At 27.6% G+C, this 144,179-nt stretch overlaps 2 protein-coding genes across 5 annotated transcripts; one reads left to right on the forward strand and one right to left on the reverse strand.

The window, feature by feature from the left end:
- Positions 1–13,308: 13,308 nt before the first annotated feature.
- Positions 13,309–33,283, forward strand: capt (adenylyl cyclase-associated protein 1). 2 transcript variants are annotated; one of them, XM_016057190.5, is made up of 14 exons: positions 13,309–13,516; positions 14,746–14,781; positions 16,149–16,247; positions 18,019–18,096; positions 19,214–19,267; positions 20,577–20,669; positions 23,045–23,127; positions 25,000–25,108; positions 26,311–26,458; positions 27,184–27,317; positions 30,263–30,383; positions 31,214–31,299; positions 31,686–31,829; positions 32,931–33,283. In XM_016057190.5, the coding sequence occupies exons 2-14, from the start codon at positions 14,773–14,775 to the stop codon at positions 33,009–33,011; spliced, it is 1,239 nt and encodes a 412-aa protein (XP_015912676.1). In that variant the 5' UTR covers positions 13,309–13,516; positions 14,746–14,772; the 3' UTR covers positions 33,012–33,283. The 2 variants fall into 2 exon arrangements, with proteins under 2 accessions (XP_015912676.1, XP_015912677.1); XM_016057191.4 differs by having other exon boundaries at positions 13,421–13,491.
- Positions 33,284–42,525: 9,242 nt separating this feature from the next.
- Positions 42,526–79,041, reverse strand: LOC107443340 (trithorax group protein osa). 3 transcript variants are annotated; one of them, XM_016057166.4, is made up of 14 exons: positions 78,820–79,041; positions 71,223–71,413; positions 68,163–68,270; positions 64,085–64,201; positions 62,329–62,988; positions 60,689–61,008; positions 60,047–60,082; positions 58,936–59,124; positions 58,086–58,293; positions 54,519–55,266; positions 51,526–51,775; positions 51,148–51,328; positions 49,605–49,825; positions 42,526–46,633 (listed from the first exon to the last, which is right to left on the reverse strand). In XM_016057166.4, the coding sequence occupies exons 3-14, from the start codon at positions 68,212–68,214 to the stop codon at positions 44,456–44,458; spliced, it is 5,160 nt and encodes a 1,719-aa protein (XP_015912652.1). In that variant the 5' UTR covers positions 68,215–68,270; positions 71,223–71,413; positions 78,820–79,041; the 3' UTR covers positions 42,526–44,455. The 3 variants fall into 3 exon arrangements, with proteins under 3 accessions (XP_015912652.1, XP_071044317.1, XP_071044318.1); XM_071188216.2 differs by having other exon boundaries at positions 78,603–78,822; XM_071188217.2 differs by lacking the exon at positions 60,047–60,082.
- Positions 79,042–144,179: the final 65,138 nt, after the last annotated feature.

Here is a 144,179-nt window from a genome sequence, read left to right on the forward strand (position 1 = left end):
AAATGTGTCTTCAATTTTGTTTTGCTTTAATAGATTATATACTTCCTGTACACTGTTAGATTTTCTGTTTCCCATCACTGACCCATCTGTCAAAAAGTTCAAGCTATGTTGTACAAGGTATAGCTATCCGCATGCGGCAAACTAAAGCTAATATAATAAGCGTAGGTATTGTAGTAAGTCATTATCATCAGATTTTTCAAAATTAATGTTTTTCGGTAATAATGTATCGGTTATCATTTGGTAATCTGGCAGGAACTAGGGGGCCCCATTCGATCGCGGGGCCCTGGGCACGTGCCCATAGTGCCCAGTGGGGAAGAGGGGCCTGATACTTACTGACGATAGATTAGAACAAACATCAGTGTAGGGTATACCGGGCAAATGTATACCGGGCAGTGGCACTTGACCTTAAAAAAATATCAGTGTAGAGTATACCGGGCAAATATTTATACCGGGCAGTGGCACTGAACCTTAAAAAAACATCAGTGTAGGGTATACCGGGCAAATGTATACCGGGCAATGGCACTTGACCTTAAAAAAACATCAGTGTAGGATATATCGGGCAATGGCACTTAACCATACCTAGTATGACTAGACCTTTGGTAAATGTCCGAAATATATACTAGGTCTAGTGCCACTTATGCTATAGCTTAAATATTGCTTAATTTTGCTATAGCTTAAATATAAAAAAATAAACAAAGCGTTTGAATCAATTTTAAACTTATAACGAAACTATTGCTTTAAAATTAAAAAATAATAATAAAAACTGCGCCAGATAAGAGTAATTGAAGTAGTTGCTTTATACAGCGCATGTGCGGAAAAAAATTTAAAAAAAAATTATCCATGTGCATCTAAAAGTGGATGAATATCCCAAGACACCCTTATAATGTATAGTAAATATATGTTTTTTCCGATATCTATTTTCAACTGTTTTGTTCATATTTTGATTCACTTCACATGGTATTTTCTTCCCAGAAAGAACATTTATTTAATTTAAAGACAAAATTCATTTTCCATTTGTTTCTGAATTCATGTGTCTTATAATGTATCGTAAATATATATTTTTTAATTTAGATAAATATGTTTCCGATATCTATTTTCAACCGTTTTGTTTTTGTTTAGATTCATTTCACATGGTGTCTTTTTTCTTCCCAGAAAGAACATTAATTTAATTTAAAGACAAAATTCATTTTCCATTTGTTTTAGAATCCATGTGTCTTATAATGTATCGTAAATAGATATATTTTTAATTTAGATAAATATATTTCCGATATCTATTTTCAACCGCTTTGTTTTTGTTTAGATTCATTTCACGTGGTGTCTTTTTTCTTCCCAGAAAGAACATTAATTTAATTTAAAGACAAAATTTATTTTTCATTTGTTTTTGAATCCATGTGTCTTATAATGTATCTTAGATTTATTTTTTCAATTTAGATCATTATATTTCCGATATCTATTTTCAACGCTTTTGTTCATATTTTGATTCACTTCACGTGGTGTTTTTTTCCAGAAAGAACATATTGTTAATTTAAAGACAAAATTTATTTTTAATCTGTTTTTGAATCCATGCGTCTTATAATTTATTATAAATATATATTTTTTAATTTAGATAAATATGTTTCCGATATCTATTTTTAACCGTTTTGTTTTTGTTTAGATTCACTTCACATGGTGTTTTTTTTTCTTCCCAGAACGAACATTAATTTAATTTAAAGACAAAATTTATTTTTCAGTTGTTTTTGAATCCATGCGTCTTATAATATATCGTAAATACATATTTTTTAATTTAGATAAATACGTTTCCGATATCTATTTTCAACGGTTTTGCTCATATTTTGATTCATTTCACGTGGTGTTTTTTTCGAGAAACAACATGTTGTTAATTTAAAAGCATAATTTATTTTTAATTTGTTTCTGAATCCACGTGTCTTATAATGTATAGTAAATATATGTTTTTTCCGAAGTCTATTTTCAACAGTTTTGTACATATTTTGATTCACTTCGCATGGTCTTTTTTTCTGTTTTCAAAAAGACCTCATTTATTATATATTTTTTGAATCCTTGTTGAAAATGAAAAACAATGCAGAACACAGAGGCTTCCAAACTAATATTTAAGCTGTAAAAATTAAAAAAGATATCGATGATATCTGACAAATCACGATTGTGGAAGTCGGATATAAAAGCATCATAATCTGTTTAATCGCCAGAGGAAACAGGCATTGAAAAACGATTCTTCGAAACACTAGCAACCATTTTCATGTTTTATCTCTTTAAATGTTTTTTAGCATATGTAGATATTTTTCGAAAATTTGATGCCCATTTTTTAACTTGAATTTAATATCAAAAATCTATATCACACCAAAAAATTATTAAAAAAATAACAAATATTCGGCCAAATTATCCTCTCAAATGCAGCTATTAATTATACTACGTAAACAAATAAAAAAAAATGTGAAATAATGAAATCCATAGTAGAACCCCTTAAGTGAGGTCAGGGAGCTGATCTCAAGTCAGAAAGGTCCCGGGTTCGAATCCCGGATAAGGCATAGATGTTATTTCCTTCTCTTCTTTGTTCTATATTCTTATTAAGGGAGCAACGTTGGCCCACCTAATATGTTGCCCCTTAGAGAGTGTTCAACAAATTTGCCCTTGAATGGCGAAAGTCAATATCGGAATAGGCATTGAATAAATAAATAAATAAAACTTTCAATATAGGCTACGCAGCCTTCTACAACCCGCCTCATATCATATCTAAATCATCAACTATTTTTGTCCACCTATGCTATAGATATTGAAAAACTAGATTTTTTAAAAAAATTCTATGAAAATTTTTCAGCATGAAGGATTTTTGGATACTTTTACTCCTAATTTTAACTTGAAATTAATATCAATGATCTACCTTATACTAGAAAATTATAAAAATTCAATAAATTAACCCCAAATGGATCTCCTCAAATACATTTATCAACAATATTATGTAAACAAAACAAGGAAATGAGTAATAACGAAATCGAAAGTAGAAATTCTGAAATTTAAGGCTACGCAGCCTTTTATAGCCTGCCTCATATTATATTTGCATAATTAGCTTTTGACCATGATTCGTTTATCCTCGGCGATATTTTATTTCAATCACTAGAACATGTCTTGCCGGAGTAATCTATACATATACGGAGATGCCAACCGGACGCGCCAAAATAATTAAAAGAACGGTAAATAACTGCAAAGCAAATTTTGCAAATATTTGACTATTTTTGCTTGCTTTTTAAAAGGTATAGCATGACCTAAGTACTATAAAGTGGTGAATTATGTAAGCCTACGAATTACTTAGAAATAGTGGTGGATAAAAATGTACTAAATTGAATTTATTAAACCAAGAATCACAATTGATAAACTACCACTTCAAAATATATATTTGCTGTCTGGAGCAAGTTGTCATTTCTGCTTATACCCACAGATCATTTTCTTTTTTCAATGAATCAAAAAAAGAGAGCTGGAAAACTCTTGAGATCATTATCCAGTTCTGAGTTTTGTATTAAGATATCGTGAAGAACTTGCGAATTTTTTGAGAAGATTTATTTTATAACCGTCGTTGAACAGCCGACCCAAGTTTGGATATACGACTACCAATTTTCAATTCCGTATTCTTGGGTAAGGGAACTGCTGGATCAACTATTGGGAGAAATTTGCCTCCGTGGAGGACTTTTTTGATGGAACTAACCCGCATGTGCGTTATATGAAGAGGAAAACCACGAAAACCACCCACGGTTAGACTGACGGCTAGGAAACTCTAATCCATGATCCCTCTACAACTGAGAATATTTTAATCAGCACTGTGGTTGGTGCAAGCCGGGTGTGGAATTTGAATCGACCAGCCATGGCTGGGATTCGAGCCTGTTTCACCTTATTAGGAGGCGAGTGCTCTATCCCCTAAACTACCGCGGCTCCTGAGAAGATTTTACATTTTATATTCATCGTTGAACAGCCGACCCAATTTTTGGGATTACGACTACTAATGTTCAACTCCGTGGCCTTGTAATTTTGAACCCAATCCAGAACACAAGGAAACTCCTGGATCAGTGCCCCCAGAGGTATTGATTTATTATGGGAACATGGAAGATTTTGCTACTCGACAGATTTAACGTGTATCAGTCACCATTTCCTACACGGCCGGTGGGGATCGAACCCACTACTTCTTAGACATGTGTCCAGTGCCCTACCAACCAGGCTATCTCGACCTTCTGAGAAGATTTATCAGACATTTGCTGAACACGAAAAAAAATAAATAGGAAAGTGTCTCGTGTTTAATCCGATGACAATGGAGCTGCAACTCATAAAGCGCTAACTTGTGGGAACAATTTATGCTAGCGCTGTAACTGGCGCGCTTCAACTAAGCTTCTAACTAGATCATAAGCAATTTTTCCTCCTACCGTTCCATTTCAGTTTCATAATTCAATTAAATTTACTACATTACATTTTTTAAAAAAAATTATTAAAGTCCAAATTATTATATTATTTTTTTGAACTACGGTGAACTACTACTGATTAACACATAAACTAGTTTCTAATTTTTGCTACAATAAAATGGCTGCATTCGTGATGTAGCACTTTTCTTATAAGTATCATTAAATGATTTTTAGGTATGAAAGTGTATAACTGGCATGGAGAAATATGAAAACACGGAGAAAAATGAGTACGTACTGCGTGTTAGATTCTATCTTATAACTGGCGTTGGACAGACGTCTTAACATCATAATTTTCAACCCAACTCAGAAGACCAGAAAGCTTCTGAACCAAGCATTGCTACAAACTTGCCTTCTTGGAGAGCTTTTCGATGTGATTTATCCGTATTTACATAACAGGGAGCGGAAACCCACGAAAACCTCCCACGGTTAGCCCCGGCAGTAAGAACATTTCAACCCATGATCCGCTTACCACTGATGATATTTTACGTTCGCGTTAGGGTCTGTAATGAACCAGGAGTAGATTTCAAATCGACTGAACATCGTTGGGTTTTGAACTTAGTCACTTCATTGAGATGCGAGTGCTAAATCCCTTAACGAACCGCAACGTTAACCTTTTGACGTTGAAGGAATACCGGGGTACTTTAGTGTATTTTTCTCTGACACTCTAATTACAAGCGAAAATATATTTTGTTATTTTTTAATCATAAAAACACAGTCTAATAGTTATTAAAAAAAGCCATTTGATTATAGGAATTAGATTGTACTAAAATATAAAATTAAAAAAAAATAAATTTTTTTTCATTCATATTCAAAAATGTATCAATAATTGATTTTCTAAATTAAAGAAATTTCAATGACGAGCAACGTTTTCTCTTAGATCTAAATAGCTGCAAATAAGTGCATCTTTAACGCAGAAAAAGACAACAGTGTTTCATTCTGTTTTTCATAATCATAAATTATTAAAATACTAAATGCATTATTTTTCACTTATTTTGACCTAAATTAATACAAAAAAATGAAAAAAGCTTAATAAAATATGCTTAATAAAAAATCTGCGTCAAACGGCTAAAGGATTATGTTGAAATGATTTTTTCTTTAATTATAATATAATTTTCTAAGCCGTTAATTTACTATACCTTTTAATTTTACCTATTTTTATTAAACATATTTTTCACACTTTTTTCATTATTTTGTTTTAATTTGGGTCAAAATAAGAGAAAATATATTTACCATTTTAATAATTTATGGTTATGAAATATTGCATGAGACATTTTTTTTCTGCGTTATCGATAAAATCTTCCTAACAATATTTTTTCTAATTTTTCAGGAGAATCAGTAATTCATTATTGAAATTTCTTTGACCTACAAAGGAAAATCTTCATAAGTTTTTGAATTTGACAAAAAAAAAAAAAAAAATTTCAAACCACTTTTTTGGATTTTTTATTTTTGTGCAAATAAAATCCCCATAATTTAACACATTTTTATAGTGACTATTAAACTGTTTATTATAATTAAAAAAAACACCAAAAATACATGCTTACGTGTAATTTGAGAGTCAGAAAAAATACATTAAAGGTACATTTAAAAATACATTTTCGTTGGTTTTGGAATATTAATCACCGATTATGAAACACCGAGTAATTTTCTAGGCTGCCTAAAGAAGAGAATCCAACAGTTTGGAAGAAATTAAAACAATTTTTCCACAATTGACACAGTTTTTGTTAGTTTTTCTCGAAAGTTTCTTACATACCCCCTTTTAAAGTCTTAAATAAATTTTGAAAAAACTTTTCTTTTGCTGCAATTTTAAATTAAAAATCGTTTGCAAAGCTTAGTTTAGAATTTAGTTCTACTACTAGATGCCACTAAATAACCCAGTCTTCCATTTCTTCCGAGTCTTAAATCAATTTTGAATGAAAACTTGGAATTAACTTTTGAACTAAAAATTTATGCCAAGTCTTAAAAAAATTTTGAAAAAAACTTATCTTTTGCTTTAATTTTAACATAAAAATCGTTTGCGAAGCTTAGTTTAGAATTTAGTTCTACTACTAAATGGCATTAAATAACCCAGTTTTCCATTTCTTCCGAGTCTTAAATCAATTTTGAATAAAAACTTGGAATTAACTTTTGAACTAAAAATTTATGCCAAGACTTAAATAAATTTTGAAAAAACTTATCTTTTGCTTAAATTTTAACATAAAAATCGCTTGCAAAGCTTAGTTTAGAATTAAATTTGACTACTAGATGGCACTAAATAACTCAGTCTTCTATTTCTTCCTGGTTGATAAGAGAAAGGTTATCTTGAGTGATATTAATCCGTAATCCGCCCCCTTCCACCTATTTTAGTGTAGAATACTTACACTCCTGTTTTAGTTTTTGTTATCTTACTCAGCGCTTAAAAATACTTCTCGAATGCGGGAGCCAAGAAACAAAAATTAAAGAAATCGTGATAACATTTCTACAACTGTCGTAATCTTTTCAAATGAATAGAAGAGCGAAAAAAAAGTGATAAATATCTAAATATAATTACGTCATTATTTACCTTGAAATTGCTAGTTAAATTAAAGCTATAAAATGTTTTTAAAGGATGCGTTAGAGTATAAGATAATTTAGAATTAAATCTTTAAAAAAATAGTGTTTTTGCTTAAAGAGTGTAATGTGTGTTGTTTTGTATAAAGATTAAATTTTTAATTGATATTTCTGATTGAAATTTAAAAAAATTAAATTTTGTTTCTGATTTTATTTTAGATAATAAGAAAACTTTTAAGATTTATTTATGGTAGTAATAAAATTGTTTTTAGTTATAACGAAAGATAGTAGTTAACTAGCTAACGTGCGGCTGTAAAACGTTTATAATATGCAGTTTATTTATAAAAAGCTGAAAAACAACAGCAAATGTTTATTTAATGAATAAAGAATGGTTTATTTTATGTTCAAAAAACCAAATTTCAGAAATAAAATATAGTTAAAAATTTAAATATTGTTTCTGCTATTCATTTTAAATAATTAAAAAAATTTATAGAATTATTTTTCATAGTGATACATTGTTTTAAATTTAATGAAAGACAGTGGCTAACTAGCTAACGTGAATTTATAACTATTAAACGTTCACAGTATTCATAAAAACTAAAATAACGACAGCAAATACTTATTAATTAAATAAAGAAAGGTTGATTTTATGTTAAAAAACTAAATTACAGAAATGAAATTTAGTTGAAAATTTAAATTTCGTCTTTGCATTAAATTTTAAACTATTAAAATAATTTTCAAGTTTTATTTATTGTAATGATATATTGTTTTAGTTTAAAAAGTCAGAAGAGTAAAATAATATTTAAATACTTTTACTTATTATACATAAATAAACCAATGTTTGTCATTTGCTTAACTTTGCAATGTATTTGGAAACATAAAATGCAAGATAAATTCTCAATCATGGTCTATACAGATTATTTTTGACACAATTATTTCAAAAAAATTCTATGATCAACATTTTTAAAAAGGCAATTTAAGTGCTTTACATTTGCCTGCTTTCAGATTTACGAAACATACCTTTGTTCTGCGTAACTAGCGTCGATATAAATTTTCAGCATCATTCAAATTTAAAATAAGTAAATAAAAAAAATCAATAATGATAATAAATGTTTAATATTTCTAAAAACAGGTAAATGTAAAGTGCACTAAAAAAAAGGACCACCTTGAAAGTAACTTTTGATTTAATAATCGGATCTTTACGTTCAAGTACTCCATCTTAATGGCTCAAGGGGGTGACCTCAAATATGCTAATTAATTAATGCAGACGATATTTCAAGTAACGAAATCAGACACAAAAACATACTTTCACTGAATAAACATACCTTTTTGTTGTTGATGGAGTCTGCAGAACGATCCAAAGTTTGGACTCCTAATTTTAATTTTATTTTTTTGCCCATTTTTCAATTTCTCGAGAACTTTTAAAGCGAAATTAAAAACTCTTCGCTCACAATTATAAAGTCTGTTTGTCCACAGATAATTCTATTAAACAAATAAATTTTTAATAAATATTACTATTTTTTATTATTTGATTTAAAAACAGCCACAAAACTTTTTAACTGTAAATTTTTACATAATTTTAAAGTAACTAATATTTCTTGACAAAATACAAAATTTTAGAGATATCGATTAAATAGTTCCTGAAAAATTAAATTTTAAATATTTGACTTTTTAAAAAATTTGATTTTTCAGGCACTATTCAACCGATTTCGTTCAAATTTTGCATTTTTTCATGCAAAATTGGATATTTTAAAATGGTGTAAAAAATTGCATACCTTGCAGGTCAAAAATTTTTCGACTATTGCCAAATAAAATAATAAAAAATAGTAAATATTCACTAAAATTTATTTTTTGTATGTATTTATTTTTAAGATAAAAGAATTTTATAATTGTGTACAAAGATTTTTCAATTCTCGTAAGAAATTCTCGAAATATGGCGAAATACACAGAGAAAAAAAATAGTAAGATTAGAGGGTCCATACTTGGGATTGCTCTTCAGAAAAACTGTGGAAACTATTTCTTCAGATTGCGGCTACTTCCTATATTTTGGGGGCCAAAAATCCGAATACGTCTAAAAAAAGGTATGTTTATTCAGAGAAAGTATGTTTTTGTGTCTGATTTCGTAACTTAAAATATCGTCTACACGAATTAATTAGCATATTTGAGGTCATCCTCTCAAACCATTAAGATTGAGTCCCAGAACCTGAATATCCAATCATTAGATCAAAAGTTATTTAAGGTGTTCCATTTGTTATTTTGCGCACTGTACGTTAAAAATTATAAACCTAAATGTATTACAAATCATATAATTTTATTGGGGGGGGGGAAGTTGATTGTTTATATTTTAGACTACTTTGATTTGTTAATTTTAATTTAATTGCATTTAAACATACCTTCAAAATAAAATACAGTTACACCAAAAAATAAATATAAAGTGATTTAACATTTTAACTTACTAGAACGTTAAATCAATGAGAATCTTGAGCTTGTTTCTTTGCAATGAGACGGTTCCATCTGGGGGTAATAGGAGACAATGATACATTACAAACATTACAAAATTTATGTCACTAAATGCGGGGGCCCATTTTTTTTAAATAAATAAAATTTTAATGGAACACAGATATTTTTAATTTGGGGTACAAACCTAGGAATTTAAATTCAGTTTCAATAAAATGAGCAGCCCGGTACCATTTGATCCACGGACCGGTACCGGTATACTGCTTTAAAGTATGATAAGCAGTGCAGCATAGAAAAAAAAAAAGGTTCACGCTAATGCTGTTTTTTTCATTAATCGGTTATATTACAATCAACATACATCGATTCTTTACATGAATAGCATTAATTATGATAAACATTGTTAATTAAACAATAATTCAGCTATTAATTTCCCTTTATAAATGTTTTTTTTTTTAAATCGAAAATTGAATTTTTATTCTGTGAAAAATATATAAGTACACATGTTCTGATTGTTAATGAAGTAACTATATTTAAAAAAAGTTATTTCGGCAGTTAAGCCAGTCCTATTCCAATTAGTTCTGATCCTTGTAAAAAATAAAGGAGAAATTAATAACGTAAAGATTTACTGAAACCATATACCATTCAAAATTTCTGCTATTTATGTATAAGAATAGACATTTTTATAATATGAGCAATATAAAAACCAATATTAGATGAGCTTTTTGTTGTAAGGTAGCCTTACATATCATAAATATATCAATGAAAATCATACAAATCAAATGAATAGTATGCAGGCTGATCAAAAAAATATTATTACGATTACGGAATATTTAATGACTAATGTTAAAAAAAATTTACTTATAAATTATTTTTTTGATAATAATAAATTATACGTACAACCGTAGAAAGAGTATGGGATAAACTAATATTTCAAACGCGTTACCCTTAAACCGTATTATTTAACAGAGCAGTTCATTTTAATAATTCTTTTTTATAAAAAAAAATCCATTGATTAGATATTTTTTAATTAATTTCCAAAAAAGGACATTTTATGAATCAAAACTTTAATCAAAGTTAAAGTTGATAAACTTTTCATTTTAAACGCGCGACATCTTAATAGTTCTAACATAGTAATCATACATAATAATTGCTTCCCTTCATCTCTCAACAATAACCTAACTTTTGAATAAGTTATTTAATAGCATATTTTTGATTATCGTACATGAAATGTAAACAAATTTCGAAAGATTTCTCTGGGAAAGAAATTAAAATAACTAATGCATAAAGTTGGGCAGAAAAAAGAAATCAAACCATGTCGGAGGAAGGGTGGCGCCAGACTTTGCCTGACAGGGGGTCAAGCACCCCCCGATAGGAAGGTCAAACAAATTCATTCAAAGTATTTAAATTAAAACGCATTTAATACTTCATGCTTTTCTCACATCATTTCTTTCAGAAGTGTGCTTCTAAGAAGTAAAAATCACTAATTTTGATACCATAATGTGCAGATTCACGTTAATGTAAATCTAAATCGTTTTTTTTTTCTTTCTGTTATTAATGTATTCTGTACTGTATGATGCAATTTACCACACACTGTAAGCTTAAAAATTATTTCTGTAATGAAGAAAAATTATTGTCGTAGACTCCGCTCTTTCAGAAAATTTCCACGCTTCGGACTCTCATAACGTAAAAATTATTCGATAATAAAAATTTCAAATTTCACGTACATTTAACGAAACGTTTAAAGGACATTTTGATACGAAAATATTATTAATGCATCGATTGGCATTTGAATCATTTAAATGTTCAGTTTTGCAAATAAAAATACAAGTACATTTTTTGCACCCTCGTATTTAATCTGAAGATATCATGCCCCGTATTGGGCAAACTTTAAAATGGTTTTGCCAATTAAATTGTAAAATTCGTATTTTTTAATTGCTCCACAGTATACTTTTACTGACAAAAATAGAGTTATGTTAATTAGGGGACTCGATGCTAATATGTATGTAAATAAATGGAGAGACTTCTAAAAATTCTTCTTATGATACTTTTTTTTCTTCGAAGATGCTTTTAAAGTGAACATCTGTGTTCGGTAAAACTCTAATTTCTCCATTTGTGAAAAAGAGTGAGTCCATCGGCTTAAAATATAAAATTCAAACAAAATAGCTAAAATTTTTACTAATTTTCCAATTAACAAATTTTAAATTTGCATCCGAGAAACTAATATTAATCAACATACATTTTAAAAAATTTGCCACACATGGCTGCTGTTTGTCTACCTATATCTTCTTTTCTCTGCAGAGCTGAAAACAGACTTTCCACCAAGATTTCTGTTTCGATCTGCAGAACTCCTTCACATATTCATATGCGCCTGCAACGAATAAAATTTCACACATCTAATTAATTACTGTTTACGGCATATCAACGAGAAACATTTCTTCCTCTACGATTTGAATCAACTTTTGCTTATATAAAAAATACTACTTTTTCGAAAATCGATTTCTCAGGAACCATTCTACCAATTTTGCTCAAATTTTGTATTTTCTATTTAAATCAATTATTAATTTTCAATTTATTAATTTTTTATTAATTGAATTTGAATGCAAAATTTTTTCAATTCGCTTAAAAAATTGTTGGGATATGGTGAAATACGCAAAAAGTAAAATTAACATTAAGGGGTCCAAACTTTGAACTTCTCTCCTGACCAAACTATTAGGACCATACTCCCAGTTTGCAACTACTTCATATATTTTGGGGGTCAGTAATCCGAATCCGTCAAAAAAAAAAAAAAATTATGTTTAATCAGAGAAAGTACATTTTTCTTTCTTATTTCCTAACTTTAGGTATTGTTAGCACTAGTTAATTAGTATAATTGAACGTCACCCTCTCGAACCATTAGTAATGTGGTATTAAGCATTGGAACATCAAAATAATATAAATTGTAGAAAAACATTTTTGTTAATTCTTATTCAGATACCAAAATTTGAGTGAAAAGCATTTACCTTAAAAAATAAAATTACATAAAGGTGAATTGTCAAGAAACACCTCACGATCTGTAAATGCAAGGCATAGAAAGAAGAATCATTTGCAAATTACACCTAACCAACTTTATAATCATTTATTGTTACACTTTGAAGAAATTAACTGTAAAACTACATGAGTTCGAGGGATTTTTCAAATTAACAATGTTTGCTTACCGGTCAAATCAGATACAACATACACCAAAACTCCCACAGCACCCAAAAAAACGAAACGCAAAAAGGTTTGAAAGCATTCCCTCAAATTTACCTGATACATTTTCTTAGAAAACCAAAGTATATTTAAAATCATTATAAATAATGAAAGTTCAAACTTGTCTATGAAGACAATTTAAAAACCGCATAATCAAAGATGAAAGTTGATAGAATTTTCTTTTTTTTCTTTTTTATGATAAATCATAAATTAACACCGAAATTTTTGAGAAATTGAAGCAGATTATTCTTTAATGGGCCCCGAGTAGGAGGGGGGAAAGTCGAATATCCTAGTAAACCATTCCAGAAGCAAGGTCTATACATTTCCAATAAGCATTCATAGCATTGCAAAATCGCTTCTAAGCATTCTCCGCCAATTTGAAGTAGCAGTGAAGAGAAAAAGAACTATGAATTGAAGATCAGCAGATGATTTTTAATATTTCCGTTGTAAATTCTTTTAACGTAATAAAATTATTTTCGAAATTCCCTAATTCTTAGTTAAATAAATTTTGAAAGAAAAATATCGCAAATATTTTATAAGTAAACCCTAGTAAACAAAAAGGATGAAATGCTTAATTGGATCTAAGATTTATTATTAAAATCTTTTTTAAATTCCCATATCACGAGAACAAAGCAGCAGATTTGAACTTTTTAATTCTCTTTTAGCATAGTAACATACCACTAGAATACTAAGCATTCGATTTAGTGAAATATTTTCTCTTCTATTTTGTCACAAATGGCAGCAGGATACTGTACTTCCAAGTTTCTTCCTTTCTAATCTCGGTCTCGTTTCTGTCAAGTGACACCGGTGTTTTGTTTAGGTGTGTGTCAAAATTTTTATAGTGGGTATGTTGAAAAATAACTAATTTAATAACTTTTCTTGCAATTAAGTAATGTTTTCTTCCGATTCAGTACTATGACATTTCTTAATTTGCTTTATTGTTCTTTTTTGATTGATGGGATGTGTCATTCTTACGTGATATTCATTGAAAATGTTACATTACATTCTATGAGTGGTTTTGATTTCAATTAAATTACATTAAAGTGTTATTGTGTCATATTGGTTAATTTTTAATATCAATTTGCGTATCTGTGTCCCAAATTTTAAAATAATTTTATGAAATGATGCTGAGATTGATCGTAAACTTCAATTATTTACCTATTTATGAAAGAATAACATGAGAAATTAAATTATGATCAAGTTTTACCTTATTGCAAGATATTTACTGTAATTAAAATCATTTTACTTGAAGTGTTCCATAAATTGAATCTGATTATCTACATACCTAAATCGAATCTGAAAGTAATCAGCTAATTTATGTAATAAACAAAAAACATACATGAGCGAGATCTTTTAAAATGTAGTCAAATATTGCATTATTACTTAATAATAATTATGAACAAAAGTATTTTTCAATATACTGTAACTCAAAGCTTATTTCTGAGGATTTATCACTTAGATGATGGTTTTATTTATTTTTAATCAAGCATAGCCTTTCTTTGTATTTTTAAATATGTTGTAACTCAAATTATCCACATATACCATGACCTGTTCAAATTTATAAAATCATATGTGAAACTCAAAAAACTTTGTTGTTTCCTGTGAAAAGGACATTAGATTTACAGATAAATGAAAAAATGTCATTGTGTTAATAAATTTTTTATATATTTAAGCACATATTAGCTATGACTAGACTGAAAAAGACTTTTCTTTCATTAAAGTGTTTTGTCATTATAATGTTCCTTTTTATATTTTTGCTGTTCTCTTAATAAAAAAGCTATATCTTATAATATAATAAATTTTAATGAAATTTTCATTAACTTCGTGGATTTTCTATTTCTTACAACATGGAGTTATCAAATTTTCACAATATGTTATGTTTATTTTTAAAATTTTCAGACTTGCTTTATTATAAATGTTAAAATTTTAACACATTTACCTAATACATTGTGTTCATTAGTCAATTTAATATTTTTTCTAATTAAATTTATGATTTCATATTGTGATTCTTTGTAATTTGCTTTATTCTGTTTCAATTGTAGTTTTTATTGAAATATAATATTTTTATTTACAGAAACCCGAGTGAAAACTAGTCTGCAACATGAGTGAGGTAGTAAAGTATTTTGCTTTTATTTTTGTAATCTGTAGTTTATTAAAAAACAAAATATATTTTTATTTAATCATTTATATGAACCATATATTTACCCATTTATTTTTATATTTAGCTATTATTATTTATAGATTCTGCTTCTTTCTCTCACAAAATTTTAAGGCATAATAAAAACTCATTTTACTTATTATTAAAATTAGTGTATAGTGTGTAAAAAAATTAACATCATAATAACTTTTGATCTGATTTGGATTTTCACGTTCTAGGACTAGTTTTTAACATTTTGAGGACCTAACCTAAAGTATGCTTATTAATTAGTCCAGATAATATTTAAGTTAAGGAATCAGTCACAAAATTATACTCTTTCTTAATAAACTATTATTATTATTATTTTTAGGAAAAGTTGTACTTCTTCTAAGGGACACCTCAAAATAGGAAACAATCCTTATTTTTATTCCAAGGACATTTCTGTTTTCCCCGTTAAGGACATGTTATTTAATACACACTGAAAAAATTTAAAAATAAAATGTAGCAAGGAGGTTAAACACAAAATAACTATTTAATTTTTTGTGATCAAAGTGAAGAAAAAAGTGCTGGTTTTATTTATTTGAGCAAGCTAAAGAAAAAAAAACACCATATATAAAGTTATACTGTAGTTCCAGTTCCATGTATAAGATCTTTACTTAGTATTTACAAATTACAACTGTGTTTGGCACAGCATGGTATTTTTTTAATCTTGTTCCAATAAACTCTATATTTTATCAAATCAATCTGGTAGGGAAAAAATTCAAACAAGTTAATCTAATAAAAGTGCTTGTATGAACATTTTTCATGTTTTCTACAATTTTTAAACAGATTAATTTAATAGATATTTTAAATTAATTTTTGTAAATACAAAACTGAATTGTTTATTTTTGAAAAATTAAACTATTTTTAATTAGTAATTTTCTTTTTTATTTATTTCAAATAAGCATCTGTGACTATCCAATTTTTTTACATACAATTTATTTTAATCTTAATAGAACCTAAATTTTCTAATTAAATTACATTTCTTAGATTTCACTTTATTTTTCTCTTTTTATATTATTATAAATCATAAGAAAAAGTGCGTTTATTAAGGTTTCATTTAAGATGGTTAAATATTGTAATAATTGAAATCTAAAATATTACTGAAGCCTAGAAAAACTTAATATAGATATCTGTTATTATTATTATTATTTTATTTATTTTTTTAAAACTCAGTTTCAGAATGGAACAATTTGTTTTATATTCTGTCATTACATAATTCTGTCTGTTCATTACATAATTGCAAATGATATTCTGTTTTCATCTTAAGAATAATGATCTTTTACAATTTTTTCCAATAGGTTCCTATTCAGGTCCTGGCATTTGATGATATGATGAGGTGCAATGTTGAGGACTTTTTGGCACTATCAACTGAACTGGGTGAACCAATGATTGAATTTGTAAGTTTTTATTTATTTTTTTACATAATTTTTAAAGATGCAATAAATATTTAATCAACATATTGAATCTGGCATATCTGGCCACTATATTGGATAATCAGCAATAAATCTGGTCGGAATTTATATTCTTGAAAATAAGATATTCAGAATTCATTAATAGAATTTGATTGCAATTTAATCAGAAATTAAGCTGTTTCCAAGAAGTGGGTCGCTCTGCTTTAACTGTCGACTGGTATAAAAATGTATTTTGGTTATGTAAGAAAATTATTTTGGTGGATTTTAAACCAATTAAATGGAAATTTATTGTAGATTCATGCAGCACTATGCATTGAAGCATTATGGATTTGACTAATTAATATATTTATTTTGAAAAAATAATGCTTCAAATTTTAATATAATTAGTGTGTTACTTTTAGGGATTATTAGAAAAAAAGCTTGTGTTATGCATTTCATGAAATTCTGATATTTATCGTTATGTATTCTAATCATAAGTTGTCTGCTTGTGTGTAAATTTTTTACCCAAAGGATGATTTACCAAGACTAAATTTTTTCTTTATTACTTTTTTTGCAAAACTCCTTGTTTTTATTCAAGTCTTAGTTCTGAAATTTCATAAATTTATATAGCATACTCATACCTGCCAAGTCTCCTGTTTTTTGAAGGAAAACTCCTGTATTTTACAACTATCTCCTGTTTACCTGTATATTCTAAAATTTCTCCGTATTTGTTGAAGAAATTTGAAAAAAAAAAAAAATTGGCGATAAAATATCCGCTAATAGCAAAAATTCTTCTCTTATTCCTCAACAGATGGTGCTATTGCCAGTATTGTAGTATGTTGTGTGTTAATAGTTTAAGTTATTATAAATAAAGGTTTAAAAAAATCTTCTTTAGATTAAGATTTATATAAAAAAATTTTACTTTGCTAAATATAAGTGCTTATATTATTTCCAATTTTGAATTTCTCTTTTTGACTGACATGATTATGCATGATGTATCAAAACTTTACTCGTAGCCTAAAAAATCTGCATTAATGAATGTTTGTAATATAATGAATAACTTTAATATCATGCTGCATTTATGAGATTCTAGTTTAGTTCTGATTTACAATATTAAAATATTTTTTTTTTACTCGCTGAAAATAATAGAATTGTTCTAAGCATCATTTAATGAAGATATGCAAAGCCTATTTTTTGCCAAGTTAATACCATAAAATTTATTGATTTTTGCTTTGAAACTTAAAGATATTAGAATATTTAAATTAAAGAAGAGTAAACTTGGTTCTACATATAAATGAAATCTGAACTACTTCTTAATTATTATAGAAAGTACAATATTTACTAGCGAATTTTTATAAAATATTAAATCTTCCTGTTGAAGAATTTATTTTTTATCATTGTTGTTCATTAAGTATTCAAGTTTAAAACTACCAACAGAAATGCTAGAAATTTTTATATTTAGTTTGGTTTTATTTAGGTTTTTCTCTGCACCTCAATTCACAACATACCATTTTAATTTCTTATTATAGTTATAATATTAATAAAATGTCTAGGCTTCTATTGCAGAATCACATTATATAATAACTTCATGAAAATTGTTTTTTTTCTTTTTTTTTTTTTTTCTTTTTTTTTGAAGATTGTCTCTTATTGTTATGAGATTGGGAAACTTCAACATTCATTTAAAGATAAAAATTTGCATGTTAATATTCAATTACAAATATCAGAACTCATCACTAAATTATAGGAATAAATATTAATGTAATGATTTTTATTGCAGGCCTTTATGGTAAAAGATGCTTTTGACAAGTCCCGAATGTTAATTGAATTTTGCCTCTACAATTCAGCTCCAGAAAATGTAAGACTATTTTCTTTCTGTTTTTTCTTTTCTTTTTTTACAATTAAATAATTTCATTTGTCAGCTTTTTTTTCCTCTTTAGTTTGTAGAAGTACTTACTGTTTCTATACTATTTATCCTATGTTTAATAAATGCCTCTATACTATTATTCGTTGAATGTGAAATTCAGTGAAAAATTGTATTGTACCATTAACCTTGATTAGAGGGTACTCTAAACACCCTGTAGAGAAAAAGGATGAAAAGTATTTTTTTGTAGTTATGTTAAGGTATTTCATTTGCCTTAACCATCCAAACAATAGAAAATAGGTTTTTTTATGATGTTGACTATAAGATGTTCCAACACTTTCTGATGTTGAGTTGGTAATATCAAATTAAATTTTTGATCTATCTTAGGATATAGATAAAAACTGTTCAGTGGCAGTCTAGAAAAGAAGTACTGTGAAATCTTGGTTAAGCAGACCCTCTAAGGACTGAAAAAATTGTCTGTTAATGGAAGGCATGCACTAATTCGAAATTTCTTTTAAGGGAGTATGACTTATCATGTCTTCATGAAGCATTTTAAATCATTTAGCATTTTTATGCCAATCTCATCCTTTTTAGATAGATAAAAATACCAAATTGATGTTTTTAATCTTACTTCACTTTCTTCGTTGGTTTCAATCAATAGATCCCTAAACACCTCTACATCGCTTTATAGGAAACATGGCATTATCTCCTTAAATGTAAGTTCTCTTATGTTGTATCGAGAAAACGAACATGACACTAACATTTAATGTGTCATTTCACCTTGTGGGGTCTTGTAACCATCTTCTCTAAATGAAAATATCAAAAGATGTAGCTGTTTGAAATATTTCTCATGAGCAATATAATTTTCTCTCCTTTTTTTTGCAACGACAAAGGATGGTTACAGGAGAATGATTATTTAGTAATGAAATAACTTAACATTGATGACATTATTCAAAATAGTTAACGACGAAATGTTATTGGCATACTATACGTTAACCTTTTCTTTCAATTTTTGGAGACTTAATTTGACAATTTCTTTATAAAAAGTTTCTTTTTCTTTGTGAAATTTTTAAAAATTTTTTCTTGATCTGAAATGTATTTTTGATTTTAGGAGAATGAATTTTTTCTATCACAGCCCCTTACCAAAGCCCTTGAAGTTATTCAGGTATAGTTTTTATTTATTACATTATTGTTCTTAATATTTTTTGGTAAAGATATAAAACAATTAAGCTATTTATTAACAAATCTCAGTTTTCTTGCTAGGAAGGATTGTAATTTCTCAAATTAATAACTCTTTTAAACATCAAGCCCATAACATATAACCATTGTAATTTTAAGAGTTTGTTTAGGCTTGGTTGATTTTATTTTTAGCCAATGTCTTACTGTTCACACTGCTCATGCCTAGTATTTTGATATTAATGTAGGGATTTATTTGTATTCTTAGGAAATTGATATAACTATAATAGTGGGCAGTCTCATAAAAAATTTTCATAGTAACATTTAAATTAGTAATGTAGTTCAATTGATATTTATTAATTATTATTTTTAAAATAAAAATTATGTGAAAAATTTTTTAAATCTAAATAGTTTGAATTTTAGAAATATAAATTTTTTTAGATTGTCAAATAATGTTTTAATCTTATATGATAAATTTTTAAAGATATTGCTATAAGTTTTAGATAAATTACAGCCATCACTGCTGACAGTAAGTCTCTAACCTGTGTCGATCATTCTGATCAAGCATTTTTAAATTTGTATCTTGCAAGCAGTCCTTAATTATCTAAAGTGTTTTTTTTTTAAGTGTCAGTGTCTCCGAAGTAACATTTACATTCTGAACATGAACTAATAAACAATTTATAAGATGTTATGCAATGTGTACAAAAAGTAAAGAAATATGTGCATCAAATTAAAAATCAAAACTGAAATTAAGCTTGACCCCTGCCCTAAAATTTGAGGCTAAGGTGACTCCAAAGGATGGGGTAGAGGTCTAGTTTGATGTTATTAGATACATTTTTCAAAATATCACACCAGAATGACCACAAAATTGGAAAATCAGGGATAATGTAAAAAAGTAGGAAAATTTTATAAATCTGGAAAAGTCGTACTTTTTCTGAATGTTATAGCCCCCTTGCAAACAAATTAATCCCGAGTTCCTCTTATTTAAATCATTTTACACCATTTTTAATTTGCAATTATAGCGTCATCTATGAACAAAAAGGCAAAACTCTGTAGGTCAAATTAGGTTACTCTTTACTGATTAATCATAATTTGCATTTATAAATGGGACTACTAGTAAGGATTTTGAAGTTAACCTGCCCTACAGAATTAAGGCTGGAAATTCTAATTTATTGACATTAAAAATAATTCACTAGTATATTTTTGATTTATGATCCAATGCATATTTCTCAAGATATCATATTGTCATTTGATTTTAACAGTTTGATATTTATTGTTGTTTTTCATACAATTTATAGAAATTTCGTGATGCTAACCCCAAAAATTCAGCATTTTACAATCACCTCAGCATGATTAGTGAAAGTATTGTGGCTCTTAATTGGCCTATTATAGTAAGTATAGTATGTTTATTGATTTACTTTTATGAATAAAAGTTTGTTAAATCATTTACATACTTTTATGATTTGACCTGTTTTAATTAAATACAAACCTGTCTTAAATTCTGTTGTACGAGTCACAGTTGTATACATTAATAAACTTCTTACTTCATGTTTTGTAGATCATAAAAATTGCTTGCAGACGCAGACTATACTGGCACTTCTGTTAATCAACAAATAATAAGAATGCCCAAAAACCTATTGTAATCAAAATAGCATCACCTTTTAATTATTTTTCAAGAATTAGTTTTAGCTACATTTCTTGGATTGTATTATATCTTGATCATTTTAATGACATCTGTTATGCAGCTTACATTCTGTGACACCTATTTCACTAAAGTTTTTGACTCACCTCATACTTTTTTAAGCTTGAAAATAATGTATGACTAAAGAACTTCTCTTACTGTATCGTTCAGGCCGAAGGCCAGCATATTTGTACGTAAATCTAAACTCAGACACGCGCGATAAAACAACCATTACTTTAATGAACATAATAACTGCAATTGTAAAGTTTTTGATTATTAATGTCTGCTGCGCACCACTATTCGTGTCGTCAATTGACAATGTTACAATTCATGAATCACTGTTATCAAATATACTAATACTTTTCAATTTGCCAATCTGCTTGTCTTATGATTCTTAAATTTTTTACCCACTGCAGTGCATCTGTGGCATCAACAGAATACTTGGTATAAAGACACTAAAAATCATTCAGTGTTGGAATAAATAATAAATTTAAAATCTACTACAACAGAAATATTCATATGAATCAGTATTCAATGAATTAACAGAAGTATTACTATGAATCAGATTGGGATAATTACTGTATATTCATTTTTACATGTTTTTAACTTCATAGTGATTGATTGAAAAAAATGTAATGTTAAATATGTGCATGGTTAATAATAGCTGCTGGTATCTGCTAACTGAGAGGTGAATAATTACCTCAACTTTTATTAAATTTACTTAAAAAGAAAACTGCATATGTACTTTACATTGCATATATTATTTTAATTAAAATAATAAGTTAGTTTAACAGAGGAAGTGGCTATTAAAACTACACGCAAAAGTCTTGTAGCTAGATTTATGCTTATAAATGCATTCATAAATGTAATGCCTATAAATGCATATACACGCTTTTAAATATTTGGCAAAATCAGGAAGTAGCTATCGAAGTCAAGAATGGTTGCATTAAAATTAGTGAAATCTAATCTTTTTGCATGATTTTAATGATCCTGTTTTTTTAACTACCATTTTATTATGGCACAAGTGTCTCTAATTGTGCATTTGAAATAATCACTTTTTGATGCAATTTATTCCTGCATATTTCATTGTAAATGTTATTTTTTAATTTGTATAAACCTCTAATAAATCAAGAAATGGAAATAATATCTGAAGTGTTATACCAAATGAATATTGAATCTTATTTTGTACTGTAACGGTTTTGTTTTAATTTTTGATTTAGTTTTAAACCTTATAAATTTTCTTTAATTAAAATATATATTATTCATTAAAATTAGTATGTATTTTTTTTACTCTTCCATTCTATGAGCATTACAGTTTTTTGTTATATTTCTTTTCTTTAATATATATATTCATATATATGGATATTGATAAATCAATTATTGATAAAAAGGGAATATATTATAATTCTAATAATTAAAGCAATTTTCTGCAAATCTGTTACATTGTTTACTGATAAAAAATTTAGTGCTTGGAACACTTATGTTTTTATTAAAGTATCATATTTGCCACTTAACTCAGTGGCGCGACAGCCCATAGAGGGCCAAGGCCTACTGTCCCCATCTCAGTTTTCTTGACCATGGGCTCTGGGGTGCAGGAGCAGATGTTCTGGTCAGCCAAACGCGAACCCCCAGTGTTCAGTTCCCAAGCATGCTTGGTACTCTTTTATCAACCCACTGAAGGGATGAAAGGCTGAGTCAACCTTGCCCGGTCCGAGGATCAAACCCAGGACCTGTGGCACGGGAGCGCGAAGCGCTACCATTCAGCCACATTTGCCAGTAATATGACTAAATATGCGTGCGGCTCTTTGTTAGTCAACCTGTTGTGCTAATAGCCCATTACCCAAAAATGGTGTGCACCCCGACTTTAGAATATTGACTTTACTACTTAAGACACTTTTCTTGGGGGTTAAGTACCTATCCTACACTTTGTGAGGAAGAAAAAAACACACCTGGAAATTTTAAGATTTTTACCTGGAAAAATCAGGGAAATTTGAAACCTGATTTGAGTAGCCACCCTGAAAAAAATAATATTTTTCACACCTTAACATTGTTTTCAAGTTGATATATACATAATTTTTTTTACAGAAACGAACGCCAACTCAATTCATTAAAGACATGAAGGAGTCTGGACAGTTCTACGCTAATCGTGTACTTGTTTCTCATAAAGGGTTAGTATTATTTCCATTATAAATGTTTATTATGTTTTTAAATCCTGATTCTAAGCAGACTTATATAAAATAAAATAACTCAAAATATTTTAACATTACTCAACATAACATTTACTCAACATAAAATCTCAAAATATTTTTTGCTAGCAATTTATTGCCTATTGTAACTAGTTTCGATACTGTCGTCATTGCCTAAATTTGATTTAGATTAAAATTTGTTGTTTTCTAATTTTGATTAAAATTGGTTCGAAAATTGCTGATACCAGCATATATTTCTTTAAATTTAGCAGTTTTATAAAGGATAGATATAACACTAGTTTCTGATTTACCTTGCTTTATCTTTTACTTAGATTTCTTTGTATATCTAAAATCATCTCTGGAAGTCGCTCAGAAACATTTCAATGCAAACATGTAACAAATATATATATTTTTTTCATGATGAGTAAAACTAAAAGATTTTCCGCGAACAGTGTTCGCGCATTCGTATATATCTGATTTTAGAGTAAAAGATGTTACTCTTTTTTTCACTTCAATTTTTTAATCAAGGGGTAGTATTCGTATTCAAATATTATTTGGTTCTTTTTGTTATTATCTTTCACAATATTTTTTTTATTATTCATGTTATTATCATTTGAAATCATTTCAATTTTAAATGCATTAAGGTGCACTTTGTGCTATGGTGACTTTCAAGGTTTCTTTGCTTTTCAACCTTCACTTTCAGAGATTTTGATATTAGGTCACAATCGCCCCTGTAATCGACTTGAGATCAAACATGCTTGTTGAAGTATGTATAAAGTATATCTAAGTATGAGTAATATGCAGAGATGGGCATTTGCCATTCAGAATAATGAATAAAGAATTATGAATAATTATTCAAAATCAATTTCATTTTTTTTAATTGTTATGTCATTTACTTAATTCTTTATAATTGAATAATCAATGCTTTATAATTTGAAAAACATGGTAATGGTATATTAAAAAAAGAATTTTTGAGCAGTTAAAATAGTTTACGGTAAATAGTGCAATAAAAATAGTATGATGAACATTATTTAAAATGTTGAAAAAGAGGCATTAAAATGTATTTCTTAGTTTGTGAGAAAAAACCTATATGCAATTGAAAGTCCTGAACTTTCTGGATTTATACTAGTCTGAAAAACGGATTTTTCTCTATGATAGATGTTTGAGGTTAAGAAAAATAATAACATACATCGCTCCATAAAAAAATAACCATAACTAACATCAATTTTCATAAAATAATGCTTTATATTTAATTAAATGACATTTAATCCATAAAAAAATAACCATAGTTAACATCAATTTTCATAAAATAATGTTTTATATTTGATTAAATAGCATTTAATTAGTAATGTTTAGTATGAAATTGAAAAATAAACTAAGCAAAGGATAACTTTCTTCATAGTTAAAGAGGTTTCTTTTATCTTCCCCCTTCTATCTGTTATGAGGAATTAGTAGTGCTGATTGTCAGATGATAATAGTATTAAAAATCAAGCTTCAAATTCCAATAATAAATCAATCTTGTTTATTAATTAAAAAAGTATTTAACAAGGAAAAGAATTAGAGATTTTTTTGTGAAAATATTTATGCCTTAAACCAGAACAAAGTGTGCCTGCTGTAGACCAAGTAACCTTTCTACTTTTATTTCATCTATTTGAATAGAAATTCTGTAGAACAAAAATATTTTTATTTTCTTTGTGAAATAATTATTATGCAACTTTTAACTTTTGCTGATTTAATAAGAAACGAAGTAAAATGCACAGAATGTTTTATATTTATTCTTTAAAATATAAGACTTTTATTTATATTTTTAATATAGACAATTTTTAATAGTATTTATTGCTTTTTCTCATTTAGCAATGCAAAACACACCAATTGGGTTAATAAATGGGCTCAAATTATGGATGAAGTTGAGCTATATGTTAAACACTACTTTCTAACAGGATTTACATGGGGAGCTGCTCAGGTATGGATTTAAAATTACTGGCATCTTTATAAAAAAAAATTTCTTTGGGTATAATAATAAAATAATAGCCAAAATTGAAGGAATAATATTAAAAATTTAAAATATCAAAAATATTTTACACAGAACGGTAAACTTTAATTCAAACATTTAAAGAATGTAATAAACCTATTAGACCTTTATGAAATTCATTATTTTGTTATAACTTAGAACTGTTAACTGTAAATCTGTTTTATGTTTAAAGATATTTGTAAAACAACATAAAATTTTGTCTTTTTTATGTTCTCTTTAAAAAGCAATGTGCCATTTTAGAATATTATTTTTAAAATATCCTAAGTATTTTTTTAATTTTTATTAAGTAGAAAAAATGCAGCTAGGAAGATTTAAAGAATATGCACATGTAGATGAGTTAAAAAGTTTATACTCTTCTATTTATCTTTCACCAAGAGATTTTATAAAAACGTTTTGAGGAGTTAAAACATATTGTAGCACACTGACATGTTTAAATCATTTTGATGCTGCCAGAGTAATTTTTCCTGAAATTATCCTTCCAATTCATCAAATGAAAGATAATTGACCCATTTTAGTTTCATTTATGAAAAAAGATTTTTTTTTTAATGTTTTTTTAAAGGGTTTCTTGTAAAAGAATTTTTTTCATTATTGGTGCAAATTAAATGATTCCAAACAGAGTTATAAAACATCTGTTTGAGTAGGTAGTTTTTTTTTTTTAACCCATTATATAATAATACGAATTAAATATAAAAGAAAAAGGTTGGTAATATTTCAATAAAAACACGACTAAGTTTTGCCACTCCTTATAATAACATGTTTTAAAAAATAAATGCGAAATAAAAATAATAAGTATGAATCTTTTCTTAACTGGGATCCTGTTAAAATTTGAATCTTGAATGAAAGTTCGAAAATTGAGCAACCATATTGTCTGAAAGTCCACCAAATCCAACAAAACAGTTATAACAAATAGTAATGCATAAATTTAAAAATAATTTTTTTTCTGGACCAACAATATGAAACATGTATTTTGAACTGAAATCTTAAAAAATTAAAAAGAAAAACAATGAAATAGAACTAAGTGTACTGTTTAATATTGAATTTTTAACAATATTCTTTATTTGAACAATTTTTATGTTATTGACATCATAGTAAATTGTTCATCTTGTATTTCTGAGTTCTGTTTTTTATTAAAGGGTGGAATGTTACAACCAAGACTTCCACCACCACCCCCTCCTCCTCCAGCACCTGAGTTCATTAAAGATTTTGAAGCTGGTGATGGTGGTAGTGATGCAAGACAAGCTCTTATCAATGAGCTCAACCAAGGAACTGGCATTACAAGTCGTAAGTTTATTACAGTATTAGTGTAAATTGTGAAAATAATTTGATACATTATATCAGTGTTTAACTCATTAATGCCTAGCCGCAAAGAATGGTTTATTTATGAAAAAAGTGGTAGTGCACAGTTGCTTATACCAAGTAATTATTTCTTACTGTTAACTATCACTTTATTTTAAAGATAACACTGTGCTTTGAATTTCAGGTCCAAATATAATTGTTTTTATTATTAATATATTATGGTAGGTAGAGCTACCTTGTTCCTGAAAAATAAATTCTAATAATGAAACACCTGGCACAAATAAGTGAATAGTAAACTAAAATAGGTTTGAACGTTTGGTCTTTATGACTGTTTTTCTTCTTCTTCTTTTTTTTTTTTAATTAATAAATGCTATACTACTGTACTATTGAAAAAGCGTGAGTTCTTCACAATTGATCCAAGAAATGTGGCTGAACAACTTTTCTCCTTCTATTACTAATGCTATGAACGCTTAAATGGAATTTCAAAAAACTGATAAAAAAATTTATTATTGAAATTATTATTATTTTGCATTATGTAGCTTACCAAATGCCAAATAATTAAAAATATCAATTTAGAATTTTTATCGCTTACATAGATTTTTAAATTGCAGGGCAGTATAGTAGTCTATAAATAAATATAAATAACTTTGGCTATAATTTTTAAACCATTAATTTTACAAATTAATTATTATTATTTATTTTTTTTGAAGGATTGAAACCTGTCAACAAAACTGGATCAACTGGAACAAAACTTGAACCTGGTAAAAAATCTGTGGGTGCTGTGAAACCTCAAGCTAAAGTGTATCCTCCTAAATTTGTTCTTGAGGGTAGAAAGTGGGTTATTGTAAGTTTATATGGCATTAATAATCTTAATAAATTATTAATAATTTGTTTCATTCATTTTATATAAAAGGGTAAAGAAAAATCTATTTATGTTCGAGTTCTAGATGTTTATGTTGAAACTTTTTTGAAGTTTGATTTTTACATTGATAAATCTGTGCATGTGACACCAGTAATCAAAATTTAGTGGTCCAATTGGACCACCAAGATTTAGTGCTCCAAAAACTTAATATGATAGACGAATTCGAGAAAAAAAAATTTAACTTAAGAATTACATAATTCATGTAATTCTTACATGATTCATGTAGACATCAAAAATTATTAATAGCCATCTGTCCTGAAACTTATTAAGTTCATTATCCCATAATGATTGAAATATTATTAAAGTACTTATTTATTAGTATTGATTAAAATTAAGTGAAAGAAAAGCTAAAATAATATCAAATAAATTCAGCATAGAAATTAAATACTAAATGAATGGGAAAAAGTAAGAACTAACAAAATACACGGGTGATTGTATTCCAGGTTTTTTGCATGATTTTTCCAGATCTAAAAACCAGAAGCATGACCTGTGATTTTCCCATGAAACCCGAAACCATTGGTTTGCAGACTTCTTCAAATTAAAAGTTATAATCTGATGAAATTTTAAAACTTTGCTAAATTCGGATTATGAGATGTTTACATGCATGTGATTCTTCCGCCAATTTGACTCTTTTGGCTTGGTGGATTTTTGGTGTGCTGGAAACTGCGATTCGTATTCACGCGATCTGAAAATTATGCATCGTGATTCGTATCTATGCAATTTAAAAATTCTATATTGCAACTTGTATTTTTGTCTTTTTAAAATCTAACAGTGCGATTCATATTCACGCTATTTTAAAATCCAATATTGCAATTCATATTCACAAGATTTTAAAATCCAATATTGCAATTCATATTCATGCAATTTTTAAATCCAATATCACGATTCTTGTAAAAAGTAAGTTTTTTCTTGAATTTAGTTACTATAAAGGTGTGGTATTCTTCATTAATAGGTAGTTAAATTAAAAATGCTAGTTCAAAAAATTATAATAAATATAAAACATGATTGGTGTATAAATTGATATAGATTTTTTGCACATAAAATTTTCAGAGTGATGCAAAGGTGAATGTCACTATCACCTCAGAGAATAGTATATTAAAAATTAATTAGCTGAAAATTATAAAATTTTAAAGTCCAATCTAAATGAGCAAAAATATTATATTGATAAACAATTATGCTGTCAGTACATCAATGCAAAATACAACGTGTAAATTTGAATTTTCACAAGACACTTTCATTTAGTTCATTAGAATGCCACACATTTGAATTCCTTACCACGTGTAGAATCATAAAATTAGTGCAAATTTTTTAATGCATAGAATTCTATGCAAACAAATTTTTTTTTCATTACCATTTTAATAATTTCAAGCATATTTCAAGGCGATAAGTTTGTCATCCATTACTATGATTTTAGTGACAGTTGTACAACATTTGGCGACAACTGTCGCCACATACTTGCGTGAACCCTCTATAAATTAAATTTTCAAGCAATTTATTAACTAGATTAATTATATTATTCTAAAGGAGAGTAAAAGACTTATTCTAGTTAATAATTTTAAATATGATATAAAAGTAACATTCTGTAAATTTCAAATTTGAAGTCTTAAATTGAAATTATTGAAAATTGATTACTCTAACTATGTGGTGATCTGGTTGTTGGAAAATGGCAGCTTATGATCCTATCATCTTCCAAATGAGCACTCAGCAACTGCTTCACAGGAATAGCAATGTGCGGAGGAGCGCCATCTTGCATGAATAATGTGCGACTTGCACACTGACACTGCTGAATTGCTGGAAGGACATGGTTTTACAAAAGTGCTTCATATTGCTTGCCAGTAACAGTGCAGGTAACAAGACCTGTAAGTGTGATCTTGAAGAAAAACGGGCTGGTGATAAACTGCCATTATATCGCACCACACCATTGACCTTTTCAGAGTAAAAAGGTAATGACTGTATATGGAACGGATTCTTGGTCGCCCATATCCTGCAATTTTGCGTATTTACAGATTTGCAAATAGAAGTGAGCTTCATCAGACCACAGAATGTTCCATGGCCATTCATTGTCAACTTCTGTCCAGGAAAGCTATCATAGTGCAAACGTGCACATGCTTTCAGGTCAGCAGGTAGCAAGTGCTGCACATGAGCTCTCTTGTATGAGTAACAGCTCAAGATGTTCTTTAGGACTTTACACACCATGCTGATCGGCATATCCAGCATTTGGCCAATTCCCTCTGCACTGCTGATTCCAGCATCACTATTCGCCTGTTCTTATAATGCTGTAGCCTCATCTTCTTCTGCCGAAACTAGTTTCATTCCTCTATCCTGTTTCAGGTCAAATGTCTTTTCGAATTTAGCAATCATTTTTCGCAGACCATTTGGGGTTATTGAACTCTTATTTCATTCATTTTAATGTCCGAAACTTCCTAACAGCTATAAGTTCATGTACACTCATCGTTCTTATAAAAAAGCTTCAAGAGCAAAACTCTATCCTTTATAGTCAGAGTTTTGATGAAGCATTCAGGCAAAGAGCTGATGCTCTGTATTTTTATGGCAGAGTAATTTTGCATAGCTCCAAAAATCCCAAACAAAATTCCATTGCCTCACGATTGCTCTGTTAAAATATCAGGCCATTCTGATGAGTAGTTTTAAAATGATCAATTTTTGAAATCATAACTTTAATTATAATCACCCTGTAGTAAAGGAATGTTTATTTGCATTATTTAAATTGAAATAACTGATTAATCAATGTTCGTTTTTTAACTGTCTACTATATAGTTCATTTTTTTTTGTTCTATTGTATTATATTTCAATTGATATATATCAGATTAAATTTTATTCTTCATGCATTTTTCTTTTTATTTTATTAGGAGCATCAAAAGGATAATCCATCACTGACTCTTGACAATCAAATGTCTGAGTCTGTTGCTATGTATAGCTGCCAAAGTTCATTCTTAGAAATTCTTAACAAAATTAACAATATTGTTATCGGTATGTATGCATTTAAAATTTATTATTGAGTTCTATAAAAGAGTAAATTGTTTACTATATGATATGCTTTTTTCTAAAATCAGTTACTGTGTTTAAATGGTTAAGATAAAAGAAATGTCACATAAAATTTTTTATTAATGTTTGTTAAAGATCTAAAAGTAATATAAACTTATATACTAAAGAAAGAATTTTTCATAAAGAGTTTTATGATTAAAAGACAATTTTATTTATGTAAATAATTTTGATTTAGTATTTTTGGATTTTTATATTTTAAAAAATTATGGTACATGTAATAAATTTTTGGGTCTATATTTGTCAGTGATTAGCATGGCTGGAAAATTTTTATATTCATATGCTTTCTTTTATATACATTCAAAAAACAATGTTTGGATGTGTAAGAGTTATATTAAGGCATGTAACTTACAAACTCTATCAGATGCTTGCCTAAAATTTTGAAATTTGTTTAGTTCTATTAACTTAAATTTGAATTTTGTAGGATAAAAAGGTTGACTTTTATTTATAGAAATTCTAACCCATCAAGCTGTGAATAAATTTGGTCTTTCTCATTGCTTTTATTTTGATGTTTTGTGAAAATAAATTATGTAACAATAAGTTATGTCACAGAACAATATTTTAAAAGCTCAAATTTTAAACTTATAAATGAATAGGCAATGCAATTTCATGATGAAATTATCAATAGCAGTTAAAGATTTAGCTTCTCTTTCTCTATAAAAAAAATTGTGAATGCGAAAAATTATGCGACAATTTTTCACAGAATTGTGAAAAATTATGAATGAAAATTTTTTAAATGTTTCTTTTTCTACTCTTAGATTCTTCCAAGAAAGTCAGTATTATAATTAGAGGGGATGTCATTTCCTGTGTTGAAATAATAAGATGTGAAGGCCTCAAGATTCAAGTAAATTGCTTTTCACAAATATATTAAATACGTTATTATTTCTTTTTGATTAATTTGTATGTTTGCACCAAAGCTGCTTTATCATTAAAGGAAAATGTTTTTATAGAAGACTTAAAAAAGTTATAAAATATCTCAGAGCCTTTTTTTCCCTTCTCAGCTACAGTCCTGAATCAACTGTTGTGTATCATTTAAAACTATTTGCACTTTAAGTTATACACACTCCTTTCATTCTAGAACCAAACGAGATATTTGCATGCTAAGTTTCCATGAAGTTAACTGACTAGATTTTATTTTTAAAATTTTTAATATAATGTGTTCATTAAATGAATTGTTAGCTGAGATTATGCAGAGAATTTAAATAAGTTTTCCTTTTTTTATGATTCTAGTGTGAAGGAGTTGTTCCATTAATTAACTGTGCTAATAGTGACAATATCCAAATATTTGTCAATGAACAGTCAAAGCATGTCCAGTTAATTGCATCCAAGTCTTCTTCTTTAAATATGTGTATGATGCAGCCTGATGGAGATTATGTAAGTAGCTAATTCACATTATTAAAAACGTTTAATTATAAATCTTAAATTTATTGTTCATTCATTACAAGTAATTTTCTATTGCTCGATATTAATGTGGTTACAATGTTCTACACTACAATTTGGACATTTGTTTGGTGCAGTTGTGGTTACATCACACCTATAACTTGATTTATTAATAAGAAAATATTTATTTAATACATATAACATGAGGTTTGATTTAGAAAGCAAGATTTTTTTATGATACTAAGTATAAAATTTTGAAATGTAAAGAATCTTTAGTATAAGAATATTTTTGAGAAGTCTACTTTAAGTGAACTAAATTATAATGGGATCTTTTCTGGTATAAGCCTTTGACATATCAAACTATAATTAGCATATTAAAAGTTTGCTTGACATTGGCTCAAGTTTTCTTCATTGCCAGAACTAATAAGAATGCAATAGAAGAGTCGTAAAGGTTATTTTCTTTTTAACACTTAACTTAAATACATTGGTTAAGTGATTGCAATATTTGAGTACAGTTGGGTATAAGGTAATTAATGAACTTAGATTTTAACTTAAGGGGCTCAATGTGTGTTGTGCACTTATAAATTTGTAGTAAAAATTTTCTTTTGTTTCATTTCTCTTCATTAAATTTGATTGTTTACTTCATAATACTGGACTTCTTAATATTATGCTTCTAAGTAAATTAGCTAATGATTATTACTATGTTTTCATTTTATCAAGTTTTGCTTCTACCTTATTTATGTTTAAACATGATTCAACTGTGTGTATATGTTACCGTTAAAGTATGAAATCCGCTATTTTATAGAATACCTAGTTATTTCATTTTAGATAAATTGTTTATTTTACACTTTAACTGTCTCTCATTAGTTAATTTATAGAATACCTAGTTATTTCATAGAATAACTAGTTAAAGTGTCAAATTAATAACATATTACACACTTCAACGGACACAATCAGTTATTTCATAGAATAACTAGGTATTCTATGAAATAGCAGCATTATATACTTTAACGGTAACATATATATATAAAAAAAAATTGCCATTTAATAAATTTTAATGTAGATAATTATATTTTGCTTTTACTTTCTTTATAGGTGGAATATCCGGTGCCTGAACAAATAATGTCTGTAATAGAAAATGGTAAATTAAAATCCAGTGTGGTGGATAACATTTAATTTCACGTTCGTCATTTTTCATTTGTTTTCCTGTTTTGTATTAAAATGACTTTGCATAGCAGTGGAACTTTTTTACTACATTTTCCGAATATTGCTACCATGTACGAGTTTAATTTAGACTTGATTGCTGTGTTTCATTTTTATTACCTACAAAATTTTTTACTTAATATATTAACCTAATTTGCTGATGTATGATTTTCTGAAACGAATTTTGAATTTCATTATAAATGCATAATGTAACTCATTGTCTTTAATAAAACTTTTTGATTAAATTTGGGAATTTTGTGCCTGTAATTCATATATTTAATTAATCGTTTTTTGTTATTCATATGTTTTTCTTTGTTAAATTTACAAAAACTATCACAAAAGTGAGATAAGATTTTAAAAGTAAAATAACATTTCATCAAGTAAAATAACATTTCATCATATCAATTTCTTTATCATTGTGAGTGAGGAAACTTAGTGTCTCTTTAATTTAGCATCACCCAAAGGGATCACATTTTTGATTAAAAATTAGTTAACGGAAGCAAAACTTTTTTACTACAATTAATAATTTTTTTTTACTTATGAAATCAATTAACGTTTCAAAGCAGATCAGTCTAAATTTTTCTTAAAAGATATTTAACAAATAAAATGTTATAAGAACATCATTATTTAAAATTACAATAATTAAATCTAATCTTGACCTAGAAAATTGCTAATATGTTTATGTACAGTCAGCAAAAAAAAAAAAGATATCACCCTGAATAACTTTTGTTCTAATGATCGGATTTTCACGTACTAAGTGCAAATCTTAATGGTTCCTGGGGGTGACTTCAAATATGCAAATTATTTAGTGCTAACTATTAATGAAGCTACAATATTGGACACAAAAACGTACTTTTTCTGAATAAACATTCATTTTTTTTAAACGTATTTGGATTCTTAACCTTCAAAATATAGGGGGTAACCGCACTCTGGGAAATATGGTCCCCATAGTTTGGTCAGGAAAGCGATCCAAAGTTCGCATTCCTTAATGTTAATTTCACTATTTGCTTTTTTAGTCATATTTTTAAAACTAATTAAACAATTCAAAAAGAAATTGCACTCACTTATAAAACTCATTTAGCCAAAGATTATGTCATGCAAATAATAATTTTTTATTACTTAATTTAATTGTAGATGAAAAAGTTATGAATTATGAGGTATAAATTTTTTTTATACCATATTAATCTTCGTATTTTTCTATTGCAAAATCTAAAATTTCAGCAGTTTTTGTTTGGTAGGAGTCGAGAAAAATTAATATTTATTATTTTTAAAAAATAATTTGGCGACAATGAAGAAATATTTAAATGTGGTTAACTTACAAGGAACTTGACTTGCGCGTGCATAAAGTAAAATCTCATTCATATTTTTTTCGCTATTAACTGATTGCTAATCCTTTTTTTTTTAATTAAAAATTTATTTGTAATTTAATAAAGAGATTTGAATAAAACATTTTTTTGAATAAGAACATTTTATTAACGAATGTTGAGTTTTATAATAGCATGTTTCTGATAGAATGTGATTATACGTCAGCTTTTTTAAATTTTATTTGTTAGTTTGTTCTTTCAATATATATTTTATAATTATTAATACGAATATGTAGTCAGCATTTTTAAGCATCTTAAAATTGCTCAACATCTTATATATTGTCTTAATCTTAAAATAAATTTGTTACTTTCCAGTCTACGTGTGTTTCGCAGAATTATTTTTCCAACCATTTAATTAAATTTAACATTTCTTAAGATGTTATTCTTTATGCTACCGTGTATATTATTTTTCCATTAAAATTCTAATCAATTGTTTTAGTACTTTAATTTATGTTTCCCTTTAAACTAAAATTCCTTTTTAAATTATTGTTAATTTTTTATTGAAGGAAAACTTAGAATTTTATCCAGCTAGCTGAGAATTAAATCTTGTTAAGAAGTTAAAAATATTCTGCTGATCAAAATTATTCAATGCAGAACAGCTGACTATTTACTAAGCCTACTATTGTTTTCGAAAAATGGAGATAAGTTATTGATTGTCTTTTTTATTGTTTCTTATTTGTTTAAATAATGAAAAGTAAATGCACATGTGTGCAGAGCAAAAAAATACACTTTGCTATGTTTTTTTAAATGAACAAAAAACTAAGGACATACAATTTTACTTTGACATTCCAAGTTATTCTTGCCCGCTAACGTTAAGAAAATTCCTTTTCTTTTAAAAATTTGAAAATATTTGTTTAAAAAGTTGTTAATATCCTCAACTTTAGCAATTCAAAAAAATATTGCTACATCAGGAAAATGCTCGATATGTCTCGTTTTGTTAAACAGCTACTAAAATTAAATTTTTTTAAAAAAAGATTCCAAAACCGTGCTATTTTTGTAACATTAGGATTTTTTCTACTTAAATGACCTATGATAATAGTTTTAGCACTCGGTTTGAAGAAATTATGAATACAAATTTTGATCTAATATTTCGTAATAAGGAAACAAGAATATTAATGATTCATTGATAATTGTTTCATTGAACCGAAATAGCTAATTTTTTTCGAAACGATTGGCCTTGCAACTACTTAACTTCGATTTTTTGAACTAGGGGTCATTTCATGCATGTCACTCAACTTTACAATTTCAAATATAAAATGCAAAAATTTACACGAATGCATAAGCTGCCTTTAATAATAAAAAGACAAAATCATCGGCAAAAGAAGTTATCTCATGAGAAGAATGTCAAGGATGTGTAAATAACATCCATTTTTTTACTGCAAACCAAGTTTACTTAGAATCATTCACAAATCTTCTGAAGTGCAAATTCTTGGACCCCTTGTAGGGTAGTAGAATATTTTATGTATGATTAATAGTTTCAAGAGTGGACTCTTATATAAGTAGGCAGCTAACTTCTTTAAAAATTCTACATTAAAAAATTACTTGTTATTTCAAAATTGTTACAAAGCATCTGTATTTTTTTAAAATGGTTATTCATATAATTTTTACATTGGCCATCAGTTTTCTCTTAATAACGCAAAAACCTTGACCGTGGTAAGCAGCCGAAAATTAAATCATTATGAATTATTATGTTTTAACTTTTTTTAAATTCTCTGACCTTACTATTAAAAAACTATGATCTGCTGCAATATGTTTATTTTGCTTGAGTCAAAATATTGACATTTTTTAAACTTAACATACATCAACATAGTTAAAGATACATATTTAAAGATTTGAAATAATTTTTTCAAAGAGTGCATCTCTAACAATACTTCTGTGAATCATAAAAAGTAATTTATCACTATTTATGAATTTGTTTACCCTCTACATACCCCCTCCCCCAATTTAAAATTAGATACCAAAATTCATGAGTTTTTGTAAAATGAAACTGTTACAAACCAACTGAAATAAAAGAAGTAGACAGGAAAAGATACATAAAAGTTTGCTACACTGCACTAAATAAATTATTTATAATAAATAATCAAAAATATAAATTTATAAAACATTTATTTGTTTTATATAATTTTTAAATTTACAAATGCGAAGTTATGTTTTACAATATTTGCAATGTTCAAAATGCTTAAAAGGTATCCACTTAGATCCTATAGGAAGAAATTCAAACATTTTTATTCTACTTAAAACTAAACTCAGCGGCACGACAGCCCTTGAGGGCCAAGGCCTACTGTGCCCATCTCAGTTTTCTTGACCTTTGGCTCTGGGTACCAGGAGCAGATGTTCCAGTCAGGTGGTCAGCCGAACGCGGAACCCCCAGTGTTTAGTTCCCAAGCATGCTTGGTACTCATTTATCGACCCACTGAAGGGATGAAAGGCTGAGTCAACCTTGACCGGCCCGAGGATCGAACCAGGGACCTGTGGCATGACAGCGCTCAGCCCTACTGCTCAGCCACCGGGCGTCTTTTATTCTATTTATAGTTTATTAATTAAGCCACAGATTATTTAACCAATGAATGTCACTGACTTATTGATTGAGAAGTTAAATTGTTAATTCAACTCAGTAAAACGTAAAAGAGTTATCTACTACATACACATTTAGTTTCAGATTATTTTATTAAACATTTTTACCTTATATAAGGTGATGGGAAGAATAGTTCCTACCAACAGGATTAATTTTTAAATATTGTTGCTAAGCTATTTCCCCCCAATAATTTCAGCGACCATCTTCGAACAATTTCAGGAAAAAAAAGAAGAAAAATACCAATGAAAGGATTTTTTTACGTAAATGCTGGAAATAGTAAAGGGTAGTGGGGGGGGGTCACATTATTTTCTCTAATTCAACAATTTAAACTAGTATAACTCTGATTAAAATTAGCATATCTCTTAATAATCTACAACTGCAAAATACAATGAAGTAAAATTTACTTTGCAATTTATTAGAGACCTCAGGGCATCGACGCCAACTTTTGACAAATTTTAATTTTTTCAAAGATTTAAAACTTTTTTTTTTATTTGAACTTTCATTTAGAAAAATTAAGTTTTTATGCTTGTAGTTGCAAACATCTGTATTTTAATATGTACTTAATAAAGTAAGAAAACTGTAGTATCAGTATTGTAATTATAAAGTTATCGTTAAATTTAAAATTTTGAAACCCAACATTTTGGGACAACAAATTTACAAGTTTTTTAAATTAAATATTGAATGCTGTGGTGAATATAAGTGATTCTCACGAAATATGACAATGGAGCTTTTGCTCCAAGATCTAATACTATACTACTAAAAGAACTTTTTTTAAAAAAAACATTAATAAATAGCATTGCTGTTAGCATTTTAAAATGATTTTGCATTAATATTGACTATTTTGTATATTTAAAAAATTTAATTGAATTTCAAAATGTCATTTTCACAAACAATATTTCCAATAATAACTAGCTTCAAAACTTACCATAAATTTTTCAATATCTAATTTTTTTTATCTCAACCTTTGTAAGCATTTCTAGAATACATGCAGAGGGTATTATTTACAAAAACTTAGTTGAAAATAATTTATTATGTCAATAATTTGTCACATGAAAATGTAATTTATAACCAAAATAGATAGGGCCAGCAATCAATATCTTAGGTTAAGAGATTGCATCCTATTAGAACATGTCTTAAGAACCAACATTGGTTCAAAATCTATTTCAAAAAATTTTACAAGGGGAGTAGGTTTTTATGTTGTCATTTTGAAATCTTTAACATAAACTACATATATTTACCTGAGTTATTTCAAGAAAACATGTTTTCTGCGGAAAGTAAACATCTTAGGCCAAAATGTTAAAGTTAAATGCTGTAAAATGGCAAATTGTCATTATCCTGGCTTATGAATGCCAGTTACCAGAAAAGTTTTTAAACAGTATAATGTTAAGAAGGAAAGAAAATATTAACCTAATACCCAGTTTATGTAATATTGTAATATGCTTCTATGTAATCAGTTATTTATTGATTTATTATTATACATAAATTTATTCTGTACATATATCAACAACAAAAACATTTTTGATTCTTTCTACAGTGGATAAAAGAATGAATTTAAACAATTCATGGTCCATCTAACGCGAAGGCTTTAGGTTATTTTTTTTTTAAACACATAGTTAAAATATAAAGGATAAGCTAAGAACATCACTGTACTATTTAATTCTGTCATAGTCTTTAAACTCTACATGGATGTATATATTAAAGAATGTAATTAAGTTGTAAAATAAAATGATTTGAAATATTTTAAATTTAAATAATATAATAAAAAAAATTTCGGATGTAAATTATTATAATATTAATTTTACTAGGTTATTTTAAAACATGGGGCCTAAAAACAATTGAGGAAAAATGAACTGAGAAAAAAGAAAAAAAAAAAGCTGGGAATGTATGTTCAAATTGTTCACAATAATTTTTTTTTTGGAATTTATTTACATAAAAAGTTAAAATTAACTTTTCAACTTTGTCTTTTCGAGTTTCTTAAATTGAGTTACTTACTATTAGCTTAAAATGACTGTTTTCTTAACTTCTAAGCTACTAAGTCACTTTCCTGGCATTCAAAATTTGGTGAATTTCTATTCTATTTTTTTTTGAGCAAATGTCAATAAACTACCCTGCTGTCTGTAAGATATTAATAAATGCAACTAAATATATAAAAAAAATTAAAGTAGTGTGAAGACATTGAATTTGAAGAAAATTTTTTTTCAAATTGTGATGTTTCCGAAGAATCACCCATTAACATAATAAAATACATCTTAGTTTTGCCGCCACATTTTTAATTTCTAAAGGATTTTACAAGGTCTACTTAAAATGAGGCTATCGTATCAGATGTCGGTAGTGATGGTGAGAATCGTAAAATAAGTTTTTAAATTAAGGAATAAAACAAAGAAACTTTAGTAGCCGTATTTGGGGATAAATAAGTAACTGATCGCAATCGAAGAGCTTAGTGAAAGAACATGTTTGCAAAAGTCAGTTTTGGAATGTATAGAAACATAGGGATGTTATTTGCAAATCATGCTTACTCACGAAATCCATGTAACCCAAATATTTGTCAAAATGAAATGACCTTTAATAATAATAAAAATACCAGTAAAATTTACTTTTATATATATATATATATCTAAACGGTTTTAAAATGCCTCAACATTTACTAAGTTTTTTCAATTTTATAGAAAAGAAATACTGTGAATTTTATAAAACCTTCTGAATGTGCATCAGAATCACTATCTTTATCTGGCCCTCCAAATTTTTTGCAGGATCTATTTTTTCTTTTCTTTCTCTTACCTAAAAGACTCGAACTGAGGTGTAAAAGCAATTAGCCTTACAATTTTTCATAAATTCGGTTTTAGTACAAAATTTTCATACAATAACATTAAAACAGCTTTTAAAAAAATTTCAGATAATAAATTCAGCGTTCAGATTCTAAAAATCTTGGAAAGTCATAAATAATTGATTCAAATTTTATTTTCAAAGGATTAAAAAGAAAGCTCTGTTTTTTTTTCCCAGAAAGTAGATCCAAAAATTCAATGGTAGTTTTCAATTGTTTCACTTTCAATGGCGAGGTAATTGGGCATTATTTTTAACTTTCGCCATATACATAAATCTTTATTGCAACCCAATTTTTTCGAAATTTTTGTCTCCCTCCCCCCCCTACCTTAAGGGTCAGGATTCCAAATATGTAAAAAAAAAAAAAAAATGTTTATTCAGAGAAAACAAGTTTTTGTGTCTGATTTTGCAACTTATTAATTAGCCTATTTGAGGTCACCCCCAAGAACCGTTAAGATTGTCACTTACTTCGTAAAAATTCGATCATTAGAACGAAAGTTATTCAGGGTGTTATCTTATTTTTTTGTTTTGCCAACTGTACAAGGACTATTTTATGTAAAAATGTTGAATCTTTTTCACAAGTCTTGTTTGTGTAATTTATGAAATTATTTATAAGTAATGAAAACAAATGAAATCATATTCATCAGCATTTACTAATTACAACAATAAAAAATTATCTACATATGAAAAACAGAGTTTTTACAGCAATATGAATTCCAGATTGCAAAATAGCTTGTCTAATTATTAATGAACTGATTTTGTTCATGAAGAGCACAATACATTAATTCATGCACTTTCAATCAAGTGTCTATTTTTATATGACAAGCCATTTATATACGGAATAAAATTTAATATTTAGTCTGACTAAGAGAAGTAAACTACTCTCTTGCAGACAGCAATTTAAAATCTCTACTATATACAGAAAATAATTCTTTACATAAATTACAGTGCTTCCAAAATTCATAAGTTAAAAGATCTCCCCTGAAGTCTTAAATTTTAAGCATTTTTTTATCACTTATAAAAAGTAATTTGCACTGGGTAATTCACACAGGTGTTTTTTTTTTAATCCTCAAGGAGGAATTGCATCACTTGACAAATATAACAACAATATACAGTATGTAAGGAGATGGAAAGACAGATAAATGCTTAAAAAAAAAATGTACAACAATTTTGCTCAACAAAACGTAAAATGTGTATAACTAATTATTAAAATTAATGATGACCAGCACCCAATAAGTTTTACAATAAATGTCATTGTAAGCATACAATAGAATGTTTCAGAATAGCAATAATTTAATACATGAAAGAGGATAAAATCATATTATATAAATAAATGATTGATTTATAACTATTTTAGAGACAATATGTCTTTTGGTCCTTCTTGCAATGCTAATTATATTTTTCATCATTATACTGTTTCGTAAATTGAAGGCACAAAAATAAAAATATGATTATTAAAATTAAATGAATCAATAGTGTTTTGTAAATAAATTTTAAGCTCATGCTTTCAGATGAATAAATATATACAATCAAAACTACATTATATTTTTAAATACTTAAAATGTAGCATCAAATATTATCAATTGAATGATCAGAAGTACAATAGTTTGATTAGATAATTGAATGCTTTGGTGTATATAAGGAAGGCAAGTTCGAATTAAAAAGAAAAAAATTTTACAACTAACTTTTGACTGTGGACAATATGGCTGTTTGGTTTAGAGAAGGAACAGCGTGCAAATATAACATCAATCCCTTCTGGTATGGAAAGGATGCCTGTTCTCGATTTTAATTTAATTAGGCTCTCGCCAACAATTCTTGAATTTCGACATACGTAATTCTTGAATCTAAATTAGACAACAAAAAAGATCATTGTAAAGAAGAAAAAAAAGGTTTTCTAAGTAATACAACAAATTATTAAATGTTAAGACATTGTTTTTCAAAGTAATTTAAGCACATTAGTGAGACTATGAAGTTCTTCTTTAGGCATCCTTTCACTCGCCAAAACAGTTCAGAATAAAATTTTTTAAAAAAGCAATTGCAATAAATTTTTTTTAGTAATTTTTTATCGTATTTTTGCAACAACTAAATCAAATTAAAGACATAAGAGATGATAAATAACATTAAAATGAAACATAATTTTTTTTTTAAAAAATAATTATGTAATAAAAATACTTTGAAATTAGCTGCACACAGATACAGGCAAGAATATAATGAAAAAATTTCATAAGAGTATGTAATTTTCTTACATACTTATTCAGTAAAATTTTTTTGTGCCGCATTTATTCCTCCATGCAATTGTTTTTAGATTACTATTAAATACCACTTTTTTTTTAAAAAAGTAATAATAAAAAAATACATATCAAATGTATTTAAAAATTTATATATATATATATATATATATATATATATATGACACAAATTTTATGTACGTGGGAGATTTATGAAGTTGGGTACTTAACAAGTGAAAAATTGTTACATACAATAATTGAAATAAAGCAATTTTTACAAATAAAACTATAGTAAAATTTAATGTTGTACAGATAAAATGATACAATAAGAAAATCCAAGTCTATAAAACTAAACCATTATTAAATTAGTATTTATAATTTTACAATAGCATAATTTTCATTGTACGAAAAGGATGCTTACACACATTGTGGAGTCTTAAGATTTTTTCAGTAATTGTCTAATAAATTACATAAAAGACGAGTGGTCTCTCCATTCCACCAAACGCTTTGAAGCGTGAAGGTAGTGAGTCCAAATCCTGCCTAAACCCTGGATATATCTTTGTGATGTTCTCTAATTTATTTGTTTTTCAATTTGACAAAGGCTTATAAGTCTTATTTTGTAATGAGCACATAAACCTGTATATGTATGCAGCAATAAATAATTTATTATAGAGATATTATTTGGGAAAATAAGGGCTGTCCACATAGCAACTTTTATTCAATTTTCAATTGATTTGATTAAAGTAGTTAAGGCAACTCTAAATTAGCAATACAAAATTTTTTTTATATAGAACAATTCTTGATTAAAGAATAAAAGTTAACTCTTACATAATGGTTGTATTGCTTTATATTAGGTAATGGAAATAAAACCAGCTCTTAAATATTTCTATGCAAAAGAGTCATAAACTTAGTCCTATATTACACTGAGCTACCATTAAAGCTTTATTTATTAAAATATGATAAGTTGATACTTTTTCTGAAAATCTAGAAGGCTTAACTGTCACAAGATTTTTAACCCAAGAATATATTTCATATATTTATATATGTCCTACATGCCAATTTGGTAGTAAAGATTAATGAATCGTGCAATCATTTGTAATGAAGCAATTTGATATCTTTCTCTTGTATTGTACTATTACTTCTGTTGCAAAGAAAATTGTATGTAAAAAAGAAATGTCACAAAGCACAACTTAGATTAAACTACATATTTGAAATTTTTTTGTTACTAAAACTACTTTTTTTCCATGTAGTATTGCTTAATAGTCAGCAATTCATAATATAAGTATCTATCTAAATTTCTTATGGGCCTAATACTCAGAAATTTAGTCAAACTGGCAAATCAATATTGAAAAACAAAGCTTAAAAAACCTGCATATATACTGGCTTTATAATTTTGCACAGAAAAAATTATTAAAAAAAAAAAGCTAAGTGGGATTGAGATAATAAATAGGTAGGAACATTTTCTGTAATAATAAATCCATTAAACATTCCAACATGATTTTAACAAACAACAATATAAAATTTTAAATGTCTCGCCATCTCATTAACATAAAATATTTGAAATAAAACCTTATAAAATTGGCCTTGGGCCTTAATTAAATACACAAATGGACATAGTACATAACAGACGGATTAACACTCAATCCGAATTAACCGGCCAGAGTAATATTTTTATAAGCATGCCTTTACTTTTAAAGTTTCTTTTTAAATATGGTGCAACAATGGAGCTTCACTTCAGTTAAGCAAAAGCCCTTCCCCATAATTTTATAATTCATACACTTTATAAACAACTAGATAATGATTATGACACAGAGCTCCCAAAATTTGAAAAGATGACAGATATTTCTAAAACGACGAGCAGGCATATAATAAAGTTTAAAATAAAATAACTTATGAAAATAAATAAGTGAAACTTGTAAATATAATAAGATAACTATTAGGACAATTTAACAGCAATAAATTTCTTTAAAAATAGATAAAATAATAAACCTATGAAAGTTTGATTTCTAACATAAAAGCATTTCAGTCGCTAAAAAAATACAGTGATCATAAAATAATTTCATTCTACAAGAAGCTTATTCTTACACATAATTGCATATTTATTTCATTGCAAAGCAATGAAAAACAAAGCGCAGACATATACATTAGTAGAGTAATCCCAGCCGCATTATAAACTACAGTAAAATTTTTTCAAATGGAAAATGCAGTTTTTTTTTCTTTTTCTTTTTTTTAACAGGCAACAATATTTTTCACAATGACATATAAAAGCAGTGAAGCCCCAAAGCAATGAATTAACATTAAAAACATATGAAATCATTAGCTGCTTAGGTAGCACCAATGTGATATTTGTCTGCCATTTGTGAGCAATGGAATTTGAGTTTGCTAATCTGTGACTTAGAAAAAGTGTTCAAACACATGTGTGTTCATTTGCTAAGAAATTGGAAGCTGATTACAAACGTCATTTACATCTTCTGAACAATAAAACAAAACATCTGCTATGATTGCTGCCAGTTCTTGATCCATCACCTGGGACATAACAAGAGAAAGAAGACGGGGTTGAAACCTCATGAATAAAGATTGATTCTCAGGAACTAAGGCTAAATTTTTTAGTGTTTTGGCTGCTCTTTGCACCATCCCTGGAGTAGTGCCCATTAGTTCTGGTTTATCCCGGAGTTTTTTTGTACCCTGAGAACTGGCTATTTGGAAAGCATTAGCTTCAGCCTCTTCAATGAAAGAAATTAGATAGGGAATACCACAACCTTGTTCAGCAATAGTCCTAGCTGCAACTGTGTCTGCTTGTGAAATATTTGAGAGCAAAATAAGAGCAAATTCTCTCATAATTTGATCTTGTCCAAAACTTAAACATTTTGTCAAAAAGGCTAATAAGGATTCAATACGAGACCATGGAGGCGTAGCTATAATGAGATCAAGATTATTTGAAAGCACAGAAAGTTTGCAAAGAGCTTCCAAGCATAGTCTTTGAGGCGACAGGACGGAGGATGGTGAACGAGATGGCAAGGGATCTTGAGCATAAGATGATGGGCAAACAACCCAGTGCAATAAACCATCCAAAATAGGAAGGCTTACTTCCTCTGGAAATGGTGACAGATCTAGTTGACCTGATATATTAGATAATATCACCAAAGTATTGTCTCTTAGCACATTAAGGGTGCTCCACCACCATTCTTGTTCATCCTTTAAACTAGTGCATGAATCATTCCACGACATATTTAAATCAATGTCTCTCTCATATTTATGATATGGTTTAGAAGGTTTGTGTTCGTGGTGTAAAAGTAGCAAACGTCCTAAAAGCACTAAAACTCCAGGATTTTTACCCATAACTATATCATTATTTGGAACAAATGAAAGGTTACGCAAGATAGTTGAAACACAAACACAACGTCGAGACAACATTTCTTGAGAATCATTTGTTGTACACAAAGCAGGCTCATCAAAACAATAAGCTTCATCTTCCTTTTCTTCACTAAGAAATCTCTTGCGTGATGAAAGTGATCCTCTCAAGCGAGGATTAGACTCTGATGAGCACAATGATTCCTTAAATTCATTACTATCAGTTTTACATTCTTTATTATTCAATACATCTGCCTCACACTTTGCATCTGTTATTAAAGCATCACCATCTGAAGTCAATAACTGATTAGAAATAATGTCTACAGCTTTAGAAGAACCATCATTAGAATCAACTGAATCTTTTTCGAGATCTTCTTTTTTAGAATTGTCCGTTTTTTTGCTTAAAATAGATGATGAGCTCAATATTGAACAGTTGTCTTCAATATCCATTTCTGAATCTGATTCATTTAAAGAGTTTAGTTTATTAACAAGGAAATTAAACTTTTTAAGAACAACTATTGGCTCTTTATATAAGCAAGATTTTGAAGTGCATTTATCTTTTGATAAAATTTTCCGACTTTTAACTTTTGTTTTCTCATTTATAAGTTCTCGACTAAATTTTATTTTCTTCGATTCACTCGCAAATACAGTCTGTATATGTGAAGTTATATCACCCCCACCTTTCTGCCAATGTTCACTACAAACCTCAAAATCTTCATAAATATCCCACGTTCGTTGAGGATCGATTAGAAACAAAGCTTCATCATATTCTATTTCAACCTTTTTTTTACACCTTGTTTTATAGGTAAAGTTATAGGAGTCTAAAATTTTGACTTTCCCTTCCCAATCATATAAATTATTAGTTCCACCACATTGTAGGTCATTTGATGATTTCTCAGTCTTGTTAATTTCTAAATCTTTAGCTAAATTGAAAATTTTGTTTAAGAAACACCGATAGTAATCCACAAGTACGTGTAGAAGACCAGGTAGATGATTTAAGTTGAAATAAATCACGGTACTATTATCAGCAAGCAAAATAGCTAAGGCATCTAGAGCCCATGTTGACTCAACAAGTAGCCCAGATCGCAAAGAGAGCATTAACCTCCAAGGATCAAGTGGACTGATTCTTTTTGCTGGACATCTTCGCCTTTTGACAGCAACTGGCTTAACTGATTCCACAGTGTTAGGAGGAAACTCTAAAGGCTTTTTTATGGGAGAGGGAAGCACTTGAGCTCCTGATACCGAATTATTTTGAGGCTACAAAACAAAAAATATCATTGTAATTACACGCAATTTCATTCACTAAAATGAGATATTAATCAGGGAGATTTTTCAAAATTATTAACTAAGTATCATATTATTTGAATCAAACAAAGTTTTTTTTTTAACTTCTGTTACTAATTAATTAATACTAACTTTGCTATAACTAACAATAAAAATATTTAGTACCACAAAGGGTAAAAATATTAAACTAATAAAATTTGAGAAATTTATATAAGACACAAATTATTTTTGTTGCTTATAATCCAAAAACATTGCATACTACCAAAATTTTGTAAAAAGTATGCAGTTAAATGGAATAAAGTGAATGCCTAAAGGAATGAGCATAGTATATTTTAAAAAAAAACAAGCTTGTTTTTAAGAGTGATTTGTGTAGCACCATCAATAAGCTAATGTTAAAAATACAAAAACTATATGATTATATTTAGTTAAAAGTTAGATTTCTCAAGGAATGTTAAATATGTCAAAATTTGTCCTAAAATGAAGAACATTTTTGGAAATTTTTTTTAAAAAATTTATATTTTTCATACTTTTTAAAATACACAAGATTAGCGGAATTGTTTTTAATCATTTCTGCATTTGATATGTTGTCATAAATGGGTGGACCATAAGCAACATATAATTTACACATGAAGATTGATTTGATTAATTTTCAAGTTGATACTTTCTTCTATAAATCATGAAAAATATTTGGAACTAAATGACAAAGTATATGAAGTTAAAAAAATTTGGTTTTCACAAACAAGTTTTCCTCAATGAAAAAAAAAAAAAAAAAAAAAAAGATCAACAACAAAAAAATAGACTGTTTTTGTTAGGTACAAGAAATTTTAAAAAAGTTTTTAATTTTATTAATATAAACAAAATTTTTAGGAACTATATTGCTATTAGACTACACTTACATATAACAAAATTTGGGGGGGAGGGGACCTACATTTAATCTATACAACTTTCTTCTTATTGTTTGCATAATAATTAAAATTTATTATAATCATGCACTACTTTTATTAAATGAAGTTGATTAAAAAAAGTTTTTTCTTTTACATATTGGAATTATAAAAATATTATATCTGTGTCATTTACTGTTTTCTTCCATGTTATCTTAACTATATTTCCATACACATTCAAAAAATAAATCTTAAAAGAAAATTTCTTTTAAAAAGGTATTGAAATTTTCAAAGAATGCAGGAAATTTAATTTATGAAAAATAGAAATGTAATGCACTAAAAATATAAACATGAGATATACTAAAAGCATGAAGTAAATCCTTTTCAAAACAAAGTGTCTCATAGATTAATGTTAACTTGCAATTCAACTGTAATTCAATTGTAGTTTGTGAAAATACCAACTGCAACTATATAAATTTTTTTAAAGAAAGGATCAATGGAAAACTCTGCAAATGTTGCAAGCGTATAAATTGAATTACTATTAAATACTGATTAAGCCCCATCCAAAGTTTGACAAAAATCGACGAAAAGTGGAGTGAGGTGAGGGGCTAAGCAAGGGAAATTATTTAAGAATATCTAACATATTTAATAAAGTGGAAATGTTACTCAATTTAATTAAGTATAAAACGAATGGCAGTAAAATTAGATAACTAAAATAAATAAATTGCATTTTAAAAAAATTATTTTTTCCCTTTATGCTTTTCTTTCAAATTATAATGATTGCAATTCAAAGGCAATTTGCGAAAGAGTCAAAATTATTTTATAAAGCATAAACACAAAGAATGAAAGAGTCAATTTAAATACATTTATATATATGCATTTATAATCGGAATTAGAAAAGCATTAAAATTAATCGCCTGAAATTGCTCAACGTCAAAAGCAATTAACAAGAACGTAAAATATCATTTATTAAGAGTAAACAAAAGTATGACAGATTTTATTTAAACATTATTATTTATAACCATTTCTAATCAAAATTGAAAAAGCATTTAAATGATAAGTCTAAAATCATGCAAATATGAATCAAGATTTTTGATTTTAAAATCATGTGAATACGAATTGCAATATTAGACTTAAGACATGAGAGAATCAATTGTGATATAGAATTTATAGGACGTGGGAATACGAGTTACGCCATTTGATTTATAAATCACATGAATTTGAACCATGATATGTAAATTTTAAATCATGTGCATACGAATCCCTATGTGTAACTTTTAAATCATGTATATTTACATTTGAAAAATCATATGAATATGAATCAGGATATTTTATTTTAAAAGTGATAAAAAGAAATCGCGACATTGCATTTTTAATCCATGTGAATCGGAATCACCATATGTGTTTATTTAACCCAGTTAATAAGAATTACAATATTTGAATTAGAGGAACTCTAACTGCAATATTTGTTTTTTTAAATCATGTGAACAATCCTGTTAATTAAAAAAAAATATCTGCAAAATTTCAGAATTTCTATGTGTGTATCTGTGTGTCTATATTATTTAAATCTAGACATGGGAGGTGAGAGGGGGCTCATTTGGCTTTGATTGCTGGTCAATATTTGTATGAAACTATGGAGGGGGCTTAGTTGAATCTGTGGGGCTTGTTCCTCATTTTTTGGCAATTACAAGAATCTATTCTTTGATGAATGATACAATTCCTGCACATGTGCCATAAGTTTAATTTTTTTATACATGACAAAGGAAAGGAATTTTTAATACATTTATTACATTTGCAACTAGATCAAATGTTAAGCATTTCTCCTAAAATTTGGACTTTAGGTTAAACCAATTTTAACAGGTTTAGATTTCAGTTTTTGTTACAGAAAAGCAGCTAGATCAGTTCAAAAAACTACCACCTAATATTTGGATAGTTAATGCATAAATTAAGTTCGTAGCTAAACTAGAAAATTTAGACATAAACTCAAACTTTAACTACAATATTTTCATGATTGTATATATGCATTCTGCACTTGATATATACAAATTTTTGCAAATATATACCTGAATTTTATTAGAAGATATATTCTGGCTTAGAGCAGAAATGCTTGCAGTAGAATTTTGAAGCTTATTTTGTACTTGAGAGGAATCTCTGAAAGGTACCCAAGCTTTTCTAAGCCTAACATCTGACTGTTTTCCCTCTGATGCATTTAATGGATTCTTCATTTGTGGCCGTTGACCAGGATGCATAGGATATGGATGTTGATTTTGCTCTGGATGCCAAGCTAAAACATTCAATAATCGTTATAAATTAAAATAAAATAATTAGGAAAGCAACAAAAATACATATTTCTTAAGAATTAAGATAGCAAATAAGCAAACACAGATAGCAAAATAAATAAACAATGTCTAATTTTAATCAAATTTAGATTTTGTGTTGCACACACTCAACATTAAATATTAACGTGGATGCTGATTTTGTTCTGAATATTAAACTGAAACATTTAATGCTTTCAAATTTCAAGAAAAAAGAACTAGCTTTGGAAAATAGCAATTTTAAAAATTTGCGCAGAATTTAATTGATGAAATAAGTTACAAATTTCAATTTTGTTCGCATCACATAAAAGTAAATATTTTAACATATTACTTCATAATGTACTCATGTAGTTCAACACACTACATGGTACAAACTTAACACAAATAGTTCAACTGAATCTCAAAATTATTCATTGACACAAAAATACTAGGCATGATATAGTATGTTGTTTTATGATCTGATAAGAAAATATACTCCAAAAAGGGAGGGATAAATGTTTTTAAGTGCAACTTATTTTAATTTAAAAAAATATTTCAAATTTAGATAACAATACATTTCCTTTATATACAGTAAAAACCTTTTTTATTTTTTCACTACATGCTTAACCCTATCACTGCAGTGTTGTCTTCAGATCATAACTAAGGACAAATCTGAAATTGGCACTAATAGCTGCTGAATACAGCTCTAGCGCTTGCTACATTAACATTAAAATCAAACTCAATTCCATTGGGTACAATAGACCTGGTCGATGTGCCTTGCTCCTCGGAGCTGCCCAACCTCTATGTCTAAGTCAATTCTTTTCTTTCAAAAAATTTAAATTTTATATTGTATCTGTTACGTTACAAAAACAACGTGTGAAGCAAAGATGTGCAAATCTATGTTAGTAGCAGAGGCTACAGTTGTTATTCTGATGAGTTTGATTGTATGATTTCTAATCTATGTTGATTAACATATTATTCTATGCTTACAAAATTGGTATTAGGTTATAAATGAACTGATGTAATAGCGTTGTAAAACTATTAAACTAAAGAATAAAATTTCAAAATGAAAAAATTTACAGAAAAGAAAATAACACACTTAAGATGTTAAGCAACAGTGAACTAATACATTTTACTATTTTGTATAACATTTACTGGGATAAATACATTCAGTTTAGTAAAATACAATAATACATTCTTCTTTAATTGGAGAATGCAGTGTGTCATAGTTTGACATACTTAAAAAGAAATTTAATTTTGCTTGTTAGTAGCCACTCACAAGCCTTTGGTTCAAATGCATAAAAATATTTACCTCTTTGTGGACGAGTATTGTATGGATTACAATAAGCAGTATTATTGAACACATCTTTGCTATGACTTTGTTGAACACCATAGTTATACATATTATTCTTAGAGGAAGAATTGCTGTACTGGTAAACCTTTGAAGGACTTTGAACATTTTCATTGCAAGAAATGACCCTGCTTCTATCCACCTATAAAAATGACACAATTAAATTGCACTCTCTATACTAGATAGAAATTTTGACTAACATACTGAGTGTTAAATAATCACAGATCTTAATACATTTGTTTTTACATTTAACATTATTTAATTTTTTTAGATTATTTTTACATTCCTCTAGAAAATTAAGCATAAAAAAAATATTCAAGGGGTGCAAATAAAAAATACCTGTATTGCAGGAGGGCCTTCTGAACCTCGATATGACTCATTTTGGGAGTCAGTAAAACGTGCATACTGGTTAGAGTGAACATCCTTGTTAGCAAACTCTCCTTGATAAGGCAACTTTTGATTAGAAAAAGAGCTTTGAGACTGATTAAGGTAAGGACCTTGATTTCTGCCAGTGAATTGAGGAGAAATCTGATGGGGAGTTGAAGGTTGTTCAGGAAAATAATTCATTTCATTAGGTTTAGTCATTTGGCTAAAAAGGAAAATTGAAAATTATCAATGATATTAAATAGGTAATATTAACATAATACAGTATATATATTAAGATGCAAGTATTATTGAGCAACTTAATTTTTTTCTTGTTACCATCCTTTGAGCAACTTAATTTTTCTCTCGTTACTATCCCGTCATCATTCTTACTCCAAAGAATTAAACATCGTGAATTTACAGCTACTGTTTATTTAAGAATCTAGCAACTGGGCTAATATATCTGACCAAAAAATAATTTTTGATACATCGAAGAATGGATTAATCATTTGAATTATAATGAAATCATATTTTTTATCAAGTGACTATTTCATATATGCCAACTTTTACGCATTAGGCGTAAAATTTTATTTTCATATATAAAGTGGTAGTAAATATATGCTAATTTTTCTTTTATAAACCAAATTTTTAAATGATTTTGATCACCACTATTCTTAAAAAAATTAAGCGTATATATTGTTATGCGTTATTATCATTGTAATCAGCTTAAGCTTATTCAAAAACAACGTATTTTTTTTCTTAAAATTTAAATTTTGATTCCTTTTTTATACCACTGGGAAAAATCATAATGGAAAGGATTAAAAGTTGGCATGTATGCTATTATAAAATTAATAGTGGAAATGGAAATAAATTTTAAAAAAACAATAACAAAAACGAAGAAAAAATTTAAAATTTCCCACTTAAAACTTCTTATGGAGCAAAATTAAAGATTATCCTCTCAGTATATATATATAGCTCTTATTTGTTTTATTCTTCAAATCCACCATGTTTATAGTTATTTCTGTAATTTTTTTCATTTCTTATATATATATATATATATATATATATATATGTGCATTAAAATACATGTGTACACAGATTAGACCCATTTTTATATTAAGCTCAACGGCCTGTGTGGTGAACTCATGTCAGAAAGATTAAAGTTTCGAAACCTGGTTAGAGGCATGGATGTTCCTTCCTTCTTTTTGTACTATCTGTCTTTCTTACTGTGGGGGTAATGTTGGCTCACCTAATATAGTGCCCCCTGAAAGAGTAGTCAACACATCTGCCTTTCTGATACCCGAATGAGGAATGTCAATGTATGAGTGAAAATTGGAAAAAACATTTTCTATATTAATTGTAAAAGGTATAACAGAAAGACATTAAGTATATATTTCTTACCAGATATTCTTAGTTAAAATTGATGCTTAAGATGTAGGTACATAGTTTGAAAAAATATATATATATTTTGTAATTAGGCTTTTTAAAGTCATAAAGTATTTAATGGCAAGACAGAGTGAAATCAAATATAATTTTTTATGTTCCTAAAAAATTATTTGTTAGCAATGATAAAAAATTATTTGTTAGCATTGATTTTAAGATGTGGCTGCTGAGAATATGTGGCTGCTAATAAAAATATGTTTTGTAATTACTTCACAAGTAAGCTTGTGAAGTTTTTTCTTTACTGGCACACACACATAAATATATATATGTATACATATATATATGGGCGATTCTCACGAAACATGAAATTCACTGTCCCTTGCTCCAAAATCTAATAGTATAATAATAAAAGAACTTTTTTTAAAAAAAATTAGTAAATAGCATTGCTGTTAGTATTTTAAAATGACTAAGCATTTCTGGAACATACGCAGAGGGTATTGTTTACGAAAACTTCGTTTAAAATAATTTTTTCTGTCAATAATTTGTTTGTCCCATGAAAATCTGTCACTTTCCTGGCTACTTTTATTTAGTGATCTATAACCAAAATAGATAGCACCAGAAATCAATATCTTATGTTAAAAGATTGATTAGATACCCTCCTATCTGAACATGTCTTGTTGCATGAATAAAGATCCAATTTTCTGGCTCTAAATCTATTTCAAAAATTTTTTCAAGGACAGTAGGTTTTCATGCTGTCATTTTCCTGGCCTCTTGAAATCATTAATAACAAAAACTACATAGATTTATGCGAGTTATTTTAAGAAATACTGTTGTTCTCTGCAGAATATAAACGCCTCCGGCCAAAATATTAAATTAAAGTAAAGTTATATGCTATAAAATAGCAAATTTGTCATTATCCTGGCAGTCATTTTCCTGGCTTATGAATGCCTGGACATTGAAGTGTTACCAGAAATTCTTTTTAACTGCTAATACTGTAAAGAGGGAAAGCAAATATTAACCTGATACCAAGTTTATGTATGATTGTAATATGCTTGGACGTAATCAGTTATTTATTTATTTAATTATTGATTATTATACACAATTTTATTCTGTACATATCAGCAACAAAATTTTTTTTGTCTCTTTCTACAGTGGATAAAAAGAATTAATTTAAGCAATTTATGGTCCATCTAACATAAAGGCTTAAGTTGAGTTACTTACTATTAACTTAAACTGACTGTTTTTAAACTTCTAAGGTAATATGTCATTTTCCTGGCGTTCAATATTTGGTGAATTTCTATTTAATTTTTTTTTCTCGAGCAAATGTCAATAAACTACACTGCTGTCTATAAGATATTAATAAGTGTAGCTAAAGAAGTATACAAAAAAAGTTTTAGATTATTTTGAAGACTTCGAATTTGTAGAAATTTTTTGGTCCGAATTGTCATGTTTCGTGAGAATCATCCATATATATATGCACAAATGAATTTTTTAACATTTCTTAATTGCATAAAGTAAAATAAAGCATAATTTAAATAGGTAATTAATATGATTATAATAGAAATAGGCAATTAAGTAATCCTCACTTTTCAGGTATTGTTTGTTGGTAAGTTTGTGCAGCAACAGCAGCTCCAGGTGCGAAACTTTTTTCTACCACAGAGTTCTGATCAGGAGAATTTTTGTTGGCAGAGTAACTAACACTGAAACTCATTTTATCTTGAGAAATTTCAACTGAACTAGAATGAGATGCACTTAAACTAATATTTCCATAATTATCAGGAGTTGGTTTTGAATGTTGCACTCGTTCCGCAGCTTTTCCTGAAGGTCCACCAATTGCATTGGTTGCAGAATAGGGATTAGAATCCTGACTACCCTGATTTGTTGTTGTTGATAACATAGTTTCCATGGAACACCCACGGTTTGGATTATACGCATCAGGAACAGATTGTCCTTGCTGTGATGAATACTGCTGAGGATAAAATCCCGATTCTTGAGGCAGAGGTGTTGAGGTAGCACTTCTTCCGAACTGACAAACATTATTATTCACGTTGTTCGGCACTGTGCTGTTAAAACCAGGGGAAGTTGAATTATTACTTGAATAATATCCATAATTTGATTGAGAGCCATGAGAGTATTGGTTATACTGGTTAGGACCAGCAGGCATATTATGAGAAGCATTATGAGGAGTGTTTGGAGGAAAATGCACGGGATTAGACGAGCATTGGTAATCCATTGCATTATTACACTGATAGCGAGATGACTGATATGAGTTGGAGTATCCAGAATATCGATCCATCACTGGAGAATAGTTTTGATTATAAGGATTTTGATTACCTAAAAAATTAAAATAAAATTTAATAAATGAAATGTAAACCCATGCTAATATTATAACAATGAACAAAAGAAAATATGTAAACTTCGCATGAAGAAATTTTATCACGAATTGGCATATACTTTTTATTCAAAATTAATGCTTACCAAGTATTTTTTAAGAAAAAAATATTATGAAATTTTAAATTTGATTTTAATAATAATTTAAACAAAAGGCAATTCTTAAATATAATAGATAACAAACTATGAAAAAATTACAATTTATTAAAACACTACCGGTTCATAAACAAATTGCAAATATTTTGCACTTTCACGTTGCAACTTGCAGGCATAACATAAGTTATACACAAGCTATGCTGAGAACCAATGTTGTTTTGAGGTAACTGTCCAGCACAAAACTAATGCATAGAATCTTTAAAATCATAATTGAAACAAAAAACTGCACATTTGAAAACACTGTTTTCTAAAATGTATACACTACCAATCGATAACAATGCAACAATACAGTTCTGAAATAAAAATTAGTGATAATAATTCTGCAAACATCACTATTAGTTGCTATAGTAGTCAGGCCTACACAAACTGTACAAAATCAAAGAATATATAAATTTATGGTGATCAATGAAATTTATCTCCTTTCAAAAATATAACTTACTTCATTTCAATTCATTAAATACAAAAATTATGCTCAAATAATGTATATAAAAATTTGAGATTTTCATGAGGTATATTGAAAAGATTTTAGTCACATGCTAATAATATCTCTAACTTATACAATAAAATACAGTTTTCAATTCAACTTATGCTAATTTAAAATTGAAACTTGAGTTTTACTTTTTGTGTGATGCCATTTTGAATACTTTTAAGTTTAGCAGTACACAAGTAAAAACTAAATAGCATTTACTTAGAGAAATATTTTTTGCTCTTACGTGATTAATTTACATTACAACAAAATATTATCCATATTTTTTTTAGCAAAACATTAGAGAAGTTGTGCTTGATGTTTGTCTTGAAAAATTTATTTGTATGAAATATAGTGAAAAATATCTAATACAGTAAAAGATCTATACAACACAATTCTATAAACTGCTATTCTATAAAATATAACTATAATTCTATAAACTGCACTAATTTTACAATCTCTAAAACAAACCAAAACTTAAAAATTTGTTGGATTTTTATTACTAATGCCCTTTATGACTTCAATTTTTTTCTGTCAGTAATAAATAATTTAAGGCATATTTTTATGCTTTAAGAGTATTTTTATTTCAAAATTATTTCAATGCATTAAAAATGATCCCCTGCAGATACATATTGCTATGTTTAGTAGCTCCTTAAAGGCAAAATAATAGATAACTAAACTTATAAATTTTGAGAAGAAAAAACATTAAGTAGATTGAATGATATTACATAAGACTTAAAAAAATTTAGAATTTTAAACAAATTTAATAATTAATATTTATATTATAAACATTATTATATAGAGGCTCCTAACTTATACTAATTATAACTTCATGTCTCAACACATATTCTCACCAAAAAAAAATTATTATAACTGAGCACACAAGAAGAATAGTAACTAAATTTCAGCAATAATTCAAAAAAAAAAAAAAATTTCAGTCAGAAATAACTATTTCAATTTATACAGAATTAAATTTGAAAACAAAATTATTAGCAAAGCACATAAACAAATTAAAGGCTTCAAAAATATAATCTAATACATTGATAAAACTTGCTTAATGTTCATTTTCTATACATGCAATAAGAAAATGCACCATAATTTAAAATCATAGATCAAAACTACCATTTAACCAATTTATTATCTGGGTAATAATAACTTACGAAAAAAAAAAGATGACTCCATATGACATATTAAGATAGTACTATTAGTGAAAGTAGAAATAGTAGAGAAATTAGTAACAGTAAATAACAACAGTGAAGAAAGTAGTAGAAAGAATATAAATATCAAGGATGCCACACCTTTTGAGAAAATAAAAAAATTTATGATAATGTTTTAGTTTTTTTAATTGGTGACCTTTTGATACAATGAAACAAACTTTTGTGTTTAAGTATTAAAAAGTGTGTGCTTGAGAATGTTAAAATTTTTTTTTATCCAGTTCTTAGTTAAAATTACCATGATAGAACTTTGAAATTTTTATATAACTGCGACTTTGTCACAGCCAATTATTTCCACAGAAAGCATCTGCAATATTTCGATCATTGAGGCTATAAATGTTTACCCTTTTAATTAATTTTTTTAGTGTAATAGACATATTGCTCAAGTCAAAAAACACAAAAACAAGATGTCACATTTTAAAATCCCAGTTCCACCTTCTTTCTTAGTATTGTTATAGCATGTGCAAAAGAACTGAATAATGCAGACACAATGAAAATTTAAATAATGTTTTTTTTCAAGTCTGTTTAACATCCCCAGTTTTAATACTTACGATATCTTTCTAACTCTATTTTAAGTTTCTCATAGGGAGAATCGTGCTTCAATGCAAAAGAACAGGTGCTGCAATTTTAAAATTTCAATGTTTGTCATTCTAATTCAAATTGTGAAAGCTGGACAATCCTATATAACATGATTTTTAGTTATACCCAAGGGGTCATAATTGTGCTAGGTTTTCTTATTATCACCATGTATATAAAATAAAGTACATAGGCGATCTTTCTCATATTAAATCATAATGCAAGGCTTGGAAAAAAAATGAGAAACTAAACTGCACATGAATTGATATTACAAAAATGGTGACTAAACTTCAAAAGAATACACGAGAAAACAAATAAGCTTTATATTTAAGTATATTAACTATTTTTACCATAGGAAGGAGAATTTTTCCCTTTTTTCCTAGAAGAAGCTTCAACCATATTAATGATTGGTTGAGGATCAACACCACCACGATCAAATTTGCATTCAAAAGGCAACAATAGTTTCATGTACTGTTTACGTAACGTGTATGCAGCACTTGAAGATGCACCTACTCCAATTGCTCCAGCAATATCTTTCCAACGTTTCGCATTAGTAACCTAAAACAGAAAATGATCTCAGAAATATGTAATGTATAAGAAAATAAACCAATATTGAAAGCTAAATATTAATACAAAAAAATAACAGAAAATTATTATAGCTCTATTAATATAACTACAAAAAATTTTAATATATGCTTAGTTAAAAAAAAAAATAGTAATGAATTTATAATACATTAAACTAAATTAAGTTTATTACCAAGTAAATATTTTTCAAATTCAATTTCTCTATAAATTTCTTCAACTCGGAAAAGTTTTTATCTTTTAAATTTATTAAGTTTGTTATATACTTGTTCACCCTATAGGCTTTCTTTAACAAAATCAAAAGTTATCAGTACCAAAAATTGCTTACAAAGCTTGTAAAATTCTGCACAAAAAGATGTACTTTAATCTCCGTAACCATATAATTGTACGTTAAAGTTTAGTCTTCATGTTACAAGGTGCTTCACCTCATTTCTAAAAATAAATTGTAGAATAGACAAATACTTGAAAGTTGAAGCTTTTTTTCTGCACATTTAGATATACTCTATCAATTAATAAAAAATTTCATCATTCATAGCAATTTCTATATTTTCATAAAATTGCCTAAATGCGTATGAAAGAAAACTTTTAAAATTATGAAAACATAAATACAGTATTTACTTCTACAAATCCACCACGTTCTTTTACTGTAAGGTACACTCTGAAAACATCTAATGGCTGTTTACTTATTGTAGGACATTGAGTGATTGGACTACCTCTATCTTCATTAAATACAATCAACTTATCCAAAAAATACCGTCGATCAGGTTCATCAGACAGAGTATACAATTTTAACAGGTTTTCTGGGCGCTGAAAATAACATGAAAAAAAATAATTAAATTACTTCAATATGCATGTATTTAAGAAAATATTACTAATAATTTCATGAAAAAAAGATTGTTTAAAAATAATGCTCCTCTTTATATAGTCATTCAATATATGTTCATGAAAAATGTTTTACAGTTATTATTTTTTTTAATTCTCAGACTGATGTGAATAACTGGTGTGCTTGTAAGTAATATAAGTAACATCTGAATTTTCTACACATCTGCTACGTTGAAAAAAAAAATCATTATTTCAGCCAAATACTTTCCTTGGTGACCCTTGATCTCTCAAAACATTTTTGGTCACCAAAACTCCCCCCCCCCAATTTCTGGAAAATTTATAATGCTTTTTGGAATTCCATTTTTTAAAAGCTTTTCTTGAACAACTTTATCATTTTTTGAAACCTATATAGGAAAGAGATTGCCATGTTTGAAAAAAAAATTGTCTGAATGACCCAGTCTGTAAGAAGAAGACATGCCAGATGTATGTATAGATAAGCCCGTCAGTTCATAACATAAAAAAGAACTTGCTAATTTAATGAAAACAAATTGAAATTTACGAGGAAGCACTTACTGTGTTTCAGTTTATATATTGTGATGGGAAAGAATCAGAATTAATACAAGAGATTACAGAGTCTGATGACTGATCTGAAGAGGAAGATGACAAAATAGAAGAACTTAAAAAAAATGGAAAAGCAAAGATATTGATATTGCTTGAAAAAACTGCCATTATGACATAAAGACTTATAATACAATTTTTAAAATATCAGTAAAGTCATTATTTTACTTTAATTGTTAACAAACATATTTGGTGCTAAATTAAATATTCAATTTTTGATACTAAGAATTTTTTTTCTCCCTTCAAGTTTGAGATATCAAGGTTTCACTGATAAGAAAATATTACTTACCTTAATGTTGGCAAACTCATAGTTATTATTAGCAACCTAAAAACAAAAGCCATACTTAAATTCTATTCACTAAACTATTTAAAAAACATATCCTACATTTTTTTTCTTAAATTTATGAAAGATTTATTTTAAAATTCAATTCTTTTAATTTCTAATATACTCTACAAATTATTTATCGTTAAATAGCTTCCAAGCACACAAAAAATGATATGTAAATGTATCAGTTATTTTGTAAAATTATTTTAATTACAACTTAAGGATATGTTTCATTAAACATAAAAATAAAACTATAAAAGTTTTAAAAAAATTTACTAAAAAATAGTTTAATTAGTTGAAAATCATACAGTAAATGCTTTTAAAGTTTCGTGGATGTTTATTTCCCTTCAACACTTCTGAATCAAATAATAAAAAATTTAAACTGAAAAATTTGAAACTTTACTTGATTTACAATTTAACTAATAGAATTAATTATTAATCTGTTTAAAGTTTCAAGTTCGTTCAGTTAGTCTCTTTGCAACCTGAAAATATTTAAAGGTGTAAAGGGAACAAATAAAATTGATAACTATCTCATAAGTACCTTTAATTGCACTGTTTTAATAATTATTCTTATAAATAAATCAAATAGTCAAAATATCAACTTACAGGACTAGCAGGTGTCTTCGGCCAACCAGGACTAGATATGCACTCTAAATCATCATGAAAAGAAGACATAGAAGCAGCACCAGGTGAAGAAAGCGTATTAGGTGTAGGAGGGTAGGAAAAATTTGGTTTGGAGTTTGTTTTAACATTCTGTTCATCAGGAATGGATGAAGATGCAGAAGCACTTGAAGCCTGACTACCTTCATCTAAATTAGGTGGTGGTTGCAAGGAATTACCAGAATTTCTAGAACCTAATGGTACATTTGACATGGATGATACTGATGACAAATTGTTAGGTAAGTGAGAAACCATACCAGGAAGAGCTAGAAGAGGAATAATGAAAAAAACTGTAAAATGGTTTCAAGTTATAGCGTGAAGCATATCTACCACTACAAAATTACAAATGCAATTCACTAGTATATAAGACATGTTAACTCGACTCTATGTCTGGGTGCCTTTTCATAGATGACATCAAATGGTTTCAAGTTATAGCGTGAAGCATATCTACCACTACAAAATTACAAATGCAATTCACTAGTATATAAGACATGTTAACTCGACTCTATGTCGGGGTGCCTTTTCATAGATGACGGTTGACATTGTCTATAACTACTAGCCCCACATTGGTGACCCGGACGTGATGTAAACACGCCTATCTTGACAGTAACGCCCACTTCGATCTGGAAACGCCTACTTCAATGGATGGTCCACAATGAACAGTTGACTTGCTACTTGTGACTGCGACATTATCCACCTCCTTGCACGGTTGCTACTCAGTCTTCTCTCGATCAGGCACAACATCGGCTTGCATCCACTTGACTGCTTACGGCAACACAGGAGCGACTACGATCGTGAAGTTGATACACCTCTCACATTGAGCACTAAGAAAGTACGGTGATCTTCATATAACTCTCCCGGCTTCGCACAAAAAATAGCAATGACTCAACTAGTGGTATCCATACATCGAATTCTATCACAGATATAATTCTGGTGGGGGAGTACTGTAGCGTGTCTACCACTACAAAATTATAACTGTAATTCACTAGTATATAAGACATGTTAACTCGACTATGTCTGGGTACCTTTTCATAGATGACGGTTGACATTGTCTACAACTACTAGCCCCACAAATGACTATGATACAATGATGAATAAATACATTTTAATTAGAGACTTCATATTAGTAAGCAAAGAAAATTATTTAAAAAGCAATTAGATTTCAAATATTAAAAAATACCCTTTTTTATTTATATCAATTTTAATAAATACCAATTTTAATTTATTAAATTCTTTCACTAATTATATTAGAGAAACAATAAGTTTAGTTTGTATAGTAGAACAATTTTATTTATAGTATAAATGTTTTTGCTAACTCTATTAACAATTGACCAAAATTGTTCAACAATTAATTTGAATATACAAGCATTAGAAAAACTATTTAACACTTTCAAAACTTATACATTAAAATGTGAAATAGTTCATACTACAAATTAAGATTTAATGCATTAATTCCTGCTGAGTTTCATTTACCTTATCTGACTAAAAAAATATACCTTATTAAGATATATAAAAGTAGAGCATGACAACTGGAAAGGTAAAATAGAATTTTAAAAATACTAGAACAAAATTTTGTAATTACATACCAAATGAAGAATTGGCCATATTCATTTTCATTCCTTCAGACCCATCTGCTGAAACATTGTCCACAGAGGTCATGGTATCATGAGGAAGAGATGAAGTTTCTGGGGGAGTTGGGATTGATGATACCTGGGATACTTGATTTTGTGGTACTACATTCACTGAATGAATAGATGCTGCATCGTGAACTGATAAATTTGTTGTTGACTGTGCCATAGTTTGAGGCAACATATAAGATTGTTCATTTTCGTTCCCTGAATGGCTAGAATAATTTGAAACAAACACATTTTGCACTGGAAAACTGCTATGATCTGCATATTGAGGCATTTGTGGCATTGGAGTAGTAGGACGAGAAACCTGAGAGCTCTGAGGTACAGCAGAAGTGGCTTGTGGGTGCCCAAGGCTTGAATTTGTAAATTTCTTTGGTGCATGAACTAGGTTATTTGAAGGTATATTTTTAGGTGAATTTATATTGTTATAATACATATTGTTACTACAGTTGTTTTTTATAGTTGATTGATAGCTTTGGGAGGAAGGAACACATGGGTAGTTACTCGGCCTAGCTACAGGATATTGTTGTGAATATGCAACTGAATTGGAGTTTTGATCTTTAGATATCCCTGATGCATACCTACTCATGTCATTTGTCTGAGGAGGGTATGGCGCTAAAAAAAAAGAGGTTATGATATATTTATCACTACGTAAAAATGTATACATTAATATTTATTATACCTAATAAGTTTAGAATTGATGTAAACATTTTGAATAGAGCTAATCATCACAATAAAAAACCTTCATTTTACATAATCTAGCTAAAAAATATACAATTATTAAAAACTCTAACAATATTGAACTTTAGATAAATTTGCCTAAAATTTTTCTTGCTAATTATTACTTTTTCCATATTAATAGCAGAAGATAATCTATGCTCAATTCACATATCAACAACTTTTAAAATAAAAAAACACAATTTTTTATGGTTTTAAAGTCACATTTAAATAAACGAAAGGGTGAGAGGTTAAGGGAAGCACATAATAAGAAGTAAAATTTGAGAATTAGATTCAACTATACTCAAATAGTCAAACTAGAAGTGGCTATACCATGATAAGAACAAATGGCTTAATGTATTCAAGGTAAAAATCCAAACAGTGTTGTTATGAGCTAAGTTTGACAAAATAAATAAATAAAATATAACATTAAAGGAAAAAACGCCTTGAGGTTATATCAGTATTACACTAAAAATAGTAAACCTCTTGAAGCTTAATTTTTGACATTATAAGCCATTAGGTATTTTCACACATCCTCAAACTTTTTAAAGGTTTGTCTTAATAATTTCATTAATAAGTTTTCAATTGTCATAAAACATGACCTTCATTCATGATTTTTTTTTTATTATTATATATTTCTACAGTACAGAATCCGTTATCCGGAAATCATAAAACCAAAAAACCGGGACGAAATTCGATAAATTTTCCCGCTATTTTTTTTTTTTAAAGATGTTTACCTTACCATCATTTTGGAAATAATCATTAGTGTATTACTTCATCGTTTTTTCTTCTTTTTAAGATTATTTCCAAATATTATTTTATTTAGTTGGGTTTAAAAAAAACGGCTTTTTGTAGCAATTCAGAAAACCAGAAAAATCAGTTATCCGGAATAGCGATGGTCCCGATCGTTCTGGATAATCGGCTCCCTACTGTATTACCTTATCCTTTCAAATGTTACAATTAGAAAAAATAACAATAAAAAATGTAGGCATACCTTGATAATATCGACTCATTTGTTGAGAGTACGGATCTACGTTTGTACTTTGAGCAGCAGGACTGTGGCAAACTTTGTTTCCAGTCCACAGGCTTTGCTGCAATTGATGACTGTATCCTGTTTAAAAAAAAGTATAAATAACCAAAAAGCATAAAAGATATGTAAGAAACAGACACAATACAGAGTACACATTTGCTAACAATAAAAGCAACAAATCAAAAAATTGTCATGTTTCAAAATTGTAAAAGAAAAAACTGCTTAAAGGAATTGGCATGAAAGTGGACAATAATAAAAAAAGCTGATTTTTACAACACAGACACTAGCAGGAGGTGGGGAGTGTTCTATTTAATACTGTGATATCAATAAGATATATAAAACATAATTTCTAACTCTGCTGTGAGACTCCTATATTAAAAGTGGCGGAAACATTTAGACAGTGAAATTTAAAGTTTTCTTATATATCATTTTAAAATTCTTTGATAATAAAGAAAATTAAGCAATATATTAGGTTTGGTTTGGTTAGGTTTGGAAATTTTAAATTAAAATAAATAGTCGCTAACTTTCACCTCAATATCTTCTGATAGATTGTTACTAACAGTTTTAGTCACTTTTGACTGTTTTATTTTACCAATCAAACTTGAATTTATTTCTTCAGTAGCATTGATCGAACGCACTTTGTGTTTGTCTATCAAATTAACATCCATCGTTTAAATACATTCATTTTACAATGCACCACATGAAAAGGACACTAGCAAAGTCGAGAGAGCTATAATATACGGATGCGCAAATTCAATATGCCTGATACCAAGGAGGAAAACTCTGGATCAAATATTGGTGATGGAAACGAAACTGCATTGTCAAGGCAACAGCGCACCTGTTTAAGCTTCACTTATTTTCTCCTGACGATTATTCTTTCTCAGAAGGCTAAAATTGGGGAAAAAAAGTTTGTTCCAAGTACGGCCATCGTTCAGACAACTTGGGTTTCCGCAGTTACGGAGGCGGGGGGAGTTCTGTAACAATTGGACCCCCCCAAAAAACATTGGGACATTGTCAGAAAAGTAAAAAATTGGGAGAAAAAAAGCGGATTTCCACTTTTTTGCAGAACTCTTTCATCTCTGAAGGAAGCACATGACAAGAAGTAGATAATATTTTATTTGCTGGCACCAAATAAAGATTGTATATGCCTCATCATTATCAATATCTGCCTATTTTATATTTCCTTATATAAAGTATAAAGTAGCATATAGTGAATACAATTTATATTTACTTTTTTTTCTTTTATATTATTTTAAAAGCACTACTAAACCAAATTACACAGAATTTTAATAAATTCGAATTAAGAGAATTTCTTTAACCACCATATATAAATAACATAAACAATTATATAAGATGAGTCACTACTATTCATACATATTCAAGTCACTACTACTGGAAAACATAGTTAACAAAAACCTCAAATTTTGAAGCATTTGTATGTGTGTCTAGAGGAATTTTTGTATCAGTAGAAGATTAATTTTTACAACCGAACAAAAATGTCTGTTAATTGAGTAAGACTTGTAAACTGATTTGAGTTACAGTCAATTGATTTTAAATATGAAAACTGTTTTGTTTATCAGCATGGCTTCAAAAATTAAAATCCTAAAACTAAAATTAGCGATCTAAATCATAATTACAATCCCCTTATTATTTCTTTAAAAATATCTATTGATTCGAGTCATTTTATTAAAAAAAAATATTATGTAATAAGTCTTGTTTTAAAAAGACATTTATTATGCAAGCTTACATAATCAATGCTGCATATCGACCTTTGCTGTCAGTAGAAAAAAGTCAACAAAATTTGGGGTTGCAATATCTTGAGAGCTGAATTTTCAAAAATGGTTGATATTTTGATATCATTTTAAAAATGAGGTTTTATAATTGAAACCAGTCATCTTATAATTTGTATCAAATCTACAAACTCTACACAACAGACATATTTATAAAGCTGTGAAAGCAAAATCTTTTTGCAAGTCACCACAGTAAAAGTACTTGATTAAAAAAAATATTTTAAACTAACAAACTTTATAATTGTAAAGTAGAATCAGGTAAAATAAAAACCGATCCCAAGTTTTATATTGGGAACTGATTTTAATTAAACTGCAATAATTTTAAAATATGTAAGACTTTTTTTCTTAAAATTCCAGATTACAATAACGGATTAGAAAAGTTGAGTAATATTAAATAGGAAAACACTTTATTCTAAAATGAAATGTAAAATTTTTTCCTTCCAGCACTAATTACAGGTGAAAGAAATTGCAGAAATTTCTTTCAAGATCTGTTCGGTCTTAAGCGAAACGCCATCTGTTGTAATTGTTTCGAACTAGTCAGTTGCTCTTGAACTCTTGTTTGAGCCAGTCGTGGCTACCATTGCAATAGTGCAATGATTTTGGTTTGATTATTTACAATTATTAAATAAAGTATTGTTTGTTAAACTTCTAGTATTCAATGAACCAGGGCATTGTCGTACAAGATCTATGAGCACACATTCAAGTTTCTGAAAAGCTAAATATTTCTTAAGTTCAGTTATGCAAATTTCATATTTAAAGTATATTGTAATAAATAACAGAATTTTATTTTTAATTTGAGTTCAAACATGAGGGACAAAGAGCTGATAATGGTATTCTTAATCATCTTAAAACTAAAACGAAAGAAAGTATTAAAGGAAAGAACTATTACAACTCCTTAAAACAACTTAACTTGAAGTACAATTAAGTTATTTTGACTATCCATCAAGTTTCTAAATGAAATATTTAATAAAATTCAAATTTAGTACAGTGAAACCTCCTATTATGGACACTCCTGCAAAACGGACACCTCTCAATACGGACATATTTTTAATTCTTCGGTAATCTTCTATGAATAAACCATTATGTATATTCTCCGCAAAGCTGACACTCCCGTAACTGGATGCGGACAGTCATTTTGGCCCTGAAACGTTATTTTCTTATCTCTTCAAATCGGACACTACTTTTACTAAATTGGGGGGGGGGGAATAAATAAATAAATAACTATTTCTGTTTTAAAGTGCAAGGATAAAAAACTCAACTTTTCACCATTTTTAAAGTATGTAATTTTTTTGCCTTATCCATAACTAAAACTATTGTTAAGCTTTTTCACTACTGAAGAATCAATCTTTCTCCTGTCACATTGCCATATCTTTGTAAAGAAAGGAGAGAAAATAATATTGCTTTCCTAAAATAATTCGGACAGCAGCATCTTTTGATCTTTTCATCTGGACCACACAGGTTATGAGATCCCTCAAGTTGAAATGACATCTTAAATGGTCTCAAAGCTTCTTCCCTATTGAAAATTTCTTTAATTTACTTATCAATTTAAAGACTGTATTTGGGGTAGAAACAGTTGGGGTAGAAAAAGACCACAGTTGGGGTAGAAAAAGAGAACAGAAATATAATCTTTGAGGTTTTCATATAAATTAAACATTTATTCAGAAACTTGATAGCTGATCAATTGTGAATAATCAACTCCATAAGTCCTTATGACTTATAGGTATGCATTGCTTTTTTTCCTGTAAATTGTGGGAGGTTTACTTTCAAGAAGGTATTAACCACGTTCCCTATCAAATGATAGGTAAGTGTAAGGGGATGTAAACCTAATAATTGAATACGACTGAGGACTGGAAGCTCCTATTCGGAATCATATATCTAACTGGAGTATCTATGCTAATAGGAAAATTATATTCATTTATCTGTAGCTACATCAAGAATTATGTATTTATATCAAACTTCTTTATATATTCTTTTTTATCTTTCTTAAAGTTTAAATAAATATTCTTGTAGATAGTTATTGTAGATTATTTAATTATTTCTACATCTTTGAAAATATTCTAAAAACAGTTTAAGGTGTTAAACTTCGTTATTAGGATACCCTTCTCGTAAACGGACAACTCTCATAAACGTACAATTTTTTCGATTTTAAGAAAGTCCGCTGAGTAACTGAGGTTTTACTGCATATATAAGATCCAAAACCTGAAATAATAACAGTAAATGTTTGAAATAGAATAGGAAAAAAAATTATTTACCCTGAGTAGATAGTTGTTGTGAATGTGAGATAGACTGGTTAGAACTATCCATTTTGAATGAAATCTAAATATTGCACAAGGGTAATGAGGAAACCATTTATATGAAATCTGAAATAAAAGCAAGAAATGTATTTTAAAATGGGTATTTATATTATAGATCACTGAGCAATAATTTAAATCTCTTCTCATTTGCAATCTCTCACAAGATCAATATATTGAAAGGTTTTAACTCTACAGTAGATAAAGAACGGTAATTTTGAAACACGGTTGAATCTCAAGAATCCAAATCAAGAAACATACTTGAAATTATACTCAAATTCAAGTTGAACTTCAATACTTTCAGAAGATAAGAACAACTGTCATACAAAAATCTTTGGATTATTTCCTCTAAATTCAATAAATAAATAAAATAGAAGTATTAAGATATTCTTATTTATCATTCTTTACTTTTTAAAAAAATGCAGTTATGACAGTTATAGATTAATCAAGGAATAAGAACAACAAATTCTTAAAAAGTTTATCTTGAAAAAAAAAGTAGTTTTTTTATAACACTGATATATTGTAATAATAAAATAGCATAAAAAAATTAAATACTAACACTATTTATGCAAAATTTTTGTAACAGCAAATTTCTTTGTTCATGACACTTATACTAATCTCTAAAATTTAAAAACTGAACTGTAATTAAAACAATAAATTATACAGAAGAGAAGGCTACTAACAAGAAATACTGAATGTTATAAATATTGATTTTGTTAAAATGTTTTAAAGTATGTCTTCAAAATATAAACTTGTGGCCAAAGATGTTAGTAATTAGAGTAATAAATAGCATATATATACTGCTCTTTTTGGTTATATTTTTAGAAAATTTTTATAAAAATACCTAAACAATATTAAATTTCAATAATTAACTTTTTTTAAACAAGTTGACATGCTTAAAAAAAATAAAAATTAACATGATTAAATATCACTATGCAAATTAACTCATTCATTAAAAAACAACTTATAAATCTTACAGCTGTTAAAAACAATTTCTTAACACTCTTTGCAAAGCCGAAGTGCTCGTGTGTGATTCTAGGTGTTACCAACATGCACTGAAGAGCAAAAAAAAAAAAAAAAAAAAACTGGTATACCTGCCTAATATCGTGTAGAGCCCCCCCCCCCGCAAGCACACAGAAGTGCCGCAACATGACGTGGCATGGATTCGATCAATGTGTGAACTAGTGCTGGAGATAATTGACACCATGAATTCTGCAGGGCTGTCCATAAACTAGTGGGAGTAAGAGGTGGTGGGGATATCTTCTGAACATCATGTTGCAAGGCATCCCAAATATGTTCAATAATGTTCATGTCTGGGGATTTTGGTGGATTTCCGATACTCACGGTATACTTGTGAAATGGTCGTACGTGAAAATACTTAAATCTGTATAACCTGGCATTGTAGAAATAGTAACCGATCTAAGAACTGTGCCAGACACTCGTTGTCTTATATACGTGTTGCCGATCGCAGCGCTGTACTTTGATTGGCTCCATACCCCTTTATTTGCATACTCATACCTGTGCCAGTTTTTTTGGCTCTTCAGTGTAGATGTATCAATGATTTGACTGGTCAGGTCATGTGAGATTTACACTGACACCTTAATTCAAAATTAATTTTTATTGGATTAGAAAAAAAGATTACTTTATAAGATAAAAATTCATTTAACATCGCCTTTATTTTAAAATTAATGTTAGCTGCATCAATTTTTTCCCCTCTTTCGTTATGAATTTAAAAGCTGTTTCAGAAACCAAAATAAATTATAACACAATTTCAGAACATAACTATAACCAACCCCAAGACAATAAACTGTAATAACAATCAATTCCTGAATTCAGGATACATAAAAGGCTTATCATGTCACCTTCTCTACATTAATCACTGTTATATTTACAGATATTTTTTAGAAGCATTTGTGATTAATAATAATGGGGAAAATCCTTTTTTGTTTTCTGTTATACAAGTTGTTTTTTTAACAGACCTTAGATACATTTGTATCACTGATTTCAAATTTGCAATCAGTTTCTCTTTCCAAGCTAGACTTTTTAAAATGACATTTTTAGCCCATTTTTAAACAAAATTCTTCTGGAGTTAGGAAACATCAGAATTAATGTAATTGTATAAAAACCCATGCCTGAAAACATCATATGTCATTAGAGGCTCTACTCTATTATAAACCGTTTCCACATGTGCTTCTGAACAGGTACTTCTATTTAATTAATTTATATATATATATATTATACTCAAATAAGTTTAATATTAACAGTTTCTTTTCTTCAATGATCTGAAGAAATAGTCAAGTTAGATAATTTAATGATTTGGCAACATTGACAAGTAAGTCTTCAAATCATTAAATTGCAATAAAGCAGTTAATACTGAACTTATTCAGATGTAATTTTAGTCAATAATTATAAGAAAGCATAAAATTAAGCTAGTTTAGTCAAATAAAAGTACGCATTTATAAACATACAAAGAAACAGTTCATAATAAGGCATTTCTGGGCAAGGATTTCTATGCAATTCTTGTTATACATGTTATTAAATTTTGATATTTTAAGAAAAAAACTGTAGTTTTAGAAGCAAAACTAATTACAGATTAAAATCCCTACAGTGTAATTAGGCCAGTATTTTTATAAATACAGCAAAATATTTTGTTCCTCGAAGAAATTCAATTAACTAATTTTGACAGGAATTTCTTTTTCTCACAGCATTAAAAATTCTAATAGTTTTAATACAAAAATTTAGGTACAAGTATTTTCCCTCCTGGTAAAATTTCAGAAGAGTGAAACACTTCTAAAATGTAAGCGTATGTATGAAATATGAGTCTAGATGTATACTCACGAACTCTAGTCTGGACTGTGATAAAATAAAACAAAATATAAAATTAGCTTAAAAAACATTGGCAGGAATATAACGTACAAAGGAAGACCTATTTGAAAAATTATGTTAACAGATAATCCTAGAAAAGGCCAGCCAAATAAATACTTATTTTAAATTTAAAATATATATATATATGATTCATACTTGCTTAATTTCAGCTTCTTTGACTTTAACGCTTACTCCATATATTTATTTCATCTTCATCTATAGTCCAGATCATGCATTATGAGGCAGTAATTATTTTTGCAGAACATTAAGTATTGGTACATGCTGAAGGGCTTAAAATTTGATATTGATAGTATTTAGAATAGGATCCAAGAAGAAAACTTGCTTATCTATAAAGAGAAAAAAAGCATATTATTTCTAATATTTTAGTGAACTATAATAACATTACAAATAGTGCATAAATACATATGACATATTTTACATATAATAACAATATAGTTAATGATCTAAAGTGTAACATCTAATACAATGACTCTTTCAATGGTGATGTGGTATTCAATTATATAATACAAAGCTTGAGAAGGGGCAATCCCATTAACAACCCTTGAATTACTTACTTGAATATTTCAAACAAAACAATAGAAAATTAGTTTCATTTAATTCTTCAAACGTAATTTCAAACAAAACAATAGCAAATCAGTTTCCTTTAATTCCTCAAACGTTATGCCGAATTCTTTTTTCTTTTAATTTTTATCGGTTTTATCGGTCTATAATTAGGGGGGGGGAATGGAAATTGAATTAAAAATTTTCAAATTATAATGAAGATCCTATTTTTAGGACTAATTTTTTAACAGCTATGGTAAGAATGATTTGAAAGAGTACAATTTTGCTTCAAAAAAGCTTTTAAAAGTTTGGAAATCAAATAATTTAATGCTTAAGAGTAAAATTTAAATTTTTAATTCAATGGTATGGAGTATACTGTTGTATGGGTCAGAAACATGGAAACTAACAATACTTCTGAGTACAAAATTAAATAGTTGGCATAATAGATGTTTGAGAAATATTCTAAAACTATCCTAGCCTCAGACCATATCAAAGTCAGAACTCTACAGTAAAATCAGGCAAGAACAAATCACTATCAGCATAAGAAGAAAAAAGATAGCAATGGATAGGTCACGCATTGAGAATACCTCCTACAAGAATATCATCAGTAGCCTTAACGAGGGCACCATAAGGCAAACGAAAAAAGGGGCAGACCAAAAGGGGATGGACAAGCTCGTCCCAGGCAAACTTTAAGAGGCCTTTACCCTCGGCCTCACTATCTTATATTTTAGGTTAGATTTGTGATTTCTTGATTTTTCTTATACATAACAAACTTTTGATGATATAATACACTGCTCAAAACACTTAAAGGATATTGAGGTTGTGGGTTAATCTTGCACTTAGAGAAATGTTATGAGCATTCATACATTATCGACAGACTTAGTAGGCTATATGAGATAAAAATGATATTTGTTTGGCAGGAAAAAAATGCATTTATTGAGACCGCAAAAGGAAGAAAAAAAAAGCACAATTTGTGTCTAGGTGAAAAACAAATATAAAAAAGGTATTTCCTAAAAAGAAAATCGTTTTTAGCAGGGGGTATAATTTCCCTGGGCGGCCAGCAACATTGAACACTTTTGAGGCTGTCCCACTTCTCCAGAAGAGCTCTTTCCAGTTCTTGGAGAGTTTGTGGGGGTGGTAAACATCCAGCTCTCTAGAATGTCCCAAACATGCTTGATTGGGTTCATGTCTGGAGGACACACTGGACAATTCATTTGTATGATCCCTTCCTTCAAAAAGAAATCATGCACCAAGTTAGCACGATTTAGTCTGCAATTGTCGTCCATTGACATAAAGACATTTCCAAGTGAAGTAGAGTAAGGGACTACAATAGGACTACATGGATCAATGGAGATGCCAGCATCGACCATCACACCCCAACCTCCAAATCGTACAGCTTTGGGCGCAAACGCAGGATTGTTTCTAGTGCCATGTTCCCAACAGACGAAAACACACCTATTCCAATTATCAGGATGAACTGAAAAACAATACTCATCAGAGGAAAGAATATTGTGCCATTCATTTCTCCTCCAGTACACATGCTTTGTTGTCCACTCCCTATGGGCATGACTATGCTTTGCTGTTAACGTGACACACACCATTGGTTGGCGAGCATACAGACTTACAGCCTGAAGGTGATTTCGGGCAATTTGCGTCGAAACTATGGTGCCTCTAGCTGAGAGAAGGTGTTGTTGAAGAGTGGCATTCATACTTCGGTGTCTCAGAGCTGTTAACATTAAATGGTTTACATTAGGCGTTGTTGCACATTTACGCCCTTGATCTGATGTTTGGCCTGCATTTCCAATCTCCAAAAAACGGTGCCAGATCCTGGAAATCACATGTTGTGAAACCCAAATGTCTTCTGCCATTTTGGCTAGTGTTAGGCCCCTTCTAACTGGCCAACAACTCTCCAAGTTTCTGATTTGGTTAAATGACATAGTAGAGACATCACATTCATCGGAACAATGCACTGCCCCAAAAGCGTCGATATAGCATCAGATTTGCGAAAATGAAGCAAAGAATAAAAACATAATGAGAATTTTCAAGCCCTGTCTCCACCACTTCGACAGTTGAGTTTAGTTGAAGATGAAGGGCCTTTTAATTTCCAAATGACTGCAGACATAGAGATTCAATGTCAAGTATTAGCTTAGTAACCCCACAAATAAACAAAATGAGAGGTGTACAAACATACACAGTATAATTCATTAAATATAATGTGCAACAATGTTTTGTTTTAGGCAAATGCATTCCTAAAACTTCTGTGTCTACAAGTATAACTATGCTTAACTATGACACTTCTAAATGAAGCAATGATGGACATTACTATTTCCATAACTACAAGTCTAAGAATCATAATGTTGTATTTCTCAGCAGTTATATTCCTAGAGTTCTATGTAGAGCATTTATCAATCAGTGACACTTAGGTACTACTTGTGTCCATATAAGCCTATACATACATTTAGAGAAATTAATTTGTCCATAGTCAATAAGTGAAATAAGATGAACCATGAACCTCACAGAACAAGAAAAGTGAAACATCAAGAGGCTCATCCATACAAATATATATCCAGTACTTGTGTATAAATATATAAGTATTTATTGGTTATAGTGATCATGAAGCCTAGTTTGTCATGGATATATTTGTATACAGTGCGAAAAAAATAAAATAAACATCCTTCATTCTTCTAAGAGGTGTTGATAAGTTAGAAACAGTTGTCAGTGTGATATAAAATAATAGTAAATTGTAGCAATTCCCAAAAACTACTTTCAACGCTCGTCTAGTAACAAAACAAGGTGCAAATGCTACTAATCTCCGTGGGTTTGTCAATGAACAAAATGAGAATACCTCTGTAGCGGAACTTTCATTAGAATTATATCTGATGCTTAAAAGCAGCAAATATTTTCCATAAAGGATGCTAAATCCTCAAATTTGAATGTACAGTGCAAAAAAAAAAACATACGAACCACAATGAATAACTTTTGATTTAATGAACGGATTTTCATGGACTAGGACTCAATTGTAATGATTCGAGGGGGTGACTTTAAATATGCTAATCAGTTAATGCAGACGATATCTTATGTTACAAAACCAGACACAAACATGAACTTTCTCTGAATAAACATACTTTTTTTTGACGAAGTATGATTTCAGACCAACAAAATATAGGGGGTAGCAGTAATCTGGGAAGTAAGGTCCCAATAGGTCGGTCAGGAGAACACTCCAAAGCTTGAACTCCTTAATGTTAATTTTATTTTTTCAATATTTTACTATATCTTCAGAAATAAGATAAGGTCACATGATCCGGGTTGACAAGTTTTTGATAACTGACCCCTTTATCTTGTTTTAACCATCATGCCAAAAAATCCCTTTTGACAATTGACTTAATCCCAAAATTTTGTGTAGAAAATCAATATCTTCCAAAAATGTGAAATAATTAAGAAACAAAATTGCAATTAATCCAATATGTTGTCCTTAAAATATAGTCTGCTGTAGTTAACTAGAATATTTAAGGTAAAGTTTTTAAACCATTCAGATTGAGTCTAGATTTGAAAATCCGATCATTATATAGAAAATAATTTAGCATGCTTTTTTTTAAAATCATTATATGTAAATAAGTATTAGCAACAAATATTGAGAATCAGAAAGAGTTTCACAAGTTGAGATCAGATAATTATTGATGACCACCATAGTTTTATATGAATTATCCCAAGAAACTAAAGCGGTAAGATATAACCTGATTAAATACTTAATTTGCTTCAAGACTATATATAAAAAGGAAAAAACAGTCAACATGTTTCAAGCACTTCAAAAATAGGCGTCTATTTTCAAGACTTGCCAAACAGACGAGAATGAGAAGAAACAAAAGTGTTTTGACTTTTGTTTCCAAATCAATGTCCATGTTGACTGCCACTGAGAAAGGATACATATAAATAAATACATAAAAATAAATATTATATATATATATACACACACACACATCTACAAATACATATTTCCAAATTACACATGTGCGTGTATATAAATATATATTTAGTATATACTAATGTTCATTATGGCCACACCTTACAAAGGTAGTCTCCTGCTTTTCCGAGCATTAGCAACAACTGGAAAAAGCAGTTGCTAACACATGGCCATTATGACAGATAAATAGGAATGTACGATTATTTTAACCGGGAATATTTCTGTAATGCAGGGGTGATTGTGAGTCCAACTCAAAAATCCTGAAAATTTCTTGAGTGAAATCATTAATGACAGCTTTCAAAAAATTAATGTTTTTATAAATTCAAATTTTTGATATTTTTAAAACATGAAATTCTAAATAAATTATAAGCAGCATAATTTAAAAGGATAATTATGCATATTTTTATGTCTAATCACATTTGTTATTATACCAGAAAAAATACTGACTGAGCTGCCAAGTATAAATTCTAGTTTTAATTTTTCTGAATAAAATATACAAGAAATTTAATATATAAATGTGATCGATGATTTCTTGAAATTTCCGAACCTTGGGTTTCCGAAAACTTCCGGATTGTGGAAAGCAAAAAATCCAGATTTTTTCCGGAACACAATCACGCCAACTATAATTGCCAAGGTGCAAAATTGATTTCAAACAGGAAAATTTAAAAAATAACTAAAACATGTAGATCTTTGCCCGGGGATGGCTATGAGTTATGCCCTTCGAGTTGGTCCCTTTCTGTGAAGTTTCATGTGGGCCTCTGCCCGGAAGTTGCCAGAACTTGTTGATTATTTCACCATAGATCAAAATTCGAAAATCTCCCCTTTTAAACTGTAATGCTTTTTCAAGTAAAGTACAGTTGGATACTGCAAGAATAAACAATGTACTCTTATTAGCTCTGCATTCCTTGAGCTTAATGCTTAATTGTACGGAATTTTGACACATCACATGAATGTTGCAATGATGAGTATTTATATTTCTAAAGTAACTCTAAATTATTTCAAATATTCACTCAGTTACGTAAGACTCAAAGTGTTAATTTATTCATATGAAATCACGAAGTTGTTTCCACTGAGATATTACGAATATTTTTTATTTATTTCCAATGAGCTGCACAATCGGTCTTGCCGATGAGCAAACCTAGTGCGTTCTTCAGAGGTGGTACCCACTCTTTCAGGATCACCACAATGGGTGAGATACCGTTGGTCATGTTAATTTGGACGTCTAGTTTCTGCCACACTAGATGGCAGCACAGAGACTATTTGGATGCTAAAGTGCACTAGGAATTTAATTTTGCCGAAAATGCCAAGAGCCAATAAGGCCCTCCAGAGATCTTTAGCTTGCCGCATAATCATACGACATGGCCGCTGAGGATTTTCTGCATTCCGATAATCCGGTGTCTGGGCTGGGGACCGAACCCGCAGACTTGGGCTCAGAAGGCCGACGACAAACCAACTACGCCACCCAGCCACTATTATGAATATGTATTACTAGATAAGTATAATACAATACACGAACCTCTGAACTAATCTGTAATGCTTTTCAAAGTAAAGTACAGTTGGATACAGCAAGAATATACAACATACTCTTCTTAACTGTGTATTCCTTGAGCTTAGTGCTTAATTGTACGCAATTTTGACACATCCAACTTATCTGAATGGTGCAATGATATACACTCAGTTACGTAAGACTCAAAGTATTAATTTATTGCTATGAAATCACAAAATTGTTTCCACTGGAATTTTACGAATATTTATTACCAGATATATATACACAAGAACCCCTGAACGCAGTTCACAGATAATTTGTCACCATCATGAGATATTTTTTACTACTACTAAAAAAAATAAAAATAAATAAAGGTTAAAAATTCTCTTATCTTAACGTGCAGGTCCATTTTGCAATGATTGATGAAAAATATTTTTCTTTGTGCAGCCGCACTTTTCCCACAAACATATTCCTTGTATTTGACTTAGAACGCTTTTTTAATTTAATAAAAAAATCTACCTCATCAAAGAATGTTAGTTATTTACCAATTCCAGAGATTTAAATATTCGTCTTTATGCTTTTTCCTACCGGTGCAAAAATGATTTAAAAAAACATTCATACGATTTAAAATCACACATCGCAATTCCTATTTACCCGATTTAAAATCATGCACTGTGTTTTGTATTTGTACAATTTATATCAAACATTGTGTTGCATGTACACACAATTTAAAAGTCGCTATTATGCTTTGCATTCAGGTGACTTAAATATTATAAATTAGAATACATATTCACACAATTTTATAATTAAACAACAATATTAGTATTCACGCAATTTCAAAACTAAATATGAATTATTAACTTTTAAAGGCTTTATAACAAAAACTAAAAACATTATTTCAGTTAGTGAAATATAACCAAACATTTACAGTCAATTACCATTGATTTACAGTGAAAAAAATCAATAAAATGAATAAGCAAACAATTAATATAACTTAATTTTGAAAAATGAAGGTAATACTAGTATTTTTCTAAATTAATTTTATTTAGAATATTTTCACAATTTTATTTTTCATATCCTTTGACATAAAATCAATTTTAACAAATTAGATGAAAAAAATATTTATTTTTAAAACAATATCTGAGAAAATAATTCCATAATTATCAAAACTATGTATAGTTATGATTTTTAATTAATAATACAATCATAATTATTTGAAGTTTTTTTTTTTTTCTTTTCATTTTATTATTAGTTTTCTTTTTAATTTTGACGAGAAACATAAAAAAATAGTAGTTACGTTCCTAACTTATTTTTTAATAACTAAAAATATAACAAAAATATATATAAAACACATTTCTACACAAATATTTCGAACATAACTATAGCTAATGATTTTGAAAGCTTATGACAGCATAACGCATTACTATTCAATACTAAAAAATTATTTATGTTTATTGTCGTGAAATTAATTTTAAAGAATGTATTTAATAAATTTGAGTACATTAACAACCAAAAAAGATTTTCTTACAGCGATAAAGATCTGGGTTTGCGAAAAGAGAATTTTTTCTTATAATAAGACAGCGAAACTGATAGCAAGAATTTACGATAGGAACTTGTTTTGATTAGTAGATGCAATAAGCTATTTCACAAAATATACAGAAACATACGGAAATGTTCACGGAATCAATAGTATTCCACAATACTAAGAAATACAGTGCTGTGCTGTAGATTAAAAAAAGTCTTACCACAGGAAAATAAACAGAAATATTCCATAAACACTTAATGAATGTATACATTCCGTACCGCCAAAGTGGAACACACACACTTTAAAAGGGCGAAGGCAGTAAACCTCGCCAACGAGACAGACTCAGAGATCCGGCGTAGAGCCTTCGATCGGTGCTGCACACATACACACGCATTCGAAATATCCATGCTGAACTCAGCCACACATGCCATCCGTTGACACTGAATTTCATGGCAGCCAACGCACATTCGTTTCGCCGGGTTGCCAGTTCCTGTCCTCATCTTTTTTTATGCATTTTTTTGGCGGACTTTAATATATTTTTATGAATTCAGAAGGAAAAAGAGAATTAAGTAAGTATAATGAAAAAAGTAAAAAGAATTAAAAGGAAAATTATGAATGAAATATTTGTAATTTTGTTTCGTCTTCTTGAGAGGAAACAAAAATTTATTAATTAATCGAAGATGGAAAAAAAGTCGTGTGGAAAAAATATAAAGAATAATTTAAATAGAATAAGGGAGAATAGTTATTATTTTTATATATTCAAAAGGGGAAGAGAAGAATTTTGTGAGTATAAAAAACAAGAAAAATTATGAATGAATTTTGTTTCGCCTACTTGGGAGGGGACATAAATTTATTAATTTATTGATGAGAACAAAAAGTCTTGTATAAGATTTATGAAAAATAATTTAAATAAATAAGAGGAGGGGGAGATATAGTTTATAAATAATAGTTTATATATGTTTCTTACTTATTTATGATTTTTTTTAAATTAAAAAGAGAACGAAATGTTTTTGAATTTCTAAACTAAAAAATTTGAAAAAGATTTGGAAAAAATCTATACATTCATATAAACAAACAAATAATGTTAACCTTTATTACTAATATATTTTGAATGAAGGGAGGGAAGTACCAGAGAAGGGCAAAAAAATCTATAACCTCTCTTCTAAATATGTATGCCTTTTAATCGGATAAATCTAATCAATTTTTTTTTTTTAAAGAAAAAGAGTTAAATTTTATTCTAGCGAAATGTATAAGTGAACTATAATTATATTCCTTTATAGTCCTCTGGGATCTGATTCTTCGGTGATTAAAAATCACTAAATCATGAACAAGTATGCCTAACATAAAATAATATACAATTTAAATTTAAAAATGTCATAAAAGCACAGAGAAATCTTTTTCGTTACAGTACTATTTGTTTGTAAATTAAACTCGTGAAATAATGACTCATGAAAATTTGAAATGAAAATAAAATGAAAAGCAATAAGTATTTGGTATAAAAAATTTTTAAGAAAAATTCTAAGTTTATTTATAATACTCCAGCAATATATATATATATATATATATATATATATATATATATATATATATATATATATATATATATATATATATATATGTTTGGATAAAACATTGTACTTGCCTTTCAATAACTTATCAGTCACAATTGATTTATTCCTCTTTCAATTAAAAATTTTGTCAGCCTTTTTGTTTCAGAAGATGCATCACATCTTTATACAAGAATGAACCAATATCATTCTTGTAGAATTATAAAAAGAATTTATTAAGCACTTAGGAAACAATAAAAGGGAAAATATACAATATTTAGAACAATTTCTTTCTTTGCTGAAATTTTTGTTATCTTTCTAAAAAAATAAAATTAAAAGCGAATTACTCACGAAAATTTTATTGTGGGGTTAAAAAGGAATGAAGAATGATTCGTAGAGTAATAATTTTAAAAATATCACACAAATGTGCATATTTACTCGTATTATTTTTAATGTATTTTTAGAGTATCTATAATATTCCTATTTTTAATACAGATTTTTTTTATAGACAGCATTTTAAAAAACTTAAATTAAAACTCACTGTATATGAGAAATAGCGTGTTTTCACTTTTTATTTTTATTTTTATAAATGATTTTAAAATTAGAAAAATTTAGACCAACAAATATCGATCTGTAGATAATAGGAAAATATATATTCATAACAATTTATTGTTTTTAGCCATTACAGCAATCCTGAATATTGAAATGCGATGCAGTGTTTCGAAACAAAAAATTCTGTCTACAACTTAAAAAGAAATATGCACGAAAAATGAATATTAAAAGTAACTGAGATAATAAATTTGTTTACTATTGGTTCAAAAACCAGACAAAGCAACTTCTGATTTGAAGAATTTAATAATTTAAAGGAATAAATAACTCCTGATAATGGATCGGTAATATACAGGGTGTTTTCTAAACACCGCTCTTGACATGCAAATTAAGAATATTTGTTAGAAAGGAATTAAAAATATTCGACGTTAATAAACACGTATAAATAAATATTTGATATATTTAGCATGAGATACAGTTCAATTCTTTTTCGTTCAGTTTTCTGAAAAGACAAAAAAAATTTTTTACCAAAACATTAGAATTTGGTTTTTGGTGTTTTATAAGATAATCCATATGATTTGTTCATAATCACTTTTAAATAACCTACACTGTCAAAATCATTTCAGTTTTTATGAAAGTTTTTTATATGTATATAGAATATAAAATTGCAAGGATTACTAGAAAATATTTTTAGACTGATTAGTGCTTTTGACTTTGGGTTTATTTCAGATTTTTCTTTTTTTAAATAAGTACTTTGTCTATATCCACTTTCTGTTTATATTTTCTGAGTAATTTGGACTTAGGTTAACATTTTGTTTGTCTTGTTAACCATTAACTTGACGAAATTTGATGTGGTCAACCTTTCATCAAAGATGGATCATTTCGCGTGCTGCAATTTAGACTGAGGACTGCATTTCTTCTGTTGACAATAATTAGTAAAATAGCGAAAATCATATTTTTGCTTACATATAAAATAATATTTAAAACATGTTAGATTGAATAAGACATATTTGTAATTAAAAACTTTTATAATAGTTATAAAATAATTTGAATGGTAAAAATGAAAGAAATGTTACAATTTAGGTGATAAAATTTTTTTTTATCTTCTAATGCTTTTTTGCAAATAATACTTACTATAAATAACACAGAAAACGTACAAAATGTTTAATCGCAGCGTAAACTTTAACTTGAATAAACTTCATCGATAACCATACCACTCATAAGTTCGCAGTTTTTCTTGTTAATTTAATAACAAAAAATGTTGAAAAAGTGTTTAAGATTTCTGCTTAGTTTAGATAAGGCAGCGGGGCACATAAAATTACAGAAGAAACTGCAAGTGGCCCCACACTGTAAAATATCCAGATCTAATTACAATAAAAAGTACCGGCACTTACCGTAAAAACCATTTTTTCCGAAACATGTTACGGAGCAAATAATCTGATATACCTTATTTTTTTACTGCAATAATTACTGTAAAATCACTCACTCACTCTAATTAAATGAATGTTACTGTAAAAATTACGGTATTATAATTTACGGTAAAAATGGATTTTACAGAAAAATGGATTTTACGCCTTATGCACTCAAAGTGCCGGTACTTTATAACGTAATATGATTCAGAATATTTTACAGTACACGAGCCTCAGAATACCGATCCGTACAATAGAAGGACGAGGACAGTCAATGCTGCTCCTTTTTGACACAGTTGTATTATCTGTTGCTTTGTTTTAAAAATAGTTTATAAACATTTCCTAACTATTGAATTTGTAACTAAACATAATATTTTTGCTTACTTTATTTTAGCTTATTTTAGCTTATTTGCTTACTTTATTCATTGACTTTATTCATCATGAAATAGTTTGACTTGGAATTTTTTTCAATATTAACCCATTAGCGACCACAATCTCTTTTTAAGGACGCCTCTAAATTGGCAACATGAGTTCACAGGAATTATTGAATTGTAATTTTTTTTTTTTACTTATTTGTTAAATAATTGAAGTAAGTACTTTATTTACGTCACACTAGCTGCACAATTGCCACATTGGCGACGATCTGGGAAACATGCTTAAGGATGATACGAAGAGATCCCAATTTGTGATTTTTCAATTTAGACATAGATCTGCAGGGGAAGGAAATTTTCAATAGATCCCTGTTCCCGTGGTACTGCTCAGTGACCAACCACAGCATTTTCAATTCCTTAGATTTTATGAGCACGTATATCGGAGGGTCTTAGTGGAGTCGAGGATCGAACCCCGGCACCTCCAGAACGGAGTCCTATTCTCGAACCACTGGACTACCACGGCCATTTAATATTTGAAAGAAATCATCTTTAAATAGTTTCTACTTTAAATTTTTTCAATTAGTCATATATTAAGCGTTTGTTTGAATTTAATCATTAATAAAACAAGGAATTTTTAGGCAGGAATTTTTAAATTATTTTTTTGGTTAAATTTACACTATTTTAATATCAATAAATATCACGTTTTTAAAAAATTGAGACTTGCATATAAGTATTCAAAATATTTTCAATTTTTAATTCTAAATTGTTCCCCATTGTACATGCATAATAATAATAACATACATATAATATGGGGCTGAACTGTTATAATATATATATATATATATATATATATATATATATATTGACTTTTTTGTGGTTAAACAATACTTTTTCAGAGAAATTTAAAATTTAAGAATAATATGATTATAAAATAATAGAAACTAACACAAGTAACTTTAAATCAGAATTGCTTTGTGAGGTCCAGATTTTTATCCATCCAGATTTTTAAACTGAAAACTTCCTTAACCACCATGCCATCACAACAGGAGATTTTGTTCATGATATCGTTTGATTTCAATAAATGATGGAGCACCTTTGCTTCGATATCGATATTCAAGTCCGTCAATATTTATTGTAAAAACAAAAAGCATATTATTTTTATTTCAGCTGTCATAGAAAATGCATCAAAAAATTTTAAAAATATCAATCATCAAATCAATGCACTGCATCGATATTAATTACCAAGCTACTCAAATTAATCTGAATGAATATAAAATCGAGATTGACGTGATGGAAAAAAAGAAAGAAAGAATAAATAAAAAAATGAGAGGAAAAAAAAGAAGAGAAGTAAAAAAGAAAAAGGTAGTGAAAGAAACGAAAAAAAAAAGGCTAAACTAAATAAAAATTTATTACAGATCATTGATATCATTAGCGGGAGATTTTTTACGTCATATCGTTTGATATTGATAGATAACGAAAGAGTTTTGTTTTTGATATCCAAATCAATTTACGTCATTATTCAATGGAAAAATCTGTAACGTATTGACACTTGAACTATTAAAGATATTGCATTGTAAATTTCATAAATACAAGTAATGAAGGCATTGAAATGAATTTAAGTACTATTTGTTTAAATGTAAATCTACACCAAGTAGGGATAAATGTGATGTGATGTGAAAAAAAAAAAGAAAAAATTATGATTAAATAAATAAGCATTATTAATATAATTAGTGGAAGGGAAAAAGATTTAGTACGACGAAAGTAGGACTGGGCGATATTAGAAATTATATATCGTGATGCATCGTCAGTTTTGCATCGCGATATAGCGATGTATCGCGATATAGTATTTTTGAATTTCATTTACTTGTAAGGCACAGAAAGTCAGATTTCTATCAGAATTTCATACTCACATTGATTTAAATCAATTTATAAATTTAAAGATGTATATGTTTTGCTTAAGAAGATATTAAATAAATTTACTACAATGTACAAATCTTACTTAAAATGTTTATTGAAATGTTTGTTTAGAAATTCATAATACGCGTAAAACAAAGTGTTAAAAACTTTTTTTAAAGCGTTTTTAACAAATTAATATTTTCTTGTACTATTATGCATAAATAATTACATAATTATTCGATCGTAATGTTCAATTTCTAAATGAAACGTTAAAAATTATTTGTATGTTTAAAACAAAGTGCTAAATAAATTTTAGAAAAAAAAAACGCTTTTAAAACACTATTTTTTATTATTATCCTTTCAGTTATTATAGTTCATTTACGTCACACTAGAGCTGCACAATGGGCTATTGGCGACTGTCTGGGAAATATTCCTGAGGATGATCCGAAGACATGCCATCACAATTTTGATCCTCTGCAGATGGGATGGCACCCCCGCTTCGGTAGCTCGACGACCTGCACGCGAAGTCGAGCACTTTACGGTAGAACAGTTTAACGAGGACCAATACCGCACACCCTCGGTCCCTATGCAGACTGATCCAAGTGGTCACTCACCCGCACACTGACCGCAGCCAGTGATGCTTGACTTCGGTGACCTGCAGGGAACCGTGTCTTAACGATCAGTCCACTGCGGGACCTTATCATTTCAGATAAATAATTAAATTAAATTAAATAATGACCGAATTATGAACGAAAAACAAAGTAAGATTTAATTTCTTAAAAATAAAAAAATTGTGATATACGATAATATATTTAGCTAATTAACAAATAATATGAAAAGAATATTTTTTTAAAAAAATTATTATGCTCTCTAATAAAACGAAGTGCTAAATGATTTTAAAAAAATGAATAAAATACGCAAACCTTTCAAATTTTTTTGTATAAACAAAGTGGATTGACTTATGTCCAAATCCAATTGACAAAAATAAATTTTGTTTTAACTTTATTTCTAAAAGTAAAAACAACAAGATTTATAAATTTAAAATCAGTAATAAAAACTCATTAAATTATTAGAAGTTTCATCCAAAAAGTTTTTAATAAATTAAAAGAAAGTAAAAAAAAAATAACCTAACAAATTCAATTCTTTATGGGCTCCTAAATTAGATTGCCGATAATCTTTACATTTAAAAAATAAAAAGAAGTTTTTTTTAAAAAAAACTTATCTAATTAATGAAGAAACTCTTCTTTATATATTCTTTTCAATAATAGATTGCCTTCAGAACAAGATAACATCGGCGATCACGAAGTTAGTCCCACTGAAAATAATCTACAAGAAAAGTCGCGACAGAGAAGAAAAAGCTACGAGGTGCGAAAAGGAACATGCGATATAACGATATGTGTTCTAAAACTCTTGATTCTGATTCTACAGCTCACCAATCAAGGCCATTTCAACATAACGAAACGAACATCGTCTTTCACAGCGCGAGTCGACATCGGAACGTAAGAGATGAGTCTTATATCGCTATATCGTTTTCTTATATCCTTGCGTGTCTTATATCGCTATATCGTTTTGCGCTCGTTGTCTTTACTCGACGGCTTAAATCAGATTTCTGATGCATCTCCTTGAATGAAAGTCGCTGTATCGTCTTGCCGATATATGCGTTAAATCGATATGTCTCGATACATCGATTTATAGCCCAGTCCTAGACGCAAGTCGTAAATCGTAACAAAATGATATCGTAATTTTTTTTTCTTCTAGAAATCTATATGATATTGTCACTTGAAAAATCTATAACGTATGGTCACTTGAACTATTAAAGAAATTGTATTGCAAATTTCATAAATGCTAAGTAATGAAGGCATTGAATTGAATTTAAGTACTATTTGTTTAAATGTAAATCTACACCAAGTTGGGATAAATGTGATGTTAAAAAATGAAAAAATTACGATTAAATAAATAAACAGTATTGATATAATTAGTGGAAGGGAAAAAGATTTAGTACGACACAATTCGTAAATCGTAACAAAATGATATCGTAAATTTTTTTCTAGAAATCTATAAGATATTGTCACTTGAAAAATCTATAACGTATTGTCACTTGAACTATTAAAGAAATTGTATTGTAAATTTCATAAATGCAAGTAATGAAAGCATTGAATTGAATTTAAGTACTATTTGTTTAAATGTAAATCTACACCAAGTTAGGATAAATGTGATGTGAAAAAAAATGAATAAATTATGATTAAATAAATAAACATTATTGATATAATTAGTGGAAGGGAAAGAGATTTAGTACGTCACAATTCGTAAATCGTAACAAAATGATATCATAAATTTGAAAGCGTAACAATTTTTTTCTAGAAATGATAAGTTAGGAAATGCCCTAAATAATGAAATTTAGATACGAAGAAAAAAACAACAAAAAAAACACTCAAGTTGAATTGCATTTGATCCAATTAAAATTAAGAATGAAATTGTAAACAATCATTGTTCCGCTCTTCTTAATTATTCTAGCAAATAGAAATTCTTTCAACAGATTAAGTGTTTTCATTGATTTCAATTTGTCTTCTAGTGAATAGTGACCTTGACAATGATTCGCCAGATTTTGATTACAAACTTCCTCTTTTTTTTCAATTAAAATTGTCGTTTTTTAGCTGCTTCTTACTTTTTAAATAGTGGTGATTCTAAAAATGGAACGTAAAATCATTTGAATATTTTTGGAGCATAAGTTTTGAATAAATTAATATTAAATATTATTTTCTTTTAAATTTTATGAACGGTATTGCGTGGTAGTGTTGTAGCATTTAAAAAAGTCCAAATAGTTTGACTCAAAATGCCTTTTTTCCAATCTTAAGGGTAAAAGATTGGTTTCACGATTTATTAGTTGATCAACTGGCGTTATACAAATATTTTAATAAATATAAGTTTAAAATGTAATTTTTTTTGTATTTCTTAGAAAATTAAACTTTGATTGTTATCTAATATACAAACGCTTCACTTATTATATAGATTAAATCAATTCTCTCTCTCTCTTTAAATTTTAACAATAATTTATAAATTATTAAATTCATTATTAATTTATAATTAATAATACATTTAATAAATAATAATAAAATTCAATAATAAATAACAAAAATTTATTAATCATTAATAAAAATGTAATATTTTTTTAAAATTTATTTATTATATAATTATTAAACTTATTACCAACTATTATTTATTATAAATTTTTTTTTTGGTTTACTCCTAGCTTTATGTATTTAAAATAAATTTCTCTAATGATAAGTATTAACACTAGTAAAAACCGTTTTTTAGCCATTGAAAAATATTGAATTTATTTATTCGAAATATTATATATGCTATGTTTGTGTTTCATGGAGTAAGTTGATTTGGCAAGTAAAGCATTCATATATTCCAAGTTTTAAGAAAATTTATCTCTATTAAATAAAAGCATTTTAGGTATGATTTTTTTTCAAAATTTTTCAGTTTATTTACAACATTTAATAACAGAATAAAAATACTATTGAAAAAATTGACTTAGATAATGATAAATTAAATTAAGAAAAGAATAACTGTTGTATATTAAACGTTTTGTTTTCTTTTTCTTAGATTTTCTCTTTGTTAGCAAAATTTAATAATATTCAACAAAAAGATGAGACTGTAAATTTCTATTTTACTTACTTTTCCATGCTTTCAATTTTTCAAAAAATTATCTATATTTTTTTTTCAATCACAACAGGAAATAACCACATTATTCTTGTTTTTCGAGATTTATAATATATCTTCGCAATTCAATAAAAACAAGTTTTAGATAGAAATAAATTAAAATATTCTTTGGTTGTTGGTTCTTCATAAAAATGCAGGCATTCTTTTTTAATTAAATGAATTTTGAACTCTTAAATACATTTTATTTTCATTTCCTCGGTTAAATAATTTTTGAAAATGCATTGTAATTAATAACATTACTCCATTCTTAATACTCCATGTACGATAAAATTAAACACATATGTTTTTACACTTTTAAAAGAATTTCATTTTATTTTTCAAATTTTTATTCCAATTTTCCTTCTGATTTAAGAAGACATCGGAAAACATTAAAACCTTGTTAATTAAACTTGAATTTAAATTTTTTATTGACTTAAATATTCAAAAAAGAAATGGGAAAAAAAAGAAAGAAAAGAAATCGCTAAATATGTGCAAAAAACGAAATATGTAGTTTGTTTACTTCTTTGTGGTCGCCAGATTTCACTGAAATGCATTACATTAAGTTGAAGTAAATTTAGAATTCCACGGTAACTCTCATTACATGAAACTTTCATAACAATAATAATAATAATAGCTATTTTTAAACCAACCAAGCCTCGTTCACCGAATTGTGAGTCAAGTATTTATGATGGACATTTACTCTCAACAGCAGCGGCATCGTCTCTTTCACATACGCCACATCGACAGCAAAGGAATAAAATCTCGCATTTTCAATTACTCTTTTAAACATAATTTATAAATAAAATAAGATAAATATATTTATTTCTTCGTCTACTATTTAGCTTATAATACCATCAACAAATACGATAATTCTGAATTGAGTCAAAAGTTTAGTTTTTTAACTAGCAAGCGAACAGAGATATTTATGGCGTTAGAGTATGGCATGAATTTCATAGCATTCATCGTAATTAAAACGCTTAGTTTTTATCAGTTACGGTAGCTGATACAAATTGAACTATTTAAAACAAAGAATTTTCTGATTAGCATTTTCCAAGATTTATTCAAGTTAAGAACTTTAAATAAAAATTGAAAATTTAATATATTTACGGGTAGGTAATCTAGATTAATATTCTCAGATGATCGTGGTAGTTTAATTCTCATTCACTACGAAGTCCTGACCAGTTTTCTTATATATTTTATCTAATTTTAAAATCGTTCAGACTATGTGACGGGTTGGTATAGGGGTTTGCGCATTTGTTTGTGAATCATTTTCCGGGGTTTAATTCCTGGCAGTGATTGATTGGTCATTTACTCACACTATATTTTTTTACCATCGTAATTTGTAACGGTAAAGGTTGAATTTACAGCAATAATTTCTGGACTTTCCGGATAGCCAGAGCTTTTTACTTTTAATTTAAAGCAATTTTTAAAATTTATAATTAAATTGTTTAAAATATTCACACCATTTGCAATTATGTTTAATGAATTATATTTGTAACTATTTTTAATGAAATTGAATATTTTATCTAAACTACAATAGCGTAGTGGTTAAGGTTAAGAGCTGTAAATGTGTAAGACCGGAGCTCTATTCCCGATCGTGGCTTCAAGCCTAGTTTCAAAATGGTAGTTGTCAACTTGTTTGAAAAGTAAAGGTGGTCGATGCACAGTGCTACCACCATGCCATGACTACTTTGTCTACAACCGACTATTGCAGGACTGCTTTAATTGTTTAGGTTTAACTTATGGCGCAATTCTGCAAGAAAATTTCTTCGTGTAATTTAAAATATTTTTTTCGTTTTTTTTTTTAAATACCTACAGTTTTACAACCTACCTATCTGTTTTATCTGATCCCATCTGTTTTACAACCTACAGAAGGGGCAAAAAATGTTATGTTCATAGCGCATAAAACATCCCTATGCATAAACGTATAATTTACTCATGAGTCCAGAATGCATTAACCATCATCAGTTTTTCAAATTATTCACTATGATAGGCCATTTAAAAGAATGTAAAATTACCATGATCTATTTAGGTTATTTTGTGTGTGGACTATATAGGTCTGTGTTCAGTATCAAAAAATATAAAAATGAAAGCAACATTAGTACAGAAGGGAACCGATTATCCGGAACGATCGGGACCATCGCTATTCCGGATAACTGATTTTTCCGGTTTTCTGAATCGCTACAAAAAGCCGTTTTTTTATTGTTAAACACAACTAAAAAAAATTTTTTTTTGGAAATAATCTTAAAAAGAAGAAAAAACGATGGAGCAATACACTAATGATTATTTCCAAAATGATGGTAAGGTAAACATCTTTCAAAAAAGAACGAAAAATCCTAAAATTTTATAAGGAAAAAAAATTTTTTTTTTTATAATGGTGGGAAAATTTATCGAATTTTGTTCCGGTTATTTGGTTTTCCGGTTTTCTGATTTCCGGATAACGGGTTCTGTACTGTATATCATTATCAAACCGTAACCTATCGCTATAAAATAATTCATTGAAAACAATACTGTTAATTAAAGATGTATAATTAATTCTGAAATCTATCTGATGTGAATTTCGGAAGCAAAGTTAATTTAAAAGTGAATAATTTTCTGAAAAATTCAATTGCCTAGTTTTTATGTTGATAGTATCACCTTAATTTGTTTTTCTTAGAAACGAACTGTAGAAGATGTAAAACACTATTTCCGATTTCAACATATTAAAATCCGTTATGTCCTGGTTGAGAAATCTAAAAAAAGACCATTTTTGGTTATAAATAAAAAGTTGATTTAAAATAGTCTTTTTCCTTTGATATTGGAAAATGATAAAATTTACAGAAGTGAAATATTAACTCAAAAACGAAAATAAATTGTGAATGTCTTCATATACAACAGGGTGGCTACAAAATGCAGATAAAACTCTGTCTTTATTTAATAACTCGGCGTACATTATGTACTTTTTATCATTAATGCCATTATTTAATCATTAATGTCATTTATTTTATTCTACTTATTTTATTTGCTTAATCATAATTTTTTATAATTAATGCATCCATGCGCACACTGAAGCTGCTGCAAATTATAAAACCAAAGAATTAAATCTAGTTAAAAAAAATTATTACACACTAGTAAAAGTAAAATAGGAAGCAAAACAAGAAACAAACGGACAAAAATCCTCAAACAGGTATTCAATGTTAACCTTTTTAAGCAGAATTTTTACTAAACATGTTTTATACTTTTTCATTATTTTGTATTAGTTTAGTTAAAATAAGTGAAAAATATTATACTTAGCATTTTGATAATTTACGGTTATGGAATACAGTACGAAACACCGGTGTCTTTTTCTGAGTTAAAAGTAAAAATCTTGCAAGCACGGCTCTCTTCCAAGCAATAATTTTTCAGAGTTACATTTATTTGCAGTTATTTAGATAGGCGAGAAACAGTTATTCAATTCAAAAAATTAAAACTACCTTTTTTGGGTTTCATATTTCAGTACAAAAATAATTCTGATAATCTAACAGAATTTTTTAGTAACTATTAGACTGCTTTTTTTATACTTAAAAAATACCAAAGTATATTTTAGCTTATAATTAGAGCGTCAAAAAAAAACATATAAAAGGAACACTGGTGTCCCATTTGCGTCAAAAGGTTAAAACTTCGCGTTGGATGACTATATCGTGCAAAATTACTGCAGGCGTAATGAGGTGCCAAGCTGAACTATATTATCCAACCTATTTTATTTTGATTTTACGATGCTATAGTTTTACTTGAATGGATATTTGATTAATTTTAGCATCTTATTAAAGTTACAGCTATGAATTTGCTCAATATTATTGTTCAAGGAAGAAACATTTATCTTTGTGGTTGTTGTTGTTGTTTCAATTGCCACTTGTCAATCCAGCAAGCTAGCTTGATTAAACCAAGCGTGTTTGAGGCAGAGAGTGCGTTTATTGTTTTTCAGTGGCCCCCTTTATGACCAAGAATATGACTTCAGCCAGACACACGTCACAACCCGTTTATAGACGGACCTATTCATATATCCATTCATTAACAGATCGTAATTTTGACCTGAACTAGAGAACGACCAATCTCCAATTCAGTACCCTCAGAGGTATGACTTGTTATGGGAACATGGAGGACTTTGAGACCCGACAGATTTAACGCGCACCAGTCACCATTTACTACTAGAGAAGTCGTCGGCCGGTGGGAATCAAACTCACTACCACCTGAACATAGGTCCAACGCCCTACCAACCAGGCTATCCCGGCCTCTACATTTATCGTAGTGAGTTTTAATAAGTATTCTAGCGTGCTCATGAAACAAGAAAATTAAAAATTCTGCAAAATGCAGTAGAAATTAACGTAAAATGTTTTTAAATTGTTATAAATGAAAAATTAAAACTTAAATAAACAAAATAAAATAAAGTGAAAAAATTTATAAATATGAAATCTGTAAAACATACAGGTCTGGATAATCATAGTATCGTAAAATATAGCTTGATTCCGAAAGTCATAAAATCTTAAACAGAAACTCAGAAGTTTCAGCAATAAAAATTTATGTTCTCTGAAAATAGCATGATTATATACTATTGATACTAATATTTTGTAATTTTAATAAAACAAGACATTATATGTAGTTGATTCAAGCTTTCATTTTAAATATGATTCAATTGAGAGTTTAACTATTTTAAAACTACAAAGTACTCTATTTTGATTTTAATACGTCTCATTCTTAGTGAGTAATAAAGTGTGCTATCGTTAGTACTAGGTAATTGCTTTCTTTAGCATTGGGTTACTACGGCAATAAAAACACCAAATGGCGAATAAGTTAAATTTATGTTTGCGGTGAACTTTTTGAAGCAGACGCATCAATCACGGGTGTAAACAAACTTTGAACTGTTTTCAATTATTTCATTTTATTACAATGATCGATAAAAAATTTAAAAAAAAAAATTATAAATCAAATTTTTTTATTAATACACTGTAAAAAAGTGTTTTTCATAATTGAGCAAAAATATGCTGAAAGAGTTCCCGAAACAAATAATAATCGGATGTGAAATCCCCATTTATTCCAAACTGAAACAGTATAAACCCATTTTTAAACAAAATCGATATTCTCAAAAATGTTGTTGTTTCTGTAGTTTTACGTTGCACTAGAGCTGCACAACGGGATATTGGCGATGGTCTGGGAAACATCGCTGAGGATGATCCGAAGACATGCCATCGCAATTTTGATCCTCCGCAGAGGGGATAGCACTCTCGCTTCGGTAGCCCAACGACCTGCACGCGAAGTCGAGCACTTTACGGTCGAAAGTCTAACGAGGATCAATACCGCACACTCTCAGTCCCTACGCAGTCTGATCCAAGTGGTTACCCATCCGCACACTGACCGCAGCAAATTATGCTTGACTTCGGTGATCTTCTGGGAACCGTGTCTTAACGATCAGTCTACTGCGGGACGTGATATGGAGGGAGAAATGTGTGTTCGTTAGCTGCCGGCGGGATTTGAACCAAGGACCTCCGGATTTGTAAAAGAATGCACTAATCACCATAGAAAAAGTGTAAATCCTAGTCTAGAGTTGGTTAGGAAGCTTTATATAGCAGTCGAATGAGACGACTTGACCTACTAATTTCCAATTTCAATGGTACAAAGGCTTATAATTTGGAACTTATGGTCCCAATACCTTAGTCAGGAGGTCAGTAATTTTAATTTCTCTTTTTGCTTATGCATTCTTCCCTCCATATTACTTTGAGTCTATAGATTTTGCTCAAAAATTAGAATATGCTTCTTCAATTTTGATGTTGTTATTGTTGTTGTTAATTTACGTCGCACTAGAGCTGCACAATGGGCTATTGGCGACGGTCTGGGAAACATCCCGGAGGATGATCCGAAGACATGCCATCACAATTTTGATCCTCTACGGAGGGGATGGCACCCCCGCTTCGGTAGCCCGACGACCTGCGCGCGAAGTCGAGCACTTTACGGTAGCACAGTTTAACGAGGACCAATACCGCACACCCTCGGTCCCTACGCAGACTGATCCAAGTGGTCACCCACCCGCACACTGACCGTAGCCAGTGATGCTTGACTTCGGTGATCTGCTGGGAGCCGTGTCTTAACGATCAGTCCACTGCGGGACTCTTCAATTTTGAATAAATGGGGTTTTTAAATTCGACTATTTGTTTCAGAGCTATTTTTTTCACATTTTTGCTCAATTTTGAGAAACCATTTTTCACAGTGATACACAAGAAAACTTTAATAATATTTTAATATATTATTAAAGTTTTATTTTCAAAAAGTTATTTATTAAAGAAGACTCTGCGACAAAAAATTTACAACAATACTTTACGTACTAATTTTTGCAAGTTGGTAATAATTTTTAAATATGATTGTAATTAAATGCGGGTGAATTATTTAAGATGTATTTTTTTTCCTATACACTAACTCATCAGCAAAATATTATGCAAATTAATTGAAAAAACAGCCAAAGCTTTATATTATTTTTATAGTAATACAATTTTATTAATAAACGACTAACTGATAAAAAAAAAATTATGGTTCAATGCAATAGATAAATATTTTTTGTCAAATCATTGTACTGTTTCAGTCTGTACTATTGTATTTACGTTTGTTTTATTATTAGTTTATAATTACTTAAATCTTTCTAAGGCAAATTAATTGCATTTTCTATCCCTGTTGTCATAACACGATCACCCTCTTGCTGCTGAATATGTTGATTTAATTATTTTTGAATTTTAGCCTGTTTAGATATTTATTTGTAATTGCACTAACAATCTTTTTGTAGAGAGGGCTTCAAAACTACCATTCTTACTATATACTTTTAGAATCTTTGTCAAAAATGAAGTTCTTTTTTGTATTTCAAAAAACGCAGAGTACTTTCAGTGAAAAAACATAACATTGATTCATCTGTTAAAAAACAAGAACAATCAAGAATACTTGTATTTAGAGATTTTAATTGTCTAGTTGCCTTTTATACTTTTAAATGAGTTGAAATAGTTTTCAGAAAACTTGGATTGAATCAGGTTGTAGCATAGCAAAGTAACATTAAAATAGAAAAATAAGAGGGGAAATATATCCTTGCAAAATGCAACTCTATTTTCCACAGTATTGATTTTCATTTGATTTATTCCAATTGCATAAAGATGTTAAAATTGCGTAATGGAGTAATATTTCATGCAATAATCATTTCAGATCATTATTATTATTTGGTAGGAATTTTCAAGTAGCAGTGTAGTAGATATCGACAATGCCAACCTTCATCTATGAAAAGGTACCCCATCATAAAATCAAGTTAACATGTCTTATATACTAGTGAATTGTAATTGTAATTTTGTAGTGGTAGATACCCTACACAATGGTTTAAGATAATTATTAATTTTATTTTAGTAAAAATTTTAATGCAACATTGTTTCAAGTTTATTTTTTTGTCAGAATTTTTTTCTCGCAGTGATTTAAGATTATTATTAATTCCATTTTGATGAAAATTTCATTGCAGTATGACTTGAAATTTATTTTGTGGGCAGGATTTTCCTGTAGCAGTGATTAAGATTATTATTAAGTTTATTTTGGTAAAAAGTTCATTACAGTGAAGCTTTAATTTTTTTTTTTTTGGGGGGGGGGATATTTAAACAGCAATCTTTCTCATTCTTATCTCAATAATTTTTTCTTATGTTTAAGTCATCTTAATTTATTCACGAGAGTAAAACTCAAATACGAATATTTATTTTACATTTTCAGCAATTAAAAATGAATAAAAAATAAATAAAACTTCCTACAAATATTATCCTTTTCACAAAGGAATTAAAGTAACTAGTGTCGACTTAAAAAAATACCATATAATATTTGAAAATCTTAGATAAACAACATGCTGCGAGTTAGTTATACGACATCATGCAGTATTTTCTAATAAATAGAATCATCACATTGAGAAAAATTATGGTCAAAACCAGCAAAATATGGTAAAATTTGTCGTTTTTCTTGCTCTATGGGAACAACAAAAAACCTCGGAAATTTTTACCAAAGTGTAATAAAAGCGTTCAGTTGTATTAAAATTTGGTAAAATCTGGATTTTTATCATGATACCTTAGCATAAAACCCTTTATTGGGTAAACTTAGTTTTCAGTTTTGTATTTTTTACTAAATGTGTGCTAATAAGAACTATAATTTTGAAAAAAAGAATTTTCGGTAAACCATTATCATATGAACCGAAAAATTACCAAATGAATGGTTTAAATATCGTATATTTTGCATTTATTAACCAGAATAACGTTTTTTCTTTATTTTTTTTATTTACTATTTTTTTTAAACCAGAAATGTCATTACTATGTAGTACAATAAATTTACCTGAATTTTTTCTCCGTGCAATAAAAATCTTTCATATATGTTTCTGAGAAGTCTCCCCCCCCCCATTATGTTTAGAAATAATTTAAAATAAAGTTTGTACACCACATAATGCAATTATTACATTTGACTCATTTTTCTTAATACCTGGAGTTATTTAAGCAAATAAAAAAATTTTTTATGTAAATGTGAAACTTGTTTAACCAGAAATAATTTCATGCTTTTTATTATTTTTTTAATATTTAACTAAGTAATGATTGAAAATTTTTGACCTGTACGAAATGAAATTTTTTATATTACTTAAAACTATGCAATTTAAAAGAACTAAATACAAAATTTGTGAGTCATAAAATTTCACAAATTTCCTCAATTCTGAATTTTTATTTTTCAAAACATTTTTATCCGATTTCGTTTATATTTTTAGATTTTGTTATTCCAAATAATCTAGTTTGAAATATTGTAAAAATTTAAATCCCTTACAATTCAAAATTTTTTTAATAAGCTAAATTTTAAAATACAATAAATTAAGATAAAAAAGTTACTTTTAGCATAGGACCATTTCGGAATAAACGAGTTTTATAATTGCGTGCAAAAGTTTGGGATTAACTTAAATAATTATTTAAGAAATGTAGCGAAATGGGCAAAAAGAAAGTCAATAGAAGGGGGTTCAATTTTTCGACCACTCTCCTGTCTATAACATTACAGGGACCATATTGTCCTGATTTAATACCCTATATATTAATGCATTTTCAGTAAGGAAATAATAATGAAGAATTATTGTATACGCGCTATTTAAAAACTACAAAGAAAAAAAAACTTTTGAAAAAACTTTATTTTACAAATTGCAAATGTAAAGGGAGTAAAGTAAAAAGTTCTCATAACCAAAGAGTTTAAAAAAAAAACGCTCATTGCTAACAAATTAAAGTATTTAACTAATTCCAACTCTTAGACACAATTTTTATTATTTTACAAAGGGGGTAAAGCATAAAAAATTCCTATAAGCAAAAAGCAAAGAAAAAATGCTAATTGCAAACAAATTAAAGCATTTTACTAATTCCAACTCGTAGACACAACTCTTAATATTTTACAAAGGGGGTAAAGTATAAAAAGTTCCCATGAGCAAAAAGCAAAGAAAAAACGCTCATTGCTAACAAATTAAAGCATTTTACTAATTCCAACTCGTAGGCACAACTTTTATTATTTTACAAAGACGGTAAAGTATGAAAAGTTCCCATAAGCAGAAAGCGAAAGAAAAACACTCATTGCTAACAAATTGAAGTATTTTACTAATTCCAATTCGTAGACACAACTTTTATAATTTTACAAAGGGGATAAAGTATGAAAAGTTCCCATAAACAGAAAGCGAAAGAAAAACACTCATTGCTAACAAATTAAAGCATTTTACTAACTCCAATTTGTAGACACAACTTTTATAATTTTACAAAGGGGATAAAGTATAAAAAATTCCATAAACAAAAAGCAAAGGAAAAAACGCTCATTGCTAACAAATTAAAGCATTTTACTAATTCCAATTCTTAGACACAACTTTTATTATTTTACAAAAAGGGTAAAGTATGAAAAGTTCCCATAAGCAGAAAGCAAAGAAAAACTCTCATTGCTAATAAAATTAAAGCAATTTAACTAATTCCAACTCTCAGACATAACTTTCTAAATCAAACAACCTACAAAAATATTTTAAGTGGAGCAGTATCATCACAAAAATGTGCTTTTATTTATTACAACGCATTAAATATTTTACTCAGTGATATTCATACTCTTCTACTTATTTATTTAGTTTCTAATGTTCCTAATTATGTTCATATTTAAATTTACTCTAGGGATAAGGGGAAAAAATACCTACTACGTTTTTTTTTAATCCACATACTTAAAGCATACAATTAAAATATTTTATTTTAGTTACAGAAATGACTCCATTATAAGCGAAACAAAACATCGTTTTGGAACATTTTAAGTAACGACAACCGTACATCAATTAGGAAGGCGTGAGACCATTTAATATTTGAACAAGTAAGGGACGAATATACCCTCCTACGATTGTCTTCATAAATTCAACCTCAGTTGAAGAATAATAAAATAAAAAAAGAAGAAAAAAAAAGAAATGGAAAGAAATAAAAAAAAATGTACTAAAGAACTCCAGAGTCCTTAATAATCCTGAGTGGGGTAATTTAGATGTATAAAAAAAGAAGAAAGAAAGTAGGGACGGGGAAGAAAGCAGATGTGAAGGGGGTGGGGGTTTAAAGAATACAGGAAGAAAGAGGAATTACAGGTAAAGAACTAAGAAAATCGGATCGTTCTTTTTTATCTTCTTGTCGCAGAGTTTTTACGACTTATTTTACAAATACTTTAGGAATAACAAAGAGTTTTTTTTAAGCGTTTTGTGATTGTTCTTTTTTGAAAAATGTGAGTTTTTTTCATGAAATTATGTAAATGTTCATTAGAGGTTATTAAGTATGTTTATCTCACGAATCAAAATACTGTTTGAGTTACATGCTTGAAAAATACATAGGGGGAAATAAAAGGCAAATAAATGAACTCATTCGAAATAAATAATTTTTTTTATTTAAAGTTATTGGGTAAAACTATATTTTATAAAATAAATGAGGAAAGTAAACTTCAAATTTTGTTAATTTTTTTAAGAGTTTTGTGATTGTTCTTTTTGGGAAAATGTGAGTTTTTTCAAGAAATTATGTAAATGTTCATTAGAGGTTATTAAGTATGTTTATCTCACGAATCAAAATACTGTTTGAGTTACATGCTTGAAAAATACATAGGGGGAAATAAAATGCAAATAAATGAACTCATTTGAAATAAAAAAAAATTTTTATTTAAAGTTATTGGGTAAAACTATATTTTATAAAATAAATGAGGAAAGTAAACTTTCAAATTTTGTTAAATTTTTTTTAAGAGTTTTGTAATTGTTCTTTTTGGGAAAATGTGAGTTTTTTCAAGAAATTATGTAAATGTTCATTAGAGGTTATTAAGTATGTTTATCTCACGAGTCAAAATACTGTTTGAGTTACATGCTTGAAAAATACATAGGGGGAAATAAATTGCAAATAAATAAACTCATTAAAAAATTATATATTCTTTTATTTAAAGTTATTTGTTAAAACTATATTTTGTAAAATAAATGAGGAACGTAAATCTCAATTTTTTGATTTTATTTATTTTACAATGAACGGGAATAATTTGGAGTGTTGAAATTGCTATATAGTATGTATGCTTACATTATAAATTGAAATATTAATTGCAAATAAACAAATTCATTTGAAAGAAAAATTAAAGTTGGAACTAAAAACTTCCTCAGAGGTTATTAAGAATGTGTATTTTGAATCTCACGATTCAAAACAGTACAGTATACAGTACAGTACAGTATATAAAACAGTACAGTATATAAAACTTAACAGTATTTTGAATCTCACGATTCAAAATACTGTTTGAGTTACATGTTTAAAAAATACATAGGGAAAAATAAATTGCAAATAAATAAACTGATTTAAATAAATATTTTTTCTGTTATTTAAAGTTAGTGGTTAAAACCATATTTGTAAAATAAATGAGGAACGTAAATTTAATTTTTTTTTCTTCTTTTTTGCAATAAGCAGGAATAATTTGGAGTGCTGAAATCGCTATCCAGTATGTATGTATGCTTTCAGTATGAATTGAAATATTAATTGCAAATAAATAAACTCATATATATAAAAAAATAAAGTTGGAGTTAAAAACTTCATTAGAGGTTATTAAGTATGTTTATCTCACGAGTCAAAATACTGTTTAAGTCACATGTTTGAAAAATACACGGGAAAAAATAAATTGCAAACAAATAAATTCATTTAAATAAATACTTTTTTTTATTATTTAAAGTTATTGGTTAAAACGATATTTTGTAAAATAAATGAGGAAAGTAAATTTCAAATTTTTTTTTGCTTATTTTACAATAAGCGGGAATAATTTGGAGTGTTGAAATCGCTATCCAGTATGTATGCTTGCAGTATAAATATAAATATTGATTGCAAATAAATTAATTTATTTGAAAAAAAATATTTAAAGTTGGAGTTAAAAAATTCATTAGAGGTTATTAAGTATGTTTATCTCACGAGTCAAAATACTGTTTAAGTCACATGTTTGAAAAATACACGGGAAAAAATAAATTGCAAACAAATAAATTCATTTAAATAAATAATTTTTTTTATTATTCAAAGTTATTGGTTAAAACGATATTTTGTAAAATAAATGAGGAAAGTAAATTTCAAAACTTTTTTTGCTTATTTTACAATAAGCGGGAATAATTTGGAGTGTTGAAATCGCTATCCAGTATGTATGCTTGCAGTATAAATATAAATATTGATTGCAAATAAATTAATTTATTTGAAAAAAAAAATATTTAAAGTTGGAGTTAAAAAATTCATTAGAGGTTATTAAGTATGTTTATCTCACGAGTCAAAATACTGTTTGAGTTACATGTTTGAAAAATACATTGGAAAAAATAAATTGAAAATAAATACTGTCATTTAAAAAAAATATTTTTTTATTTAAGGTTATTGGTTAAAACTACATTTTGTAAAATGAATGAGGAACGAAAATCTCAATATTTTTATATTTATTTTACAATAAGCGGAATAATTTGGAGTGTTGAAATCGCTATTCAGTACGTATGCTTACATTACAAATTGAAATATTAATTGCAAATAAACTAATTTGAAAAAAAAAAATATATAAAGTTAGAGTTAAAAACTACATTTTGAAAAAGAATGACGAGCATAAATCTCAAAAACCTTTTATTTATTTAACAAGAAACAGTAATAATTTGGAAAGTTGAAATCGCTATCTACAAATATGCTTCACATTATAAATTGGATAATAAATTGCAAATAAATAAATTCGTCTGAAATAATTCTTTTCTTTGAAATTGATGTTTAAAACTATATTTATTTTAAAAAATGAAGATGGGCGTAAAGCTTAAAAACCTTTTATTTATTTCATGAGAAATAGGAATAATTTGGAATTTTAAAATCACTTCCCACTAGTTTATGTCATTCAGATGAGTTTATTTACTTACAATTATATTATAAATTATAAGTAAATAAACTCATCCGAAATAATTTTTTTATTTAAAATTCGTGGTTAAAACTATATTTTGCAAAATAAATGACGAATACAAATCTCAAAAACCTTTGATTTATTTCACAAGAAACAGGAATAATTTGGGACGTCGAAATCGCTATCAACTAAATATGCTTCACATTATAAATTGGATTATAAATTGTTAATAAATAAACAAACTTATCTGAAATAAATTTTTTTATTTGAAGTTCGTGGCTAAAGCTATATTTTGTGAAATCAATGACAAGTTTAAATCTTAAAAACCTTTTATTCATTTCACATTATTTGGAATTATTAAACATAATTTGGACAATTGGAATCACTATCAACTATATTACTTCGTCTTATCTCTTAATATATTGATTTCTCTATCAAGCAATTTTCATCCCAGAAATTTACTAAGAAATCTTGGGTCACTAATAAATGAATTTAAATTTTTTTTCATTCATAGACAAATTTTATTTTTTATATTGAATATTTTCTCTTTTCTCATAACGTCATTAATTAAAGAAATGCGTCTCTAACGGATTAAACTTTTTTCCTTTTTCATTCATAGACAAATTTTATTTTTATGTTGAATATTTTCCCTTTTTTCATAATGTCAATTATAAACGGATTTAACTTCTTTCTATTTTTTTCATTCATAGAAAAATTTTATTTTTTTATATTGTTTATATTCCCTCTTTTCATAACGCCACTCGTAAGCGGATGCGTTATTAATAAACGTATTTAACTTAATTTTTATTTTTTCATTCATAGACAAATTTTTATTTTTTTTATATTGAATATTTTCTTTTTTTTCATAACGTCATTACGTCACTAATAAACGGATTTAACTTTGTTTCCCATTTTTTCATTAATAGACAAATTTTATATTTTTCATTGAATATTTTCCCTTTTCTCACAACGTCACTAATAAACGGATGTGTCACTAATTGACGGATTTAACTTTTTTCCATTTTTTCATTCTTAGACAAATTTTACTTTTTATAATGAGTTTTTTTCCATTTTCCATAAGAGTAAAAAAATTAACAAGACAAAAAATTTTAACATAACTTCTACTTATAACCATTGAAATAACAATTCTAAAAACAAAAGATATGCTTGTTAAAAAATGAATAGGAAAACCATGCTTAAACATGTAGTTAACAAAAGGGTATCTGAACTTAATTTTTTAAATTTTCGAAAATATATGAAAAAAGATATTTCTTTAAATAATGTATACAAGAACAATATTAAAAGAAGCTAGTATCATTTTCCGTGTATTTGAATTTAAAAAAAATATTATCTGTTACGCGCCACTAGGACGTTACATTAAAAGTATCTATATTTTTTTTTAAAGAAAAAGTCAACAAAAAATTAACTCATAATACTTCTATACCTTACTCAACTCAAGCAATCAGATAGACTCATTAAGTTCTAGACAGCTAATTTACTCTTATAAGCTTAAGGAAAATGACAGGGGCTATTGAATCGAAAACATATTTTGGCCTAAAACTAAAGATGAGTATTACAGACGTTTCGTGAGTAGACTATCTTAAAGAAATTCTGGGTAATTGTCGCACAGGGAAGGCGACTATGTCCTTGACTGAATGATAAAATTGCTAAAAGGATAACTCGGTGGATGATAGGTTTTACTTAAAATGAGCAACACGCATTTACCCCTTTAAAGGGCCTCACTATAACCTGTATTTGACGTTCACTATACCGATGTTGACTAGAATTATAGTTGATATATAGGTGACGTGTTTATAATCTAGTATTAAGTGAAGAAGGAGTTGGTTTTTATCATATATCAACCGACGAATTTATGACAAATCCATTAATTGTTACTATCAAAAGGAATTTTCGAAAATAATTAGGTTATGATTAACAAAACCGGAGGCAAAATGTAACTAAAAAAATGCTCAAAGGCTTAAAAAATAAAGACGAAATTTAGTAGATTGTGTGGTTGGGTCTCTAGAAAAAAGATTTTTCCTTAAGTTATATCGAAAAATTATAGGTGTATTACTTACAGAAAAATGCTTCTGAAAATGAAAGCACTAAAAAATAAATATATACATCAAAAATACACTTTTAACAAATTGTGAAGTTTGTAAAATAGTAAACTGAAAATAGTAAATTGTATATTTTGTAAATAGTAATGACTGTTGAACAAAATTAAACTATCTATACTATAAAAAATGTTGGTGAGTGTGTTGAACTATAATAGTATAACCTGTAACTATAATAGTATAACCTGTATTTGACGTTAACTATACCGATGTTGACTAGAATTATAGTTGATATATAGGTGACGTGTTTATAATCTGGTATTAAGTAAAGAAGGAGTTGGTTTTTATCATATATCAACCGACGAATTTATAACAAATCCATTAATTGTTACTATCAAATGGAATTTTCGAAAATAATTAGGTTGTGATTAACAAAACCGGAGGCAAAATGTAACTAAAAAAAATGCTCAAAGGCTTAAAAAATAAAGACGAAATTTAGTAGATTGTGTGGTTGGGTCTCTAGAAAAAAGATTTTTCCTTAAGTTATATCGAAAAATTATGGGTGTATTACTTACAGAAAAATGCTTTCCAGATCCGAAAGTGAAAACACTAAAAAATAAATATATACATTAAAAATACACTTTTAACAAATTGTAAAGTTTGTAAAATAGTAAACTAAAAATAGCAAATTATATATTTTGTAAATAGTAATGACTGTTGAACAAAATTAAACTATCTATACTATAAAAAATTTTGGTGAGTGTGTTGAACTATAATAGAGTTCAAATTTGTTGCCACTTGCAATTTTTAAATTGAACCATATTATCGTACTTCGTAAACTTGATTACTCGATACTATTCTACATTCTTTAATGTTCAATATTAAGTTATGGTTCAATTATAACGAATCATATGATCTTACTTCTAAAAATTGATTACTCGATATTATTTTAATGATCTTACTTCTAAAACTTGATTACTCGGTACTATTTTAATATTCTTTAAGGTTTAAAATTCTATTAATGTTTAATTAAATTAAACCATATTATCGCACTTTTTATACTTGATTACTCGATATAATTTTAATATCCTTTAAGGTTTAATATTGCATTAATGTTCAATTTAATATTTTTAAAGTGCAGCAAATTTGCACCGTGTTAGAATTCAAGGCACCAATATTATGGTTGAAACTTTGATAGATTTTTCTGAAAAAGGCCTCTCTATAACTTGTATTTGACGTTCACTATACTGATGTTAAGATAGCACTTTGCATATAGGTGACGAATTAATAATCTAGTATGAAGTGAATATGAATATGAGCATCTCTCAACGAGCAAATTCATAACGATTTAAACGCGTAAAGTTAAATGACAAATTAAAAGCTAAATGTGATCATGAATTCACAGTAAATTAAGAGCATCGCCTATTAGCACTATATATTTTGGTTTTATTAACAAGAATTGCAAGCTTTTTTTTTCCTTTCCTACCAGAAATGTTATTACTATACAGTCCGGTAATTTTTACCAGAATTTTTTCAATTATTTTTTAATTATTTTCTATTCAATCATTTACTCAAATCTTAAGTGATATAAGCATATCAATAATGTATTAGATATTCACTATAGTGAAGTTAAAATAGCAGTTTATATATGGTTGACGAATTAATATACTAATATGAAGTGAATATAGACATTTATCAACGGGTGAATTTATGACAAGATAAGCGTATTAAGTTATATGTCAAGTTAAGGCTAATCATGTTCATGAATTCACAGCAAATTCGGAGCATCGCCTAATAATACTTAGCCGTAAGTTGCATCTAAAAGCTTTTGAGAGTAAAGCTTTTTATTGTAAAGCTATTTATTTCGAAGCTATAGCAATAATCTATAAGATCGATTAAGCTTCTCTATCACAATTCCCTTCTTTATCTGAAGTAGGTCATTTTTTTATGAAAAATACTTCCGTACGTTTCTTTTCTTTTAGGACTTTATCTAGACTCAGCATAGCTATTATTTTATTATGGAAAACAAAAAGTTCTAAAGTTAAAAAAAATAAAAATATTTTCTTTATGTTATGAAAATTGTTCAGACAACTATTCATAATAAAGTGAACAAAAATGTTACTCAAAAGAATATTATGACAAGTATTTAAATTAAAACTTAACACAAACTTAACTTATCATATCTGAACCTTGAGCCTATGTTTTCTTTTAACTATTGAAGAAGATCACAGAAAAATTTTAAAACTTTAAAAAAAAAAAATCATTATTTATAAAAAAAATTATTATTAAGTTAACTTTTGATTTATAAATTCCTTAAATAAGTTCATTTAGCCAAGTTGAAAAGTTAATTAAAAAGATATGCAAATGAATTTAATGTATCATTTGTAATAGTTTTCTAGTTTATAAATATTCACTAAAGAATCTTCTAACAATAAGATGCTTACCTATTTTAAAGTGCGCAGATTAGGTATTGATATGTTGCTTTGTTCGTATAATGGTTTTGTACAATTTAAATATTTTGGACAAATAAATTTTTTTTTAAAATTTATTTCTTCAACTATTACGCCATAATGTGGTGCATAATTTTAACTACAATACCTGAGGCTAAACATACATAAAAAAATAGAATCATATAATTTATAACTTATATACTGTAGAAAAATCCAAGTCGAATTACTGTATTAAGTACCGGCACTTTGGATGCATCATTCGTAAAATCCATTTTTACCGTAAAATATTATCCCGTAATTTCGACAGTAATATTTATTTTATTAGAGTGATTCAGTGATTTTACGGTATTTATTACTGTAAAAATTACGGTATATCAGATTTTTTGTTCCATAGCATGTTCCGGTAAAAAGGAATTTTACGGTAAAAATTACCGGCACCCTCAAGGCCGGTACTTCTTATCGTAATTTGCACCGTAATTTTTTACAGTGTTATTAACATTTACTTAAAAATAATATTACTGTCTATCTAGGATACAGTAAAAAAAAATTTTTTTATCGAATATAAGTAGGAGACGGAGTCGAGTTTTCAAAAAAGTCCGAATCCGGATTTGGATTCGAGTGAAAGAATTGAAAACTACAGCCTCCATAGCTTTCGTATCGGCTGAATTAATAATCTGTCGAGCATGAAAAACGTTGCTTTTAAAAAACGTTATATAATGGAATTATATCTGGTTCTAAAACCAAACGTCATATAAAAATTAAAAAAAACAATATGTTATGTAGATTTATCTATGTTTTCCTGCATTACAAACGGGTTTTCCCCATGTAAGTCCAACGAAAATTGGTGTACTAAGGAAAAGCGTAGTTTTAAATGTGGCTGGTGAAAAAGCCGTTAAAAAAAACGGCATAAAAAAGTCGGTAGATTTTCTTATAATCTAAAATACACTATATTTATCGAAATTGATAATACTTTCCTTGATTTAGAACAAATCTAAATTGAAAATGTACAGCTCTTTTAATCGGTATCCTAAGTAATCACTTTTGAACTAGCTTTTTTTGATGTTGCCATTAAAAAAATTTATTTTTTCTTTCATCTTTAATTCAACAAATAGCATAATTTTTATTTTTTTCACTCAATGAGAATTAATTAAAAATATATGATAATTGATGATTAAAATACAGATCCAATTTTGAACTACTCTTAAAAGAATAGTTTAAAATATCGACTAGTAACTAGTTAAAAGCAAATTCTCCCTTCTTTCAGCAAATTTTTACAAAACAATTTTTTGAATTACTCTGAAAAGAATGGTTAAAAATATCGACTAGTAACTAGTTAAAAGCAAATCTTCTCCTCTTTCAACAAATTTTCATAAAACAATTTTTTGAATTACTCTGAAAAGAATGGTTAAAAATATCGACTAGTAACTAGTTAAAAGCAAATCTTCCCTTCTTTCAGCAAATTTTTACAAAACAATTTTTTAAATTACTCTGAAAAGAATGGTTAAAAATATCGACTAGTAACCAGTTGAAAGCAAATCTTCCCTTCTTTCAGCAAATTTTTACAAAACAATTTTTTAAATTACTCTGAAAAGAATGGTTAAAAATATCGACTAGTAACTAGTTAAAAGCAAATCTTCTCCTCTTTCAACAAATTTTCATAAAACAATTTTTTGAATTACTCTGAAAAGAATGGTTAAAAATATCGACTAGTAACTAGTTAAAAGCAAATCTTCCCTTCTTTCAGCAAATTTTTACAAAACAATTTTTTAAATTAATCTGAAAAGAATGGTTAAAAATATCGACTAGTAACTAGTTAAAAGCAAATCTTCCCTTCTTTCAGCAAATTTTTATAAAACAATTTGTTATTAGCACGTAATTTGCCTAACACTGTCATCGTCATTTAAAAATGTGCAGAATTAGTCAGCTGTGTAAAAATGTTTCGTATTAATCTTGAATAAATATAAAATTACGTCAGATAAAGAATGAAAAATCGTGAAAGCTGTAACAAACTAAATACAACAGATTAAATTCGATGTCTTAATGCTAATATTTAATGACGTGATAATTAGTTTGAAACCCTAAAGATATTTTTATTTTTAGGCGGACTCCACAGGAATTGAGAATTTTAAAACTTCTCTAACGCAGTGGGGTACAGAGCTTCTGCAATGCAGTGGGATACAGAGGCGTATAAATGCTCGAGGCAAAGAAAACAATTCTGGTAAAATTACCGTACTGTATGATAATGTATTGAGAATTTTAAAACTTCTCCAATGCAGTGGGGTACAGAGGCGTATAAATGCTTGAGGGAACGAAAACAATTCTGGTAAAATTACCGTACTGTATGATAATGACATTTCTGGTAAAAAAAGAACGCAGAATTTTGTTCATATACGGCATTCAAATCATTCATTTGGTAGCCTTTTCTTTCATATAGTAAAGTTTACTAGAAATTCTGTTTTTCAAAATTATAGTTCTTATTACCACCCATTACAGAAAATATACAAAACTGAAAAGTAAATTGAACCGAATAAATGGTTCTTATGCCATCATGATCCTGATAAAATTACAAAATTTTACCACATTTACCAAATTTTGTCACAGCACATAAAACCATTTTATTATTATTAATGCTACCTAAATCATTACCAAAGAACTTCGGTAAAAATTACCGAGCTTTCTGATGCTCCGATAAAGCAAGTTTTATGGTCAATTTTACCATATTCTGGTATTTTTTTCTCAGTGCAGTAGCGGGGTAAAAGAAAAAAGAATGAGGAAATTATTTCCTGGTAAAAAAATTTTTTATTGTTTCAACAAAATATTTTTAATTATTCTTAAATGTAAAAAATATTTAAATTTTAATGACCTTAAACTTTATTGTTAATTTTATTTGAAAAACTTATTTTATTCTTTATAAAACATTTTAATAAATTTAATATCATAATTAAGCTAGTGATTAAAAGTTCTACCTTTTTCAATTGGGGAATGGATGCCCCCTTTGGCTGAATGTCTGAAGCCGTTGTATCGATCACCCCCTTTTTGCCCGCCACTGTTTCAATAATTCCATTTTTGGGCTAAATATTATTATAAATCATTCCGTGATACGCCGGTAAATATTATGGGCTGTTCTATGCTCATAAATAACTCCAAAACTGGTTCAGATTAATTTCATTAGTATTTTTTATAAGTTTCAAATTTTATTAATGTATGCTCATTAATATTTTGTACAATATAATTTTGTGAAAGATATATCATTATAATTTTTTGATCATCAACTATTTTCAATCGAGAAAAAATTCTATCTCTTCTTCCAATTTACAAGTGTAGAATATGGGTTTTCAAATTTAAAATTCGATCACAACAGGAAGCTGTAATCAATAAATAAAAGAAAATAAAATGGTACAAGTTAAAATGTACAAAAAGCATCGGTGGAAATTCATAAACATGTTTATCATCCTCACAACAATCCTGGGAATTATGGAGATTAAGGCTCCACGATTTCGTGACCAACGGCATGATAGTGGAAATATATTCAGCGTTGCGCACAAGCCGCCTTTTGCTGGCGTTAAATGTCCCCAATTGTTCACATATCATGGGATAAAATTCCCTAGCGCTGAGTTAACCGAGGAAGTTTTTGTATTTTCGACTCCTTAAAACGCAAATCAAATAATACGATGGATAGTTTGCATCAATGCTTAATTCAGGAGTTCCCTAGTCTTCTGGGTTAAGTTCAACATTACAAGACTATGTAGTCGAAAAGTAAGAGCTGTGAACCAAAAATGGGTCGACTCTTCAACGCAGGTTATAAAATAAAAATTCGGCAATTTTTTAAACTAACCGGTAAATTTGGTGTTTGATTTGATGCTAATAAGCAAATAAAGAGCCGTGATGGCGCTGGGGATAGAGCGTTCGCCTTCCAATGAGGTGAACCGGGGTTCGATCCCGGAGATGGCTGGTTGATACGAATTCCGCATCCGGGCTTGCACCGACCACAGTGCTGACGTGAAATATCCGCTGTGGTAGACGGATCATGGGTTAGAGTCCCCTTACCGTCAGGATAACCGTGGGAGGTTCTCGTGGTCTTCCTTTCCATGTAACGTAAATACGGGTTAGTTCCATCAAAAAGTCCTCTACGAAGGCAAATTTCTCCCAATACTTGATCCAGGAGTTCCCTTGTCTTCTGAATTGGGTTCAATATTACAAGGCTACGGAGTTGAGCATTATTTGTCGTAAACCCAAAAATTGGGTCGGCTGTTCAACGACGGTTATAATATAAACTTCAGTAATTTGTTATATTATTTCAAATATTATGTTTTAGCAAAGAAGTCATGTAGATAAAAATATTTAAAAAAAATTATAACTGTTTTTTTTTTCTCGACACTTTGACTTGAATCATTTTCTTTAGTTTAATTTAATGGCATTCTTATTTAGTGACCGCGTTTTCCATTAGTTCTATGGAAGAATGAGTTTGTGTTTGTTTCATCAGATTCTAACTTGTATTATAATTTGTGTCATTGTTTAAAGGTAATTCAGTATATATTGTGCAAATAAATTCGTTTATTTTTATAGAAATGTCATAAAAATTTAATATCCAGTTTAAATGGATCAGAGTCACGTGATTTATACGGATACAGTGACCCTCGACACATCATCCTTTTCAATATAGTTTGACATATAAGCCCCGATTTACTGTGATTTATTTCTTTAAGAAATTTAGTGTTAAATAAAAAAGAGAAACCTGCTGGAATTAATAACAAAGATTCACAATGAAAATTTTATTTCACAAAAACAACATAAACAATGGAAAAGATAAGACTTCGATACAAAAATTCAATCTGCGATGATTTTTTTCTTCTTCTTTTTTCATTTCTTTTAAGTTAAAACAAATGTGTGAGGGGGAAAATATCAATGTGAAATCTTAAGGGGAGAAAAGGGCGGGGGGATGAGGGGCGGTCTGAAAAAATAAAAAATAATTAACGAATTCTCATACCGAAGAACCGGAGTCGATTCATCTTTTTTTTCGTCTTTTCGCCAAAGAAATTATGATGCGAAAAAAAAAATAAAAAAAATGAAATATAGTAGTTAAATACTCCCGAGAAGTTAGGGAAAAGGAAAAAATTGTAATTGTGAGAAAAAATATTTTAAAGAAGCGAGGAGAAAAAGATATAGAGCGATCTTTTTTTTCTTTATTTTATTCACCATTTTGAATGAAACTGCCGTAACATTCTTTTTACTTTACGTCGTTTGTATTGTTTTTTCTTCTTTTTTAAGTAAATGGTTGAAAATGTTTATTCACTTCTGCATAAAGAAAAAAGAGGTATCGAAGATTTTTGAAAGAACAGCAGATTTTAACCTGTTGGTTAAGTTTGATCCAAATAAATTTCTGATTGGTTAAGAATGTTTTGTACGAAAACTAAAGTTCAATTAGTTTAAGTAACGAAATAAATTCAATTAAAATCCAACTTCCGAATTTCCGAATTTTTTAAATGACTTTCACTTTTCTCCTAAAATTTTCAGTAGATAAATAATGAACTAAGCCATAAGTGCGAGTGACATGTGCCAAAACTAAATCATAAGTGCATGTGCCAAAACTAAGTTATAAGTGCATGTGACATTGCCAAAATTAAGTCATAAGTGCACGTGAAATGTTTCAAAACAAAGTCATAAGTGTGACATGTGCCAAAATTGAGTCAGAAGTGCATGTGACATGCGCCAAAATAAGTTATAAGTGCATATGATACGTACCAAAACTAAGTAATAAGAGTATGTGAATTGCTTGGCTTTTTTTTAATTGTTTTTCTTTTCATTTTCTGATTGCTTTAAATAAATATAAAACCAGAAACTGATTTAAAGATTTTGAAACATTTTACAGTTCTTTAGCTTATACTGCAATTTATACAATCTCAAAAAATTAAGAACGAGAAAGAATGCAATATAGTTACAATCTGCTGTTACTTTAACATAGTAATAAGTTTAAAATTATAAAAATTCACAAACTTCATTATCTTGTATTACGGTTCATCTTAAACGCAAATGATTCGATTTAGCTGATGAAATATTAAAATAAAAAAAAAATAATAAAAAAAATTATAAGATGACTAACATTTTAAGAAAATTTAGTATAAATATGATCATTAAAAAGAACTACGAGGCCTCTTATTTCATATATTCATAAACAATTTGCACTATTTTACTAAAATTTTCTCAAACCAAAGAGATGCCGAGAACAAAAGTATGGTCACAACTACCAGAATACGGAAAAATTAACCATGTTTCTGGATCTATGGAAACACCAACAAGCTCGTTAATTTTAACCTAAGTGTTTTGGTAATGATTTTGGTAAAATTAAAAATAACTGTTTATTATAAATTAATAAACAGTTTGCACTATTTCACTAAATGCTTTTCAAACCAAAAAGATGCAGTCTGAGTATATGGAAATCGGATGATTAGACAAAACATTGTTTATTAGTTCAAAAGCAATTATCTACTTACATGAGTACTACACTAAGAAGAAAAGTATGGTCAAAACTATCAGAATACGGTAAAATTAACCGTGTTTCTGGATCTATGGAAACACCAAAAAGCTCGTTAATTTTCTCCGAAGTGCTTTGGTAATGATTTTGGTAAAATTAACAATAAAATATGGTTTTATAATATGTGATAAAATTTGGTCAACATTTTAAAATTTGGTAATTTTATCCTGATACTTTAAAGCATGGCATTAAAACCATTTACTAGATCAAATTTATTTTTCACCTTCGTATTTTTCATTAACTGTGGGATAATAATAACTATAATTTTGAAAAGTAGAATTTCCGTTAAACCATTACCACATGAACGGAAAAATTACCAAAACAGGTATAGATAAATTTCTTATAGAATAAAATTTAAAATTGAATGTATAATGAATGCTATGAATAAAACAAATGGAAATTTTTCAATGTCCCCGTCTTATTAACACGTGACCTTTTTCTTTAACCAGACAAAGGTATAAATAAATTTCTTATACAATAAAATTTTAAAAATGAATGCATAATAAATACTACGAATAAAACAAATGGGAATTGTTTAATGTCCCCGTCTTATAACACGTGGCTTTTTTTTAACCAGACAAAGGCATAAATAAATCTCTTATACAATAAAATTTAAAAATGAATGCATAATGAATACTACGAATAAAACAAATGGGAATTGTTTCATGTCCCCGTCTTATTAGCACGTAGCCTTTTTTTAACCAGACAAAGGCGTAAATAAATTTCTTATAGAATAAAATTTAAAAATGAATGCATAATGAATACTGTGAATAAAACAAATGAAAAATTTTTAATGTCCCTGTCTTAATAACAAGTGGCTTTTTTTCAACCAGTTGACACTTTTCAATGTTCACCATTTGATTGATGATTCAATTAATTGTATCACATTGTATGTGTTTTACTTCAACTGACTGAACATTTCTTTTAAAATATAATTAAACTTTAATAAATAATATAAACTTTTGAACTATTTCTTGACTATTTGAGCTAGTGCCTATTATTTTATAAATTCATGAACAAACTGAATGTGCTCTTATGCATAAAATGATATTAAAAAGGTAAGTAATCCAGAAATATAGTAGTAATGTAAGAAATCTATGTAGCTTAAATTCAGGGGCTCCCAATTCTGGGTAACCACTAAAATTAGGGTCACAGAATCTTCTGATATGGGCAGCTATAACTTTAAAAAAAAAATAGAAATCAAATTATTAATTTTTTAAACCTTGAACATTCTTCCTGGCAAGCCATAATTCCTTAAATATTTATAAGTGCAGTTTTATGGTTTTCTTTTTTATAAGAAACTCACACAAGTTTTAATTTTAATTTTTTTTAAATATTGTCAAGCTTCCAATATTTTTCGGAAATAAAACGTTTCCCTGAAGATTGCTTTAGTAATTTCCCATCAGATTTCGTGACAGAAAATATTAATATACAAAATGTTATATAAATACTGCGGTTTAAGCATTGATGGGTTTAAAACGAGTTTAGACGATTTTAATTTCTTTATTGTTTTAAAAAAAACGTATTATTAACATTTCAAATTGCCAAATAACTGATATATGGAATGCTAATTTATGTATTACACAGAGAAAAAAAGTATTATCTGAACTACCAGAATGTGGTAAAATTAACCGTGTTTCTGGCTCTATGGGAACACTAAAAAGCACGGAAATTTTTACCAAAGAGCTTTGGTAAGGATTTTGGCAAAATTAACATTAAAATATTGTTTTATAATGTGTTAAAATTTAGTAAATGTGACATAATTTGGTAAATGTGGTAAAATTATGGTAAAGAGCATGGTATTAAAGCCATTTATTTGGTTTAATTTACTTTTTAGTTTTGTATTTTTACTAAATGTGTAGTAATAAGAATTATAATTTTGAGAACCGGAATTTTCGATAAATCGTTACCTTATGAATGGAAACTATAACTATATGAATGGTTTAAATCCTTTTTTTTTGTGGGGGGGGGTTTATAACCAGATATCTCTTTACCATACAGCACGGTAATTTTACAGGTATAATTATGATAGTTTTTTTTACTTTTAAATTAAATAGAATATCATTCTAGTAATAATTTCCTTATAATCCTAAATTAAATATTTTTACACGAGAAATTTAATTTTTATCCTAAGTATCAGTGTAAAATTAAATAATACTTTAATGTTTAATTACATATTACCGATAACTCATATTTATTGTTAGTTTCAATGAATTAAAGATTACTATTTATATTTTATTTGAAACATATTTGACTGCGAAAAAATAATTGCTGAAAAAAATGAAAATAAAAGATTTAAACGAAACAAAAGGTGAAACTTTTAGAAATTTATTAGTTTTCATTATAATTTAATTACCAAGTATTTTAATTTGTACAATTTTTAAATTTTTGCAGTCCATATTTCGTAAAATTAAAAAAAAACTCTCAAGCATTTCTTGGATGATGTATTTTCAACACATTTGCTCATACTCTTTTAATGAATAATTTAAAATGTAGACAACAAATTTATTTTGATTTTTTTTTTTTTTTTTTTTTTGATTTGAGCGTTTTCCCACCGGGAATAAGTTCAAATACAACATTTATGATTCCTAATTTAAATTCAGAATGAAGTATTCAGTTCACTTACATACTTTTCATTTATTATACAATTAGCTAAATTTAATATACAATGTACTTATTTTGGTAGATTAGTGCGTCATTAATAATTTCTAATCTTCATTCATCAACGCTTGTTAATTCTTACTATAAATTAAATCGTAAATTTTTGTTTTTTTTTGGAAGTTGTGTTTAAAAACAACTCATAGTAAAAAGATTCTCTTTCGTCATTAGTGAAAATATTTATTCCGGTTGATTGGGGCTTTTTAATGGCTGACTTCATTGATAAACTTCAAATCAACTTTAACTTTTATTCTTCATTCATAAACAGAAGTCTTAGTTTAAATTAAATCGTATTTTTTTGTAAGAAAAAAAGTTGTTTTCGAAAACAACTGTTGTAGAAAAATTCTAACTCGTAATTAGTAAAATTATTTCCTAAACAATTTCAAGACTGATGTAATAAGGATTTTACAATTTAAAACTTTTTGCTGTTTACATTTACGACGCAAAAACGATTAAGTCGGTAAATAATTCCCTTGATGATAGGGAAAAAAACATTAAGTAGGGATTTTATCTACTCAGCAATTACTTAATTTAATCCTTTATGAAAAGCTGAATTCGTTTAAAATATTTTTTAAAACTTAAATGTTTTGTTTAATATTTTCAGCTCTCTTTCTTTAATTCGCTAGTTATATTTAATTATTTTTAATGAGCTTAATTTTAAATCTTTAAATTAAAAATTAAATGCTATTTTAATGCTTCGTTTATTTTATTAATAAATAATAAAATAAGGATTTGCAGGAGAATGCTTGTTTTATTCATAATTAGCATTATATTTCAAATAAAAGCAATTTTAGTGGCTCATCAGTTTATTTTCTTTTTTTCTCTTTTCAATTTGCATCGAAACAAAACTAAATAATTCTTAAACTAGATTCTGAAAACATATTTAATTTTTTTTTAAATAATCATTTTGTTGATAAATTACTTAAAAATTGTATAAAGTTAATTAGGTTAACTGAATTCATTGAAAATATTCCTAATAAAGAAGATTTAAATTTGATTTACTGTACTTGAGGTGTGTATATAAGTACGTGTTTAATAATAGCAGTAAGAAGAAAAAAATGTCTTTCTGTTGCATGAGATCTTTAACAGATCTTAGATCCTTCTTTTATCGGTGATTTCCAAATCTGCAATCGGTTTATTTTTTTCAAGTTACTCTTATTTTTTTAAATGGTATTTTTAGTCTATTTTTTGTCGTAATGTAAAATGTTTTGTCGAAACGTCATACATAACAGGAGGTAACGTAAATGTTAAGACGAGTTTTTAGGAGATTTAGGATTAAAATTGCATCATCAGGATTAAAATCGCATTGGAACCTATACCTGGAAATGTCGTCGTGCGCTGCTAGGGGTACTTTCACGTCATGAACTGTTTTTTCGTGTGCTTTTGAACAGGTCATAATGAAGAAGCACCGCTAGGCGAGTACGACATTTGCAGGCATGGGATCCTTTTGCTATTTTAGTCCTGATGATGTGCCCTAACTCCTCTAGAAGTTTGTCGCAACATTTACGCCCCCCCACCTCATGTATATAATGTTTTTTAACCTGTAGAATTTTGTAAAAAAAAAAACTAAAATCTTAAAAAAATCTGTAGCTGAAAGTGAAAACCAAATCCCCCCCCCCCCTAAAGTAATTGATGATTAGTTGCAAGAATGTGACTGGACTTCAAAATTCATTGGAAAATAATCAAAGTTTATAAGACTTTAAAACAAGTTTTATGGTACCTTTAAGCTTAACCGTTTAATTAAATATTTTAAAAGTATTCATCAACTCATATATAGTTACTAAAAAGTTAATTTCTCTAAAAAAGTTAACTTTTTTAGGGAAATTAACTTTTTTAGGGCAATTAATTTCCCAAAAAAATTTTTTTAACCTAAAAAATTTAATTTCCCTAAAAAAGTCATTTTACAAAAAAGTATGATGACGAGTCTGCAAGTATGGCCCAATATTAAATTTTTAAATATTTTTATTTAACTTGAATATTTGTTTAGAGTTTAAATAAGCTAACTAAACAAAATGAATGAGAGTAAAAAGAACTGAATGTTAGTTAAAATATATAAATAAATAAAGATCTGCTTTAATACCTATTAAGAAAATGTATTGTACTTGTACATAGGTATATAAAGAACCTGCAATACTTATTAAAAATGTAATTGAACATGACCCCGAAAAATTATACTAGTTTTACGAATATCAAAGCAACATTTTTTCTTTAGAAGGAATAATAAGATCGATCAGCGCGATAAGCCCAGAATATAAATAATAGTTACCAATTTACTTCAATTCTAAATTTTTATTATTATTTATACAATATAAGATCTTAACAGGAAATATAAGATCTTAACAAGAAAAAGGGTAATAATTAAACCCAATGGCATACTAAATACAAAATAATAAAATTTATAGAAAATAAATTTTAGTTGCTAGATTGATTATGTAAATTTTATTTTCTCGCTATTATATTTATTTTTATCCCAAATTAAATATTTTTATCAAGATAGTTTTTTTATTTGTAAATTAAACAGAATCTCATTCCAGGAATAATTTGCATATGATCCTAAATTAAATATTTTTACATGATGAATTTAATTTTTATAAGAGGTAAAATATTTTCTTTCCGCGATAATTTTCAATAGGATTTCAAAATTAAGAATTTTCCTTTTTCAATTATGACGTTGGTTCAAGCTTCAATAACGCAAGACTGAATAAACGTAGAAAAATTGAAAAGAATTGCTATAATATTTAAGAGAATTATAAACTCATTTGAAAAACTTGACTTGATAAGGGAAAGAAATCATTTCGATAGTTTTCATTATTTATCCCAAACTAAATACGACTTCAAAAAAAAAAAAAAAAAAAAAAAAAAAAAAAAAAAAAAAAAACATTTTTATATATTTACCCTAAATTAAACATTTTTCCCACGGAAAATTCTAAATTAAATAATTTCATTTCGCGATAATTTTTATTTATAATTCAAAAATGAATATTTTAATGAGTTGATTATAACACGACCATATCTCAAGTTTCAATAACATAAAGAATGAATAAGCCTTAGGAAATTTAGGAATACCTCCAGAATTTAAACTCTTGTAAGCAAGAATATTAAAGAGAATTATAACTAATTTGAAAAGCTTGATTAAGCAAGGGAAAAAATCATTTCAATAGTTTCATATTTATCCCAAACTAAATATATCATTTAAAAATTACTCTTTTATTCATCTTAAACTAAATATTTTAATGGTTTGATAATAACACGACCATGTCTCAAGTTTCAATAACATAAAGAATGAATAAGTCTTATGAAATTTAGGAATATCTCCAGAATTTAAACTCTTGTAAGCACGAATATTAAAGAGAATATATAATTTGAAAAACTTGATTAGGCAAGGGAAAAAAAACATTTCAATAGTTTCATATTTATCCCAAATCAAATATATCATTCAAAAATTACTTTCTAATTTATATTATGAAATATTTTTTCCACAGTAAATTTGCATTTTTATCCTAAATTATATATTTTCATTTCTATTTCAAACATAAATATATTCATTATTGATTATGACACAATGGCTCAAATTTCAGTTATACGAAGAATGAATAAGCATTAGAAATTTCAACTCATACAAGAACAAATATTAAAGAGAATTATAACTCATTTAAAACGCTTAATTTTCTAAGGGAAAAAAAACTCATTTTGAAAGTTTTCATATTTATTGAGAATTAAATATATCACTCTTAAGTAACTTTTTTTATTTATCCTAAATTAAATATTTTTTACAGGGTAAATTTAATTTTTATCTTAAATTAGATTTTATTTTCACGATGATTTTTATTTTTATTTCAAAAATAAACATATTCAATTTTCGTTGATTGCAAGACAATAGCTCAAGCTTCAGCGATACAAAGAATAAACAAGGGTTAGAAACGAAAGAATATAAAAATTAAAGAGAATTATAACTCATTAAAAAAAAACTTGATTACATATAAAAAAAAGTCATTTTGATAGCTTTTAGATTTATTACAAACTAAATATAACTTTCCAAAACAACTTTTTTATCCAACCTTAATTAAATATTTTTTCCCAAGGTAAAATTAATTTTATCCTAAATTAAATATTTTCATTTCAAGATAATTTTTCTTATTCAATTCTAACCATAGTTCAAACATTAAAGTTGAATAAACGCTATCACCAGAATTCAATCTCATACTAGGAAAATAAAAAATATCATGAAAATTAAAATTATAAAATGGTAGAGAATTGCGAATAGAAGTTAATAATCATGTGAAAAACTTGACTGAGTAAGGAAAAAAGAACGGTGAATCAGGTTTTGGTATGCTTGGGGAAAAGAATTAGATAAAAAGCTAGAAGATTTCTACAACTCCTGTATCTAACGTCGCCAAAATCGGAATGCCAAACGTTCAACGACTGCAAGCTTTCCTTACTTGTTACGGTTGGCTTGGCGCATACGAAGGGGCTTATTCCATATTATGAAATTTCTATAATTGGTAGAGAAACAACGAAGGGATTTACATAACAAGTAGAAGATATCAGCATGGATTATTTTCATCTTTCAATTTTGCAATAAAAAGCAGCGTTCCCATAATATAAACCTAAAGAGCTTAAATTAATAGGAAGAATTTATAAGTTTTTTTAGTCAGCTTTATACTTTTATTTTATTAAATTTAAAGAACGAAAAAAACTGGAAATTCTATTAATTATTTTGGAACTACATATTTCTGAGAATTGTTGTTTTCATTTTGTAATTACTAAAATGAAGAAGATATCAGTATGGATTATTTTCATCTTTCAATTTTGCAATAAAAAGCAGCGTTCCCATAATATAAACCAATGCTGAACTGAAGAGCTTAAATTAATAGGAAGAATTTATAAGTTTCTTTAGTCAGCTTTATACTTTTATTAAATTCAAGAAACTGAAAAAACGGAAAATTATTTTAATCATTTTGGAACTACCTATTTCTAAGAATTGCTGTTTTCATTTTGTAATTACTAAAATGAAGAAGATATCAGCATGGATTATTTTCATCTTTCAATTTTGCAATAAAAAGCAACGTTCCCATAATATAAACCAATGCTGAACTAAAGAGCTTAAAATAATAGGAAGAATTTATAAGTTTTTTTAGTCAGCTTTATACTTTTATTTTATTAAATTCAAAAAACGTAAAAAACTGAAAATTATATTAATTATTTTGAAACTACCTATTTCTAAGAATTGTTGTTTTCATTTTGTATTTACTAAAATGAAGAAGACATGAGCATGGATTATTTTCATCTTTCAATTTTGCAATAAAAAGCAACGTTCCCATAATATAAACCAATGCTGAACTGAAGAGCTTAAATTAATAGAAAGAATTTATAAGTTTCTTTAGTCAGCTTTATACTTTTATTTTATTAAATTCAAAAAACGGAAAAAACTGAAAATTATATTAATTATTTTAGAACTACCTATTTCTAAGAATTGTTGTTTTCATTCTGTAATTACTAAAATGCACAGTAATTTTCATCTTTCAATTTTGCAATAAAAAGCAGCGTTCCCATAATATAAGCCAATGCTGAACTAAAGATCTTAAATTAATAGGAAGAATTTATAAGTTTTTTTTAGTCAGCTTTATACTTTTATTTCATTAAATTCAAAAAACGAAAAAAACTGAAAATTATATTAATTATTTTAGAAACACCTATTTCTAAGAATTGTTGTTTTCATTTTGTAATTACTAAAAGGCATAGTAATTATTTAGAAAGCCTTTTGATGCAAGCCAACGCTAAGCGACAGAGCTTAATATAGAAATAATTTAAAAGGTTCTTGATTAGAGAACATTTTCTGAAGAAAAGGTTTTATTATACATTACATATTGTTTATAATGAGTACAGAGTAGTTTAAGTTGCATGTCTGTTTAGTGTTTAATGACAAGCATATAATTTCACAGACTTTAACGCAAATTTCGATATCAGGTTATTGCCAATAATATGTAAAAAGTGCAATGAAGATTCTTCACATGAAAACTTGAAAGAATCTGAAACCTCTGTTTCAAAAGTTTAATTTTTGTTAATATTGACATCAGATAATTATGAACGACTCAAAATAGACCTAAAACTAGTAAATAAATTATATTTTAAGAAAAGAAATTTTCTTTAGTATTTTAAGTCTAAATCTCTAATCAAATATACCAATTCAAATTAATTGAATTATAAAATATGAATTATAATTATATACTAATTATAAAATATGTATTTATTTCTGAAATAACAAATGACACATTTATTAAAAAAAAACAGACAAAAAATTTACTAAACGCTTTAGGCGTCAGCCAGGATAGGTAAGAAAAACTTAAGTTTTTAAAATAAAAAATTATAGCAGTTGTGCTGTATATATGTGTTAAAGGAAAAAAACAGTTTATTAAATAATTATTTTATAATTTAATGATTTTTCAATTAAATATAATTATTAATTTTATTAAATTTTATTAATTTAATAACTTTTTGCTATGCACTGCATATATTTCTTTTCTAATGGATAATCTTAATTAGACAAACAAAAATCTTAGACAAACAAAAAAATTAGACAAACAAAAACGTCTTAAATACATTGTAGTGATTGGCCACATGACATACATATTTTAGAATCCTTGTTTAAAAATAAATTCACAAAAATATACACTTTATGGTCTACAAATTAATATTTCAACCAAGAAAAACAAAAATGCTATCGAAATCTAAGAAATTCCTACTGAAAAAGGAGAGACTAAAAACATCAAAACCTGTTTGACAAACTTAAGAAATGTTGTAGGGATATTGTTATAAATACCCCTACGTTTGACCAGGCAATCGATTTGGTTCAAATTATCTTTCATACCGCCTTCTGCTCCGACGATTCTGAAAATTTCGATAGCGTTTTTGTTTTTTCCATGCCTGCTTAGTAATATGAGACCATTAAAGCGCATACTTTTTTGAAAAGGATTCCAAAAATAGATATTAAATGTGTACAGTGCGCAAAAAAACCCACCCTGAATAACGTTTGATCTAATGATCGGATTTTCACGCTCCAGAACTCTATCTTAACGATTAGAGCAGGTGACCTCAAATATGCTGATTAACTAGTGGATACGATATTTTAAGTTACACAAAAACTTATTTTCCCTGAATCATTATACCCTTTTTTTCGATGGATTCACATTTCTGACTCCCAAAATATAGGGGGCAGCCGAAATCGGGGAAATATGATCCTAATAATTTGGATAGGAGAGCGATCCAAAATTTGGACCCCCTAATGTTAATTTTGCTAGTTTGCGTATTTCACCATATCTCTAGAACGTTTATACAAATTGAAAAATTTTTGCACACAATTATAAAATTCGTTAATCCAAAGATTACTCAATGCAAAGAATACATTTTAGCAAATATGTTTTAACTTTTTTTATTTTATTACATAATAATCGACAAAAAATTTGAAAAATAAGGTATAATATTTTTTACATCATTATTAAAGTATCTAATTATGCATGGCAAAACACAAAAATTGAGCGAAATCGGTTAAATAGTTCCTTAGAAATCGAGTATTAAATATACGACTTAAAATTCGATTTCTTGGGGGGGGGGAATTCGAAATTTAAAATTCGATCTCTTAGGAACCATTATACCTATTCAAAAATTCTGTTTTTGTAATTCAATGTTTTGTAATTCAGTTTCTACATTTCCTGTCACATATCTGTGATTCAAGTAATTCAAAGTTTTGTAATTCAAAATTTGGAAATCAGTTTTTACATTTCATGCCACATATTTGTGATTCTAGTAATTTAAAGTTTTGTAATTCATTGTTTTGTAAATCAGTTTCTACATTTCATGTCAAATATTTGTGATTCAAGTAATTCAAGGTTTTGTAATTCAAAATTTGGAAATCAGTTTTTACATTTCATGCCACATATTTGTGATTGTAGTAATTTAAAGTTTTGTAATTCATTGTTTTGTAAATCAGTTTTTACATTTCATGTCACATATTTGTGATTGAAGTAGTAGAACAAAATCACTTTTTAATAACAAAAATAGAGTTTTAATAAATGAATAGAACTGAAAGTACCGTAAAAGGGAATAAAACATTAGATATTATATTGAAAGGGAGAGGGTTAAATTGGAAATCCTATCCCAACACGGACACGAAATAGAAAAGCTTCGCGTGATAACTTTTCTCTATAATACACTGGATCTCTGTATACCAACGAATTCACGAGGTGTGACCTGTAAACTGCAAAAAGAATTACGTACAAGGAAATCCGTGTGATTTTACTCACAAGATCTTAATAGCATTTTTTCCATTACACACTGTAGGTAGACAAACTATTTTTTTTTAATCCAGAGATTTTATTTTATTGGAGTTGCTTGTAACCCGGGCTAGAATGTAGATGATAAATGTATTTTTTTTTTAATTCTGAGAACATTGTTTTTTTTTCTTCATCGTTATCGGCATAAATCGGTGCTTTTTTGATCGACTTTTCAGATTTTTTTTCGTTTTTAATAAATTTTGAATGATATTTTTCATTTTAAGCACACTTTGCTCGTGAATTAATATTTTTCTTTATAAATTAGCATTGATTCTGTTTTGAGTCTTGTTATTTTAAATATACTCCAATTACAAGTATTGATACTGAACTGAGTTTTTCAAGATATAAAGAACTTGCCTTTGAAACAGACAATCTTTCAGTTTGAAAAATATTGTAAAAAAAATAATTATATTATCCAATTCTGATTTTATTGAAGTAATTATTTTTCATCATTATAGGACAGACATATTCAGTGCTTTTTGTAATTTTTCCACTTTTTTTTAAAGTATTATTTCCTTTTTCTCGTTTTTAATTATCATTTTCTTTCGTTTTTAATTATTATTTCTTATTATAAATAATATTTTTGTTTATAAATTAGTATAAATTCTGTATTGAATTTTGTCATTTTAAATATACTCGAATGGCATATGTTAATGCTGAACTAAGGTTTTCAAGATATGAAGAACTTGCTTTTGAAACAGACTATCCTTCAGTTTGAAAAAAATTAAAAAAAATATATATTATCCAGTTCTAATTTTCTTGAAGTAATTGTTTTTCTTCATTATAGGACAGGCATATTCAGCGCTTTTCGTAATTTTTCCACTTTTTTTTTTTTTTTTTAGTATTATTTCCTTTTTCTCGTCTTTAATTATCATTTTCTTTCGTTTTCAATTATTATTTCTTATTATAAATAATATTTTTGTTTATAAATTAGTATAAATTCTTTATTGAATTTTGTCATTTTAAATATACTCGAATGGCATATGTTAATGTTGAAGTAAGTTTTTCAAGATATAAAGAACTTGCCTTTGAAACAGACAATCTTTCAGTTTGAAAAATATTCTAAAAAAAATAATTATATTATCCAATTCTGATTTTCTTGAAGTAATTGTTTTTCTTCATTATAGGACAGACATATTCAGTGCTTTTTGTAATTTTTCCACTTTTTTTTAAAGTATTATTTCCTTTTTCTCGTTTTTAATTATCATTTTCTTTCGTTTTTAATTATTATTTCTTTTTATAAATAATATTTTTGTTTATAAATTAGTATAAATTCTGTATTGAATTTTGTCATTTTAAATATACTCGAATGGCATATGTTAATGCTGAACTAAGGTTTTCAAGATATGAAGAACTTGCTTTTGAAACAGACTATCTTTCAGTTTGAAAAGTATTAAAAAAAATATATATTATCCAGTTCTGATTTTCTTGAAGTAATTGTTTTTCTTCATTATAGGACATTCCTTATCGGACATATTCAGTGCTTTTTTTTGGTCATATTTTTCCCTTTTTAGTTTTTTTTTTTTTTTCATTTTCAATTATTATTTTCCTACGTTTTTAATTATTTCTTATTATAATTAATATTTTTCTTTACAAATTAGGATTAATCCTGGATTTAATCTTGCTATTTTAAACAGATTCGAATAACAAGTGTTGATGTTGAACTAAGTTTTTCAAGATATAAAATATTTCTCTTGGAAATAGACAATCTTTCAATTTAAAAAATAAATAAAAAATTATGATACATCGCAATTCTAATGTTCATCAAGTGATTTTTTCATTATAGGACATATTCAGTGCTTTTTTGGTTATTTTTTTGTTGTAATAATTTTTTTAATAAATTTCGAATGCATTTCAGCACATTTTGCTTGCGAATTAATATTTTTCTCTTATTAAATTAGTATTAATTTTCAATTGAATCTTGAACAAGTGTTGATGTTGATTTAAGTTTTTCAAGATATTAAGAATTTGCTTTTGAAAATAATTTGATAATAAAATAATTTTTCGTTATAGGACGGACATATCCAGTGCTTTCTTGGTCATTTTTCCACTTTTTAGTTTGTTTTTCTTTTAATTTGTTTTCTTTTCACGTTTTTAATTATTATTTTCTTTCTCTCTTAATTATTATTTCTTAATATAATTAATATTTTTCGTTGTAAATTAGTATTAATTCTATATCGAATCTTGTTATTTTAAATATACACCAATTACAAGTGTCGATATTGAACGAAGTTTTTTAATATTTAAAGAACTTGCTTTTTGAAATTGACAATCTTTCAACTTGAAAGATATTAGAAATTGATGATACAATCCAATTCTGATGTTCTTAATGTAGTTATTTGTTCATTATAGGACAATCATTTTCGGACATATTCAGTGCTTTTCTCGGTAATTTTTTTCACTTTTTAGCTTTTTTCCCCTTTTTAATTGTTTTTTTTCTCTTTTTGCTTTTAATTATTATTTCTAATCATAATTAATATTTTTCCTTATTAATTAGAATTAATTCGGTATTGAATCTTGTTATTTAAAAATGCTCCAATAACAAATGTTATTGTTGAACTAAGTTTTTCAAGATATAAAGAATTTGCTTTTGGAAATAGACAATTTTTCAATTTGAAAAGTATTAAAAAAATGAATGATACAATCCAATTCTAATGTTGTAAAAGTAATTAAAAAATTATAAATTCCTATCTATCTTTTTCAAGCTTTAATTTACATTTTATTTTATTCATAAACTATTTATTTTAATTATTATTTTATTTTTTACTAAATCAATAAAAACAAGTTACAATTTATAAGTTTTTCAATAAAAAAATTTATAATAAAACATTTTTCCAAAACTTTTTGAGCTCTTCAGTCTATATTTCAGGATCTTTTTCAATTTAGTAGTTTTTTTTACACATGCAATATAATATGTCCAATTTAGGAACTTTTTACTTCAGATTTTTAAAGATGCTTCGAAAAAAGTAAAAATTAAAATAGATAAAATCGTGCGAATACATAAATCAAGCAAAATATACCTCGTTAATAAAAAAAAAAAATTCTTTTAATAACTATAATACTTTTTTTTAAATTAACGCACTAGTTCTACTTAAAAATTTTACTTGCTGTAGGAGTACAATCAATTTGGATCTAATATCATCTAAATTTATAAAAAAAAATAAATAAAAAAATTTATGAGAAAAAGAAAACATATGAGTGGTCCTGGGTGATATTGCTTTAACCTTTTCGCAATCTGTTCATTATAATAAATTGACACAGCACAATTCGGATAAACAAATTTGGAAGAAAAAAAATGTCCCAAAACCTTATTAATTTTTATATGCCACCAAAAATATTTCCGTGCTGCATTTCTTTTTTTTTCTTCTTTTTTTTAAAAACTTTTTGTGCCATTACCTCACGTCATTGTTTTTAAAGCTCTTAAGATCTGATACAAAACAAAATTATTCTTGTGATGTAATCTCTTATTTTAGTTTCTCCTTAGTTATTTATACACTGGTTATCATAAATTAAGGAAAATTCACAAAAATCGCGATAACTCAAGAAATTACACATGGAATTTTATGAAACTTACCCACAATATACAACACATAGTAAGGTATTAAACAACATAAAAAGAAATTATCAGACATTAATAGTAGTATAGAAATTAGCACATGTATAAAATAAACAAATTGGAAGTATCGGTTTGCAATAGAAAAAGTACCTTTAATATGGAATATGATTGCCTCTAGAAGCAATACAGCACAAACAGCGATGTGTGATGCTTTCAATTATGCGGTCTATCAGTTCAATAGGAAGTGAGAGCCATTGCTCTTGTAAAGCAGTTGCAAGCGTGGCAAGGGTCTGAGGGGGCGGATTGATGGCAGATACACGCCTCCCTAGAGCATCCCAAACGTGCTCGATAGGATTCAAGTCCGGGGATCGAGCTGGCCACTCCATGCGAGTAATTGTTTCCTGTTGAAGATAATCATCAACAATGCGAGCTCTGTGTGGTCTTGCATTATCGTCCTGTAACAGGAAGCAATCACCAATTGCCCCGGCATATGGGCGCACATAAGCATCAAGGATGTTGTCTCGATAAACCTGAGCATTCACGGTTCCCCTTGGAAAGACATGGAGGTATGTGCGCCCTCCTAAGGATATGCCTCCCCAAACACAGACACTGCCTCTTCCGTATGCATCTCTTTCACGGATGTTTGATGGATGATAACGGGTCCCAGGTTCTCTCCATATCAAATAACGTCTACTGTCACTTTCTAGACTAAACCTGGACTCATCCGTAAAGAGAACAGGCCTCCATTGATCTGACGTCCAGTGGACATGTTGTCGGGCCCACTGCAAACGGTCTCTCCTATGGCGTGATGTGAGCGGCACGCAAATGGCTGGTCGTCTCGCATACAGACCACCTTCGTGGAGCCTTCTGCGCACAGTTGACGTTGACACCAACCTTCCGGTGGCTGCAGCAAGAGAGGATCTAAGATGTGTCGGAGTAGCGGTTCTATTCCTGCGTGCACTTAATGTCAAATATCGGTCATCGGCACTGGTCGTAACAGTTGGCCGTCCTTGACTGAACCTCCTAGATGCCGAATCTGTGGTTTGAAATTGCCTCCAAAGTCTATGAACCACAGATGGACTCACATTTAGCCATCTGGCCACTTCTGATTGACTCTGCCCTGCCTCTAGTCTCCCGATGGCTCTCCATCGTAGTTCTTCAGGCAAATGATGCCTAGAGGTCATTATTACGAATTGGCTATCTCAGATTTTCAATGTCGCAATCACAGTAAAATTTGTGTGCTTTCTCTCAAACTTGGACTTTTATGCTCCAGGCAGATGACGTAAGCCGAGTGCAGCGCCACTAATTTGCATATTGCAATTTTACTCAGCTACTCTTAGTGGACAACATATGCAAATTTTGCACGGTTTGGCTTACTTTTGAAAGAGTTATCGCTATTTTTGTGATTTTTCCTTAATTTATGATAACCAGTGTAGTTTGTGTCACAAAATTGTTAGTAGCTGTCGCAAAAATAAACGGAAAAAATATCTATCTAAATAAGGAAAAGCTATTTGCTATGTTGCAGTCGGTCAAGAGAGTAGAGTCAAGTCCAGGTGTTTAAATTGCGATGGAAAAATGGTTTAAAAATATTCATTCCCTTATAAACTCGAAGGTGGAATTTCTAAGCTAAATTTAATCGGAATTTTCTGTCTCGTATTTTGCACAACAACATGTTAATTTTATTATATGATTTGATTTGATGCTAATAAGCAAATAAAGAGCCGTGATGGCTCAGGAGGTAGAGCGTTCACTTTTAAAGGTGGTAAACCGGGTTCGAATCCCAGCTATAGCTGGTAGATATGAATTCCGCATCCGGCTTGCCCCGAGTGCTGACAAAAAATATCCTCAGGGGTAGACGGATCATGAGTCCTCTTGCCATCAGGCTAACCGTGGGAGGCTTTCATAATTTTCCTTTTCGTGTAACGCAAATGCGGTTAGTTCCATCAAAAAGTCTCCCACAATGGCACATTTCTCCCACTACTTAATCCAGGAGTTCCTTTGTCTTCTGAATTGCGTTCAAAATTGCAAGGATACGAAGTTGAACATTGGTAATCGTAAACTGAAAATTCGATCGGCTGTTCAACGACGGTTATAAAATTAAAATTAAAAAAATAAGCAAATAACAAAGCACATGACTACGTCATAGCACTTGACACCATATGAAATAATTTTGAAATGTTAACGAGACAACTCAAAAACATAAATGAAAGATTTTAATTTCACGTAGAATAAAAGTCTGGTAAAATTTCCGTACCGTATGGTAACATTTCCCTTCTTTTTTTTTAAAAAAAGAAGAAAAACATAATTCTTGCTAATAAAATCAAAATATATGGACTTCAAACTTGTTAATTTTTCAGTTCATATGGTTACGATACACTAGAAATTATGATTTTCAAAATTACAGTTCTTATTACCATGCTTTCCGTAAGAAAACAGAAAAGTAAATTTTGCCGAATAAAATGTTACTACATTTACCATTTACATTTATTGCATACTACATTTTATTGCATATTATAAACTCTACTTTACTGTTAATTTTACCAAAGCACGTCGGTAAAAATTCCGAGTTTTTTTTTTTTTTTTTTTTTTTTTTTTTTTTTTTTTTTTTTGCTCCCCTAGGACTAGTTAACCCTTTTGTGGTAGTTTTGTCCATTTTTTTTTCTCAGTGTGTGTGCTTGCCAGATTTTAGAAAATAAATAAACACGTCTCTAGGACATTTTTAAATACTTTTGTACTTTAGAATTGTTTCAAATGTGTTGTATACAAATAAATTTCCGTTAATCATTTATGCTTAAATAGGACATTAATCATTAAAAGAACATATACAAAATGTAAATTTTCATTTCTTTATTTTTTTTGGCAAATATATATTTATAATATTATATTTAGTTAAAAACTCTAAGAGATAAAAGAAGTAGAAGAAATTACAAACCAAGTCGAAAGTAAAATCCATAAATCGTAACAAATATTCACAAAAATAAAATTGGCGAATAATAACGAATCTAATGTGTTTTATACAAAAAAATTTTTATCGAGCATTTGTGCTGAAAGTATTTCATTAGTCATTTAACATACACAAAATTTATATCTTCATTTTTTAACTGATTTGTTTTGAAGCATATATTTTTATAATTTTGGATTTATTTAAAAATCCTATGAGGTAAGAGAAGTAAAAGGAAAGTAAAAATCTCAATAAATAGTCCCAAAAATGAAACTTACGAATTAAATGTACACAAATTAATTTTCATCAATCATTTGTGCTAAATGTAGGTAATTATTTATTTCAAAAAACTTGCACAAAATTTGCATCTTCATTTCTTAATTGATATGTTTTGAAACACATTTATTTACAATTTTAGAATTTTCAAAATCCTGACAGATAAAAGAATTAAAAGAAAATTAGAAAACACACTTAAAGTCAAAAACAAAACCCATAAATCACAATTAACATTCCCAAAAATAAAATCTACGAATAATTACGAATTAAATGTACACAAATTAATTTTCATCAATCATTTGTGCTAAATGTTAGTCATTAGTTATTTTTAAAAAAAAAACTTGAACCTTCATTTCTTAACTGATTTGTTTTGAAACATATTTATTTATATTTTTAGAATTTTCAAAAACTCTAACGTCTGAAAGAATTAAAAGAAAATTAGAAAACACACTTAAAGTCAAAAGCGAAAACCCATAAATCAAAACGAATATTCCCAAAAATAAAATTTACGAATAATTACAAATTAAATGTACACAAATTAATTTTGATCAATCATTTGTGCTGAATGCAGGTCATTAGTCATTTAAAAAAAACTTGCACAAAATTTGTACCTTCATCTCTTAACTTATTTGTTTTGAAATATGATTATTTATAATTTTAGATTTATTCAAAAACCCTTATAGAGATAAAAGAAATAAAAAGAAAATTATAAAACACACTTGAGATCAAAAGCAAAAACCCATAAATCACAATAAACATTCTTAAAAATAAAACTTACGAATAATTACAAATTAAATGTACACAAATTAATTTTCATCAATCATTTGTGCTGAATGTAGGTCATTAGTCATTTTTAAAAAAAACTTGCACAAAATTTGTACCTTCATCTCTTAACTTATTTGTTTTGAAATATGATTATTTATAATTTTAGATTTATTCAAAAACCCTTATAGAGATAAAAGAAATAAAAAGAAAATTATAAAACACACTTAAGGTCAAAAGCAAAACCCATAAATCACAATAAACATTCTTAAAAATAAAACTTACGAATAATTACGAATTAAATGTACACAAATTAATTTTTATCAATCATTTGTGCTGAATGTAGATCATTAGTCATTTAAAAACCTATACAAAGTGTCCACTTTCTTTTCTTAATTGATTTGTTTTGTCACAAACATATTTATAATTTCAGATTTATTCAAAAACCCTAAGTGATAAAAGAGTGAAGGAAAAGAAGAAATTACAACTCTAGTCAAAAGCAAAATTCATAAATCATGACAAACATTCGCAATAATAAAATTTACGAATTTACAACGAACAATTTAGTTAACAACGAACTTTCATGTGGCTTCCACTAATGAGAAATGATAATTTTACAATTATCTTATTTAAAATATTCTAACCGACAATATCTCCTAATTACTATCTGATAAATTAGAAACAAGACTTTTCTGTCATTTCGTAAAAGTAAGAACGCTGAAACATTAATACTAGCCGACGTATGGAAACAGCCCCTTATTTGTCAAACGCGCAAACTCAGTGTTACGGCGATAAGACCTCGTTTTGAATAAATGTTCTGAAAATGACTCGCTAATTCCATCTAGTGCCGTCGCCAAAATGGTGTAATTTTTCCTCAAAAGGATTTCATTTCGATTCTTTCATACTCTAGATGTTGCTTTGTTAAGCTGCAACAATGAGAATTGATTAGTGAAACGAAAGAACTTTCGAAAACATAACAAAACAAAGCTGTTTGAAATATTTTGGATAAGAAAATTTGCAAAATTATCATGAAAAGATTGTTTTCAAAATTTTGGTACAAATCTCCAGGACAAATCGAAATACATAATGGTATTTGCTGAAAGGTTGCATGGAAATGCTAAAAATAGTTAGAACATTTTCGTATTAGTTGAGAGAGAAATGAGAATATAATAATGATAGGTGATGATAACTCCTATTAAAAATTATCTTAACTATGACGTACGCGATGTTTAGATAATAATTTGTACTGGCATAGGAAAATTTATGAGTTAAGATAAAACTCATATAATAAAGATAAATATAGAAAACTCGTGTGAAATTTTTTTTTATGAATCTTCAAGAAAAAAAAAAGACAAGGATAATAAAATAGTAATAAATAATGATAACTCCTGATATAATAATTATAAATTATGATAACTCTCGATATAGTATTTATAAATCATGATAACATTTAATATAATAGATATAAAAAATAAAAATTCATGTGAAAAATTTTATAGGAATTATGAGAAAAACGAAGATGATAAAATAATGATAAATGATAACTACTCATAAAAAACTTAATCTGAGTTATGAAAAAAAAGACAAATAATGGTGACTGTTAAAATGATAAATAATGATGAAAAAATTACAAATAAATTATAATCACTCTAAATATAATAGTCATAAATAATAAAAATGTACATGAAAATTTTTATATGAATTATAAGAAAACGAAGATGATAAAATAATGATAAATGATAACCACTCATAGAAAACCTAATCTGAGTTATAAGAAAAAAATGACAAATAATTATGATGGTACTACACTAATCATAAATGATGTGATAACTAATATTAAAATTTTCGAATGAGTTTTATCCGAAAACTCGAAATTAATTTAATCTCTTACACAATCATGTTTTCTCTCACAATTTAAAATATTACTTTTTAATAAAATGACATATATTAATATAATCTTTGGATCACATTATTTTACGATGGCAATTTGTAACAGTTAAAAATCTAGCTTCGATATTTCTTTAAAAAAATACATTTGTAGAATTATACAACATTTTAAAATTAATAATATACTATCTCAATACGCCGAGATCTTAAATTTATTATTTGTAGATTCGTCAAAATAATAAAAGGGGTGAGGATAGGTTACCGAATTTAAAAATCATTGCATAATGACTAAGAAAAATTCTCTAGTGAATAGTAGAAATTGACAATGAAATATCAATGAATAAAATATCCAGGAAATAGCGATGAATAAAATATCGATAAATGTCATGAAATATCGATGCTGAACACCACGATAACGATATTTTAAAAAATATTCTCACATTATATCATGAATACCATACCGTATAATAAAAATGGAATATATGATAGTAATAAAAAATAATATCATCATCATGATCAACAATGATTATATCGCGAATATTATTAATAGCTGTAATAATCGAATACTATATAATCCGGAGTGCTGATAAATATCATTTTGGCAATGGAAATATTAATATATTAGTATATACTAATTAATATATTAATAAAAATATATAAATTTGCAACAAATTGCGATACATCGTGAAGTATATGCATCTCTTCACGATACATCACAATACTAAAATTTGGAAATATCCTTGCTGATCAACGAACGACTGATTCACAGAGATATTTTTATTTGCTAATCAACGGAAAATTAATTTTATACAGTTATATAAATTGGTAAACAGTTTTGATCTACACTGTAAAAAAAACCTGAAAAATTGTGGTAAAAAATACCGGCACTCAGGGTGCTAGTACTTTTCATCGTGAAATTTATCTTTACCGTAAAAATTTACGGAACAAAAAATCCGATATACCGTAACTTTTACAGTAACAATTACTGAATTACTGTAGTTTAGTAGATATTACTGTAAAAATTACTATAGAAACTTTTAATGTAAAAATAGATTTTACGGTAATAAATACTGGGACTCTGAGAGCTTACTTTTTACTGTAATTTTTTGTAATAATACTGTAACAGGAATTTTTTACAGTGTATATTGACTTCAAATACTGTTTAACGACGTTAAACCTCCAAAAAAAGGTTTTACTTCAGGAACAACACGTGCCGCAAGAAAACTATCTAATCAATAGGTTGGAACGAATAATAAGTTTAAATGACATAACAAGATAGAAAGTACGATTTCGAGAACTTACCATAAAAACAATTGCACTTCATGTTGATGGATCTTAAAAGGAATGATTTGACAAACAAATGGAAGAATAAGTGCATATTCACGAAAACTGAGCATTATTATTTCTTCGGAAATATCACGTAAAATAATAATGCTAAAAATCGGTTAAATTTTAATCGAAAGAAAGAAAAACTACGAAGTATTATGAATTATGAATGGATTACAAATTCATTACAATTAAAGATTCAAAGAAGATTATTGCTTTAAAAATAAGCTATAGTGTTTAAAAAAAATGAAAAAATAAATAAAGGTTCAATTTACAAGTCCCAAAACACATTTTAATTTAAATTCAACTCAGCTTACTGTTGCTAAATTTTTCTTCTTAAAACCATTATTACATTTTATTCTATTATTTATTACAGTTTTCTTTCTTTTCTCGTGATAAAAATAATAACTCAATAAATGAATTTTGTTTTCCGGGTAAGTAATAGCCAAATGCACACTGAGAAAAAAAACATGGCCAAAACTACCAGAATATGGTAAAATATACCGTGTTTCTGGCTCTATAGGAGCATCAAAAAGCTTGGTATTTTTTACCAAAGTGGTTTTGGTTATGATTCTAGTAAAATTAACATTAAAATATGGTATATAATATGTGATAAAATATGGTAAATTTTGTAATTTTACCGTGATACTTTAGAGCATGGCATAAAAACATATATATGGGTAAATTTAATTTCTGTTTTGTACTTTTTATTAAATTTGTGGTAATAAAAACTATAATTTTAAAAAACTGGAATTTCCGGTAAACCTACCAAATGAATGGTTTAAATACCATATATTTTGGTTTTATTACTAGAATATGTTGTGTTTTTTTACCAGAAATGTCATAATACCATACAGTACGTTAATTTTACTAGATTTATATTCTCAGTGTAATAATTATTGTTATAATTATTTGATGTTGTGGTGCTTTCACTGTTTCGAAACTTTCTATTTTTTAAACCAAATTATTCGTTTTTTGTTTAGTTATAGCTAAATAATAATAAGCGTTAGAATTATTTGTTATTGTGCTTTTTTAGTGCTACGAAATTTTCTATTTTTACATCCACGTTTTTTTTTTTTTTGCGCAATTTGTTAATTATAGCAACATTATAAATTATTTGCTGTTTTTTAGAGTCACTAAACGTTTCTATTTTAATAACCCTTTCATTGTTTTTCGCATCAAGTGTGTCTGAAAATGTTATTGTTAACCAAACAAAAAATTAAGAAACAAGTCAGTTCAAAAAACTTTTAAAATTCTCATTTTAAACTTGTGAGGTCATTTTTAGTAATTTAAAAACAATGCAAACGCATTACTCAAAAAAATACTCTTTGTTCCCACAAAAAACGATGAACTTAAAAGTGTAAATGTTTGCTTGTGGCAATCATAGCAACCCTTATTTTTCATTACTGCTTTTGGTGGGAAAATGAAGAAAAATATAAATTAATTTCCCTTTATATCTCCCCACTTTCTACATAAAGTGAAAATCCAATCAATAATGTAATATATAATTATTATACGTTTTTATTTAATAATATTTGTGATATTCCCTGATACAAAAAAAACTGAGGGCCTTTATAAAATAATAAAAAAAATATCTCCAAAGAATAATACTCTCACCAAATGCGTTGGAATATATGTAATTTAAATTTATAAAAACATGGGTGTTTTCGGCTGAAAACAAATCAACTGTTATTATACAAATAATCTCACATCAAACATTAATCGGGAAAATAAATATCGGGGGATCAAAAGAGCTTTCCATACTTTTTAAATAAAAATGCTTACATCATCAAACGAAACATCGTCTTAATGTAGAAATAATTCGTATGTAGTAATCCATGCGTATTCAAGCGCCGAGGAAAGATTATTTTAATTTTATTTTATCAATAACATTGCTAAAATAAACTGAGAATTGTAAAAATGAACAGCGTGTTTCCTGTTTATTTTTTATCAATGAAAGCTTTTTGTGATTATAGGTTAAGACTAATTCTGGCCAAAGCGGTAGGCGGTAGACGCTATTCTTACGTATAGTGAATATTTTAAACACCAGGTTTATGCCTTTGTGCACAGCGAAAATATTATTTTTGAAAAAAAACTATCGCTTAATAATATTCAATTTCAGTTATTTACTCACTATATAAATACTTTTAAACGTTTCTCAGCTAACATATTCTCGCGGTAAAGAAAATAAATTTTTTCTTCTTTTTTTACTACTTGAATCGAAAATTGAATTCATTAAATTGTTTTCCCATTTCATTTCATTTTCGTATGTAAAAACGAAGCTTTTTTTGTTGAAACGAAAAGATTATGAGTCACACATCATACAACATTTTATTATTTTTTTAAAAGAATAATAAAATATTATATGATGAAAAGAGCTAAAATTTATGCATTATATATTGCCCGCTCAGGTAAGGCAATTTAAGGTAGTTTTTCGAAGACTTCGTCGTTATATGAAAATGATGCTTTTTTAAGTGAAGAAAAGTCACAGTTTTATGGAAATGAAAAGCATTTGTGGTCTAATTTTTTAATATTTAATAACGTACTCCAATGTTGCATTATCTGGGCTCATAAGAATTTGCAAAAACTGAGAATAAGGCAGTGATTCTGATAATTTTCTTCTAAGAGGAAAATTTTCTCCAAATTGGATATTTTTGAAAAGGTTTAATAACTTTTGAAATTTGTCCGTTCTAAAGCACAGGTAATTCTTCATAACAATATGATATGTATAGTTTAAAATCATCGTTTTGCTTACTGTGTAAGGCACTTAAACTGTGGCTTTTTTATTTCCCTTGGCAACAGTGCTTCGAAAACCCATATTAACGCAATGTCACGGTTTGATTTTTTTTTCAAGTTTAAAGGTTATGCCAACAAATTAAAGTCTTGAAAAGAAAATTAATTGCTGCGACAAAAAAAAAATCAGCCTCATTTAAACAAGATTAACTTTAAAAATGTCGACAAAAGCTTGCGCAAGTACCCATAAAACCAAGGGGAATATTTACCCTATATGTTATTTCATGCATGATTATATGTGGGAGTCTAATTCGAACTTAGAAATTTCGATGAAATGAGACGTTTCTCGGTTAATATAATTTTTAGTGAACTAATTCCGTCTTACATTTTAGAAAAAAAAATTCTTTTTAAGTAAGATAAATCGGTCCAAGATGCGGTCGAGTGTTGCACCATGTGCAATTGGATGTAGCATTGGATGTTGTACAAAGAAATAAATTCAATGGTCCAAGGTACAGTATGGTGTTGGACCTTTGACCATTGGATATTATTTTTTGGACAAAATTCATTTTGAGTTCTTTTCTTCTGCTTTGTTCATTGACTATGGGCATTCAGGCAACTAAAATTTAATGTTCATGCAGCCTTTATTAGCTAAAATAAATCGAGTAAATCATAAAAGCACTACCAAAGATTATTTTAAAAAAATATTTTCGAATTGTAAATATTGTAGAATATTATGAAAATATTGTAGAGCTTTGCTAAGAACCTAAAACATGTTTAATTATTTTAATGGCGTAGTACAGAGGAAAATATATATGTGCTAGTTGGGCACATAGCATACACTTTTTCGATTTTGTTAGACCGAACAAAATGTAATTCTAAAAAATGGTATTTTACCTAAAAGAGAAGGAAAGTTTGATACTGAAAATTTGACCTTTCTGTTTTTGGCAGTAATTTATACAGTTTTGTTTTCCAATCAAATAAAAAAAGTTTAAAAAAATTCTCTAGTTCTGGAAGATGATTACAAATACAAATAGTACCTGTCGTTAAATGGAATCAACTACTCGCATTGAAAACAAAATTGCTCCACATCAATTGCGCAAATAATTACTAAATAACACACTTTATTATTTATACATCATGCATAAAAAAGAAAAAGATTGGAAGGAATGAAAAGAAAAGAAAGAAAACAAAGGAAAAGAAAAAAGGAAAGGAAAGAAGAAAAAAAGAAAAGAAAAGAAAAGAAGAAAAAAAGAAAAGAAAAGAAGAAAAAAAAAGAAAAGAAAGAAGAAAAAAAAGGAAAGAAAATAATGAAACTTTTTTCTTTCCTTTTTACAATTGATTTCTAATTATGTTTTTGTTTTTAAGGATATAGATGCATTCTAAAAAGTAATTTTATCTTAAATTTAAAGTAATTTTTAATTCAAAATACCCTGCAACGGATCTTAGCGAGAGCCTCTAGATTTTCCAACGTTCTGTTTTTTTTAAAAATTTAACTCCTAGTTATATATATGTATATGCTTTGTTTCATTTATTTATTTACTGCCAAATGCAATGAGAAACCCAAAGTATGCATGATACAGAAGTTAAAAGCACCGAATTCAAATATTAAGTGCAGAAAAGGTTTAACACACCATGTGAATAAATGATGGGAGAAATCATTTTCTGGCAATTTTATTTTCTATTTTTTTCCCTCACGTTATACTGCGTTCACACAGTTTATCAACTCACAACTGAAGAATAATACCGCTATGATAAAACAAGAAAAGAAAAAGGAAGAAAAAGACAGCCAGATAAAATCAGTGAGAGTAACGAGGAACGTCCGATGAATACAAATCAATTTTATACAATACCAATAAGCTCTATCTTTTTGCTTTAAAAAAAAGATGGAATAAAGTTTATGTATAAAAAAGGATATAAACAACGAAAGTGCAGATGGTATAGTAAGATTTATGTTCGGAAAATCATTTCAGAATATTCGATCTAATAATCCTATGGTCTAAATTTTTATGTGTTATCTGAAATTTTACGAGGAACTTCAACATATTAAAAAAAATATTAAAAATTACAAAAACTACCCAGCATTAGAGAGTAGATCAAAAAGTTATGAGTAAAAAATTTGGTGCATGGTTGCCAAAATTTTTGGTGTTGAAAAAAAACTAAAACTTTTTACAGTGCATGTAGTCATATTTTTTATTTACTTTGCACTGCTAAAATTTTATTTATTAGTTAATTAATTTTTTCGTTTGTTTGTTCATTGACAACACGTATTTTCATATGCATTAACATCAATTTATGACTTCATTGCAAAAACATTTCGTTCAAAAAAAAAACAAAAAAAAACACATTTTTAGAAATATATTTGCGCAAATTTCTTTAAACATGTCTTATAATGTCGAATTTTAATAATTTTTTGACAGTTCTAAACATTTAGTTTACTCTCAACACCAAAAATGGTGGCGTAGTGTTCCAAATATATATATATATATATATATATATATATATATATATATATATATATATATATATATATATATATATATATATATATATATATATATATATATATATATATATATATATACGACCACTAATGTGTAATGTACTAAAGGAATATAAATTGAAATTCCTTTAATACATTATACATTAGTAGTCTTAAAGAATACAAAATAATTAAAGAATGAAGAAGAGAGAAAGAAGAGAGAGAAATAATTGAAAAATTATCGAGGTTAATCAAAGCGTCAGTAGAGTTAAAATTATCTAAAAATTTTTTTTGCTTTCGGAGGAAACAAAAAAATAATCCGAATAACTGTTCAAAAAAGGGGTTTTGATGATTTTAATTCAATTTTTGCTGTGAGATGATCATGATTATGAACCGTCAGGATTTGCTATATTCATTGAAGTTCTGCAATAGGCTAAGGAGCAATTTAGTTCAGCCAACTGTTTTTTTTTAGTTATGTATTTTACTTTTAATTTGATTCAAACTTTTTACAGTAATGATAAAACAAGTGTTTTAATTTTCCAAAATTTCGACACCTTCCGAGATATAGAAGTGGTGTGCATTTAAACTTTTGTAAATAATAATGACAAAAATTTAAAGTAAAAGCATTTCGATATATAAAAGAGATAGAACTTAATAGAACCAAGTAATTTTTTTCCCCTAACTTTTGCAATTTTTAACTTTTTTTTTTTACCAAATGTTCATTTTTGGTTTGTTGAAGAAAGATGACTTTCATCATAAGCTTAAGAAAGATAAATTGCAGTTAAATTTTTAAAAAAGCTGCACTTATATCAAATAGTTTTGAAAGAAATTATTAAATATCTTAAAATTTAAATTTTTTTTATTGTATTACTTAAAGAAGTTTAAATTTAAGGCGTTTACACTTATGTCATTACACTTATAATCAAGCAATAATTGAAGAATTGAAATGGTAGATAAATATTCAAAATTTTCAATTTAAAAAAACAAATAATATTCTGAATAATTTGAGAATCATCGAAAAAACAAACTGAGTTACATTTATTACCTCTAACACATTGAAAAATAGTTTTTTATGAGACTATTAACAGGAACTTTATCATGCATATATAGTTTTAATTAATTATTCAAAATGACTATAGTTTTATCTTTTTAAAAAATTTACAAAATATTGCTTTAATTTCATTTATTGTAAAAATAATATTTAAAAAGATTATAAGTATTGTTTAAATAAAGAAAATAAAATGCTGAGTATTAAGATTTTTTTATAGGTATTATATGCAGTATTCGGCGAAATATCTTGTTTCCAGCGTATATGGCACTTTATTTATTCAAATAAAAGAAATCATATATAATTTGATATATTACTTGGTTTAATTATCCAAAACGTATTTAATCTTTGAAACTTTTCTCAATAAGTAAATAAGTAAAAGGAATTCGGAATAGAAATAAATTTTTAAATTAATAAAAGTAAAATATCTAAAGTTAGATTAACCATATTTTTATTTATTTATTTATTTTTGCAGAATTATAAAGACTGAATAAAATTTTAAATATCCGGTCAGTAAATTACTTAAGCAGTAGCAAAACACCATTCAGAACTTCTATACAGTATACAAATATCATTATACAATATAAAAGCATCTAAGCCATACAGTATATAAAAGCATTAAAGCAAATGTTTATCAAAATATTCTCTCTCTAAAATTAAAGGAACAAATAACACTGTTATCAGATCGAAATGAATTACAGGTTATCTCCTAATGTCAAAGTATGGTCAAGTTTTCTGAAAAAATTTTAAAAGAAGTTCAAAAAGTTTTCATAACTTACTTCAAACTTGTTTTTATATTCAACAATAAAACTCGAAAAGGATACTCAAATACAGTTATTTACAAAATTGCTTTCACTAAGTATTTTTGATTTTTTATAACTGAAAAATTTCATTTTGATTTCACATATTATTTTTAAAGCAATAATTGATACAAAATTTTAGTCACTTGTGGGATATATTCCAGATTTTGTCTCAATATGTTTTATTTTCATTAAAAACGAAATTTAAAACTAAAAACAAGAAATCGATTCCAAAATACTACAATATGCAGAATCTTCTAAAAATTTTCCCATTTTGTTTTTCTAATTGATTAGTGACCACATGGAAAGTGAGAATTTTAGAGTTTTAAATACCAAAGAAAAATTTTGTTGGTCAGAAATATATTTAAGAAATTGATTTAGAAATATTCAGAATTACATCATTTTGCAAAAATAGAGTCATTTAAAAGGATCCAAAAAATATTTTTAAAATACAAAAATACATTTAAAAATATCCAATATTTTATGAATTCAATAATTTATTATTCGAAAGAATTATCGAAGTGATAAATAACAGAGGAAAATAAAAATTAATATAAAGAGAAAGTGGCGGCAATTTCGATTTACTATTTCTTTTTAACTCAACTCCCAGCAAATAAATCTTGTTCTTAATAAAGCAAGAAAATATCTCTCTTTTGAGAATTGTACAATGAAAAATTAAGAAACTAATGGTTTAATATATTATTGTTCGAAATTTACTTGCAATTCAAATGAATTTCAAAGAAGTCAACGAGTCAAATGTGTTTAAATGAAATCAAAAATACAAATGAATTTCACTGAGATTGTCAATTAAAATAAATTAACAATTGAAATGGATTTCAATAGAATCAACAACTTAATTCAATCATTATTTTAATTTCGTCTTGTAATATTATAAATATATTTTTGTGTCAAATGGATTTTAATAAAATCAAAATTTTAAATACCTCTCAGAGAAATCATCAACTCAAATAAGTTTTAATAAAATCAACAATTCAAATAAATTTAAAAGAAATCAGCATTTAAAATAAATTTCAATGATATTAGCAACTCAAATTGATTTCAAAAGAATCACCAGCTTAATTCAATCAGTATTTTCAATTAATCTCGTAATATAATGAATATATTTCTGGGCCAAATGAATTTTAATAAAATCAAAATTTTAAATACATTTCAACGAAATCATTAATTCAATAAAATCAACAATTCAAATGAATTTCAAAGTAATCAACAATTCAAATCGGTTTCAATAAAATTAACAATCAAATGAAATTAATACAATCTTTTTTATTTATAATAACTATATTTCTGTTCCAAATGAATTTTAATAAAACCAAAATTTTAAATACATTTCAAAGAAACATTCATTCATAAAGAAACATATTTCAAAAAAATCATCAATTCAAATGAATTTCAGAGAAATCAACAATTCAAATCGATTTCTATGAAATAAACAATTCAGGTGAAATTAATACAATATTTTTATTTTCGCAAGCCTTCAAAGAATACAAAGTATTACATTTCTATTAAATATTTTTGATCCCTATCTAAAAAGTATCATACATATTTTTGTCAACACGGATTAGATATGGTTATAAATAGATCTGTTATCGATAATCTGCACTGAATAAATGAGACAAATACTTTATCTCGTATCTGACTTAAAAGCTTATAATTGCATTAACTCGTGTAGGCAGTGCACTAAAAATATTATTTTAACAAAATTTCGGTCATGAAGGTCGGATAATCTTTAACTAAGTCTTTAATCTAATCTTTAATCATTAACTAAGATGGTTTAAGTTTTAAAGCATCGATCATTTTTTTAAGTTCATATCAGCGAATTGTTGTTTTATCTATTGAAAAAGGAAGTATTAATAAATTTTACAATGCTAAGATGAATAGTTGTAACAAAATATTAATTTTCCTTAAATAGTTGTAACAAAATATTAATTTTCCTTAAATAGTTGTAACAAAATATTAATTTTAATTTGTAACAAAATTTGTAATTTGTAACAAAAGTTTTAAAATTTTGCAACGAAATTTTCTCTTCGTAAAAACCAAATAAATTTAAATTTGAAGCTGAAAATTTAATGTATTCCGTAATAAAGAAGTAAATTAAAAATGATTCAAATTGCGTTTAATATTATATAACAGATAATTATAACCTAATTTCAAACGTAAGTTCAAAGCGCATACAGCGAAACATGTTAAGTTGACAATCTCTGCATGATGATCACCTGTGTAAATTGATCTTAATTATCAAGAACGAAACTAGCAAAAACAATATATATTTTTCCTTTTGTAAGTTGAACACTTGTCTATGTTGACTGTCAAATTGATGGCGCAAAGTGGTCAACTTGAAGATGTTTCACTGTATATTTTTACCTCTTTTTATATAGTTTTTTCCAGTGAACTAATAACAACCCTATTATGGCTGTTTTAATAAAGCAATTTATTGGATTTGAGACGTTTTAAGTTCTGAACCACAGACAATTTAACAAGTACATACAGAGAACTGCTGTATTAAATAGAAAAGAAACGTTAATAAATTTAACAATGCGTGTAGTTAAAAAAAACTAGAAGAATTTTTATATTTTGAAATATTTTTAAACAACTCCTTCAAGTAGTAAAAATGAAACTGCAACAAAAGTTTTAAAACTGTAGAGCAGAATTTACTTATTATATAAATCAAATAAAATTTTAATTTGAAACAAAACTTTTAAAGTTATACAGAAATAAAATTCTCGAGTTAGTTAAAAATTATTAAAAGTGCGTGTTATAATTACAGTGTTACACAATTCCAAATGTAAGTTCACAACATGTTAGTAATGCTGTTTTATATATATATATATATATATATATATATA

This window comes from Parasteatoda tepidariorum, chromosome 12 (assembly GCF_982258835.1).
Source record: "Parasteatoda tepidariorum strain Cologne lab strain chromosome 12, Ptep-v5.0, whole genome shotgun sequence".
NCBI lineage: Eukaryota > Metazoa > Arthropoda > Arachnida > Araneae > Theridiidae > Parasteatoda > Parasteatoda tepidariorum.

Excerpts from the sequence above, each read along its gene's own strand:
- capt (XM_016057190.5), top strand. Across the intron at positions 16,248-18,018 it reads GTGAACCAATGATTGAATTT|GCCTTTATGGTAAAAGATGC; the intron begins GTAAGTTTTTAT and ends TTTTTATTGCAG. Across the intron at positions 23,128-24,999 it reads GTACTTGTTTCTCATAAAGG|CAATGCAAAACACACCAATT; the intron begins GTTAGTATTATT and ends TTTCTCATTTAG.
- LOC107443340 (XM_016057166.4), bottom strand. The coding sequence starts at position 68,214 with ATGGATAGTTCTAACCAGTCTATCTCACATTCACAACAACTATCTACT. Across the intron at positions 61,009-62,328 it reads TATGGCCAATTCTTCATTTG|CTCTTCCTGGTATGGTTTCT; the intron begins GTATGTAATTAC and ends TTCCTCTTCTAG. Across the intron at positions 58,294-58,935 it reads AACGTGGTGGATTTGTAGAA|GTTACTAATGCGAAACGTTG; the intron begins GTAAATACTGTA and ends TTTCTGTTTTAG.